Below are 129,517 nucleotides of genomic sequence, written 5' to 3' on the forward strand. Positions count from 1 at the left end.
ATAATTAGGTTCATGGTCTCAGCTCAGCCATGATGAAAGGCCCACAAGAGACAATTCTTTCCTCTGTGATAGAGAAAGAACCAGTCTCCACTTGGCAGTTATCAGCTTTGGTCTTGATGCCAGCATGTCAAGATGTTTTGTAGATATGCTAATCCAGGGTTCAAAATAAAGATTAAAGTCTAGCAGTAAGCTATAAACCCTATGACCTAATCTCATCTTCATGCTGAGCTGCATGGCTGTAGTGCAGAACTGATGGAGCAGCAAGTCAACCATGTGTTGCTCACATTAACATTTAGCCCTAAGTTACCCAATAGCCATGAGATACTGGGGCAAATCTACAGGTGGGGGATCCTGCAGTGATGACAGAGTGTCCCAAATCTGATGACTCTACATACAATCCGAGGAGAGATGCAGGGTGTCGTCAGCATCTTGCCTGCATCCCTCATTCAGACAATAGAGCAGCATCTCATGGGAACACTACAACTGCACCAGTCCTCAAATGTCTTTCATCTGATGAACTAGTGTCAGGTGGTTTTGGATGGAAAGTTAAGTTTTCTCACCAGGAAAAACTGTTGCTAAAGCTCCTTTGGTCCCTTCCCACCACTACCCATTTGCTTCCCTGGAGAGGAGTTTTTATAACACCATTACCACCTGGTGATGATAACAACTGCGCCACTGGGCATGCAGAACCAGCAGGACCGTTAAGCTCAGGTCCATATGCTGATCAATGGAATTTCAACAATCCTCTTTGAGAAGCTGAGAAACAGAGAGAAGTGAAGCCAGAAGCGACTCAAATGCTACACACTGTCATTTCCCTTTGCAGATATCTAAGGAGCTACACGGAAGTGTAGATTTTAGAAGTGGCTAGCTCTTTCCAGGAGTACAGGGTGTTTTGCTGTCAACGTAAATATTCCATTTATGGCTGTCATCCTATTAACCAGCTCCTGTATGTTGTTCAAGAGACACCTCTCAGTATACTTCCTCAGACAGTCAGTGAAATACTAAAAATCCCACAAGTCAAGCTATGATTTGCTACAAAAGCACAGGCTGCTATACACCAGCTGGAAGAAGTCCATAAGTACATCAAAGCATTCCTTTTGCAGTTCTTTGAGAAAATGAATGGCAAGCTAGTAATGCTGAACTACTGAACAACTTTGCATCCAACCATGGCAAATGTGAGATTGCTTTACTTAAAAGGAACAATCTAGCCAAATTATCTTTCAAACCTCTGAAAAGAAAAAAAAACTTTCATGTGAGTAAGCATTTCAGAAGAATGCAACTGAGCCAAATAATCATCATTCTGACATTCATAAAACTCACTTTAATAAATACCTCAGTGCCTATTAGAATATTAATGCAGCTATGAGAACTGGGGCACAGGCTGAGCCTAACACCTCCCAGCAAGCCAGAAGCAAACCTGGGAGGATAATTCAAGTACTCTGACATGCAGGCTTCCTGTGCATCAGGCCACCTCTCCCCTTCTAAGGATCTTTGTTGCCATCTCTGCTGTATACCCCTGGGTGTCGCAGAGCATGCTGGGTGCCTCAGAAACCAAAGAAAGCAGTTTGTACCTTAACAGCCTGATCCCGCAAACGAGGTGTATCACTTTCTGCGTAGGTGAGCCTAACAAAGGGCAGCCAGGTTGTGTCTTCCTGCAGGACAGATGCTGCCCATGACCAAGTCCTAGTCTGCATTACCTGAACCAAGATCTCACCTGAGGCAAGACATCACAAACAGACACGAAGTCAAACTGAGAAGGTAGGAAAGGAGAAAATGCTATCAGGAAGATGATAATGTATTTACCACAGTGGACTGATATACAGGAAAACAAGTCTTGATCGACAGTTACTTGATAAATGCTGGAAAAAAGAATAAATTTTAAGGGACTGTATTCCACGAACCAGATTTAATTCAGAAGCGTGCTCTGTACAAGGTAGAGAAAGCACAGCAGCAGCTCTTAGCTTCCGCAGAAATGAAGTTTATAAGAAAAGAGACAGATCAGTGATCACAGCAGCAAGCCTGAGAGCCTGTGAGTTTCTCTTATGCCTGTCTGCGCTTTACATGCTTTCCATGCCTGCGAATCCCTTGTGCCAGCCAGCCAGCCAGTCCCCAAAATAGGCCAGCCTGCTGATCACTTCTTTTCTCTGAGCTGAATTTCTGTTCATGAAAGCCAGCTGTCACTCAGGTGTTCCTATTAAATTTGTAGTTCAGGGTGATCTGAGTGTTTTAAAAAATTTACCAATGCTCCATTTGTGTGAAATGGCCCTATGATATTCTAAGGAATTATACTGTAGTTTATAAATATTTGATTAATGTGGTTGCTAAAATATTACCTTATCAGCTTTTCTCTATGCTACTATATCAAGGGCTTAATATCAAAGTATATGGAGGTTGCAAGGCCCTCCTTTAGAGTGTGCAATGTGGGGACGAGGAAGCTCTGGGAAGGCTATGGGGACAGGGGCTCAAGGACATGGGTGACCCACTTCCACCTGCACAGAGACGTCTTATTGTCCTCAAGATTTGGCAACTGTACCTTCATCCCCAAATCTGAGCACATGATGTCATCATTGCAAAATTGGGGAAGGGCTGCAGCATCCTGGCTGCTGATCCACCCAAGACAGGGAAAGCAGCTGGCATGCCTGAGGTGACTGTGCAGGCAGCTGTGAGGATTTCCTGCTGGTGCTGGAAAATCAGACCCCTTTGGGGTTAGCACCACTAAACACTGCCTTGGAGGCTCTGGGTATTGGATGTAAGCACTGATGGTAGAGAGAGAAAGTCAAGTAAGTATCCAAGTCCTTTCATAGACTGAGTTAAAGATGAGACCAGAAAGGGGTATATAACAACATCCCAGAGAAGTACATTGTATAATCCATAGATATAAGTATGAAATTTCTCAAGGAAAAATCTCGGACAAAGCAGCACATACAATTACGTTAATGAATAACCCAAAGATGTACAGTCTCCAGAGCCATTAAACATTTAATGATGCTATTTCCAGGTTAATTTATGCTTGGGTGGTTTTTTTCCCTGCTGTCTGATTATTAGTAAGCAGAAGCGACAGTCACCCTTGACAGAGAGATTCAGTTTGAAGCTGCCAGATTTTTCCTGAACTGATTAAAGATTTCCAGCAGATTTTTGTGAATGATCAGAAGGAGCTGAGTCACCTTATTGAAGTTCCATCTCCTGAACAGGCTAATCAAACTATGCAGACTGATTTTATTAGGTGTTCTGAGTGCCAGATAGACCCTTCAATCCAACATGTGCTTTGCAGATATACTCTAAGCTATCGAGCTGGTCAACTTCCATAACACTGCAAGAAAAACTGGAGATCAGCATCCTCCTGAGTACTTAAACATACAGACAACGAAGGCCTTTGCTGATCAAATTAAAAATGCTAAGGCGCTTTCTAGGAGACCAGTATTACCAGGACATGAGCAAATCGTTGCTGCTTCCACAAGGTAGGACCAACTCCTGCATTCTGATAGGTGTGAGCGGAAGGCCTGAGAGGGGGTCGGTGGTCACAGACACCCATACTTCAAGTGCGGCTAACAAGGACCAACACGAGACTGTCTGTACTGACCCAGAGCTCAGACAAAAGGTGAGTGAAGCCAAGGATGAGGCTTGGAAGAAGGAAATAAAAGCAATTAGCACCCCTGTTAGCACTTGGGCATGCTATCTTCTCAGCCCCTTGCACCAGTGAAAGGCAGAAATCACAGTAGTGGGGTTTGGTTGGTTTTTTTTTTTTTTTTTTCAAGAAACAGAATGGTGCATCATTCCTACATGCTTACAGAAAAGTGCATTTATAAGGCTGTGGGTGGGTCATTCAGGGATTGAAAAATTTCAGAGGGGAACCAGAGACATTTTAGGTTGACCTCAGATCAACTGTGGCATTATGGAACGTCTAAAGGTTTGTCATATGTGCCAAAATACAAGACAAGTGAAATAGCCCATGCTGGTGGTACAGAAAAGGGAGAAACTTGCTGCCTGGAGCAAAGTAAGTACTGGTTTCTTTAACCTGGTGAAAAAAAAAGTACTTCTTGTTTAGATATATTTTTAAAAACTGGCAGAATCTCCTATCTAGATCTGAATGTATGCTGTCAAATATTTTACATGTGTCATCACTTATTTTTTAATGCATTTATTAGACTTATACCCATAAGAGTTTTTTGGATTTGCTTTAAACAAGCACTTCTGCCATTGAATCTTACTGGCACCTCAGTTTATGAATTGAATGCACAATTTCAATCATCACAATGAGAACAAGCAAGTTTTAGGATAGTGAATATTTACTGCCTTGGCCTTTGAAGCAAAATGCAAAGTTGTGGATGCACGTGACTGTAGAAAAATGAACTTCACACATAGTAATGTTTATTCCAGAAATGTTAATCCACTGAATGATGTGTTATAATCAGTCACAGACAGATAACCACAGACAGATGAAACATGAATCACTCACAGACCCCAGGAACTCCACACTCACAATAAGCCATATTCAAGTCTGTTTTCTTGTGTTAGATAGTATTCCCAAATGCTATCAATATGAACATTTTTATGAGCAACCTTACAAGAAGAGAAGAATAAGAATTTGGACCCGAATGTATACCTAAGATTTCACCTATAAACTTTAAATACATTTTAAAAATTTAATTAATTTATTTATTCATTAAATCTATCATATTTTCATTCCAGGAAATAATTTCCTATATCTGTTTGTATCCTCAGAAGCAGTAAGAAAGACTAAATTTTCAAGCTGAAATTTTAGTCCTGAATTATTAGCTTTTCATTTATTCCTTTCAGAGTTTTTCCCTTTCATAGCTGGACAAGTAATGTAGATTTCCTTTCATAGTTACATTTCTAAGACATTAATCTTTTCAGAGGCAGACTTCGGATGAGTGGGTTACAGTAAAACTTTGAGACTCAGCATGTTATTTTTCTCTTGCATCTTTGCCGGTTTTTTCCTGCACTGCACAAAGATATGTTCATATTTCAAAGACATCTCCTCGTGGCACACTGTATATTAACCAATGGCTTGTGGTGTCTGCACATGACAGCATTCACTAATGCTTTTCCTGCAATTGTATTTTTCTTAATCTTTAGCTCCAGTCCTCTATCATAAGTAATAAATATTTACTTAATCTTGCATTAGTGCTATTCATATATTTGCATTTTCAAAAGAAAATTTCACTGGGCCACTCTGGTTTGAAAATGTGAAAGCAGCTGCTATTTTGATGTCGTTTTGAGGGAAAGGGCAAAAATATGCTTGAGGCCAACTTGCAAACTCATAAAGTTCAACAAGGCCAAGTTCAACAAGGTCCTGCGCCTGTGTCAGGGAAATCCCAAGCACAAATATAGGCTGGATGCAGAATGGATCGAGAGCAGCCCAGAGAAGAAGGACTTGGGGTGCTGGTTGACAAGAAGCTCAACGTGAGCTGGCAGTGTGCGCTTGCAGCCCCGAAAGCCAACTGTATCCTGGGCTGCATCAAAAGGAGTGTAACCAGCAGGTCGAGGGAGGTGATTCTCCCCCTCTACTCTGCTCTTGTAAGCCCCCACCTGCAGTACTGCATCCAGCTCTGAGGTCCCCAACACAAGAGGGACATGGATCTGTTGAAGCAAGATTTAGATTAGATATTAGGAAGAAGTTCTTTACTGTGAGGGTGGTGAGGCACTGGCACAGGTTGCCCAGAGAAGCTGTGGCTGTTCCATCCCTGGCAGTGTTCAGGTCCAGGCTGGATGGCGCTTTGAGCAACCTGGTCTAGTGGAAGGTGTCCCTGCCCATGGCAGGGGGGTTGGAACTAGATGATCTTTAAGGTCCCTTCCAACCCAAACTATTGCATTATGGTGATTCATAATGTCCTGACTAGAGAGCAGCCCTACATAAAGCTGATCTGGACTCTTTGTTCTGCCCTGCCAAGCATCCCCCTCATCTTTCATCCCTCCTGTCACTGTGTAGTGGACAAACAGCTTGTGCTTTTGTGGTGCTCATTCCACTTTCATCAGTAAATTTCAATTCTTTAGTCTGAAATTGTGCTCCTAATCCTACATGTCAGGACGAAATGTGTTCCTGAAAAAAGACTGGACATGATGTGAATAGAACATATGAAACATTCAGTATTTGTGTCAATTAGGAACAGTGTTTATACTAGTTAGGGTTGTTTGAATATTTTAATGACTACTGGGGGCTTTTTATGCAAAAAGTATTTGTGTGTGTCAGACATTTGCAGCAGAAGATCTCATCTCTCTGTAGCGCTTACTGTCTGCTGAGATTCAGCCTGTGCAGAGAGTCAGCGTGACAAGCAGGAGCATTTTAACCTCTATATGCTTAAAATGGGACCGATGTATGGGGCACTGTGCTGTTCCTCTTCAGGGCAGTGCATATGTCCCAACCTACAAGTCAAGGCTACCACTTCAGAAAGAGCTTGCCCAGAAGCTAAAGCAGATTCCACAATGTTTAGTGACAATGACTAACGACGGCTGGACACAATCTCAGTGGAAAGGTCTAATACATATGGCATCTGAAAATAACTTTGTCAAAATGGAAGTTCAATTAAGACTTTTTATGCAATGTACTGCTTTCAGCTTGTCATCATAGCTTGTTGAAAATAGTTCATGTTAATACCAGCTTCTAATTGCTTTCACTAAGTGTTTGATGCATAAGGGAGGAAAGCAAAAAGGTTAAGAACCCACAACTCTGGACACCACCCACACAACACGGTTGCTGCCATAGCTTCTTTCATTATTGCCTGGTAATACATTATGTTATCATTTCTTTACATGCTAGCAGTTAAAAATCAGTGTTAGGAAAATCTGTATCTCTCCAGTGTATAGAAGACTCTGTACTCCACAGGACAAAGACATGTATTTTGATTGTATCAAGTATTAAAAGAAAGCAAAACAGAATTCTTTTTGTATTTAGATGGGAAAAGATTAACCCAGTGTGATCAAGATGCCAAAAATACATTATCAGTCATTTGGGATGATTATTGAAAAGGGTTACTTTTGTTATTATGGTAGCTTGATTGTTTATAAACAGTAGATGGGAATCTTTCTGATGAAAGACTCAGGAGACAAAAACTAAGGAAGTACACTAATGGATATCCATTAGACTACATTAATTTTGATTCCTTAAGGCTTTTTTTTCTGCAATTTTGGACAGCCATTATATTAAACAGTGTTCCAAAGCTACGCAGTACTGCCTTGCAACTATAGCTTTCCTTTATCCTTGTCCCTTTTTCTCAAAAAAAAAAAAAAAAAGCTGGCAAATTCTAAATTCACTTGTAATCCAGGTTCACAGAAGAGGTCTTCCAAAGGCAGAATGAGCTCGCCAAAATTAAAGCTGCTTACAGGTTGTGAAGTGTCCATACTCCCCAGTGTACTCTGTGGGGATGGTGTTCAAGAGCCAGCGTGTTGAGAGAGCATGTCCTGAACTGCAAACACGTTTCCCCAGAAGGAGGGAATGTCTCCTGGCATAGCTTCATTGACATGAGGCACTGAGCAATCTAATTCAGTGGTACCAGCTGCCAGGCAGAGTTGTGGCTTCCCTGCGCTTTCTGGGCAGCTGTATAGGATGTGATCGAAACCCCTGACACAACATGCTAGCCCAGAGAGCTCTAAAATTTCAGTGCTAAGCTCTGAAATGTGCAGTCCATTTGCATAAGTATTGCTCACTGCACTCACAATCACTAGCACTACTTGCTGGATTGTCTGATGAGAAGGATAAAACTCCCTTTTTGAGAGGGACAGAGTTTCATTTTGTTGCATGCTAGTGCAGTATCACAGAGGAATTATTGTTCTATGGACCTCCTGAGCCCTGGCAGTGCCTCAGAGCTCACATCCCCACTGCAGCCTTTTCATCTGCAACTCAGTGTCTGGCCAAGAATTTATCAGCCACCCTCCTGAGTCACCTGTGACCAAAAAGACCAGCAGCTTCTTCACATCAGTTGTGTTTGACATGCATACAAGGAAGGGCGTTTTCCAGCTACAAGGCTGAGTGTACCCTTTTTTTGAGTCCCAGCTTCCCTCTGCAAAGTACCTTGTACACAAAGAACCTTTTGGAAGTGGATGAATAATATTATTCCCATTATTGTTTTTTAAAGAAGGAAACAGAGGCCCAGTCACTCTGCACTTAAGCTGAGACAATGCAACAATTTAATGATGAAGGTTGAACTAACAGACGGTTCCCATATCTGGAGCAGATCCATTCAATCTGCCAGATCCAGAAGCATTTAGGAGCCTACACTCCATTGATTTCAGTGAATCCCAGAGTACTAAATATTAAGCTCTTGGTTTTTATCCATTGGTCCCTTCCATTGGTTTCTTTTTCCCTGACTAAGGAATAGAATAGCCTGATATTTTCACCCAGCTGAGCTTGTGCAGACCAGCAATGGAGCAGAAGCTTACAGGACCAGAGCACCCATGCTCAAAACCCTAGCACATCCAGGAACCACTTTTCTCTGGAGAGGCAGGGTATCTGATGCAGAAGAAAAGTTAAATCAAAAACTGGTAGGAAGGAGAGCTCCTGGGATCCTTCCTTGCACCTTTGACAGTAAGTCTGTTGTCCATAAAACCCATTACCGGAGATCCACGGTGCTAATGAAAGGATAGAATTTCTCCTTTGTTTATTTTTTGTTTGAATCCTTTGAGGGGGAAGGTGGTCAAATGTGTTATTTTAGCATTGTAACCCATTTGAAGTTATGTAAAATTAATTCAGAAACACTGGTGGCCTTGTAATCCTGATGAGGCTAAAGACCACATGCAGCTGTGAAACTGTGAGCCAGCACTCCCATTTCAACATCAGCTGCTGCACTTGCAACTGCCTCAAGTTGGTCTCGAAGGAGAAAATACCGTTTCAAAAAAAAAGGGAAGAAAAGAATTTCCTGTGTAGAACCTAAATTGGATATTTAAGCCTGACTAATCAGAGGCAAAAAAATCCAAGCAAACAAACAAGCCTTGTTATCACCTTAAACACAACAAACAGCAGGTTCTGGGAGAATATGTAAAAGTGGAAAAACACACAGTTTGAGATAAAGACAGTTTAACAAGCAAAACAAAAAAGAAGAAAGAAAACCAAAATCAAGAAAAACAAGTGGTGAAAAAAAAGAAAAATAGATACTCACCACCAGCCAACTGATATCCAGCCAGTCCCCAAGCAACAACAGCCCTGATAACCTCCTTCTGTTCCCCACAAGCTTTTGCTGCTTAGTATGATGGAATATCAGGTCATATGGTGGTCTGGGACATCCCTTTTGCCAGTTGGGGTCAGCTGTCCCAACTGTGTCCCCTCCCAGGTTCTTCTTTGCCCCCAGTCTGTTCACTGGTGGGGTGGTGTAAGAGGCAAAAAAGACAAACACCACTCAGCAATAACAAAAACATGGGTGTATTATCAACACTGTTTTGTTCTCAGATCTAAAAAGTATCCCATCCAAGCTGCTATGAAGAAAATTAACTCTGTCCCAGCCAAAACCAGTACAATCCCTTGTGCAAAATGTGCAATAACAACTGCGTCTCTAGGGGTCTAGAATCCATGCTTAGGCCACAGAGACATTTAATAAACCTAGTGTTATGCCTCACTACATTGCTTTGGGCTGGTTGCCGTGATCAATGTACTTTGGTGTCACCTTCATGGTGACTGCACTACACAGAGCATTAGGGAAGGAAGAAAGAACCTCATTAGGACCAGAAATGCACAGTGATTTCTCATTTTCCAGCTGCTGGGGATGCACATGAGGCAAGATGGGGTGAGAATGCGAGGACATGGTGGCTGCAGTGATGTGCAAGAGAGGAGGATCTGGCCACTGAGACTGATTTTGGATATACTGTCTCTAGCCACCAAGATCCCTTGGATATCGGTGCAGGCAGGCCAGTACATGGACACAGGGGCCTGCCGCACAGGAGAAAACATGTTCATCATTAAATCCTCAGGACAAGAGGACACAGACACATGCTACAGCAGCATTGTGGCTCTCACACAACACTGCTTCTTGGGCAGACAACACTCCAGCTGACTCACTAAAACCTCTGTCAGGAACTGCACAGTGTACCGTACAATGGTGTTACACTTACCGCACACATAGCTGCTGGGTCCCAAACAAAACGGCTGGCTGCAGGGTTGAAATCAGACCCAGGACCCCAAAGGGTATTGGCAATGTGGTTGGCAATGCAGTTGTAACACCAGAGCTGTGCCCATGAGGGCTCATCCCTGTCCACACTACTCAGTAGGCTGGGATGGGCTTTTTTACGGAGGCAGGGAATTAAATCCCAGTGCCGGCTAAAGACAGATGCTGGCACCTCTCCGCTCTGCAAGCTGAAACCTTTATGGGGAGTCAGACAGCTGCAGTCCCTTCCTTTAGCTTAGACATGGTAGCAACAGCCCCAGTGAGGCAAAGCCAGCCCCACAAATCACCCCAAGGACCTGCTGTGAACTACAGACCATTAATCTGAAGCATCTCTGTTGCTAAGCATGTCTGCCTGCTCTCCCAGTTGTTACAAAACACCTCACCTGAAATCTTGGGGAAGCATATAACTGAGTTTGTCTAGTATTTTTAGATAGACATAAACAATGCAAGAATTACTGAATCAAAAACTCATCAGTTACTGCCTGAAGATTCAAATACAGGTAAGTGAAACAGGCTTCCCAGTAATAAGGGTAGTAGAAGTCTAGAAATTATGCCCTATTTGAAGGGTACTGAGGACTACGAACAAAACTTAATGAACAGCATTTGTCTAGGACTAGAGTATATTTTCTTTTCTTCAAGTAAATTCTTATAGTTACCTTCAAGAGATGTTTATTTCCTGACATGAATTTAGCTAATGCACCTGTTTTCATTGTATTTATCTTCAGGTCTGAAGGAAATTTGGCATTACAGTAAGCCTTAAAAAAGGGCAGAAAGAATCATGTCAGTATTTGTGATTCTTTTTGATAAATTATGATATATTCAGCACTCCAGTCATGCTGCTCAGTACTGTTATATTGATTGGTAAATCAATAGTTCAGTGAATATGCGGTTGGAAAATCTAATTTCTGAATTTAGTGTCTAAGCAATCATCTCTATCCATTTTTTGGCATGTCTCTCTGCACTGTTTGAGTGGTTCCAAAATTTAATGTTCTCAACTGTGGTGGCCATACAAAAGGAACTGCACAGAATTGCAAATTCATTACAAGCTGGGCTGGACCCAGCTGCATGAGGCAACATCTCCAACAAGTTTTAGTCAGCTTCACAAGGAGACTCAGTCCCGTGTTCTTCTACCCTTGTGATTAAGGTACAAATTCACTTACCTTTTTTTCCCCTTCCCAGCAGCTCTCATGCAGGCTACAGCTGCACTGTAATGAGGAGTGGGGCAGAAGGGGCATGTGGACAAGTTTTGAATACAGGATGGACAGAGTTGAAGCTAGGAAAGTTGCAGAAGGCAGAGAACAGTGAAGACACATGCAAAGAAAACAAAGGAATAATCTACACGGTGGGCTCAGGAGACTGCAGAAGGTGAAAAAAAGCAAACAGGTAACATGAACTCTGCTTAAAGCTTCTCAGATAGCCAAATGCTCCTCCAAGAAGTGTTTTTGAAGTACACCTGAAGCTCACATGATGGGATGGTTCAGTCAGAGGTGTATTTCTTGCAACAAAAAACAAAAGAGAAGCAAGCTTCTGTGTCAGAGCGGGGGCATGTCAGGCCCACGTATGCCTGAGCATGAGCCACTTCCCAGGCAGGGTCTGATTGCACGCTTCCTTCTCCTGAGAACGCAAGTGCTGAAAAAGAAACTCTTTCTGGGGTAGCAGAGGGAAAACGTTCATGAAGAAGCCTTGGCCCTCAAAGCACCAGGCATTGGAGGAGGGACACGTTGCCTCTGTGCTAAGCATCTGTCTCCGCAACACGAGGGAGACCAATCTGGCTGCTTTTGCTGACAGCAGGCACTTGCGGAGATCAGTTTGACCCACACTGAAAGAGGTATCTAAGATATGGATAAAACCACTCTATGGACATGCTTGATCCATCTTCTTTAGCTCTGAAGAAACCCAAGCAGCTTGCTTGAAATAGGCACAAGGCATGCATGGGACAGAGGTGTTAGTGCACACCCTGAGTGTGAGTTGAGTGGAAGGTGACAATTGCCGCCTTCTCATCCCTGCACCAGGGGATGGAGGTTGGACCTTCCAGCTGCAGCATGAAGCCCTGGGCACTCACAAAGGCTGTTCTGCGTCCTCCACAGCTGGTGGAGGATGGAGAAAAGGGGCACAGACAAAAGTGGCAGCTGCATATCTTTATGGCTACTTGTACACAAACCAGAATTGGTGACCACTGCAATAAACTGCACTACTGTTGTTATTATTTCTTTTTTTTTTTTTTTTCCCCAGCTGAAATATGTTTGAAAACTAAGAAGTTGGTGATAAATGTCCTGGAAATGTCCATGACATAAACCAAATTTCCATGACATAAACCAGTTGTTGCTTCCCAAGACTTGGGAACCTCAGAAAATCTTGTGCTTGCTTAAGTAGGCTAAGGACAGGTTTGCCATTCATTTCAGTGAGGCCATTTCACACTGGGAACTTGTTCGGATAATGTGCTGTCCTGAGAAATCTCTTCAAGAATTACAGCTGCACCTATTCTGTTTGTGCATAAGTTCTCCTCTGAACTCAGTCCTAGGGCTGTTAAACTCTATAATTGCTCCATTATTTATATATTTAAAGCAAATTAATCAAGGGTTAAGTAAAGATGATAAACAGCAGTAAGTAAATAAATTTTGTTGCTGCGATTTCCAACCAAAACTAAGGAGTTTCAGAACTGGAAAAATTACACTCAATGTGAAGACACTGACATAGGGAAAGCTGTGTATTTTTATTTCTGGTCACAATTATATACAGCAGACTCCATAAGAGCTGGAGAAAACCATGTCCTTCAGTACTCTCCTTTCCAGTGTTTTAGTTCAGTAGAAACCTGATTTTTCATTCTGGCAAAATGCAGAAAGTACTACTAAACAATAGCATTGTTTTAAGACTTTCAGAGAGCCAAACAGTGCATTGTACCAACACTCATAGGCATGAAGAAAAGAAGATTTTCATAAACCCTTGGTGTTTTATTTAGTCACAAAGCAAGGACATGCCTGTAAGGAACTGAAAATCTATTCTATATTTAGCATCAGCCTAACAGGATAATATGGCTACGGTTTACTATTCTCAGAGAGATAGAGTTTTGCATTGTTTCACTGCAAAGGCCAAGCTCCTTAAATAAGTTGGATCTTGCTGCTTTTACAAATAAGCTGTCTTAAGGTCAAGGGAAACAACTTCCACTTTCTTCTTTAGGTAGTTTGTTATCTTATGCAGGTCTAATGTTGCTCTGAGGAAGCCAACACAAATTAGTCTGCTTTCCCTGTTTTAAAAGAATGGGTGCTTGTACCATTCCGCAAGACAAAGATGGATTGCAGCCATCTATTACAGCCTCAGTATTTCCCAAGCATTATCCTTTTCATAATACAATTCATGTTTACAGGAGTCACAACCATTCTATAGAGAAAATATTTAACTTATAATAGTTCTCTCTGACTTGCCCTAGCAACTTCTCTCCAAATCCCATTTGGGGAGAAAACCGAGAGCTTCATGTAACAGTAAAATGCAGCAATGTTCCAACCAGGTGCAGAGTATAAAATGAACACAACCTGAAGTTTTGGTATAGCCTAGCTGTGACCCAGTTTTAAACAGATCTCCAGTCTTCCACCTGCAAATAATACAGGAGATGTTACATGAAATGCATAACATTTTGATGCCAATTTTTAGAAAGAGTCCACATCTAATTTCATTTTTTTAAATATGCTAGAATATTGTCATCTGTGAATGTGAAGCTGTGAAATATGAATCTGAAATCTGTCAGCTGCTCATCAACATACTCATGAGAAAAAAATGCAAGGCTAAGTTTTGGGGAGGAGGTTGCAGAGGGCGAGGGAAGCCAGAAGGCAATGAGAAGCCACACGTAAACCAAGCTCAGGGTGCTTCCTCAAGCAGCACTGCAGAGCACTGCTTGCATCTAGCTGGAGCCCACTCCTGCATTCCCGCAGAGCCGGCATGTGACAGATCTCTATCTCAGGCCAGGAATCGGGCACTTCTGCAATTTCAACATGTCCCAGGGATATTTGGTTAAGCAGGAGAGAAGTGCTGGTAACCCACCCGCTGTGCTGGCACACCCGCTACGTAACCAACACCTAACACTAACATCTCAGAATTTGCTCATGAGCCAACTTTCAAACCATCATTAAATAAATTGTCTCTTTAAAAATTAAATAAATAACAAGTATTTCCAAGGGGAAAATAATGCATTGTAAAAATATTAATATTACCGATAACTTTAACCTCATAGAAACATTTGGGGGTTTTGTAATTTCTTCTCACTCAGTATTCAAAGGCTCTATTATGGAATCATTCAAGCCACTGCTTGTAATATAGCATATTAATATATTCATTTTCTCTTTCTAGTAGCAGTTTTCCATTCCAATTTCCTTTATCTGACTTCTGCATGATTTATTCTGATGAGAAAATGCCCTCCTCTTTCATATAGTTAATTCATTCATGACTTTTAAAATTCATATCATCACATCAAATATGCTGGCAAGTTTGCTCATGTCAGATTGGTCCCTTCCCCCTGTAGTTGTCAGTAACCCATCTGAACAGAAGCTTCCTTAAATTTCCTTCCCTTTCAACAGCGTTAATTTAATCCAGACCTTTAGTAAGAGAACTTTTAGGAATAATAATTTTTTCACACACAAAAAAGCTCCCTGACACACAGTGTTATACTAATTATCATTAGCTGCATGCTTCTTAGCAATTCTGGCACCAGTTTACAGTACACACCTATAACACTTGTAATACAGTGCCTCAAAATTTTCTGGAACAGCAAAGTTTTCTCAGTGCTGAATGAGGCTCCAGAAGAACAATAACTGCGTTCAAAGCCCAAAGGTCCCATAATCTGCTCATCTCCACAATACATCACAGCTTTTGATCTCTGCACCAACCCTGCTGTTGCACTAGTTTATCTTTTAGAAAGATGTTCATCTTTGACACTTTTGACTTTACAATTTTAACGGGTGTACAAGCAACAGTCTTTTTGGTAAATTGTCTTAATGGATGCATTGCTTCTAAATTCATTGCTTATTTATCTAGTTTTGACTTGTAACCTTCAAGTCTTATACAAGGATTATATAAGGTTTTGGACTCTTAAAGCAGCCCAGAAATGCCTGTAACCTCCCCTTGGTGAGTATTTGATTCTGAAAATACCCACACTCACAGCATCTTCCTCCTTGACCCAAAACTCTTCCTCCAGGCACAGTTTTGCTTCTGCAGGGCTGAAGTCCTCTGGGGGCTCAGACAGATCTTCTTTGCGTAAGCACATTGCACTGTGAGGATGCCCTTTACCTACTTATTGTTAAAGGATGGCCAGAAGAGGAAGTGAATGTAAATGTGCTGCCCAGCCTTTACATAGTGAAGTCTAGGTTCAAAGCCTTCCTCAGTCTGAGAAAGTTAAACCTTGGTGGCCTACCTTCCATGAAAATGCATTTTCACCACAACTTGGGACCAGAAGCTTGAGAAGAACAGGAGGAGGCTAGTCTCTGACAGCTGGTGGGTAAGCCAAGTCTTCCTCCTAGAACAGTCAAATTTGGGTTGTAGTCCCAAGACACATGAAGAGGTAACAAACTCACCATCAGCTTGTCCTCCAGATGTGTTTTAGAAGAAAGCATTTAAACATGAGCTTGGTTCTCTAGGGGAAAAATAAGTAGCTGCAATCAGTATATTCTGGATTCAAGCTCCTGTGTTAGTGGAGGTCCATCCAGGCTCTAGCTCCTTACCATCCAGAGGCAGTAGAAAATGTCAGACACCATCTGGCTGTCAGTGTTTTCTACAGTCTTGCCCAACACATAGTACCACCTTGTCTGCCTCCCATCTGGGGCTCCTCACCATCCCCAGACAACAAAGCCAGACAACTCTCACCTGCGTGACTGGAGTTGGCTATATGCCGTGTCCACTGTATGTTGTCTTCATGTGGGTGCTGCTCACAGATCACAGTACAGACAACTTTTAACCTTTGGGCAAAATCAGCACATTGAGCTTTTGTGGCATGTTAGTATAACACATTTTCCAAAACTTGAACACCTCTTGATCCTGTTTTCTGGAATCTTTCTTACATTCCAGCACCTCTTCCAAAATACTGTAGTAACAGCTTCTCAGATCATGTGTACAGCTGTACTAGCTCCCTCACCCCTCTCAGACACTCTGCTCATGTATTCGGGGATTTCACTGGTTGCCCCAAATACAGTATTGGATTAGGAGTTTTAGGCAGCCATTTATCACCTCTTTTTTAGGTTGACTTCACACCAGGATGCAATAAAACTGCAATGAGTATGACGATAGCTAGCCAAATTACAACTTCTACACAAGGTATGGGGTCATTAACAGGAAGGATGATTTAAAATTGTTTTAGTAGCCAGCTCATGCTAGTTTTTGAATTAGCTCCTCATGTACCCCAGGAAACTGGTTTGAGAATTGGGATGGCCAGTGGCAGGCAGGGGACCGATACAACTAAAGAAAGCGCATGAGCCACTTCAGAAGATATGTTCCAAGTTCCTCCCCAGGTCTTTTGCCTTTTATTCTCCAATTCAGGTATTACATTTCCACTGGTTTCCACCAGGATTGTGCATGCACCTTGACACGTTCACAGAAGTTCCACGATACAGAGTTTCACAACTGGGACAGGTCCCTGCAATCGGGACACCAGGGTGACAAAAACATTCTGGAGAATTTCCCACTGAATAGGGTGGAGAGAACATAATTACCACATCCTAGCACTACAATGCCTCATAATAAACATAGAATAGACTAGATCCATTTATCACAAAAATCACAGAAAATAACTGATCAAAGAATATCTCTTGTATGTAAAATATACATTTGTAAGATATAATTTTAATACACCTTTTATAGTTATTGATGTTGGGTTTGCAACACTGAACTTGAATGGAAAAAAAAATAAAAAAACCCAAAATAGACTTGCTGCCAGAATTTTATTTCTTATAATACTTATAGTTTGAGGTAACAATGAAAGACTGTGTGCTGTGAACAAAGTCAGTGATGTTTGTCTGCAGTCACATTTCTGTTATCAAAGTGAAAAGTATACTTAAGACCTGGCATGTACACTAGAATTCATACAAATATAGGTCATGGCAAACTGAGTACTTATGCAAACCTATTTTGTTCATATTTGTGACCATTGCAAAATATACCATTATTATGACAGAAGTCAAGACAGATGAACTTTACATCACTATCATTATTAAGTGTGTGTCTTTGTATGATCCACAGCACAGCTTACTGCAGGAACCAGGAAGTGGGAACAGGGGTGTGGGTCTTTGCATGGAGCCTTAGCAATGATGACTTGAATTCAGCTTTCCTTGATATAGATAAAAACTGATATTCCATGCACACAAGTTTTATTTACAGCTGACTCATCAACAATGACTAGTCACCCCTTAGTCTGGCAGCAGTAATTACAAGCAGTCTTTAATCTTCTTTAACAAGCTCTACTTCTCATGTAAGTTTCAGTGACCTCCTCAAGGCGCGAGTTGTTTATCAGGGCCCATTCAGCAGCAGCAGTCTCTTTCCAGTACAGTCCTTGGTATGGCTAAATTCCATTGTCCCTTTTTCAGCAGTCAAAAATCCATGATAAATTCTGTACAACACTGTAGTTAATATAACAGCAGCACCAGATATTATATTAATTCCTTTGCCAAAAGCTGTTTGCAATTATCTCTCTATTGACAATATTTTACCAAAACTAAATCAATGTACATCTCTAAATATCAGAAATGTATACTTTGATAAATACATTATTGTACAAGAATTCTGACATGCAGGTCATGCTATTGGGCTAGGCTATATACAGAAGAACATGTTATATGCTCAACAGTAAGTTGTATTTCTTTCCCTGACAAAAAATAAAACATGACAATCAGATATTATTCAACAATCTCAAGGATCTCTTAAGATTGTAGTTGTTATGGTCTTTCTCATGTAGTTCTAAAACTCTACAGTTTAGGGTATTTTTTCCTCACCAGCCCAGAACATCAAATCTGCCATTGCATTGGTCCTGTTGCGTAATCAGAGGTTAATATTGAATGAAAAAGCCACTAGAGGAGACACAGTTTCAAAACTGTAATGAATGCTGGTTGCTAGAAGGAAGATTGATGCAATAGGCAACCGGTCAGTGCTGTAAAGCCACTACTAAATCCCACTGGAAAAATCTTCAGAGTGCTCACATGAGTTAGTCTAGACAATACTAACTTGCACTTGAAAAATATATATATTTGTATCTATACACATAAGTATGGTCCATATGAAAAAAAAAAAAGGAGAAAAGGAGAAAAATGTCCTTAGTTAATCTTAAAAGATGGGGGCATTTTAACAGTATCTCTGTGCTTTATGGAGACAGATGGAAAATACAATAGACAGGTTGCAAAACAGACAGACAGACAACATATAGGACAAAGCACCTCAAAAAAGACTGACTGGAGAAATTTGTGAAGCTCATGAGCCAGAGGTATAAGGCTGGTCAAAAATCTGACTTGAGAACTACTCCCCTCTTACAGTAGTACAAAAAAGCCCCCAATAGTCTTCTCAATTTTACTTGGTACTCAGCCTCTGAAAAGGTTGAAGAACCCTGGAGTAGAGAAATTACTACAGTACCAAGCAGCACTTGCTAGCTTAAAATTGCAAGTCTGGATGGCGTTTACCTTTCTTGCATGTTTTGTGCCTTCCCCAAGCCATTAAGAAAGAGATCTGGCTTCTGCTTGCGTGTAACCAGTAATGACAACCTCTTTGCAGTTATCTGTGTGCAAACAACCGAAGACATTCAGAACTCTGATACAGCAATCCAGTACCGAAGTAAGTTAATCACAAAATAAAGCCATTTATAAACAAGTAGATTGTTAAAAAATAAAGGAAAAGGTTAAACAAAGAAAAACAATCCCACATGCAGACCAGTTTATCAGTGCTTTCATTTCAGCAGGATGGTACAATGTGAGAACACACATCCAGAGCCCTCTGTGGTTTCCAGAGTCGGCAACACTGCTTGTCAGGTGATGGAGACAGGATGGTCCATGCAAATGAGCAGACCCTTCAGAGCAGACATCTTCATAATGGATTAGAGTCACAAGAAATGAAGGTTCAATGGAGTGACTGATAATTAATTGGAAGCACGTTATTTTAAGTAAATATCCCTGAAAATATGCTTATTTATTGAATATACTGGCCAACAGCATTCACTAACTGTCTTTTTATTGCCACAGTAAAGTAGAACCATGTAGTAGATAAAAGGAGAAGCACTACTTGGGTAATCTTTAAAAGCCAAGATAAAAATCTTCAGCTACCCAAGTGGTATTTCTTACTACTGACAGTTATTACATGCAGGAGTTATACCATATTTGTGGAGTCTATGGTTAACGCTACATTTATTTCCAATATGTGGTAAACAGTATTTGAATTAACGCTATGTAGCCGGTTGATGCCATCTGGTTTACAAGATGGAAGGAATGGGAGACCGAGAGCGCCTTAGAGGACAAGGTGAGCTGTAGGGTGATGTTACTGGAGACAGTCGCAGAGCATTGCCTGTCAAGCCAGCTATGTTGTTTAAGCTTCGAGATTTTTCATAGCCTTGTATGAGAAAATGCACAGACATCAGTTGAATTCAGCCAAAAAAATAGACAAAGACAAACAATACAATGTAATGTAATCTGAGGAGCTATCTGGGACTCAGAGGGAATCTGCCTGCAAAAGAACTCAATGCTGAGAAGCATTACTACCAAAAGATAATAATCGATAAAATTGTTCACAAATTGACTCAGCTATTCTTTCTCAGAAAATTAAACAGACTGTCACACAAGAGGTCTGACCTGCTCTCCCACATCCCATCTTGCACTCAGTGCTGCTCTGTTGGCTTCATCAGGGTTGCACAGAGTGCAGGGTAAAGGATCCCAACAGGATTACTGGGCGAGCTATCTGGCTAAGCATAATCAAAAACCCATTAAGACAGACTGTAAAAATTGTTAGAATTATATAATCTCCTCTGAACTCAAATCCTAATAAAGGATATTTTTTCTTTAAAAATAAAGAAAACAGACCCCAGATAAATTGTATACGGTATGTGTAAATCACTTCTGCAGAGGATTGAATGATAATATGCAAAAGAAGTTCCATCCTCAGAAATATTAACCCCAAGACTTAGCGTCTAATACTAAAGTATAACAAGATAGCATATTAAAGTATAATAAGATAGCAGAGTTTGACATATTTGCAAACGCCTCCTGATTGGCAAGTTTAAAACACCATATTTGTGCTCCTTCTTCAACTGACTCAAATGAAATAAATGGTATTAGTCCACATACGTAAGTAGTAAATAATTAAACATTAAATGAGGCAACCACATAATGCTTCACAATTTGGAGAGAATGTTGCATTTGCAGAGATTTCTGTTCAAATACACTGTGAGCTCTAGCTACCTACTTTTTGTGGCATATAGATTGTTTTTACCTCATAAAAGCTATGCTGTAAAACAACGGAAAAGCATTGCTATTCACTGCATCACGATCTTCATACTTAAGGATCTTCAACAGCACCTGAATAAATTGACTTATGAAGAAAAGGCTCAGCCTATCTGTCTGGAGGGAGATACCAGCAAGGAAATACAATGAAGATGGATATGGATACGACCTCACTGCTCAAGTACATGAACACTGCTTCACTGCAAGGATGAGAAGTCCCATTGACTTCAATGGCACTACTTATTTCCTTGAAGACAAGTATGCATTTAAGCATTTGGCAGTTTAAGACATTCAGGTATGAAATGCTTACAGTGAAATACTAAGGCTTTTCCCACAGAAACTCTAAAATGCAAATGACAATACAGCTAAACATCACACTAGATGTTACCAGACAGAGAGTTGTTAGCATCTCCAAGAAAAAAACATATTTTATGTTCTCCCCTAATGGCAATTAACATATTTCTTATGTAGTCAGAATTGCATACTGTAAAACTATACTTTAAGCAAATGTATAACCTCATGTCTGCTAAAACGTTGTGCAGTGCTCTCTCCAGATTGCAAGGGCACGCTAGACTGTGATGCTTCACAGGCTTCTGGTACATTTCAAAAACAGCCTCCAGCTTCTGAGTTTCTATCAGCATTTACACAGATTAGAATCATGTTTGAAAGGGGAATCAAGGGGAAGCACAATGCTAGTGTATATATTTAACCTCTCCTGTAAACATAAAGCTTACAAAAACAATCAAAATAATCCAGTAGCCTTTTATTACACAGAAAGTAGGAAAGTATTTTTAAAAAATATTTTTCCTGCAACTTCTTTTCTAATGGTGAAAGCAAAGAACTGATACAGGAAGGTGGTAAAGATGATAAATAAACCAAGAACTCCTAAAAAGTAAAAAACAGATACACAAGAGGAATAGAGGTATGATTCCAACTTGGTACTTTCCAGGTATTTTGGTGGGGTTTGGATAAGCTCCAAATCAGTGTCATCTTAGAGATGGAGATAAGGAGCAAATGCAAAAAAGCTTAAAATAAATGATAATTGAACACAACTAAGAAGCAAAAAAGTAAGGAGGCAAAAGAAAGGGAAAAATAAGATGAAAAAGTAGTAGACTTGATGTATGAATTAAATTCAAGTATTCAAAATCATTTGGATGTTACCTGAAGATGGTTTCTTCTCATGAGCTAACCTCTCTATATAAAATAAACTTCAAAGCCAATGGCTAAAACACTTCAGCCTAGACTAAGGTTACCATCAGGGCCAGTCAAAAAGCACATTCTTCATTAAGAAACTGTCAGTTCTGAACTCAAGCCCTATTTTTCTAGCGAAAGTTATGAAACAATTTTCTCTTGAATCTAGATTTTCAAATGAAAATGTTCAGGTGATCCCAGTATAAAATATGTTTTATTGTTATATAATAAATATTATTAAGATTATATATGATCGTTACATGTTACATTGTTTTATTGTTATATATTATGTTCTATTTCTTTAGTAGCTGATGGGTAACTTATTATTTCTGATCTGTTGTAATTATGGTTACTGCCAAGTGAACAGTGCTCAAAACATTTATACTAATATTCCTAAAAGAAGTCAAGAACCTTATTTTGCAAGATGCCATGGCAATCTGCCTTATTCAGGTGTTCCTGACCTCCTCAAAGACTGGACTCTTACCATTAGAGGTATTTTAAATAATCTTAGTCATCTAGAGTACAGCGTGAGACATACACCCAGTGGAAAGCATCTTAAATCTGTGCAAAAACATGTTTTCCACAAAGTCCCATTTAATCTAAGCATTATGTATGGGAATATGTAAACCACAAGAGCATAGAGGCACTCATACTCTTTACTAATACCATACACATCGAACTCTGGCTGCATATCTGATTCACAGGTTTAACCTACTGAGCTCATGCTTTTGAAATGTAAAAAGAGCATTTGCAGAATAATATGAGAGAATTCCTTTAGGGTCTATGGCTGGCTGGGACAGCTATGTTTGCTGAACATAAAGGATGGTTTAAAAAAGAGGGGAGGACATGGAACACGGGGACGGCAGAAAAATCTCAGCCAGAAATATTTGTCCAGGGCCACATGGCTACTGTATATGAACTCTGAGGTGAACGACTGCACATCAGCACTTAGGAATGTTAAACTTGTCAGAATGATACAATTTGCCATGAAACCAAAGCAGTTCTTATCTAAGGAAACGGCAACACTTTTACTGGCACTGCTGATTTTGGGGCTATGCTCTCAGGTTATTAGGTTTGTATCACGCCATCAGTCACATGGGTGATACATATAACGACAGAAGGTTTCGAAAACTTTGCCTGGGGAACCCAATCCTACTGAACAGTGAGTAATGAGATTGGAAGAGGCTGAATAACTAGAAAGGCATTTTTAGCACCTTGCAAGATCAAACACTGTTTACTGTAGTTGAATTCTGGCAGGGGTAGACAGTTACCTCTTAGCATCAGTGGTGTACTACAAAGAGGAAACATTTTGTGGCACTATAAACTCAAACTTTTCTTTGAACACATATAAACAGCATCTCATTATATGCTTTATTGTGTTCAGACCAAAAACATTGCCTACTTCTGACATTTCAACCTTTTAAGTGTAATTTATTCAGCTGTAATTTTTACTGACCTAAGTGCAGCCCAAAAATAATAAATAATTAATTTTTCTTTTATAATGACAAATGGTATTGAGTGATGAGTGGTTGAATGAGCAAGGTCTGAATTGCAGGCTTTTCCATTAAAGATAAAAGACAAATGAAGACACAGGTGAAATGAGGGTCCAACATCAAGCACATTTGTGAAGACTAAAGGAGATGAGTGTTTCTAAAAGGAAAGCAGGAAAAGAATGACTAAGAATAAATATAAAAGATACATTGTGAGCACAGTCTTTCCTTTTAGAGCATCGTGCACATCATTTTACTCTGATTGCTTTTCACAAGCACATTGCTGAGTAACCTTTTACGATCTAATGAAAGAAGTCCATACCTTTCCTGATCCCTCCATCAGTAGCACACGTGTAATCACCTGTTGTCAGTAGGAAACATGTTCCCCCTCTTCTGTTTTTGTCTCTTGTACTAGAGCGTCTGATGGGAGGGAGCCTTTCACCAGCTGAGAGTGGCTGCTCACTTCCTGCACTGTCTTCACCTGATAACACTGGTTAAAGCACCATGCCCATTTACAGACAATAATGAATGAGGAAATGAGACATCACAAAGAGCTTATGCTGAATGCTGGATATTCCCATCACTCAAAAAATAGTTATAAGGTAAATCATTAGAAGAAAACAAGATTGCAATTTACCATTAATCAGTACAAAATGTCAAAAAGTATATTTTCTATTCAAGAACAATGATCTTTTGACTTCCCTGTTCTTTTAAAACTCATATAAAGTTATACTAAACTAACATGAAATAAGAAATAATCACATCAAGGCTCAGTTGGTTGCCTATTATGTACTGCAACTTTTCAGGGTACAGCCAGCCTTGGATATTTCAAACAAGTATTATATTGGCTATCATTTCTTGCTAAACAAGAGGTCATGTTAGTAATTTTTGCTTAGAATATGTTGTTTAGTATAGTTTAAAAGACAACCCCTCCTCTAGGAGGGTTAAATTTTCAACATCTGGCACTAAAGCCTGTTTAATAACACAGTTTTCATTTCTATACTTCTCACGCTTACACTGCTTGTCATCATAAGCACCCAACATTAAATTCTGTCTTTGGTCTGTAGTTTGTTTTGTCAAACAGTGAAACTCTTACCTCTCCTGATTTGGCACTCCCAAAGGACTCTCCTTAAAAATTGTCTACTATTTCAGATTCAGGCGACACTTCAATAAAAAATTCTCTGCTCAGAACAGCATATAACAGATACTGGCATGTTATCGACTTTAGCTTTACCTTTTGCATTTAAACCTGAGCATGTGTTTTTATGAACTGGTAATGCAAAGGGCTATACTCAGCCTTGAAGTTTTGCACAGAATTCCTAGTGGTGCTAATATTTTTACCAGAAATAAAGCTACAGTGCATGATGTGAACCGTGGCACTATGGAAGAGAAAGTTAACACTTTAAAATGGCTCCTTTTTGCGTATCTGCTTCCTCTCTAACTTCAAGGATTATAACACCTTGTAAATAAAACTGCAGACACACAAAAGTGTCTCTTTGCTCTGATCACACTGAGCCTTCTCCATGCCGAAATACCTTTAGTGGGACCTGGTGGAATGAAAAAGCTGTTATCATTAACACTTTGAAGATATCTGAAAGTGTGTATCAGTCAAAGCACTGTAAGACTAACTATATTCCACCCACAGTGTGAGTCCTTTCGAGGGTTTCCATCCTCTTAAATATATTTAGGATGTTCAAAAAGCTGTGTTAACTTTGTCTGCAAACGCTCACTTGGAGACTGAAACCAAGCTTCTTTAAACATAAATGTTATTCAGTAACAGAGCAACAGACCAAAGATGGATATTGTTCAGAGACTGATTTTTCAGACTCTGCTTTTTAAAAAATAAATTTCAATTACTGAATGACACTAGTCAGGGGTGGTTTTGCTCTTATTATTCTTTAGCAGCTTTCCAACTTTAGTCTACTGACTGGTACGTGAGCTTTGTAATCAGATTGTGCTTGGTTTAAGAACAAATACATTCAAAACTAAACAAAAAATCCTTGCTGCTAAAAAGTTTATTTCAATTATACTGAGAGATAAAATTTACTCTAATTTGAAGAGACATGGAAAACAGGGGCAGAAGCTATCACTTGATATGCATTTTCATAATTATGTGATTAGCACAAAATACTCCTTATCCATCATTTGGAACTCTAACAAATAAGATAGATACTATAAATCATAAACATCAACACTAATAATGATGATGTTGCTAGGGGCTGTTATTTTCATTTTTCTTGACAAACTTTACATCAGCTACTCTATTATCATTCAATTAATAGTAAATATCATGCAATGTCTCATCTAACACAGGAGGTTCTTCTAGCCAGGGAAGCGGAATGCCAAATTGAAAGAAAGCTAGAAATATAATTTCTTCTTATTTCCTTTGAGTGCTGGGCTTTTGATGTAAAGCACCTGCTCCTTTTAAATGACTGCTTCTTTGTAGGATCTTGCTTAACAGGCCACGATGTGGCACAGGCAAAGCTGACACAAGAGACAGACACTGAGGCAAAACACCATGGAGTCCAACAGGGTGGGACACGGTGGCTGCTCAAATAGTCACAGTCATGCAGAAAAAACAAGAAACATCCATATGACGCAACAAACAACGGGCAAAAAAAAAAGTTGATATCATCAGCAGGAAAGCATTCTCAACAGAGCAAGCAAAACTGTATAGACCAGCTACAGAGAGATTTGGGAACATCACTATACCTATTTTATCCTCTATAAGACTGACACACGCAAACACTGGAGGGGAGAAGGGTGGGAGCTACATCTTCTCCTGGCAGAAAGACTGGCTGCTTTCTGAACCTTATCGAACATACTGGTCTATAAAGTATTTTCAGAGGACATGCATTTCCAGTGGGGTCCTACCTGATGATCTGTTGTGCTCCATCAGCTGGTTGTCCTTGCCCAGGCAGATGTCACCCTGTGTGCTATTGCAGGCCATGTTCAAGTCTGTCTTGCAGAAGGTGGGTGAGCTGGCTTGAGGAGCGGGAGGGATGTGCTTCTTCCGCTTCCTTGGCAGTTTCTGCTTTGCCATGGCCAGGGAGTAGTACATCCCAAAATTGTTAACTATCACAGGCACCGGCATGGCTATGGTGAGCACCCCCGCCAGCGCACACAGGGCTCCCACCAGCATGCCTGACCAAGTCCGTGGATACATATCCCCGTATCCCAGTGTGGTCATGGTGACCACAGCCCACCAGAAGCCAATAGGGATATTTTTGAACTGTGTGTGCTCACTCGCTGACGGGTCATTAGGCTGGGCTCCCACCCGCTCTGCGTAGTAGATCATAGTGGCAAATATCAAAACACCGAGTGCCAGGAATATTATCAGCAGCAAAAATTCATTGGTGCTGGCTCGCAGAGTGTGACCCAACACCCTGAGGCCCACAAAGTGCCGGGTGAGCTTGAAGATTCGAAGAATCCTCACGAACCTTACCACCCTGAGGAAACCAAGCACGTCCTTAGCAGCTTTGGAGGAAAGCCCGCTCAGGCCTACTTCTAGGTAGAAGGGCAGGATGGCCACAAAGTCAATGATATTCAAGAGGTTTTTGATGAATTCAAGTTTGTTGGGGGAAAAAATAACACGTACTAAAAATTCAAATGTAAACCATACCACACAGACTCCTTCGACGTATGTCAGGGCAGGATCTGTCTCGATTTCATACTGTAGCACAGCTTCTGTCCCATTGGTGACCAGCTCAGTTTTGTTTATAATCGTATTGAAAGCCTCATGTGTTTCCAGGCAAAAGGTTGTGATTGAAACTAAGATGAAGAATAAAGAGGCAAAGGCGATGAACTGAAATGAAAAGAGGGAAGAGACATGAGAACCACACAGCTCTTCTCATTAATACTAACAATGTCAGTGATTATTATAAATCAGTACATCTTTTGTGATTCATCCGCAAATGATTCACAAATTCATTTGAATAAAACTTTGCATCTAGGCCATAGGAGATCAGCAGACAGTTCTCACAAATAATCTTGGAGCAGGAAAAGCCTTGGTGATTCATAAAGTGGAAATAACTCTTTAATCTGTGCTAATTCCATTCAATTGTCAAGGTACCTGAAAAATGGGGCTGTCCCTAATGGCCTTGAGATTATGGTTCAGGAATTCACACCTGGCCTGAAGGGTACCTCAGAGGGTCGCAGCGGCTGATCTAAACACCATGTTTCCTTTCATCCATTTTCAATGAATCACAAGCACAGGATTTTTACTGACAGAAAATGCCTTCTGTGTTACGGGTAGAGTTGGTTGCACAGCCTGTTATGTTCACAGTCATCCACTGCTCATACTCTTAGGCAGGATATGAGTATACCTAGAAGAACCTCTCTTGCTGCAGTGCCAGAGCTTTGCCAGTGTGTTAGGATCCACAATCCTGCTATCAAAGTTACAAATCCAGGACAATCTGAACAAACAGGGAAATACAAATTCAGTTCTATAGAGGCCCATGAATAGATGAAATACAGTTAAATAACCTGGTCACAGTCCTCACACAGGATTGTTAAGGACTTAAAAAACATTTACTGTCTGATCTTCAACTCATTCAATGCACAGTCAAGCATTGAAGAAAAGAATGTCCAGGACAGGATCTCATAAAAACTAACACAGAGACAAGCAGCTGGGGCTAATAAACTCTCTTACACCCAGTAAAACTTGCCAAATGAAAAGGTGTTTTGAGGGCAGTTGTTCCTTTGCTACAATGGTTGACTTCTTTTAAGTGACAATACATTGTCACTCTATTAGCACTCCAACAGCAATGGTGTGGTACATGCATAGATGATGCGTTTAAATCCCTCCCTGAGCCAGGATTTAGAACATGTTATGAATGTGTTTATTATTCTGGATTTTCAGCTTAATAGACATCTTATAGCCAGTATTGTCATGGAAAAAACTCTGAAGACTTGAAGATTTTGGAAGGTGTTAGGGGTCCAAAGAGAGAAAAAAGATGACTAAATAGTTTTTTGAAAATATCTAGTGCCTATGCGCTTCCTCACATATGTAGCAGCTTGAAATTTTACTGTTGCATAATAATCAAGAAAAAAACACAATTCTTTCAAAATGGCAGCAAATTACTAACTCTTTTGGCTTTGAATTTTTGTAATTTTAAACTTTTACTTGCTAGTAAAACAAAAACACATGATAGGGATAGCAGAGCTTGAGGCAGGCTCTTCATCTTTTTTAATATTTTTTATTATAGTCAATAAACTTAATGTGTTTTATGGTTCCCTTAATAATATTTAAAAATCACTGAAGGTATTACTCTTTTAATCCGTTAATTCCCAGCCTTAAACTAAGTACCTTAAAGAAGCCCAGCAAGTAGAAAAAAGTATCATGTTCCCTACTACCACCCTACTGGAAAGAGCAGCTTATAGTATGGGTTCTGGTGATACAGGCAATAGAAAATGTGGCAGCAGGATGCTGGTATGTTACCACACCAAAATCTTAAATCTTATTGAAAAGCTTTAGTTACAAGGCAGACAGAACAGCATCCATAAGCAAGAATGCCTCTCTTAATGTCACTTTAATCCAGGCTGCAACACTGAGGCAAAACTGATTTGGTGTACTTCGGATATCAGTCCCAGAATTCAGCAGTCAGATTTAGTATTATGTGCCACAGGAGTTCATTTGAGCTGGTGCAACATTGAATGGTTGCATTTTTCTAACACAGACCATTAGTTCAACAACAAAATGTTGTCTCTACAATTGGTAGAGAGAATTGCTTTTACTCTGAAAAACAAGTTTAAATTTGCAATGCAGGCCTGGCAAATTTATTATATTTGGACTAACAAGATCTATCTATCTATCAAAAAAACCCCCATATATATACCTCTATACCTCTATCAGAGATTTGCAGCTTGCTTATGTCTTCCTTTCCTCAATCAATGAAACAAAGTATTACACCAAGCCCCTCAATCATGAATGCTCTAAATCTGTTATCTTTCAGGAAGGACTGACTTAGGGACTGAACTGAACACGTATCATCCAGTCTGAACTTCTCACAAGCCAAGCAAACAATCTGACATTGTCTGGCTGATTTTTACTGAACAGGCTTTTCTGTTTTTGCACTAACTACAAAACTGCTCCACATTCACAGCTCATTTATTCCTGGCACCTGACACCAACATACATGGAAAAACCCTCAGTCTTGTGTGAAACAACTAGAGTCAGCAAACACAACCAGATTTATATAACCGAAGTGAATTAATCTCAGCAGATCTTTGCAAAACCTCTCCATAACATGGATAGAGAATTTACCAGGCTCTAAGCGCTAAGAATGACCCTTGCGAGACTCCCTGAGCATCCTCCAGCACCTTTCTACACAATGAAGGAGAGAAAAAGCAAATAAATCTGTGGAGGTTAAAAATCACTGAAGATAAATAGTTTGCAATCTAGGTGGGAACTTTTAATAGATAAAATATTGGGCAACCTCTTTAACAGTAACACTTCGGTAATTTCAGGCAACTGTGAATATTTTTAGCCTGAAAAGCACGGAGAATTACAGTAAACCTAGCCAAACTAAAATTTACCAACAACTCAGATATAATAAGGGTAAACTGTGCATTCAACAGCGCACTGAATCTAATAGTATGTAAATAATTAGCACTTGCTTCTGGCCTGTATTTCAGAAAAAGAGTCCATTCTGGTATAGATCCTTTCTAAAAAAAATGCTAAATACTAGGAGGTTAACTACAGATAGATCTGCCTGACAAGCTGTTTATTACTGTTTTGCTCAACATTGATGCTTGTGAAAGGCCACAGTGCACTTGGCAAAGCAGACCAAAATTTTTACCTAAATTCAACAGCACTTTGTTATCCCTAAAGGAAAAAGACATTCAGTCATTTCCAAAATCTGCTGAGTATCCTACTTTGTTATCCTAAAGGCAATCATCTTTCAGAGGTTAGAACAAAGGCAAGAAAAACCTGTTAATTTGGTGACAGATTTCTTGATAATCCTGCAATTTCCATTCATAGCAATGTAAAACAATGAGGTGTATATATTTGACCATGCACAGAACAACACATACCTCACTGGTTTTGAGCAAAGACACACAAAAAAACCATTTATCTCTTGTTGCATTTTGTTTTATCTGTAAACTCCTCAGATCAGAACATTCTGGACAGAACTTGCACGGGACCTAGCACGATGAAACCTCATACACAAGACCTACAGTGTTATCACAGTACTCGGAGAGTTCAGAGAACATGCAAGCAGAAAATGCAATGGCCAATGCAAGAAGGAATATTTTATTTATCAAAGAAAATTGTTTAGAGATTTACTTTAACAAAGATATTTCCTTAGTATTATATTACCTAATACTAGGCAATGTGTTGAAAAGACTCCAGCACTTTTTTAACAAGCAGTTTTAACGATAGAAATTAAGTCGTATGCTTGCCTCACTTTATGCTTTCCTTCTGCTTCATCCTAATTCCATCTTCTCTCATTTTGAGGGTAATGAGCCTCTAAAAACACATTCATTTCTGCTCATGTGGGCAAGCACCACATTTCAGATGAAGTTGACCCAGATCTAAACTCCCAGATTCTCGAGTTGATGGGACCAACCAACTTCTATTCCTCAGTGTTGTTAATGTTCAGAATATGTTTGGTTTTATGAAGCACCCTAACCTAAAAGGATTTAGCCTGATCATCATTTCAGAAAAGTCACAGCAAGGAGATCACTTTTTGTTTGAATCATTAACAACATTTCACTGTGAGAAGTTCTGAAAACTTAGTTTTTGACAGGCTGCAACACAAATTCAGCCTTGGTATAAAGCCAAACAGCTTCACCGACACCCTTTTTTAAAACAAAGATTGTGGCCCAAGCGCAAGGCTTGAAACTATTTGGAAAAAAAGTTGAAGAAAAATTTCCAAATAAGATCCAAATACTCACAATCCTTCTCCCATTTCTTAAAAGCTTTGGGGTTTTTTTTAATAGTTGTTTAGTGTTTGTTTCAATGCATGAGAAAAAATTATTTTTCTTCATTTAGATTTGGGTTTTTTTCCCCTGAGGGACAACACTTTTCCAAGAGAGAATGGTTGTACAAACACTTCAGGGCCACCAAATCAACATTTTCAAAATTGAAATTAATGCAAATGGCATTAATAAAAAGTTCTGTCTGGTTTTGCCAGAAGAGAGCAGTTAAAAGTTACAAAAATGTTCAGTGTGTAATACACAGCATGCAGAACATTCCTCATTAAGTAGTTAAAACTCTCAGTAGGCTGCTGATTCTCTCTGTGCACCTTTTGAAGGCAGCGTGCACCCAGTTTTGTCCATGTGTGTCGGCATCATATCTCAGACAACGTTGGTACAGATTCCAGCTGCCAGCTTCTCTAGTTGATAGGATCACCAGCCAAGCTCTGTTGCTGATCCACAGTAAGTGGATTAATCATCTACAACTTGATTTTTAATGAAGCACATAAACCTAAAGGGAGCGTCAAATGCCTCCATATAACTTGTTAGAAGTAGAAAACTTTATGATTCCTATTTGAATTCAGTGTCCCACAAGGAAGTGGCTCAGAGTTAAAAGCAATTTCAAAAATGACAACCAATTCTCAGATTGCAAATTGATCAGTCTCTGTGGATTATCACAATTTCTGTGCGTCCAATGCCATGCTTTACCTTGCACATAGCTCCTAAAGTGTCTTGAAGAAATTAAGGTCCCTTTAAGAATCGTGGCTGCAAATGACCTGACAACAGTCTTGTAGGCCATGTCTGTGTTTCATAGTAGGAAAAGGCACATGGTCAGAGGACACTGTGGCTCACATCTAATCCACATGTCCAAGTCTCCTTTCCAATGCAATCCCAAATAAAACAGGACAGAGCTAGAAACTGATCCTCACACTCAGGTGTGTTATTCATAAAACCAGACTAATATTACTCCATATTCAAGCTATGCTTTGTCTGTCCATCCTGCACCCTTAAAAGAAGCTATTTCTACACATTATTGAGTATTCCACAGGTCATAGTCAGTGAAGAAGTTAATGTACAGGTAATTGTTGGTGGTCAGTTACCCTTATTTCTTGTTTCACAGTTAACTTTTGAATAAAATTTCTCACAATATTTCAGTATTTTCCCAGAAAGAGTCTGTATCTTTGAGATCTGTTGGATCTCAACATCTTCTCGCTAAGCTCCCCACACTGCGTAACATACATTTTCTAACGTGAGTATTCAATAGCAGCTTTTAAGGTTGTTTCAGTTCATTTGAGTTTCATTACAGGACTTAGAAGGCTTGCCCTTGACACACTTGACTACAGAAAAAGAAAAGTACTGAATATTTAATAAGCCCTTGGAAATACAACATTTAATATTCTCTAATGCAGGTACAGAATTGCCTTTGAAGAAAAAAGGTGACAACGCTGCTTTAAATAAATATTTTCACAGGCACATTACTAGACTTGATACATGCATATTGCTGGAATTTAAAACAACTTAAAAAAACCAATAATCCTCCCCATCATACCTAGTAGACTGAAAATACAACTATAAGGAGACCGTCTCAGAAAAGAAATTGCATTTTATTTCTTAAAGAAACCAGCTTTGATGGGCTTGCTCACTATTAAAACCAAAATCCCGCTTTTGTTATAAAAGAGAAGAGTTTACTCAACACCTTAGCTTTTCCAGACCCAAACAAGGGTAGGGGAGTTTCCACAGCCATGAGTTCTTTGTTTTCCCACCAGATAATTCAAGCTAATCAGAACACTCAAAATGGAGTAACTTTTGTCGGATAATAAAATACTTGAAAGGAAGGCAGCTATTTTTTAAAACATCGTGCTAATTTTGTAAAATACAAAAGATGTCCACTTTGAAGATTTAAAAATTATTTCCAGTGAAATCTGTTTGCATCTGTTTAAGCCATGTCTTTTCATAGTTCAGAATATGATACAAACTATTTGAAAAAAGTAACTGATTCAGTTTCTTCCTTCTACTAACCCTCTGACCACAAGAAGGAAGCTAATCTATGCATTAAAAGCATCCAATCTCATTGACTACAAAAATTTAGTCAGATATATTCATTATAAAACCATATTTTGCAAATTTTTCTCCATATGTACTCTAAGAATATACTATTTGTTAGTATAGACAGTTATAAGTGGTTATACCAAAATTAAATATTCCCATCATAAACTTTACAATCTGATATTGACATTTTTATTTTTTCCTCTCAAGGTTCAGGAAAGAAATGGCTTTGTCCCTGTAAATCTTCCATGTATTTGTCCCTTAATATTCTCCACAAGCCTTTTTTATTCTTCCAGGAATTCAAACCCCAGCTACTTTGTGGAATCCCCCTAGTCCTGTAAGACACAGTCAAACAGGGAACAAAGCCACTGCCACATGCTGTTTCCAATCCTTCACAACTAACTTGTGATGCAGATTTTTTTAATCTAGTTTTATAGCTGCTTAGTCACATAAAACCAAAGTCTTAAAACAAGAAATCCCATAAAAATTCCAATAAATTTGAGAGATACGAGTGTTCAATGAAAATACAATTCAAATATGGATGTTACTTAAGCAGAAAAAGAAACTGCATTTGTAAAGTAAATGGCATGTTTTACTCTAATGAGTAGCAACTAACATTGGAATGAAATTACAGAATTAGATACCACTTCCAGCTTTAAAAAGAGTTGTCTCTGGGTTTAGATTTGACAGATTGTTCTCGTTTCTGATTTTAACATGATAGATCTTTTTCCCTCTCTTTATCTTTCATCTGGATATCAGGAAACTGCTAAAATCAGAACATGATATCAGAATGAGCTCTTGTGACGACCTTAACTGTATAATTTAATTTTCTGTGGGGTGAAATTTAAATATTAATGCTCATTTTACCCAAACCCAATACCTAACAAAACAGATCATTAGTGTCTTCACAACTCTATTTCTCAAAGATTCTGTTCTTCCTTAGCTATAAGCTCCTCTTGGAAAATTAACAGTTTACACGCACGCACACACAAAAAGGAAAAGTCACATATGTTTTTATGGCGTGATGCATTTTCAGTGCATTGCATCTGGGTATACTGAGTAAGATACCAAATACTGTGAGCAGCTACTAACCAAACTACTGGCATTTAAAATATAAACTCTAGGCAAATACACTTTCAGTTTGCTTCATCACTCATAAATCATCATCTCTCACATTATCACTCTCCAAAGATTAAGAAATGGATACAGACACAGCATTTTAAATAAATCTTCAAGGGAAAACCAAAAACATGATACATGAAGTGTCAGGCACTAAATCCAATTTAATGTCTTTCAAAATCTGTAACTCATCCTCCTTCTGTGGGTTAAGGTGGAATGTCAGCATTAAACTGGTTTTTAAATGCCTGCATAAAGATTCAACAGCCCAACCTTAGCATCCTGATTGGGAAACTCTGGCCATTATGATTTCGCAACCAACATCAAGCCACAGTTGGCAGAGTTCTTGCCAATATTTTCATTTTCATCCTGTGAAAGGAAAGTCTACTCTTTTCAAATCCCCAGTACAGTTCTTCCTCATTTGTACTCTCTCCTGCTAACATCGTCTGGCTTTCAATTTAACACTTAACATTCTGCTACTATAATTCTACGCATAGTCATATTTAAATGAAAAAATCCATACATCAATATACTTTTACTGATATACTGTTTAAGAACAGCCTATAAGTAAATACTATTCGTAGATTTATAGTGCAGGAGTATTTACAGATCAGAATGGCTACCATCTGCATGTAGTAGTGGAAACACAAATGTTCTCTTCCTTGCTCATTCTTATCCCATTTATTACAGTTCTACAAAGCAGTTGTCTTTCATTAAGAGCTGGAACACAAATAAAAAGGTTATGAATGCCTCTTTTCGCACCCAGAAATTCAGGTCCACAATTAAGTCACTCTAACTCAGCTGTCAGGTAAACCAGTAGTCTGACACCAGTTTGACCCAGATACATATCTGCATCTGACTCAACAAATCTTACTTCTACATTTTAAAGCACTTTATAAAGAAAACCAGTTACAATTTATGCTGTATTTTAATTACATTTGTAACATATATTTTCCCAAAGGATTCAAAACTGATTTACAAACCTCCCCTGATTTAGACATGTTCTGCTGCTCAGCATGGAAAACTTTTTCTCTGCTGAAAAACTGGAAAGAAGATGTGACAATGCACTTCAGTCTGGGCGAGGGGAGCACACTTCATGCAGTGGGAGTCCCCAGGACAGGCCTGATCTGCTGTCCAGAACATTCTTTTGTACTCCACCCCTGGTTGCCTCACACCCAAGAAAATTACTAATTTCCTAAATGACCAGTACTGTTTTCTATCAGGCAAATCAAAACCATCTCACGTTGTTGTCCTATTGAGCAGCTAAGTCAAACATGTCATAGGGACACAGAACATGTATAAAGGTCTGGTTTACCCTCCTGAAGACTCAGCAGAACTGCTTGAAAAGCAATTGTGCTGCCTCCAGAAGCTTCCTTTTCCCATCCACTTGAATTTATCGAGCTTGTTTCACTTGTGATCTTTCTGAGCTGTGACTACTGCAGCAGTATTTTGGGTTTTACAGCCAGCTGTGCCGATTTTTTTTAACTAGACTTGGCATTTATATTCTAACAATCATCTTTTTTTTTAAAAAAAAAAAAGGCATCAGCAAGGCTCACTTTGACCTTGCCTTACTGAAAAGGTCTGCATGGTTACGTGACCTGATAAGCAAAGCACTGCCACTCATTCATTAAACATTGCTATCAATCAAACAGGCAAAATATTTCTAGTAGTTGCAAAAATGCAATGGATGTTCTTCCTGGAGTGAAGACAAAGGTGAGAAAAAGATGAATTCTCTTTCCATATTCTGGGTACAGTATCAGACATTCAGAGGCTTCTTATTACTAAAAGAACATCTTCCAAAATAAGTTAAAATTCTCCAAAAGGCTGAAGAAGGCAGATTTTGAAGGACCCATTTCAGCCAGTCCAAATTTACATGCTGAGTTGAATTAGCCTCTCTGTATGTTTTGTTTCCCTTCCCTAGACTACCTGCTCTTCACACCATTACAGCAGAGATGAGGCTCTGGGACCTGGCAACTTAAAATACTACATCTTTCTTTCTGTGCCAGATTTATCATGAAAAGTTTTCATTTGGCTCAATGGGTCAAAACTGGAAAGAAAATATTCAGTATAATACTATTTATTATTAATAGACTTTCACACCCATGCAGACAAATGGAGAAAAGAGAGAAATTCTTAAGAAGACAAATTCATGAAAATTCTATTTATAATGTAGTTTGCCTAGTACATAAATCTCATGTCCATTAAAATTACAGAAACATTTTCAGCCCCATCATCTCTGTCTCACTTAAGCACTCAGGCTCATTTATGTCTACTTTTTCTCTCACTCAAAACAAGTCTGATGGCCTAATTTAAAATTACACTTGGGTGAATTTAGAAAACTTCAAGATTTTGAAGCTCGACATCCATTAAGATTTGTAATAAAGCCCATCTTCACTTTCACCAGAGAGCCTCATAACCAAACCAAACATTTGTCATCCCAAATCTAATCAAAACACACTAGAATTATTTACAAGTTTTCCAGACCTGTGTCTTTCCTGTATAATATAATAAGACTTCTGCTGCAACTGCTGGAATAGAAATTGCTGAACTATGTCTAAAAAATTGAAGGGATGGAGTAATTTCCAAGGTACTCAAAAGTGTATGCTATGCCTTTAAACAGCTGTTTACTAGGTCTCTTTTGACTTAAAGCTCTTTCTTCTTATACTTACACTAATTAAAGAGCACTGGTTGAATTTTTCATACCTACACCACAGATTTTGGTGGTGTAGGTGTTTCCGATCTACCATATTAATAGTTAATAACTATTGTTATTAACTGGTACCATTGCTTCATGATTTCAACTGAGTTATGGGAAAGCAAAACCACAATGAATAGGCTACCTAGACTATGCCATTACCTAAATCTTAGCTGGTTGGTATGTTAGCCTTAATGATGAGCTTCCAATGTAGCATGTTTTGTGGAGTAATCTAAGTTGAATAAAAGCAAATTATGAACCCAGAAACTGCATCCTATGGCTTCTTATGAGAACCCTCACAGTGGCAATCCAGTAGATAAAACTCCTCTGCCATTTGCACTAGCAAAGTCTCAAGCTCTCTGGTTCTGACATGAAAAAACTCTACGGAGTGCAGATTTTTTTCCCATGTGTCCATAGCTTTCTCTTTTCTGCATTTCAGACTCTACCGTGTCGCTGCCCCGGTATTGTCTCTTCCCTGTCCTTCACTCCCTCTTCCAACCAGCAGCTCTACTCTCAGGTTTACTGCTGGGTCCCAGACTTTCCTTCTCTCTTTTTCTCAGCAACTTCTTACCTTATTTGTATATCCATGTCCTGCATCTCAAATCACTCCTTATTTTCATATGCAGCTTGCTCTCCAGAGCTGATGCATCTTCCCTCCTTCTGAGTCTTCCTCCAGCCTCAGCCTTCACTTCACATGCCACCCTGGCTCTCTGTCCCAGGCTTTTTGCTCAGCCAAACCTCTTTTCCTCCTAGTCTCAAACTCTGTATCTTTCTACCTCTCTCCATGTTTCTGGAGGATCTTCAAGACTTTCCTCTCTGACATAAATCACAACCACTTTCTTGTTTCCCATCTCCCAAAGCAATTTCATCTTCCTTCTGCTCCAGCAGTGATACCATCTCATGATATGCTGGCCCAGCCACTCTCAGACACCTTTTCTGCTTCCATTCACAACTTCACCAGGATCTTTATGCCGGTGTACTCTCCCTGTGTGGTTTATGTGACTTTTATATTTGAATTTGAAGAGTGCACGTGCCTGTAAACTCATCTGCTTTTTCCAAATGACCTAATGAAAGATATTATCTTTTCCTCCAAACCTGGCTTTACTTTGAGACTGAAGGCTTTCTCCCCCACAAGCTAGATACCAAGAAAGCAGAAGGGAGCACAGAATAAATGCTGACCTTAATTAAACAAGTCTACTATCTAATAAAATTAAAGCAGTTCCTCTTCAGAGAAAGATTTATGCCTTTCTATAGTCAAATCACTGGATAGTCTATAAAATAAAAACAGTATTTCAGCTTTAATTTTTTCCTAGGCCAGACAAGACAGTGTCCTTGGAATCCCTCCATGATCTCACAGGAGCCTCTTAAAAGACTTTTAAGATTAAAAAATTAATAATCTTTGAGATACCTAAATTGATGAACTGTGTACCTTAACGCTCTGGTGCAGCTGAAAGAGTGATGCACCTGGAGAAGAGTTTGAGGTCAAAAGGGTGTTTTTATGAGAGGGGGAAGGGTAAGGCTGTTAAAATGCCTGTGTGTGATGTATGTGAATATATTTCAAGCTCACAACACAATCATATAGATCAAAGCTAAATTTATAGAGACAGTGAATTATTCACTGCAACTGTAGTCAGCTAAGCTTAGCCGGACTCTCAGGAACTGAGCATGTCACCCCAGACAACACTAGTTCATACACACACACTGTTTTTTCAGATCTATCTTTTGGCTCCATAGTACAAAATGATTGCATTGGTCAACCAGTTGCCCAGAATCTTGTTGAAGGTTTTCCTAAAGATAGGTAAAAACCTATATGTTGCTTACTTGTAGTTTTTAATTCATTAAAATTCTATTTATCCCTGTCTCCAGGGATGCAGAAGTGATGGCTCAATTGAACTGAGAAAGGGAATGTAAGGAAGAAAAAAGCCACCAGTACAACAGTTATTAGGCTACTCAGACAACTGTGACGTTCAGATTTCATTCCTGTCCTGTTCAAATCAGGCACTTGAACTGAGATGAAAGATAGTTCAAGTCCCTCCTCTAGATTCTGGGATAAGCACGCTTAAGCATATGAAAAAGATTACACAAGTTTATAAGAGGGATTATATGACACTGGGCCTGAGATAAGAGAATTGGACTCAAAGACCCAAGACACTCCTCCAGCCCTCTGTCCCCGTTTGTGCCCATTTGGAAATAAATATTTCCAAATCCAATTTACACAGTTATTTAATACATAGATTATGTTCTAAGCTATTGCCATTGCAAGCATTAGCATTGAAGATACATACAGCACCATTTCAAACGTATTTCTATTATTTAATAGCATCTGCATTGCCAACATTATTTAGCTTAAACATTCTCTCAGAGCTTTATCACCAGTTTGCCCTAGGGACTGACACTAATCCTTATACTCGGGGCTGGACTAATTAGCACAATGACAAATACCAGAGCTGTTGTGTACAGACCATCATCCTGCTGAAGATTTCTTTATCCAAGAGCTTGTTATTGATGAGAGGGAGCTTGCTAGCAGCAGAAGGGAAACATATGGGACTTGCCTTGTGAAAACTGAGGAATGAATTTGTCAAACCTGTCAATTAACCATAGCATATATTTCTCCAGAACCAGGTGCTGAGGTGGACAAGAGAATTCATCCCAATGCGCCAGGCTTCAGAAGCAGCCTTCCCAATCTGCTGGGAAAAGCTACTGCCTGTCTTCTGCACTTTTGCTTTTTATAACAACTCTTGTCTCTTTTAGAGGTATAACATTCAGAAAATAAATATCTTTATCCTTTTTCTTGTAATTCTAAACCCCATTCTTTTAAAATTTACATTAATAGCTTACTTATGAAAAATCAATAATAGAATATACACAGTGAACCCATTCCAGGATCTTTTTGATTAAATTCTCCACACAAAGACATGTGGGAAGAAATATAAACTTAGTATAAACATTTGGATGTCCTAGAAGGCTAAAATTCACCTGCAGTAAAGCAGCCAGGAATATCAATACTTATATTATCATTTATGCATCAGAGTCAACATGCAATCGAATTGGCTGGGGCAGTTCTTCCTCATGCAAGTAGGATTTTGGGCTATCTGAAGGAAAATAACTCTGCCCTGGTTATCATTTAGGCTGGTATCTTCACAACGATCGTCACAGCAATGAGAAGCAATGTATGTAGCGTGCAGTGAAAACTCTATACTAAGGGAATGTAATTCTCTAGAGAGATCCTGTGGCAAAGACCAGAGTCAGGAAATCATGCAGTAAAGGGGGTCTGTGACATGACTTGAGATCTTGCTGCTGATTACACCCAAAGTGGGACTCTAGGAGAATGAATTGCCACCGCTGCCGCTACGAGGCAGACTATGCTTACTAGAGGTTGTTTCTGCAAAAGGAGTGGCATGCAATGCTGCATGGAGACACATTTTCCAGTTTCCATTTCCAGTTTAAAGTCTACATGGGGTATTTACTGCTGGCACTCTCCTTTCAAGACAGGTTACATCTGTCCATATACTTCGCTTAAATAAGGAGCAGGTTACTTGTACATGGAATTACCAGTGTTGTCGCTGCTGAAATATGCATGTGACATGCCAACAGAGGTCAGTTGCTGGTGATTTTTATGAAGTAAACCAGAAAATTAGCAGGATGCTAGTGGGAACAGTGTTCTTTACAGCCTCAGAGTTCCTAACAAAAACACTGTTACACACAAATGATTCTTCACTGTCAAGACACTCTGTCCCTTAAGATGTTCAGAATTATAATAATTGCATTAAAACATCGCCCTTTATTCAAATAGGGGGTTGTGTGCTGTGTTTTTGTTTGGGGTTTCTTTGATGGGGATGTTGACTGAAGCTACTAGGAGAGATGATGCTCACTAAAGTAGTCTAATAGTCTATAGGTGTCACTCACGGTCTGCGGGATTACTTGCCAGGCAACAGCAGAGATGCATTAAGAGAATGTATGAGACAAACCTGGAAGATTGGGGGAAACTTAAATGCAACAGAGGCTTCTTTCTGGTTTGCAGCACATGACAGAGAGAGGTCTTCTTTCTGCTGTATTTCAGCAACAAAAGACTGCTTCTTCCTTTAGTAAAAGAGATACTATAATGTAAATGTTATGAATTCATGAAATACCAGCCAGTCAGGTATTTCCCCTGCCCTCAACACAGAAACAGCTCAAAAAAAATCATTCATGAGCAAAGTTTAATATGTATGCTATGTTCATAATTAAGTTTATAATATATTCTTTTTCCAGTTCAAATACAAATCACTTATACATCATCATGTTTGACCTGCAGTTTTATAGCAGGTAGCTTTGGTGCATGTCTCTCAGTGCAATTATGAGTTTGGCTCCTAGGAAGCACCAACTGGCTGGTGTCAGATGAGGGTGATGCAGGACTTGCATGTGATGAGGGTGTCAGATGAGACTTGCAGGAGGCACCAAGGTTGAGAGCAGCATGCCCCCTCAACAAATGGAAGAATATTGCTACAAAGGGGATTTTTAGCATTGCAAGACATATGCCTTGTCATAAAGAAAGTCATTTTATTTCACAACAGCAGTGACTACTGTCTGCAAATCCAGCCCCGCTCTTCTCTAGAGGAAAACAATGAAACAAGATGTTACTTGCTAAATTAAAAATAATAATAATCTCACCTGTATGGAATATTTTTCGTACACCCAGCTCAAGTACTCCAGAATGATCCATGATACCACATGTACTGTGTGGACTGAGATTTTAGATCCCATGAGCTTCTAGTGCTTCCTGAGTTCGATTCCATCTCACAACTGCAAGGGCAGGCAGACCCCAGGCCACAGCACTGCTCCTGATGCCCCAGTGCCAAATAACAGACATTACCAACTCCAGCACATTTGCACATTACTGAGAGCATTTTCAAAGATAGCATAGTGCATGGCATTCAGGGTTTTTCACTGACAATTTCTTGTGTGAAGACAGAGCTCCTGTCTCAGGCCATATGACAGATGCCCTTCAAACCTACACACTTGCATACGAACAACACATTTCTAATAATATCTTCCTTTATGCTGAATGTGGACGTGGATATGTTACCCTGTTTATCCGACATAGTCTTAATACATGAATATGGCACTTACTTCTTTTAAAACTTTCTGTGGCAATGGATTTTCCAACAACACTGAAAACTGTCAAATGTCCTCCTCCCATAAGTCTCAATATATTTTGGGGTGGGAGGACATCAAGAGGTGTTATGCAACCTCTGGAAATGATCCAGTTTGAAAAAAACATAATGTCTGGTGAACTCCCTTAGTTCTAGCACATCATTTGCATGCTGCCACTTTAATTTCTAAAATAATGCCATCCAAGAGGTGAAAAGCTGCATTTATTCACAGAAAAACTGTTCATGAAATCTTCATTGGGAATTCCAGTCTTTCTGGGACAGACTTTGATTTCTGCTTTCCCATGCCTCCCTCGCACAAAAGAGGTTTCCCACCAAAACAGCCAGTAGCTGGGATTAGGACGCTCACAGCAAAAGTGAAAGACCATGTTAAAGTCTCTAAGGAGTCAATGCATGCCCCAAACTATATCCCTGGACTGATGTGGAGTCCACCTTTCCTTGCCTTCCAAAGGACTATGTAACAGACTTCAATGCTCCCCCAAAAGTTCATGAAACAAAATTTTTGTTTTCTATTTAGCCATAACCATGATTTTATCCCATTTCTCAGTGGGTAAGATTTTCTAACTGTAACACCCCAACATTCTCTCTCTCTCTATTCCTCTCCGTCTCTTCTTTCTGTATCAAGCGCCATCTGAAGTGACAGGCAGACAATGCACCAGCCTTTTCAAAACCTGCTGGGAAATGCACTTGAAAGAAAAGTATCAAAACCATCCAGAACCACACAAAAAATATAATGGCATGCAATTAATTAACCTGTCAAGAGAGAAGCAGACGTTATTGTTCTGATGAGCTTTTTCAATTGTGGGTTGCTTCCTCTTGCCAGGTGCAGCTGCAGTGATAGCAGGGGGGAAGCTCACAAAAATACTATACTGCCAACCCAGAACAAAAACTGGCCTTCAGACAAACAGCCTGGCCATGCGCTCACTGAATACAGGAGCTTTTCTCCACAGGAAATCAGATACAGAGTAACAGAAAGCAAGGATGGAGTTTTATTTTCCATTTTGCACAGCTGGCACCAATAATATTTCTATTCATTAAAAAAAAAAAAAAGAAAAGAAAAAAAAGAGTGGCTGGAGCTCAAGCAGAACCAAATACATGGAGCTTTTCAGGCTCAATCCTGTGAAATACTCAGCACCTCCTGCAGTGGGAACACTCGACAGAGAGAGAGATAAGCAGAACACAGGACTGGTCTGGTGAGCGCTAATTGTCTGGGCTCTCTGTAAGAAACATACGACTGTGGTATTTGACAAAGCTCCTTAGCATTATGGAAAATAAGAGCCTTAGAAATCTCAGTTTTTACACTCCGTCTCAGCTAACACTCTTGGGCTTTTATGGCTATTTCTGTAAGGGATTTATAGCAAACTTCATGTTAGTGCTTCCAGAGTTCATGCTCTGCTGTCATAGCTTTCTGGAATTCTTTTCACTTGATTAACGATTCATCTACTGCTTCTTTAACTGTATAATGTCCTAGAGCAGCTCTTACAGTTACCCACACTGCCAGTTATTAAAGAAAAATATTAAAGAAAAGCTTTCTTCTTTTGGTCCAATCTTTAAAAATTTTCCAGGATTCATAAAATTCTCTGTTACATGGGGTTATATCACTACCAAGATTAAGAGGGCTTGTTGGACAGTTGCCATTACACAAGTGTCCTTATTTTGGGGCCTTTCTTGTTTCTAAGTTCATTATTGTTTATTCATATTCATGAATGAGTAGGAAATGGATAGGATAATCCATCAGGTACACACAATTGTAATGCCAGGATGGTAGGTTTGCTGAAATAAAAAAAAAAAAAAAAAATAGTTGGGTTTGGGTTTTTTTTCAGATTTCAGCCATGAAATTTCAGCTGAATCTCAACAGGTATCCTGGGGAACAGACACACATTATAGCCTAGGAACATACTTTAAAAGCTAGGTTCAGAAATTATGGATAGCAAGAAGTTGGGAAGGAAGAAATATTGTTTCTCTTAGAAGGCTACCAATACGGAACAGGTTTTGAGAGTAATTTTGTGAAAAACAGGGTTGTGGACATTTATGGCCCCAACTGAAGTATGTTTCAGGCCATCTGAAATGGAGTTTTGCTCACTGAGTATAGGCGTGAATTTAAAAGATAGAGTAAGTTTTGTTCTCCATATCACTTAGAGAGATTTCATTAAGCATTTCAACTACTATAGGATGCTTTCAAGTGATATAATGCTTCAGATACGAAGTAACGAGCAACAGTGTGAAAATTTAAGTTTTCAGCTTCATATTCATGGACAGTTTATTTCAAATGTATGAAAAATTATGCTGGATATGACCAGAAAAAACACTCAAATGTCAATTATTAAATAATTTTTTATCTACCACTGACTAGTGATCCAAATATTCTGATGCTAGAAACTAAGGAGGAAGAAATCTGGGAAGGTTTTTGTGCATTCATAGACCTGTGCCTATCCTAGAAGAACTGACTGCTGGTATATTATATTAATCATTGTCACAAATCCGTAACCACAGTGGATAACCAGAGGAGGAAAATAGGAGGTCACTACCTGTAATGCTTGAGTTAAAGTATATTTCTTATTTTATTTTACTTATCTGATAATAGACATATGTGAAAACATGACTATATTTGTTTTCTGAAGTTCTCTGTTATTGACATATGCGCATTACAAGAGGCTAAAAAGGCCACAGTGTGACATTGCCATAAGTGGTTTGGCACAAGCCTCTTGCACTTTTCAAGGAAAGATAACCCTAACAATTCTGTGATTCTGCGATATAGGGTAGGTGGAAAACTCCCTTTATGAAACCAAAATTCTGTGTAAATAGAGCCAGATAGAAAAACATTCAGGGGTTTTGGCTGCAGAAATGACAATGCATAAATTTGGCTCATGCAAGATACGGCAATATAAGATTTACACATATCAACAGATGCACATGGATTTCAGAAGCAGCCCATTTGAAAATTTAAGCCCATGAAAGATATTACAGAAGCAATAAGACAAGCCACATTCAAAAGCAGAAGAGCATTTATCAGTCAAATGTGCATTTACGAAGTACACTAAGGAGGCAGCAGGCCATTAGATAAAGACTTAGTGGTACACATGCACTCATCTGTGTGATAGAACAGCAACAGCCCGCACAAGCAAAGACATCTTTCCCTCATTTCATTCAGATCCAGGCTGCCTGCAATGCTAGCTGATATCAGCGACACTCTTCCAAAAACATAAGCTGATTCAGGCTTCTACTCCTTTAGTGGCTGATCATCACCCTAGAAGACTTGATTATGAATGCAGCTGCACTGTTGTAATAACAGTGTGACTTAGTATGATGCAATGGAGTTTCATGCTGTTAGAATTTAGACCAGAAACAAATCCAATGTCATAGAACAGGGGAAATGAGAGAGTAGGCCAAAAAAAAGTAACCTAGTCTGGCAATGTCAGACCATCTAAGATGGTGACTGTGCAATTCTTTTGAAGTTAGTGTGGTGACAGAGAGGTTTCAATGGGGCACGTGCTTAAGAATCTTGCTGACCCACAAATAAACACATCAATTTTCGTAATGTGAAGCTGAATCTGTCCCCACTCTGTGTGTGCAAGCTCATTCAATGTGCACAGACTGCTGCTGTATTGTTCTCCAGCTACTAGGTGTAGTAAATTTATAGAAAAGCAATAAAACCAACTTGGAAATCCACTGCTACATGATCCAAGATACAGCTTGTGACAGGGACCTTAAGATCTTCCTTTAATTCAAAGAAAATCTGGAAAGGCTCATGTAATTCAGAAGCTCCCAACAAGCGTATTCAGTTCAGGCTTATAAGCTTATAAGCTTATATATCTATGCAGCAAGATTCTGGTCTATGAATCCTTAATTAATATTCTCTTACACCCTTACCTCAGAAGCGAGCTTGAAATGAAGTTCAAAATGGTGACAGTGCATGTGATAAAGCTCCATTTCTCCCAGGTCCCTGCTAAATTTCTCTACAAAGCTATTGGCATGACAGAAGTGTTGATTAATCTAAATCTGGATGATATATATGCATCAGGTAATCAGAAGCTAGTCACATACCACACCAGCCAAACTGAAAGTACTCAGTTGTCACTGTAAACCAGGTACATGTGGACATGTTGGTGTAACAGAGAAGGTCAGTAAAATAAAACTTAACCAGCTCTCCCCAAGGCACTTCTAAGACTATGACACTGCCTTTTTTAAGTTTATCAAGGGAATGACTTACAGGAGACAACAATAACAGTTGTTGCTATTTCTTAAGTTTAGTTTCATAAAAGGACTCTTAATTTCTAAGAACAGTACTAATAATTAGTTGAGTACAAATAATGTAGCTGAGTACGAGATAAAAAATAAACATGGCCTTATTCAACCTCCAGTCATATTCTTATCTTAGATGCAACCCAAGTCGACGAAATGCCAGCAGAAATGTTTTGTATTACTGGCATACATCTGATTAGAAGCTTCATTTTGATCTTCAGCATGAATTTACACTAAACCTCAGGCAAGATTTGAAAGCTGCTTATCATATGTGTGCTAACTAGTTCACAGAGGAGACAGAAGAAATTCCCAGGTTAAGAAGGACAGGATGGCTCACATAATTGATACAGAAAAATAAAAGTTGTTTTCAATTCGGTGTCGTACTAATTTTTTTTTTTTTTTATTAGGTCAGAGGCTTGCTTCCACCTTGCAGTACTGGAAGAGCACTTCTTCAGAATTTCCTGTTTCTCCAACATATATAAATTGGACAATTGGTCTAAGTCACTGTGAAGCTCAGGAATAAATTTTCTGAAGCTCTTCCTGACCTGGTGTGTAAATGTTCTTGTGTTTGTACATCCTGTGCAGTTCTTACATTTTTTACATTTTCAGCCCACATTGTTAATAAGTAGAAAACTCAGTAAAGATGTAATAACCCACTCCATGTCTTGACTACTGTAACAGATTTACCCCCAGTCACTGAAAGAGGAGATAAGTCCCAGGCTTCAAAAGTTTATTTATTTTCTCAACTTGGTATACAGAGAAAGAAGTTAACAAGAAAGAAGAACCCATAAGGACTTTCAAAAGCAACATTAGATATTGGAATGAAACAGAAAAATAGGATTTAAGTCTACCTGAGGAAACATGTTTACAAGTGGGAGCTGCAGTGCAGCTTTAAATGAGCTATTCTTAGCACAGCAGTGTAGAAACGCACCACAAATAAGCATAATTAATTTTCTTACAGCTGACCTTCAGTCAGATGGTTATTTACGTTGTTTCCCCTGCGTGGAGCATCCTGATTTCTCAAGCAGCCAGTCTGGTTGGGATAAAATGGGGCATGGGCAGAACATTTACTCTGGCCATCAGTACCTACTTGACATAATAGCCATTCACACACATTTTGGCAGTCACCCATGCCACAGTCAAAAATAAGTTTTCTGTAAACATCTACCACTTCCCACAGAAAGACTAGGATGGGACATGTAGTTTAGACTCAGACCACTAGTGGTACATACATCAGATCAGAGGCTTGTACCACTGCATAGGTATGTCCACAGGTGGTGAGTTAATACTGAAAATTTGAGAGAAAGGAGCTTAGCACAATTACCATAGCTGGAAAACATTAAATGAAACAAGTGTTTCCTTCTTCCAGTGCAATAGCGTTGGGAACTGTTCTTGTACGCTTAGCAACAAAGGACAGAAAGAAAGAGCTGCTGTTTAGAAGATAGGATCCCTTCCTGGCAAATATACAGAGCTAGAAAAAATGCCACTGCTACTATCTCCTCTGCAACTTCCACAGCATGCTGGTTCCTCTACTTAGGATGTTTTAAGAGTACATCTAAAGAGACCATATTTTCACCAGGAACAATTAAAAAATACATCATCTTGTCTTTAACCTTACCATGCCACAGACAATTCATTTGTTTGCTTTCCTAATGAAAAGGTAAACAAACATGACAAATATTTAATTTTGCCAATATGTGGTTGTTTTGTCATAGCAACAACAGCCGTGCCATTGCCAACAACAGGCCACTTATTCAAGTTACTGTGGGCCTGGACTAATTCCACTGAATGTAACAGTCCTACATCTGTCCTCCACCGTAGCTGTTCCCCTGGTGCCAGCTGAAAAGACTTGCGCATGGTGCGTCTGTGAGCCAATGGTCAGCAAACAGTCCTAGTCACAATGCCTCCCACCTCCCCTGGCTCATCTCCCTTGGATGCTTCTTCTACAAGGATGCAGGAACAAGTTGCAATAAACACAAATATGTGCCCTCGAGAAACAGCTCTGCAACGATTTAAAACAGGAGGAACAGAAACTCAAGCTGGCTCACCAAATGCAGAAGTTAGTCCAGACTCAAAGTGGTGCGTCAGGCGTAGCATCCTACCCAGCATCATCTCACTGCGACATTAAATCTTTTATCTTGTAGACTATACTGCATTCTCCCTTCTGGCAATCAGTCATGCAAAGTCCCTGATTTCATTCTGCAGATGATCATGCCATTTATCAGTGAACCAATTTTCTGCGCATGACCTTCTCCTTAATATCTAGTTGGCTTTGGTCAAACTCCCAATTAAAGATTCTGCCTCCATCAGTAAACTGTTTATACACCACTTTTTTAGCATAATACCATATCAGTCAAGATGCCAGCAGTCAGTAAAAGCAGGTTTCACGCTCCATACTAGGTAGCTGTTTGTTTCTCAAGCTGCCTATAAATTTCACAGCTCAACTAATAATGCATGAAAGCAGCTAAATGTGAGGAAAATTATAACAAACTGAACTACAATAGCTTTTTATTGCAGCTTATGTTGCCAGTGTCTGGAATTCTGGAAATATTACCGATCAAATCAATATTATTGTAAATAATTGCACATAACACAGTGAATTATTCCCTCTTAATATTTGACTGCAAAAGAAACTGTCTAGATAAATTATCTGGAGCATTCCAGAAGACAAGGGTTTAATCAGAAATCAATCAGCATATATACATTTTGGATTTAATAATAAGAAACTGTCAGCGCAGGTAGGAAATTTCCTAAATTAGATTTTATAACAGATACTAGCCTGTTTTAGAAGAAAATGAAATATGATACTAAAAATCCCTGTAACCAATTGACTACATGTGTCAACTTGCCTTGAAAGATTAACTTAATTATGTAGAAAGGGAAAAACAGAGCTGGTAGGATTGGCAGGATTTAAAACTCTTTGATGTATGTTTCTTAAATGCTGAGATAGGGCAGTTGAAACCATATATAATACTATGAAAATGTGCTTTGAAATGCTTTGAAAAATATACAGTGCTACAAAGCTGCTATTACAATTACTGTGCCTAAAATGTGCATGCACACATCATCTTTGAATGGGAAGTGTTATGAAATCCTTGACTAGGCTGGAAGTTATCTCAAAGGGGTCTTATTAAAGGATGTTTTCTTACATCTTGTAAGTTACTGTTATTGTAGGACTAAAAAACATCAAGGTTAGTGGGAAATATGCTAACTCACGGTTAGTGGGAAATCTAGCATTCATTTTTTCTGAATTGGCACTTATGCACTTTATATTTCTTCTTGGTTAATAAGCTCCACTTTTCTTGGGTTCCAAGGTTCATGAGGTCAAATTCAGAGATCTTAGACACCACGTATGCTTACAGTCCCAAAGCCCGCCAAAACTAGGAGCTAAAAGAGCCTCCTCATTTGCCACCAGAGCTTGGAGGTGCCCAAAATTACCAACTGACTCCTTGTTGTATCTTTACAGTTTTCTGGGCATCAGGAGATGTGCATATCATCCTTACCCAGAACAGCCCCATTTGGGAAATTCTAAGGGCTCTGTTCTATTTAAGCTGACTGAGGACCAAGAAAATAGACATTCTATCATATTTATAGCATGTAAAGGATGCTATAGGATCATATAGGATTCCTACCTTCTAGCCTATTTTTGTAGTCAATGGAAAAAGTCAGACAATTTTAAGCTACCACTCATCTGACCCATAAAGATGTCTCCTTTAGAACTGAACCACAGGACATGAAAGTGGGCATTTGCCTCCGCTGATTATGAAAGGAGATCAGCATGGCTGAACATTTGTGTGGACACCAACATTTGAGCAGATGCCTCACGTTATCATATCTAACACACTCAGGATACTAATATCATTGAAACAACTTGTAAACACTTCATACACAGAGTAGCTTTCTTAAGACAGTGTATTTGATAGCGACAGCAGTTCTGGTTGGATCTGATAGGTTTCAGTTAGCCTGATTTTGCAGAGAGGGGAAGCATAGATGTAAAATGCGCATCATGTGAGGAAAATCTGAAATGTTGAATATGAGATTTTACCTTGGAGAGAAAATTCGAAAGTTTTGAATGCTTACAGCATTCTAAAATTTTACTAAAATAAAAAAAAAAAAAAGACTCAAAGTAGGGAGATTATTTTCACTCCTGAAATACGTCATTATGACTAGACTGCATCACATTCTTTAGATGTCCTTGAATGTCCATTAAAATTTTTTACATTCAAATCAAAATGTTTGTCTCAGACCCTGAAGCACAACAGAATACTTTCTGCTTGTTGCATCTCAGCCCATTTGTAGCTGTAAAATTATGTCAAAAGAAAGAATTCTGCTAAATCAGGCATTAAAGGGAATTGTCTTACAAGGGCAGGTTTTAATTTTTTTTTTAATTTTTTTTTCCAATGTACTGTTAAAGTCAAATTAGAAGAATTTTTTGTCAAAAGAATAACATCGAAATTTTATCAGGTCATGAAACAAATATGCCATCTTAATTTGACCTTCAGATACATTCTATTTGAATGACTGGCTGCTCACTCCTTTCTATTTAAACCACACATATACGACTTGGGGTAGAAAAACAATCAGTGAATAGAAAGACTAAAAATGAACTTCTATACTACAGTGACAAAGCATTGTAATGAACAAAACCTCTTATTTTAAATACAAATTAAGAAATCTTTTCCTCCAGAGAAATAGTGCAAAGAAAAGCTTAAGAGAAAAACATCTCTGTTATCATTTGATTTAAAGAGTGCTTATAACCCCAGGGACCACTGACATTTCCTGTTACACCAGCACAATTTTATTTAATGGAGGCAACCTTGGATTTGCTTGCTACTGTTCAAGTCAGACATCATAATTCCAAGAATGAGAGTTTTGAAGGTCTCCCCAGAGACTTATCAACAAGACTGGCTTTTCAGGGAACAACCCCTTTCTCGGAAACTCAGAAGGTGTCTTAATGCACACACTCACATGTGAAGCCTTTCAGAAGACCTCAGGGATGAGAGTGAGATTTCAGAGGGACAACGCACTGCTAAGAGCAAGAGTGACTGCAACATAACAAACTTTCTTCTTGGGCCACAGGGTGCTTTTTACAAACATTAGCAAATCATCACAGCACACCTCTTCATGTTTGCATATGTTAAAAGATTAAGAAGCTGACACTCAGTGTGGGTAAATGAGTTTACTTACAGGAGGTCAGAGTGATAGTTTTCCTCCCTTCCCATTCTGTGGCTCCACTGCTGAATTCAGAGATAAGGAACTATAGACCACAAAATTACTTTTATGAGGAAAAAAAAGCTAAACCCATTCTCTTTTTCAAAGAGCTTCTTCATGATTTCCTCCATCATAGCAATGCTTTGAAAATATACAGTGCTACATAGGTGCTATTACAACTGCTGTTTATAAAACCAAGCTATTTGGGTTGTCACAGGAAAACTCATTTAGTGAAAAACATAAATCACAATACTCTAGTCCCATAAAAAAACATTCTTAAATGTTTTTAAGAACTGGTTTCACAAAATACATACACATACTGTGATACACAGAAGCCAACTGGGGCAGCACATTAATATTGCCCTTCATAATATTTGATAAATGAGTCAATAATAATATTCATAATCAACATTCTATTTCCTAAATGTGCTACCACTGCTACATTTTCCTAATCCAGATATACTGTACCTTGACATATTTTGCATCACTTGTTTCAGTTAAGCAGGACTCCATATGGGTCTAACAATGGCAAAAAACCACAGACGAATGGAAAAGTGTCATCTCTTTAACACACCCACAACAAATGGATGATTATTGTGTCACTTGGCGAATTCTTTCTATGTAAGAAATAGCAGACCGATATAAACTAACATGAGCAGATTTACAAGCATTGGGTGTAGGCATTATGTGAAATATTGTCACTATAGAGTGAAAAAAAACTTTTTCAAATCACTGACCTTTGGAATTGCTGATAACTACATCTATTTATACCTCTAGCTTTACAGCATATGAAAGAGAACTTTGACTTGTTGCCTGGCACATGCACTTTTAGACTCTATATTCTCTTTTTTGTTCTGGAACAAATGAAAGGAAATAACAATAATGTAAGTTCAAAAGAAGCAAACGTTGCATTGTAGATAGCTTTTTAAGTCTTCAAAGCTAAGAAATTATTAGGAATTAGAAGCATTTAAATAATGAAATTCAAGTTAAAATTTTTCATTTGTGCCAGCTTTAAAGGCATTAGTTAACTTCATTCTCTAATACTTAAATGTCTTTCATATAACTAAAAAGGATCTGTGCTACTTTCCCTTTTATTTTAACATCCTTAATCTACACATACACAGACCGCATCTATGGAGTTATCAATGCAAGACAAAACCAAGCAAAGCAAACCAGAAATACAATAAATACCGATTGCCTTGAAAGAGGAAAATCAAAGCAAATTTCAGTACCTGATTAACTCCTTTCCGTATTGCTTCAGAAGTTAAAAGTACACCATGGAAGCAAGCACTCTGTTTTCTTTAATTCGGTCAGTAAGCCTCCCAAGGGGAAAGGATTTAGTTGCTTTACTCCACTTGTCCTTCATTCCTGAACATTACGTATTAAGGTTAAAAAACAGCCTTGACAGGCAAGCGTACATGTGGGTTAAACTGCTCTGGCTTTCATTTCTGGCTTTTCACAGGGCAAATGGAGATTAATTATCTATATCTTTAATGGTGCTAAAATGTGCTTAGAAATAATACCCGAAAAAATCAGGCAGAAGATAAGAGCAAAAATGCTTCTGTTCAGTGCTTTTTCTTTTGCAATGTAAAAATGTTTGCTGTAGAGAACTCAAAGCGATTTCATTTTGGGGGCATATTTTTGTAGTGCAGTGGCGCAACACTGCTTGGTTTGACTTTTCAATTTGCTTTCAGATATTGACAACTTCTTTAGTTCAGTGGCAGGAATTTTCATTTTAATTTAAAGTAAAAATTCCCATACATTTATTATAATTTCATGAAATTTATTTCTCTTTCTAGGGAGGCTTTTCTTTACCTCCCTTATATAGATAGTCTCCACCTGCTTACACATATTCAACAGCAATCAATAGACATTAGAACGCCAGGTACCTTCCTTTCTGCAGAACAGAAAATATGCAAAACATGTTCTTTCCCTTTGAGATGCTATATATCAAAAAGGCTCTTTGAGCATGCTAAATGAACTAAGAAGATCAGAAATGTTTGGCTCAAATTTGCCATGAAAAGCTACATTTGCTACACCCTTCGTTATCCTAGCCTCACCTTCCTCAGGGTTTGTGGGGTTGAAGTTGGAATTTCTGACTGACCACCAACCAGCATGGAGCCAATGGAAAAGAAGCAATCCATTAAGCCTCTTATACTCATTATATAATTCTAAACCCCTTGTTTCATCTGACATCATTCAGTAAGAGGGCTCAGGAGTCTCTGTGCTTCACAGCTAAGAGATGATCAAGAGAAAGCCCTCCCCGAACTTTCTCAGTTCTTTTCACCTCTATAAGCCAAAATGGCAAAACTATTTGTTGTCAGACAGGCTAATTCTCCTCACCTTCAGGCACCTCCTTCTTAAAATATGGGGGCAGGAGGGAAAGTAACTGTTTTCCTAACATTCAGCAAATCCCTGTTTTTTTTACACAGTCCTCTCCTGAACCATCTTCTCCTTGCAGGTCTTCTTAATGAAACAGGGACGGTTGGTAGGTTGGGGAGCCACAAAGAGTAAAAGAAATTCAAATAAGCCAGTAACAATGAAAATTGCAGCAAAAGGGGCACTGTCATAGAGCAGGAGCATCTAACTAACAGTACAAGGTGTCCACAAATAACTGTCATTTGGGCAGTTCATGCGATGAGCAGTCTGCAGGCATGGGGACTGAAAAGCATGTCTCATGAAACAAGTACACATTTCAGCCCATAAAACGCCTACATGAATGCCCGTGATGTGCTGGCCCTCAGAGTACATTACTATAGTTGAGTAAGATAATTCACCAGTAAGGTTTATATTCCACAGTGAGTGCTTCAGAGCATAGACGTGACATGGGCATGACACTGTGGCACTAACTGGAAGCCCTTAAACCACAAGGGTAGGGAGGCCACCATTCTGTGAACATTCATTTCAGTAAAGGAACTGAAGATGTTAGATGGATAACATACATGAAAGAAAAAATTAAAAAGGAGGCAGGGAAACATTTCTGCCATTGACTATGAAGGTTACATACAAGATACCATTTAGAAAGCTTCAAATGACAACAGATGGTGTTTACACGATTTCCATCCTACTTGACTCTTTTATGGATAATTCACATACATATTGCTCCATTTGCCATGTAAACAAAGAATAAAGGAAGAAGTTTAAATACTTGCTTTGTGGTTTTTTTGTTATTGAAATTGTTGCTTTTTATAATTTCATACTTCAGTTGACTCACTATGATACTCATGAAACAATAAAAATATGAAATAATGAGTTATACAAAACATACATTTCTGCAACAGTCCCTTAAGACACATGCCTGGGGCTAGATATGAACTAAAATCACCTTTCAGTTTAGAAAGTTTTGGCAGAATTACATTTAAAGTTGAATAATTGTTTGCTAATGCATTGATACACACAAAACCACAAGGGTTAAAATGGTATGTCTCTATTCTTTCCCCATACCTTCTCTGCAGAAAATTCTGTAACATATATTTGAAGTCACAGTAAATATGCCATTCTATATTAAATAATTTCAAATTACCACCTGTATATAGACATGTGTACATGCATATTTCACACTTCAAAGAAAACTTGTTATGTTCTGGTATAATAATATTTGTAATCCTAAAAAAGGTTCCTTTTATACATGAAAGAGTTTTCTTTCTCTGTCTTCAGTGCATTAGGACAGATCCCACAGGTAAAAGAAGAGAAAGCTAAGACAGAAGGAAAAATGCTGCTGGCTGATTTGAAGTTACCAATGAACATTGAGTAGGATGGATCCGTAATTTCACCTACTGGGGATTTCCTATGTACCATCTGCAACATATACAGTCAAAAGCAGTCTTCCTTCCTAGCAACCAGTATCATAACATGTCGAAAGGTCTGATAATTGAAATTGATTATGGGGAATAAAAAGAGACAGGAAACCACCCAGTTTTCTTCACCTCCTTCTGACAACATGGGAAGAGCTGAATCTGTGGGCTCTATGCTGTGCTTCCAGCAGGGAAGGGCGTATTCACCATCCCCTCACCTTGGCCAGCAGCTCAAAGTCACAGTTTATTTTTAAACACTTTAATAATAGAAGGCTGAAATAACCTTCTGAGGACTGAATGGGTCGGATTCAGCATGCACATCTGACAGCATGATAACTAACACTGCCTGTGCAGCTAGTAACAGGCAGAGGTACTTTGAAGTAAACTTGATTGAAGTACACCAGCCAAGCACGAGGTGCCTTTTGAAGGCAACCCCTCAGGCTGCGGCTTCTCACTCCTGCTCTGCCCAAAGCACCGGCTCAGTGAGCAGGCTCTGAAGCAGCTGAAGCTGAAGCACCATGACTATTAATTGTGGATAGAAAAAGCCATTACAAGTGTCAGGGGAAGAGGAAAATCTCTAAAGTCTCAGGCTAAAGAAGAAACACAGCTGCTAAAAGAGAAACACAGAACAGCTTTAACTCACATTATTTCCTCTCATGAAGCACAGAGAGCTGGCACCACTGAATGTAAAATGAGTAACTGTAAGAAACAAAATCCAGTTCTCACTCATGCCACTGATAACAACTTGGTTTGCCCAAAATACATGACCTTCCATATTCCATGAGCATAGGAAGGCTTGTTAAAACAAAATCCATATTTAAATCTGCAAAGAAAGGCAATTCAGACTTAGGACTTCTCTGAAAATTTCATTATATAAGTCACATTAACACCAGTCAACTTCCAGCCAGTTCCCCCTGTAGAGAAAGGAGCACTATTAAGGAATCACTCCACTTACTATGTAAGGTTCGTCAGAAGACTATCCTCTGCATTTGGCTGTGGTTTCATGAGAAGCACTGTCATTATGACTTAAATTTTCCCAGCTCCCATGCTTTTAAGTCATCCATTTCCAAATCCAAAACACAGCACAGCTGCACAAAGCTTTGTGGCAAAACAGCAAAGGCAACAATGCGGGAGGGGAAATGACAGGTTGGTGACAAAGCAGGACTTATACAGGCCAATATCACATATATGACTGTGTTTGGTAAAACCTTAGCTGTGGCTGGTTAATGAAATGGCTTTATTTAGGTGATGAAATCTCCTCTCTTCTCCCACCCCACACCTTAGTGGTTTGAGGCGGCAAATAACACAGCAACCTAAGGGCAAACAGAAGTTGCTACATGAGGAACCTGCCCTTCTCTCACTGCAGCCAACCCCCCAATGGCTTTCCAAAGCAATGCACATCCTGAAACACTCCGTGGACAACAGAAAACTGAACAGCTTTATTTCAGTAATATTCACTAGAACAATCAATCTGCCACAGAATTATTAGTACTCCTTTTGCAAAATATCGAGCATGTTATATTCCCTATAGTGACAGGGATGCTAAACACTGTCTTTGCCCCTATAACAAGCACTTACAGCCAGTCAGAAATAATAGTTGTCAAAAGGAATATGATAGAAGAGGGTTCACGAGCAAACAAACATAACCAGACTCTTCTTTCCTCCAGGACAAACCAGATATGATTGTGATCAGGAGTCACAGAGGTCTTAGTACTGATTTAATACAGTGAAAGCATCACCTTGCCAGGCTCTAAGCAGAAGAGATCAAAGGACAGAAAGCCACAAACAAAATCTCTCTGAAAACTGCACAGGGCATCACATGGCTATTTACAAAAGACATTTATCTTTCCCAATGCTTCATGCAACACATCTTTCCTTAGGTCTAGATGTGGGGAGATAACGAATACTCACACAGCTCCTTTGGGATTCAGTGCTAGCTGCCAACACCCATCACATTCAAATTGAAGGCCTTCAAATTGGAAATGGACAGCTAAAGCTGCAGCATTATCATTTTACTTCACACTACTTCCAGCATCTAAGGATCACCTTTAGAACTGTATAACTGGAGATGGGACAGAAGAAAGAAAGATTCTGTTTTTCCTTGCTAATCAAATTCAGTAAGGACTTAATTTGCATCAAAACAACTTTTCATTGATGAATAAAGAGGGAATATTTAAACGCAAAAACAATCCAGCTTGAACAGCTTATTCCAGCAATGGAAAGTGACAGCATATGCACACATATAATCACATGGGAAATAATAACAGTAGGTCCCAGTGCACTGCATAGCATAAGAAAGCCAACTGCCCAAGGAATATGTCAAGAATGATTTATTTGTATACAGGGCTCTCTTTCCATGTGTCACTGCCTGGTTTCTGCAATGGAATCACCAAAACTTTACCTTATCTCTTGTCATTTGAAGAGAACTTTAATAGTCCTTTAAAAGAAATATAGGATCTTTCTCAGAGGTTGAAAATTAGAGGAAGCCGTTTAAAAATGCTTTTTCTTCTAACTTACATTCACAGACACATAAGCAGATAAAATGTTTAGATTCTACTGAAAATACCACTATTTCAATCTGAAAAACACATCACTAATTCAGAAACTGTTCAATGGCTTTTCTTGTCTCTTTGTGTAGATGTTATCTTATGTAACCTTCTGTCTCAATATTGTCCAACTATTGCAATGCGATTGATTTGTTTCTGTATATCCATTATACTATTTCAAACCAGTCAGATGTATAGGTAATGTATCCATAGATGGTAGTCACAAAGTTACTATCTTCTCCTCACAAGACTACTTCTTGTTATCTTCTTTCACCACTTTGTTTCCCACATCCTCCACTACAACTTCCCCAGACAGTTTAAAGGAATCAGTATGTACTGGATAAGGAACTGGAAAGCAGACAGCATAAATGACTAGTGATATCACCCGGCTTTCCCTGTAAGAATTGCCTCTGGAAGAGGGGGGCTAGTCAGAACCTTGACATAGATTTAGCAACGCTATCTGCAGTATGAGCTTTATCCAACGCACGGGAGAACGCTGAGTATGAAACAAAGCTGCCTTATCCAATGGTCTGGCAGATGAGTGGATATTGTGTTTTCAAATCTCCAGCAGTGTTAACACTCAAGAAACCAGAATTCCTCCAAAGGTGAAGGCAGTGTTCCTGAAAAGGATCCTTACTGTTCCCATTACTGCTGGACTTCAACAGTTAGCCTATCCTCCCCTTTATCTTCCTGTGCTTTACCCACCACCAAAGCTCTTAATGATAAAATCCTGGTTTTCATGCTATTTTGAGAGAAACTGTAATCTTTAAAACATAAAAGTTCTTATAAGATTTCTGGGTGACTGTTGAAGATCAGTGAGCTTTAACTTTGGGAAAATTAACAAAAATACTTTGAAGCAAGACCACCTATTGTATAAAAATGATGAGGTGGTACACCGTAATAAGAGCAAGTAGTGACAGAACAAGGGGAAATAGCTTCAAACTGAAAGAGGGGAGACTTATATTAGATATTAGAAAGAAGGTCTTCACTGTGAGGGTGGTGAGGCACTGGCAAAGGCTGCCCAGAGAAGCTGTGGCTGCCTCATCCCTGGCAGCGTTCAAGGCCAGGTTGGACGGGGCTTTGAGCAACCTGGTCTAGTGGAAAGTGTCTGTGCCATGGCAGAAGGGTTGGAACTAGATGATCTTTAAGGTCCTTTCCAACCCAAACTGTTCTATGGTTCTATGACTATGGTGAAACAGAACAGTTTGTAAGAACTTAACACACTCAATTAAAGTGGGTTTGTAGGAAACACATCTAACAGCAGCAGTGAGTGGCATAGATGAGAAATGCATTATACAGCTTTGTTTTCACTTATTTTCTTGTTGCTGTCAAGGGAAATGAGGACAGAAATTATACAGAGACTCATAAAATGACATAACATTGACCACATTTTGACCCAGTCAAATAATCTAGATGAATAGAAACATTCAATACTTGGTACAATACAGCTTTTTTAAACAGGATGAGTTTGGTACTCTGTTGATGATCTGCTTTCATTGTGCCAGAGATACAAGAAACTTGCTATTTTTTCACTGACAGCATTGGAATTGTAATCAAAGGAGTCCTTTGTCAATAGACAACAGCAAATTTGGCGAGAGAAGCTGTATTTTTAAGCATGTATCATCTGAGTCAAGGGAAGGAGCAATAGTGCTCCTCTATGAAATGGGACAGGTAGACACTTGAGATGCTACAGTCCAAGTGCCATACAATGAGTGCACAAGGTATATGCTGCAGCACATAGCATAGATTAGCCACATGGGACTGCGAGACTTTCCTGATCCCCAGCACAGGTTTGTTCAGCAAGGGAGAAGGTGGAATGTACCAGAAAATCTAAAGGCAGAAGAAACCCAGCAAAGCCAGAGGAAGACACTGTCATGGCATTATTCAGAGAGGTAGTGCAGAGACAGAGCTCCTCGGATGTGAAAAGTACTGAAAGGTAGAGCTGGGAATTCCTACATTAGCACCCACATTCAAAGTACTTCTAACATTACTTTAACAGTATATTTGACACAATATGATTACATAGTGACGGATTGATTTCAGCAGTAACAATTACTGCCATTCCCCACGCTAACCTGCAGAAAAGAAACCACTGAGAAACATTGTCAGGTTTACTGAGGAACTAGAGTTATGCAGGGTAGAGGTTTTCATGTCTTATACGTTTTCAGTGTGTCTACAGAAAAAAATATTGCATTCATTTATCATCAGCCAATTTGCATAAAGGAGAACAAAAGCATAAACGATCATCAAGCATTTTTATTTTCAAAATGTTGCTGCCAAAAACTTCTCTTGCAAATTTCATAACCTGAGTTATTTTCCACCCATATTAGATGAGCAAGACAGAGATGATTACACATTATACAAATTACATTAGACAAACCTCTAGAACGAACTATATGTTCTGAGCTAATGCCTTTTAATCAGAAGCCTGCATCAGCAACTAGGAAAAGTCACCCAGGTGGAGATAATGACTGGGGTATGTGTCAGGAGACTCAGTCTCCAAGAGTCACCTTGCCTCCTGGACTGCAGAGGCTGAGCTGAAGAGGGTGGAAAAACCTCTCCTGAGCCCCTTGAAAATGTGTGAGCTGGTAAGGCCAGCAGCAATTCATTTCTGCAAGGTTCCTGATGCTCTTCAGCCCCACAACAATCAGCCTGGTGATCAGTTTTGCCTCCCCTCTCCATATGCTCAACCTGAAAAGGTGATCTGGAAGCCTGAAAATAACACAGATGTATACAGGTCTCTGAAACGTGCATATGCCACAGAGATTTTGCCACTATAAATGTGCCACAGTCAGGATGCAACCAGGCACAGGTTTGCTTTATTCGTAACAAGAACCACATCACCTCACCATGCAAATGTGAATATATGCTGAAGAGAGAGGTAGATTATGCAACATTAGGTATGCTTAAGTCATTTCCCTTTCTTCTTGAGCTCTTTTTAAGAAGCTTGGGAGAGATATCTGTTCATTTTATTATTTGGCTGCTGCTAAGAAGACAATAAAGACTTGTAAACACTCACAAATACTGCAGTTATCAGTTCCCCTAAATAGTGTTATGAATTGCCACCAATTCAATATGGAAGACTTCAGAATGTACAATTCAACTATCTAAACATCAAGTTCTTTCTTTCCATAACTACCAGGATTCATTCAAATGCAAAGAAATGTAAACCTAGATCATTACCTAAGTGATTTCTAGGCTTACATCAATTGTTTGGTTTTTATATTTTAATATACACTGTCCTTGCATTTATAAGCTTTTTATTTTCCTGGTAAATGTGAAATATTTCACATAAAGGAGAAAAATAAGCCTGTATGAAAGTGACATTTCTTCAGAAACAATCAAACATATAAATCTTACAGTTTTACAACCCCTTCCGTTACACAGCAAGATGGAAATTAAGATGTCATGTTAGTGATGTACATGTGGAAGTAAAAGAGGAAATGGCTAATTTCTAAGAAAGCACTGATAACATTTGTCATATTCAGAAGAAATGAGGTAGAACCCCCCATAAATTATTTAATGCACATCCTAAATATACGAAATTACAAGATTCCTATTTTCTGCTATTAACTCAATCGTGGTAGTGCCAGAACCTTCAATTGCAATGACAGCAGACTTTCGCAAACACTGAAGCAACTTGTCCATGCCCTGGAGAGTTTCTAACATAATTTGAATCCATGAAATCAGTAATGGCTTAATTGCTTCAAAATTTTAGGTGAAGAATATCACTATCTATTTGATGAAAGCATAGAAGAAATTTCTGAATAAGCTTAGTGAAAATGCTTTTCAATTACTTCATTCTAACAACATAGCTTTGTGTATAGTTATTTCTACTTGCATCAACTTGGATAGCCAACAAGCCTTAATTAGTTGCAATTCTGATGGAGCATGATCTTCAGGGACAGTGGAGTCATTTTACATTACAGCAATTAATCTGCTAAGGCCTGTAGCTGTATACTTAGAAGATACATATTTATTATTCATGCAGAAGGAAGTAGACTTGCATGGATTATGTGAAAATAATACGGTTACACAGTAGTTAATCCTTTTTCTCTCTAAATAGATACATACATTAAAATTATATATGTAAATATATACACATAATTTCTGTTCTAGATATAAATATATGCATTAGATAGAATTTATACACATACACACACATGCAACCATTCAGTTATTGATAAGGACAACGTTCCTTGAACTTTCAATCAGCAAACAAACTCATAGATAAACTCACACCCGCAGAAACAGGGTGAAGGGCAAAGCACGATCTAGGTCCAGAGTGGTTTAACTTCATCAGCTGCAGATGTTCTTTGTCTCCTCAAAAGAAAATGCAATACAAAAACCAGCAACCACCAGGCAATGTACCTATCATAAGGAACTGAAGATTATACGTATGATAAAGAAACCAGATGCATTAGCGTTTCCTTTCTTTTTCTAGTAGATGGACCTTCTGGGGCTTGCTGTGCTCCAGACAGAACCAGACAAATGCAACAAGAAGAGTAATTCCACAACTCTCCTGCCACCAAGTAATAAAGACAGGAACTATTTTGCCTTTTAATTTGCCCTCAGGACTACTCTATACAGTCATGACATCTGAGTGATAGGCACTTTGGGTACTGATATTAACATTAGCTTCCTTAGTTTTATGGACTATGTTGCTAAGAGACACTTTTACTCAAAGGTTACAACTTCTTTTCTTTCACGTTTTTGTGAATTTTCTGAGAATTCTCACTTGCCATTGGACCCATGCCACAAACTTCAGTGCTGACCCTGAAGTTCTCCAAATCCCAGGAGGTAACCAGCCTTCTTCTGGAAGCATCTCTGCTTCACGTGGCTTCTTTAAAGAAAAAAATCAATAGACATTTTAATAAAGCACTAGTTTTAAGAATTAATTTACTGAAACTTTTAACTTTATTCATTTAGTGTGACCAATGCAGACAGGAACATATGCGGGCATTGTGAATTACGATTCAGAGTGAAATGCTCAAAATCAATAGGTAAGCATGGAATGGGTTCCACATTCATTTATTAGCCTGCAAATAAATGACTGAAGGTTAGTTAATCTTCTCTTATGCCATACTGAAGAGCGGAAGTACACATAGGAACTCAGAGACCCAATTTAGTGTTGAATACACTGCATGGCTGTTTCAAAAAGAAACGGAAAATTCTTGTTGCTAGCACATAGAAGTGCTCATGGTCCTGTCTTTTTCCACAGCATGTGTTTTAGACTGGGATGAGGGGAGGAAATTATCTGCTAATTCCTGATGGATTTTGCCTAGAGCATAGAAACCTTGTCACTAAACTCAACTAATACTACTCAGACAGTGTGTATTTTCTTAGTGATTTTTCTCCCTGCCCAACGAATAATCGGACCCATGGAAACCTCATGCTACTAATGCCTCCTACCAGAAACATCAACACAGCCAAAGCAGATGTTTTCATGAGCTGTGAGTAAAATTATCATTGAACTATTTTCCCAAATTGATTGTATATATTTCTGCTGCATCAATTCTTACATCTTTTCAGGCTTTCTGACTGGTACTTGGTTTTGCACTCCACTCTGAAACACTGATTATTTTTCAAAAGGCCTGAGACTAGAGAAGCCTGCAGAGAGAAGACAGAGATGCTAATGAATCCTCAATCAAATATTTCCTAGAAATTTGTTTTAAAGTGTTTTCTTAGGAAAAAAAGAAACTGAAATGCAAATTCTAAAGCCTGCATTCATACATTTTTAACAGGTCTTCTCAATTCAGTATCAATGTTTAGATATTTAGATGCAATAAATCTGTGTTATGGAAATTTACACAGTCTATGGGCTTATCTGAGGGTGAACTAAACATTTGGCATGGCAGACAGCCTCAGAAACATTAAAACGGTTATTCACACATAACATTTACAGCTCAGTAAAATAAAACCTACAGGAGAGAGTGAAAGTCACAGCTTTCATGTACAGCCCAAGCCAAAACCTTGGAGCAGAATCCCTGCTAAAAGTAGCACTATCCTGCCAACCCTTGTTTTCTTACTAGAAAGATTTTCTAGCTAGCAGAAATCCCCAACCATTATGTGTTTGTGCTTTAAGCTCAGATTTTCATAGGCAATATCTCACTTTAAGTCTAACTTTAGCCAAAGGTTACCTTCCTTGTCTTCTAGTCAATTTTATGTTTGTTACCCCAAGGGTTGCAGGCAGCACTCTCCCCTCCAGCACATATTGTCCTTACCAAGTGTAGACAATTAATATTTGCTTAAGGAACTTCACAACAGCATTCAGTTGTCTCTCTTCTCAGTAGACTGCAGTTGAGCTAAATATCAGCCCTCAGAAAAATTTCATAAAAGTAAATCCTAATTAATATTTTTTTTCAGAATAAAAAAAAAATATATAATCAAGATGTTTTATAGGTTTAATAGTGTATTAAAGAAGAATTCTTCTCCATTTGATTAAAAGGCTCCTGAGCACTAAAGCTTTGCTTGAACTTGGAGCTGGGATTTTTTTCTGAGCTCATGGGTCCAGAAATTTGTTTTGGCTTGTCCTGAAACTGTGCTGTGGCCAAAACCCAGATACGCAATAGTTCCCTCTCTTCCCTCCTCCAGGAGGTTTCCCCAAGAAGGAAAGCCAGGCATGCAAAGCCGGGAGTCCCGGGAGGATCTCGCAGATGCAGGATCTCTTCTGGCAGAAGTTGTTCAGCCTCAACATAGCCTGAGGCACTCACCCAACTCACCAGGAAGAATTATTTAAATCTTGCCCACAGCTGTAATTATCATACTCCCAGCCTGAAAAACCCCTTTTTCCTCTGCAGCAGTGATTTCAGCTTCTCTAGAATCCTACTGTTCATGTATTTTAAGATAACTTCTTGTTCTCATCAAGGGGGGAAAAAAAAAAATAAAAATGAGTAAACCTGCTGAAAGGCTCCTGATACAAGAAAAGGCACTAAAAACAACAAAAAGAAAATCAAGGATTTTGGTAGGTTTGTGCAGTACCTAGAACTGCAGTAGCACTACAGTTACCTTAGGAACATCTATGGTCTGTAAAATGTTCGTAATGTTGTACAGTGTTCACTTTTTTATGTGAACAATGCAGTTACAAGAGGAGAAGAAACAAACAGTGTTAAACAAAGATGAAGGGAAGTGCCTGAAGATGGGGTTAGCAGAAGAGAGAATGACTAGCAGTTAACTAAGGATCTAGCAGATAACTAGTGTGGAGAACAGGCAGCTGAGAAGCATCTGGAAAAAGCCTATGTACGGAAGGTAGGCTTCATTTTTAAAGAACAGGATCTATACCTCAGGTGGAAAACAAGTCAAGCTCTTTCAGCTGAGGAGTCATGCACACACCTTCTAGCCTGGGTAGGTCTGCAGGTATGCTGGGGACAGGATGGATTTGGGTCAAATATCCTGAAGTACCACAACAACTGAGCTTAAATCAGGGTGAAAGTAAGAAAGCAGATACACTAGGTTTATATTTTTCACAGTATAAATTCAGGTAGGGCTCATATATCCCCTTCACTGTTTGAATATAGATCCGGTTGCGTATAATACAGGAAAAAAATCAAGAAGTTGGGACAAACATTAATACTTTTGCCAAACATCACTCTTAACTAGTGATGCCTTCAGGAAAGCAGTATGCTGGATGAGGAACCAGGAGTAGAATTACTCTTTCTATAGTCTATGGAGACAGATGGGTATCTCAGGAGAGTGATCTATCTTTTTCTATGGTAACTGTTTTCACTGATTACAGTGAGAATGCAGACACTAGCCAAATGCAGACAAATAATATTTAGATGAATTAAGCTATGCAGAAAGAATGGTATACACATTGACCATTTCCACCACCTATTATTCTAAATCTGTGCTACCCTGTTACTCACATATTACTGGCCAGGATCAGCATTTCAACAGGCTAAGTACACAGTAACATATCTCAGTGACCTGCATGAAGAATGTTGGATGATTTATACCACTGCAGGAAGCAATTTTGCATGGTCCCAAACCAAAAGCCATGTAAAATGAGAAATTAGGAATTAAAAAATCTGCAAGAGAAATTTCAGCTTTTCGTAATTACATTTCTAACCTGTACAAATGTGCATCATCATCATCATAACACACTACCACTATCATGAAAAGATTTAAAAGAGGTTGATGCATGTGATATTCCAATGAATATACCTGCCTCTGCACAATAAACAAGTGTAGAGCTTCAGCAATAGCTCCTGACAGTTGCAGTAAGATTAGAACATGAACTATCAAAAGACCTTAGTGACAAAGCTTATTTTCTGGGAATATATTATCATTATCATGTTCTGGGAATCATGATTAAAATGAGTAAGGCTATTTCATCTACCTGATTATATGTTGTTTTCCACTCAAGTACAGACTCTAATTTCATGCTCAGCCTACGGGTTAAGCACAACTAAACCAAGTCCTGTATGAGACTCCATTGGCACCCTACTCAGTGTGAGCAGAGGACTTTCCCAGGCAAGTTCTTTCTGAAAGGTCTCACGGTTTTCAGAGGTACCATAAAAAATGCAGAATGCATTTCAATTTATTTCCTAAGATGAATCTTCTTGGAGAATCCAGGAGACCTGGTAACTCCCACTAGAAGCTAGGTTGCTGGAACTTTAAAAACCTGGACAAATCCTGTTTCACCATGAAGTTAATGGAAACACAGTGAAATCACTGGTTGTCCAGCACAGGCAATTACCCTGTTTATTGAGCTAGGGCTATAGTGTTATTCAATCCATTAAGAACAAAAAGGGAGAAAGATAATTGAAAGTCCAGTTGTATTTCAAGTTCAGTGTGAATCTGTTATTATAGTTCTGGATGAGTAGGCAAAAGATGTTTTACAAGCCTGGCATAAATTGCTAAGAATAATCCCACTTCTATTCATAAAGAATTTTTACATTCTATTTCCAACAGCTGCCTCTCTTAATTTTTGTGTTTAAACAGTATGGAAAAAAGGGAAAAAAAAGGAAAAAAACAAAAAAAAAACAAAACAAAACAACCCACAAAAAAACCCCCACCAAAAAAAAAAAAAACTTTCAAAAATGTGGCTATAAGCAACTAGCCTATGAGTTTAGATCATCATTCAGCTAACTTTCCATGCATATTAATACTACATTGTGCACACGGTGTTTCAAATCTTTGTACCTGGATAGTCTTCTATAGTTTTATGCAGCACAATATAAAATCTATGAGATTTAACCTACCACCATTTTTAAGGACAGGGTCTCTACGAAGCATTTTAATTTATATCATTGTTTTCAAAAGCAATTTTCTTATGGTATAAGAAACCATATATTACTAGCTAATACAACTGTTCTAGTGAGACAAAACCCTTTATGTGCAAATAATACTTGTTTTTCTTTCAAAAAAGACAGCTTTTCAAATTCCCATTTTGAAAAGCCAACTTGAAGCTCATTTATTTTGATTTCTTCTCCAAATCAAATATCCATAATTTTCAAGTCTCTACAACACAGGACAGAAATAAATATTTTTAAAGCTAAGGTTTAGCTAATTAAAAATATTCTAGTACAAATTTGTAAGACATTTCCTTCTTTTTCACTGTTAGCTTTAAAAATGTTAGAAGAAAGCAAATAATCTAGTCCAACTATTTTTTACACAAATGAAACAAACATCCACAGTTCTGAGAGTTGAAGGAACAGAGACAATGAAATATTGCTCATTTATTAAGCTAGAACACTACACAAACCACCATCTTTAGCCTGTTACTTACACTGTGAGGTTTTATTTGATTCTGCCTTAGTTGCAGTGAGCAACTTAGCTCTGCTAAAACGGCTTTTTGCATCTATTAAACAATTGCTTTATCTGACCAGTGCACTGAATTAGCTTTTGAAGTTGCAATGCAAAAATTGTAAGAACAACAAGCAAAGTGTATAGGATGTTAATAAAACAAATTTAGAGAAGTCTCAGATACACGTCACTTTTTCCCTTTAAGAGCTCACAATGTTGACACATAGTAAACTATCGACACGTAGGAATGCCTTGTGAAGGACTGAGATTACTGACTCAGTCTCCTAGATCTGACATTCAAAATCACATCTTTTCTTGTGTAAAAATAAAAAAGACTGGCACAATTCAACCTGCTTATCACCATGAGGCTGGGCTAATTCACTGTACTGATTCATTCCTATTCTACACATTGTAAGGGATATGACATGGATCACACAACTTGAAACTCATTCAACGTTACTGCCAGAGATGAGGAAGGCTTTGGTTTTTATGTAAAGGCAGACTATAAAAAGGTGGAACCAATTTGGTTGCTACCTCTTCTTGAAAGCTACACAGGGATTTTGTATTCAGAACGTTTGCACTTTGAAAGGTTGCTCATTACTCTCATATATTACCTTGCAATTGAGTGCCTTGGGTTCTTGCAGACTTGAAAAGAAATGTTGACGAGTTTCCTTCTGGATCTCGAATAACTTCCTCCTTTTGCCTGTTTTACATATCTGTATTTCTTAGCATAGCAAAATTAACTATAAAAAGCATAAGTTAGGGGTAAAATTTTTGAATATACAGTATTTGTCTAACTGAATAAAACTTATCATTTAATTAGGGTAATCATGATATTTTCATTATTTTTTCTTAGATGAAGGAACTGATTTGGCTTCAGATATTTCTCATTGTGTTTGTTCCCTTAGAGGTTACTCATGGCAAAGACAGTATCTTCTTACTGGCTGATTTTCCACCAGAAAAATATACACAGCGTTTTATTTTCTTTTCACTAAGGCAATAAAACCTTACAGACACTTTAGTAAATAACACACATCTCATTAATTGATTATTCCATTATTTTTAGCTGTTTTTTCATTTGCACAAACTGGCTCTTAAATATTTCACCATGGGACAATAAATGTTCTAATCCAGAGTAAATAAAACCCAGCAGAATGCTCAGTCTTAATGGGATGGGTATTTTAAAACATAAAGTTGTTTTTCAATAGAAAAATTACTTTATTGGAGACAGTTCTGTTGGAGAATAGTTACTACAACCTCGCAGACTAATGTGAAATCAAACCGATGAAACCAAATGTGAAATTTCAAACCCAAACACTTTGTTTCAACTATCTCAAAAAAACTACCTCCAAAGAACTTCAGTTCTCTACTCCCCCAAACAACAGGACCTCTGGAGAACTGTAAAAGTATTTCCTAAATCAAATAGGTAGGATGGCCAGGAAGGGACAGACTATGCATCAAAAACCTGTGCAAATCAGTTGAACTCAAGGGTTTCCCAATAAGCTTTTTAAGGTCAAGTAATCAGGATTTCCAGAATTTGCTTTATTGGAAACCTATGCTCATTTTTTTTCTTTAGATTATGCCTGAGAATTATTGTTGTTGCATATTCCTGGTAGATATTCAAAATTATTTCAGAGCTGGAATAAACTCAAGAGAGACTATCAGTGGCCTCTGTTGTATGACATGAAAATGAAATTAATTTTTAGCTCTTCCACCATTTTTTTTATAAGTTATTACTCTGATACACAAGACAACAGCGTGCTTTATGCTTTAGGTAAAAAATTAATTAGCATGGTAATCAAATTAATTAAAATAAGTTAAATTATCATATTGAAATACATTGCAGTTGTTTCCACCTGACACATCCACAGCACTCTAAACATTTTGCAGCCTTGAATTAGCTTAGCTTTCCTGTACGTCTTTATCATGCTGTTTTACAGAAATGGAAATAAAGACGTGTAAAATGGTTAAATGATTCCCTATAGCTTCTGCCAGAGCTGGAAATAAAGACCATGCCTGACCCTTAATTCTTTGCTTTAATTATGAACCATTTCCTTTTTCCTCTAAAATAGTTTTTTATAAATATAAATTCCAGCATTTTCAAAATGTTCTGCCTTATCTCTTATTCACTGTTAATACTCCAGTTCACCACTAGCTTTAGCATTTCTCTGTTTTGGGAGACAGGAAAAAAATAACACAATTACTCAATGAAAAAACAAATGGACCTGAAAGTGCTGTAGTCTCATCAAAACCTGACAATTCAGTGATAAGGGCATTGGAAGTAAATTGTCTCAGTCTGCAGGGGAAAAGAATAGTTCAAATAGTTCAAAATGAACATAAATTCAAGTATTTTAATATAGCTTGTATTTGCAGAGTAGACATTACTGAATGTCTTTACTAACTGGTTAGCCTGCAATAGCTAGTGCTGGAGGCAATTAGTGCATGGCACATCTATCAAATTTCACCTGCCACATATGCCTAAAATCTATTCAGTCACTATAAATTTTTTTAGACTATTTCACCTTATAATAAAACCCTTTACAATAGTTTTAATTGATTTATTGCTCTTCACTTTACATCAAGCACTGTGCAAGAAATGTAAATGTCCAAAAGTATCTATTTGAAGCCATGACATTGAAACTACCTGACTCTATATGGATAAAGACAGCATAGTACATTCCCTCTTTTTGAGGTCACATTTAATAACGGATTAATTTTTTAGTTATATTTTGTTAGAGAAAAGAGACCTCAGTCTTCAAATCCAGCCCACTTCTACCTGTGGATTGACAGCACTGAAACCAAAGTGAAACAAAGGTTGGTCTGTGTATTAAATAAGGCTGGGTGTTTTCACTAAACCCACAGAAACCTCATTATTACTATTATTTACTAACAACAATAATAATACAAAGGCTTAATCGAAGCTTCGCTAAAGCCTTAGACAAGATAAAGGGCATGTTACATCAGCCCTTGCAGGACATGGCTGCTCTAACCACTATGTGTATCTCAGCCGCCATAACACAAAGAAAAAGCTGATTCTCATGAACTTAAACCTGTAATAATCCTGATTATTATATCTTCACCTCACCTCATACACTCCAGAGAGGGCTTAAACTATGCTGGGTTTAAACCCATGTGTGACTCCATCCTTACTTAGCCCCGTATTCATAAAAAAAAAAAAAAAAGTGTTTCTTCTCTGTCTGGAAATAAAAAGTTTTTAATAGATTACATTTAAATATTTGCAGACAGAGTACTGGTCACATGTAATTCTTCCTTCAGCTATGGCAGCATGTAAAAATGCTACCCATAGAACAAAACACTGGTAAATTATGTACATTTCAGAACAGAGGCTTGCTTTGAGAGACTAGAGAAATCTTTAATAGACAAGGTCATGATCAAAAAAAAAAAAAAAACTGACATATTGTAAAAGCAAAGCAGCAGCAATAAACCAAAAAGCTTCCATTTCTGTTTGGCTAAAAAGCTCAATACCAATAAACATTATTTAAGAACTTCATTCATACTTACATCATCACATCTCTTAAGTGCTAAAGGAAACGCCCTGAAGAAATTAAACTGATTGAGTAATTATATGCACTGTAATGAACAAGCAGAAGAGGGGAGGTGAATTTGCATGGGCTGCTTGAACTTTTGCATGCCCTGACTTTTGAAGTGTGCAAGCCTCGTGACTTTCTTCCGCAATCACACACAGCAGTAAGTCTGAGCATCCCCCCAGGCTTTGTGCATCCCTTTGAAGCATTACGGACCTTCTTTATGCATGGTGATATTAATAGTCGTCTCCAAATGATCTTAGAAATTTCAGTGCATCCCCAACATTGAAAATTAAAAAGAAGTTATCTGCTGCTCTGCATAGGCTTTTTTACCAAAAAACTGTTGAGCTCCAACTAATTTTGTTCTACAGATCAAGATGATGACAAGAGCTCATCCTTTATCTGAGCTTGTTAAGAATTGCCAGTCAGGTATGTGCTCAGCCTTCCACCTCTGCAACCATACTGGGGAAGCTCTCCTTGAAAAGCATCTTTGAAAACATTCTTGCAAGAAGGGATTAAAGCTGAAGGAGACAGTAGATTTGTTAGGAAAGTGTTCCTCACTTTATATGTTTAGCTATGAAGTACTTTGTGGTAGTTTTGCCATTTTAACTTTGCTGGGGGGGGGAAAAAAAAGAAGTTTGCCACAGTAAAAAAAAAAAAAAAAAGTTGTTTCCCCATTTTACCTATACTACTTGACAATCTACCAGGAATTTTCACAGTTGGAAACCCATAGTCAAACTCTTTATGGATTCAGGAGGCGGCAGAAAGCCACACTTCTCACCTGAAAGGATTTTAGCTCAGCCTACATGGCTTGTGTCAAGGGTTTTGAAACTTAGTAAGAGATAGCACTTATCTGCTTAGGCAGTTTTTACAAGCACTTTGAAGAGGGTTGCATACATCTAGTTATATGCTTTCCTTAGCAGGGAACTCTGACCCTACACCAACAAAGGACACTGAAAATAGTATTTGTCACTTTTCCTGTCTAAATATAACCACTTCTTACTTACTACCACAAAATTCACACCTCCTAAAAAAAAGATAGATTCTTAAAAGATTTATATTTGCATTTTTGCAACTATTGTGTATTTTTTGTGTGTATGCATGAAACCTGTTATATTTCATGCACATAACTTGCTGAGTCTCATTTAAGCATAGACTTTTATAATACAATTCCTATTTGCTAGCAAAAGAGATCTGCTTGATAAACATCCCCTTCTGTGCACTGTAAATTAGTTTAGTACACACTGGTATGGAGTGATTTTGACACAACTATAAGTTACTGAAAAAATGGATTTATAATGAAAAATAACAAGTGATATAACTGCAGGTTACTGATTCTCACTGTGTTCAGGGAAACTGAACTGATTCTCTGTGTTCAGAAAAACTATCATCTTTGCTGGTAAATGAAAAGAAGGCATTAGAAAAGGCTGCAGTAAGAATAGACTGATAAAAATTGAGTCATTGTTGACCATAACAAAGGGAAGAGCTAATTATGGAACATGTCTGGTCCAATCTTCAAATTTTCTGTTCTATATTTTGGCTTGCATCCTTTATTTTTTTTTTTTTTTTTTTTTTTTTGTCCTAATTGAAAAATATATATTGGTGGGTTTAAGAAAAGCATGGAGAAGGTGTGAGAATGAGAACTGACATGTAATTGACTTGCTGGAATGGAATTGCAAAGGAAAGTAAGAAGACAGTAACTGTTGTTTTCAAGTATTCCCATGCTGGCAAACTGAACAAAAATGTCTGATCTCATGACTTTTCCAGCTCAGTAGTATATATCATGGCTGAGATGTGAGGAAATGAGAGCGCGAGTGCTCATATTTAGTCTTTTGGGGGTTTTTTCTTTCTTTTTTTTTTTTTTTCCTCCCTCCAAATTTCCAAATCTGGAAGATTTTCATATTATAGAGTCACAGATGTGAAGCAAGAAATTGAAAACTAGCCAGTTGTATCTGGGTTGGGTTTTTTTTTTTTTTCCTGTTTGTTCACTTTCCACTTTTACTCCTGCAAAATAAATCATTAATCATTACTGAACATCATATATATTAATGTCAAAATCCAAACTCAAATTTTCTGGCTCTTGAGAGGAAAAGACAGAATTCCACCATAAAGAAACATCCATCCAAATAGTATACATGGAGTTTGATGCAAAATAGCAGATTAAAGTCAGTTTCCAAGTAACTTTGTACAATAGCTCACAGAAGTCAGAATCTATGGAGCAGAAATAATCTATTTTCTCTCTCAGATTTAAGTACAAATTCTCTCCACAAACTGTCCATTAAAGATTTTAAATATGATAAATTATCTCAACGTTATTTTCAATATTCTATGCACAGCTGAAGAGAAGGGATCTGAATAAAATGTCTGTCTCAGCTTTAATTGCAGTATCATTTCCTCAAAGCTGTAATAAGGTTCATTTCCGCAAAGCAGTTTTCCATTTTCCCCTTGCTTATTTTATCTCAGTAGTAAATGCACAATTAAAAATTTCTTAGAATCAGACCAAATGTGCCATGTTACAGAAAGATCTGACAAACCCTATGCATCAGTTCACAGGTGAAAATTAAGACAGAAAAGAAGAAAATAAATAACACAAAAGAAGCTGCTCCACTGTAAGTGTTGGAACAGAATAAACAATATTGGTTCATTTTAAATACTAAAAAAGTACTGGAAATATAATTTTTACTAACTGTAAATGTGACAATCACTCGGAATGAAAGTACTTGCATATTCGGCATACATGGACAGCTGACTACATCAGCAGATCACAAACTGTTCGCACATCTATTTCCAACTGTTTCTTCCATCTTTTCATCATAAATCCCTTGTGAACAGAAAGTGGAAAAGGTTTTGAAAAGGCTAGAAATACTCTGGACACTTTAGGAAGATCTTAAAAAGTCTGAATCATCATGCACATGTTTTGGCTGAAGGTTCTCCAGAAAGCAGGAGTGCCTTACCATGTGTGTCAAGCAGGGAAAACCACTAGGAGTTTGGCTCTTTTGGAGTTTGGCTCTTTTGTCATGCCAAGGTAAGAGGATTACACCTCTTGAAACAAACCAAATTTGAGGCTGAGCATGAACTTAAGCCCCAAGCTAGCACAACTAATGAGAATGAAAAGCATAGGCATTACAGTATAGCCATAATAGCCATAGAATACTTACAAATGCATCACCCCCAATATGATGGTGTAGATCAGCTAGTGTCAGTCAAGACACCAACAGACAAAAACACAGGTGGCTTTTATGCCTCAAGCTGATTTCTTGAGTTTGGAAAGGAGTAAAAGGGGTTTGCAGAAAGTATAGTGAAAGAAAATACATCTATAGCTAACTTCTAGCCTTCTGCCTGCTACTGAAGGCAAAAGTTGGAAAAAGTAGATTTTCTAGGTGGATTAAGAAGAACCAGAAGAAAGGCTTAGCAGCAAAACAAATAATGCAGGAGTGAACAGGAAAGATGTCTTGTTAAAAACAGAGAGAAGGTTAAGGAGAAGTCCAGACTTCGGGAACTATCTATAGCTGTTTGCTGCTGTGTGGAACAGACTACAGTGTCTAGGCTGGAAGTGCTGTGTACTGATACTGAGAACTACCTGATTGTGTGCACCAAAATGAAACATTCATTCAGTTCTGCTCCAGAGGGCCAACTCTACAGACCCTGCACTGCTGTCCTTGTACTTCCAAACTCCTTAAGACAAAATGTGCAATCCTAGGAATAAACTGCAATGAAAAACATTTTTAATTCTCATATGTAGAGTATTCAATGAATTAAGGCTAAAAACACATTTAAAAAAAAAATAGTTTCCTGCACCCCATCATCATGAATTGTTTAAGTAAATGTTATTCTACTTCATAAACTTGAAAAGAGTTAATTTTTTTCTAAAGTACAGTGTGGCACAATAACTAATAAACATCAGCTGCATGAAACCTTACTGTCTAATTTATTACTTCAGGGGAAAACAATCACACACAACAAATATTTTTAAATGGCTGGTTATTTTCTATTTATATTTAAGTTTTAACTAAATGCGCTAATCACATTTTAAATGGCCTGTGATCAAGAGAAGGATGTATCATACTGCATCACTGCCAATGCGGAGAGGTAAACCTCCAGAGCACACAAAATTTAGCCCTTGCTTGTCTACTGTGCTGTTCTTGCACTGCGCTGCAGCACCACTGAGGCAGCACCATCGTCTTGTGATGACTCTCTGGTTTACAGGACATGTGGAAATCTATTGTTTTTTAAATGGAAGTTTCAAGAATTCTTTTGTTATCAAGACACAGTCTGACTGAAAATTTTTAACATTACAGCAACATAAAGCCTGTAAACAAAACAAATCCCTTTTGCTGTAGGAGCTGTCTCAGTTGGAAATAACTACAGTATTAGTGTATACTGGCCAATGTGGAATATTACCCTGCTGGGTTTAGGCTAGCGCTAATTTAGCTGTAACATAAAAATAAGGAGATAAATTTGCAAAAAAAGCACCTGAACAGCAAAGAAGTTAGAATCATAAAATCATTCAGATTGGAAAAGACTTTTAAGCTCAAGTCCAACCATTAACCTAGCATTGCCAAGTCCACCACTAAACTATGTCCCTCCGTGCCACATCTACATATCTTTTAAATACCTCCAGGGATGACTCACCACTTCCCTGGGCAGCCTGTTCCAATGCTTGGCAACACTTTTGGTGAAGAAATTTTTCCCAATATCCAATCTAAACCTTCCCTGGAGCAACTCTGAGGCCATTTCCTCTCATCCTATCACTTGTTACTTGGGAGAAGAGACTGAAACACAGCTGACTACAACCTCCTTTCAGGTAGTTGTAGAATGATAAGGTCCCCTCTGAGCCTTCTCCAGACTAAACAACCCCAGTTCCCTCAGCCACTCCCCATCACACTTGTGCTCCAGACCCTTCACCAGCTTCATTGCCCTTCTCTGACCTGCTCCAGCACCTCAATGTCTTTCTTGTAGTGAGGGGCCCAGAACCAAACACAATATTTGAGGTGCCTCACCAATGTTGAGTACAGGGGGACAATCGCTTCCCTGCTGGCCATGCTATTTCTAATACAGGCCAGGACGCTGTTGGCCTTCTTGCCTACCTGGGCACAATGTTCAGCTGACTGTTGACCAACACTCCCAGGTCCTTTTCCACCAAGCAGCATTCCAGCCACTCTTCCCAAGCCTGTAGCGTTGCATGGGATTGTTGTGGCCCAAGTGCAGGACTCAGCACTAAGCCCTGTAGAACCTCATACAACGGGACTCAGCCCATCGATCCAGCCTGCCCAGATCCCTCTGCACAGCCTTGCTACCTTCCCACATAATTTGGTGTCACCTGCAAACTTACTGAGGGTGCACTCGATCCCCTCATCCAGATAATTGATAAAGATGTTGAACATAAATAGCCCCGATACTGAGCCCTGGGGAACACCACTTGCGACTGGCTGTCAACTGTATTTAGGTCCATTCACCACCACTCTTTGGGTCCAGCCATGCAGCCAATTTTTACTAGAATTTTCTAAAACATAATCTCTTACTTAACTGGACAAAAATACAATATCTCCAGAGAAATGTTTCTAAACTATGCTATACTGCAAAGCAGAGAACGGTTCTCTTGTCGTGTTTCAGATTAATCATTACTTTTTTCCTTCAATTCTGGCCACAGTAGTCTTTCATTACTTATTTTCAACCCTGTCGGTTGCAGAATTTTAGAGCTGTATTGCTGGAAAAGAACGACCAGGTAGCTCAACTTTCCTTCCAAATATAGCACTGCTGCTCACAGTGAGTATGATACAAAAGCCACCATGGTCAGTGGCCGTGTTTGAAGCAATTTACATCATTAGCTTAGTCCCTCACTGCTGAATATTTATTTGGGAGCACAGTTCCAGAAACAAGGCACACATATCACCCTGGAATACAGATTGGTTTTGAAAGCCAGTCATTGCAACAAATGCAGAAGGAAGAAGTTGAGCCTCTAACCAGGCAATCTTTCCAGACCCACTGCAGCTCAGTCCAGCCTAGTGGTTGATATTCAGCAGAGCTCTTCTGCTTTTTATTCGGACAGTGCCCATTTCTGACAGATGGCAGTTTACATAATGGTGACAAATGTGAGTGAGCAGCTGTTATCAGTACTCATCATTTATGCACCATGCAGTATCAGCAGTCAAACACTCCCCTTTCAAAGGGAAAAAACTTAAATTTTTCAAACCACCAAAATCAACACCTAAAATCACTGTCCCTGGAAAAAAAGAAAAAACAGGAAGAGGAAACAGTAATCACTACAAAGTAACAAGTGCAGAGTTCAGGAAGAGATATCCTTGACTATTCTGGAAGCCACCAGAGTGGCTCAGTGTTACCACTCTGCCCAAGCTACTTGTTACTTGTCCTCTCCTACAGCTTACCAGTCCCATAGGAAAAAAAAAGAAAATAATGCATAAGTGTTCTTATTTCACTTCAGGGCAACGCTTTTCATCATAGCTCTAAATACCTTCCTAAAGCATATTGGAAGATCTGAATGACAAATGGATAAATAGTTCTTCCTTGTGGCTAGTACCCTTTAGCCATAAAAACCTCCATCCTGCTGATAACACACAGGTAGCTGTAACATTGCCTTTGATGTCTGCAGGAAAAGAGATCTGCCTTTGCCCTTAGCAGAGGAGGAAACTGTCCCTCAGGTCCCTTTTTAACAGCCATATTTCAGCATTTGTTACAGCTCTGCAATTGTGCTGAGTTCAGTGCACTGGCACTAGTGTACATAAAGGCATATTTTGGCTCATCTTTTTAGTATTTGACTCTCCCACACCAAGAAGAGGAGCTATAAAATTAATTGATAAGCATAAATCTGCTAATACATACTATTCCTATTTCTCTTTACATACTGGTTTTTAGTAAGTAAGTCACCTGCATGGCTGCAAACTCTTCATGCTTACAATAAAACTCAAAGGAATTTAAAAGATTAATTCTCCCACCTTAATTACTGCCTTTTTCTACACTACTAGGTATCCTGTAATACAGTTTCTTGCACTTTTGGGCTAGTATTATGAAACAGGGTTAGTGTGGTATCTTTCAAAACCAAAAAGGAAGTTGATTTTTTTAAAGAATCTTCCATCAAAGACTGTCTAGCTATAAAAAAAAGATGATAAGCCCATCTCCGGTCTTTGAATAATGTAAATAAAGTTAGGCAATGGCTAAATAATACACCTGTCACCTGCTGCTTCCTATTTTTTACAGTTCATTGCCTTTAAATCAAAAGAGAGTCACTGGAGCTTTAGATTCTCTCTCTCAGAAAATAAAAAATAGAATTTCAATGAACAGCCATTTCAAACCAAATCAGGTTCTGATTAAGTGCTATCTGCAAAATTTAAAGTGGTTCCAATACATTTCATGTATTTCCCTTACTTTCAGCTTTCACCATCCATTAGCATGCAATATGAAACTCTAACTATCCCTGTATTTCTCGAGAAATAGTTGTTTCTGTTATCAAATTCCATGAAAGAGTGCACTTTTTTAGCTGAGAAAAAAGTGTTTCAACCTAAATTTATAGCCTTTTTTTGTTGTTGTTGTTGTTCAAAACCTGATCTGATTGCAGATGGCAGATTTTCCAGCTGAAAACCACAATGGAGAACAGGTGTACTTGAAAGCACAGTGAATTGAAGCAATTGTAGCCCATCTACACAGCTACACACTGTGTAGTATCCAGCCCACCCACATAGCCATTAGCTCATTTGCCTATTAAAATGCAGGAACTTAATAAACTATAATTTTGCATAATTCATAAGCAAACAAATTCCATCTGTTTTACCTTCAGAGTCAGTGTTGATTAGGGGGCATAAACATAATGAAGTAATACTCAGTGGTACTCTACTGATACAAACATATGCTGAGAAAAAAGCCTAAAGGCTTCAAAGATTTGCAATAGCTCCAAGCTTACACACAAAAAGAAAAGTGATAGGGACTTGAAAAACTGAAGAAGGACTCAGGGAGTTCCAGCACATCTGCAATGCTGCGCCACAGCATTTCATCCTCACGACCACTCTTGCAAGAAAGGTATGCACACAAAATCAAAAACCAAAAAAGGAAGAGTGCAAATGAGAATATGTGGTAACTTTACATCTTTGTAAGTGCAATGCTCATCCTTCGTGACAGATCTGCAAAGCAGAAGTTCTTTCAAGGGATGTAAACCCACACCCGTTTGTACAGCCTTCTTTTTAGGCCTTGTGTGTTGGAAGAAGGGCAGCAGGCTCAATGTGTTTCCTCCTCCCAAAACAAAGCATTATCTCTTCAGCAAGCTGTGACAAAATCTTCTCTTCTCTTCTCCAAACGCTGTATGTGTAAACATACGCATTTTATTACACACAAGTCACAAACTATCCTGAACTTTTCTTAAGTATACACTAAACAGTGTTTCAAATCCTCAGTTTCAAATGAGGAACTATTGATGGATATTCTATGTTTTCTGTGTTTTGACTTATCCCTTCTTCTGAGTTACAATGATAACATACTTGGAATACTATTGTACATTTTAGGATTTACAGAAGTAAAACACAGACTTATGACAAATCTTCATCTGGTGTGAACTATCTCTTCTATTGGTTTCTACCCCTTTCCACCAGTCATGAATTGCTCAGGTGCTCTTGGCTGTCCTACTGCATTGTATTCTGCCCCAAGGGACCATTTTGGAATGTGATTACCAGCTACAATGATTTCAGTTTTTTGAGAAAGACAGTTATTCAGTTTCTGGCCCTTTACAGACAATCTCCTTGCCACCTCAGAACTACAGCTGCAGAATGGTTGCCCGGTTTCAGCATGTGTACTAAATAAATGCTGGCAGCTGCTGAAGGCTTTCCTTTCTGCTGCCTCCAAATACGATGCATACATATTATTTCTTCTGTTCTAGATACCATGCATGTAATATGACATCTGGGGAACTTGTACTGGCATGTTCAGCTAACTTTCCTGACATCTTACCACAGAAAAGAGAACTCCCTGATTAACGCAGAAAAATGAGAGTGAGATGTAAGCTAAGCACATTTATGATGGAAGGGAAAGGAAAGGAAAGAGGAAGGGAAAGAGAGAGGGAAAGGAGGAAGGAAAGAGGAAGCGAGAAAGGGAAGAAAGGAAAGGAAAAAAAGCTTTTTTAAAAAAAATATTCATTATAATAATTTGAAGAGATGCCTGTCAAAAAGCAGTAAAAGAAATTCCAGCATGGTGACAAAATAATTGCCCAGGCAGAAACGATCATGCATTCCCCTAACATATCTGTAGACTTGAAGGAAAATCTGTACGTCAGCAATTTTTACCAGCCTAAGGCTTGCCTCCTCCAGATCAATGTGATCCATCACAACAGCACACTCTGCACCACAGGTAAGAAGAATCCCTTTCTCTGAGTTGTCTAGATGATCTGCATAATTAAATTCACAGTGACTGTCTTCACCCTGTACCATCTCTTTCTGTTTCTCATCTGAACAAGGGCTTACACAGCCAAAGCCTTGTGTATTTCTTCCATCTATGCCTTCTGATCTAAGAAAAAGTATTATTTCTACCTCTAAACCATACTTCTCTTCAATCTCTACACTTTAGCAGAACTACAACAGCCTGACTACCAGAACTAGGACAAACACCTCATACAGGATGGCTGGTTTGTCTTCAGCTAGTTGCTCTGTCGAAAAGCCCATTTGCCAACATCCCAGGTTTCTTCTTCTATCCTCAGTTCAGAAGGTTACAGAATATTACAGCTTCCAGCAGCAGAAAGGGTCCAAACTGTATTTTAATTCTGACATTCAGCATTATAATTTCAGAACTCCCTTTTTCCCCCCCCTACATAAACTGCCCCAAGACTAAAGAAACAGTCATGATCTGCTGCTTAGCTCAGTTCTTCACAAAGGGAAACTCCAGTTGATGAGGTCTGCCCTCAGCAATGAGTACTACTAAGTTGATGGGAATAATTTTAGAAGGTTTGTGGGAGATGAAAGGCTGATTCACCCATATGAAAACAAAATCCAAAAAAAGGAATAGGCAAAATAAAAAATGGAGGTCTTGTATGTTTGGTACATGGTTACTTTTCATCTCACTAAATAAAATATTCATGAACTTTCCAACACTGGCTGCCTGCTGCTCATGAAAAATTGTTAAATATGTAGTAGGATGATATGCTGTTTGAGCTTTATACATTTAGACATTCAATTTTTTATATGATGCTTTTAGGATTTTCATGTATTTCACAGTTTCCTGCACCTCAGTTTCTTGCCAATGCCTCTCACAAAAGGCATTATGTCACATGCAAAACAGGCAAAGAAGGTTGGAGAATTCTCTCTTTCTCCAATTCAGGCAGAAACACTGCTGAAAAAAAAGACAGAATTCGTGTTAGACAACAGAGCAAAATGCAACTAAAGAAAGCATCTCTTTAAAAGAGAACAAATACTATAAAGTAAAAAATAAAAACCATGGGAGGAAATTCATGCCGAGAAGAAAAGTTTTTCAACACTCTGGTTTGCAAAACTTACAGAATGAAATATCTTCATCTAACTGCTGATGACAATTTCAATTGTATAAGGAATACGGAAGAAAACTGTCCTCCTCACTTTACTATCTATAGCTACCCATATATAAAAGCCCACAGTAAATACTCTCAGTGAAAAGGTCATCCTACCAAGGTCCAGACTGATCTCTGCCCCAAGAAAGGACCAGCCTCAAGACTGTTCCCAAGACATTTGCATGTATAAGTCATGCAAACTCAGGTCAGATCACAGCTCACTTCTTTTTCAGCCCAAGAGCTACTCTGATATTGCCTCCTGTACCTCTCACAGTGTGAAAGATGTCAGGTTCCAGGAGTTTTATACTTGGAATACTCCAAACATTCTGAAGGTGATTTCTTTATTTCCAAACACAGCCTGGACCAGTGCTCCATTCAGCAGAGTTTGAAGCAGTTTTTTATGACTTATGCAAGAGAAAACCTGTTTATATGATAAACATTCCCAGACTTTGCAGACATTTGATGACAATAAATGCCATTTGGGTAAACTATTCCTTTGCTGATGCACATGAAAGAGCAATCGTTAGTCAACTCTTCATAAGAGCTGCAGCCTATGTAGTGGCAACCCAAGTTCAAAATTTCTCATTAAACACAGAAATCTGTTAAAATGTTTGAATAAAAGACATATTGAGTGAGAAGGTGCAACATTTGTGCACTACCTCAGCACAAAGTAGATCTGCAAATGTTTAAAAAGAGATAAATATTAAATCAATTTAATTTATAGAGATTTACCTTTATTGAGAAATCTATCTCAGGACTAAAAACATTTTATTGGGGGATACATTTAATGAGTGACTGGAATGTAGCTAATGGAACAACTTTTGAAGCAGATGCATGTTGGGTTTATATTTTGTTCTCTTTAAGTGTAAGACTTAAGGTAAAGGCTTTATCTTTCAAAGTTGTTACTGCCTATAAAATATGCTGATATAAAAAGGTAAAATACAAAAAGAAAGATACAAATATTCCACACTGATGGAAAAAGTATCATTTGTGTAATCTTTGTAGATATTGCCTACATGTGAAATCTGCTTTTTTAATAACAGAAAAGAATGAGATCTTTTCCTGTTCAGTAATTTTCCAAAAACAATTTGCATAAAGCAATATTCTGTATTACATACTCCACTCATAAGGAAGTACATTAAAAATGTTAATTAGGTCATACAAATCAAACACTCAGAAGCATAAAATGCCAGGCTCACTTGCTCAGCCCCTATTCACAGGAACAGAACATGTTACCAGCATCATTAAGCCTAATCCCTCATAGGCCAAGTAGGAAAATATGACTATTGCAGGCATTCTCCCTCAGCACATACACACATGCATATGCAGTCCTGGCCAGGCACAAGGCAGTACATCTTGAAATGTAAGGGCAGCTTTTGATCTGCTTCTAGTACCCTTTGGAGCCATTTGCTATAGTCCCAAATCCTGACAAAGAGTCATAATCAATCAGCGGGCAGTTTAAAGGACCAGGTTTTCAGGATCAGCAATCAAACTGGTTATAATCCAGTGCAATGCTCCATGATACCTAATCATACATTCTCCAGCTGCTGAAGAGAGGGGATTTTTACTTCCCAAAAGAACTGTAATTATCCTCCACAGACAAAGCCTGCAGACTCCTTGCGGGACAACAACTGCAGACTGATGTCCTATTGCCTTAACTCTTAGTCTGAGCGTATGTGCTCTTCTCAAGCAATAATCACCTCAAGGCACATTATGTCCCACTAGGGCAGCAAAAAATTATTTATACAAAGGCTTATGCCCCTACACAAATCTGCAGGCTTAAAATGAGCAGACCATAATACTGGAAACTAATCTTCTACCTAATTCTCCCTTTTTCCTCTAAGTAATAATCAAGGCATGATTTCTACTTACTTGAAACAGAACTACATGGAGCTATAGAAGAACCGTTTCATGAATAAATATTTTTGTTTTAGCAGAGAACGTGGACTGGCCAAATCAGCAAACCTTGTGTTTAAATGTCTTAATGACAAAACTGTTTATTTTCCACAAAACTGGACTCAAATTTGACATTTAGTACAGCTGAAACTAAGGCTGCTGCTCTTAACCTAAGTATTCAGAGGAGAAAAGCCCTCACAGCAGCCTTTCATTCTTTCACCGTACTGCAAAGCCTTCCAGAGGAGAGATGATGCTGGGAAGGCCGGGGCTACTGTCTGGGCTGAGACAACACGGCAATCTGTGGAAAGCATGCAGGCTTTGAACCCAAGCCAAAGCCAATCTTCCTCATCCTCAAGAGCTTTCTGTTAAACAAATTAATTAAAATCAAATCTTGTTGCTAACATACCTTGTCGATCATATTTCAGAGCAGGAAGAATGTATTCACGGTGTAGTTACATCTTGAAAACCATGACTTATAATGGAAGCGTTGACACATCCTGAAGTGTTTGAGGCCACAATTAGCACTGTGATAGCTAAATGAGCTTTCAAGCACTGTTTCGGTAGTTTGGGAACAATGGTGGAGAGTAATGGTAGAGTTAATAATGCCACACAAAAGAAGCTGCCTAGACAATATATGGTTTTTTGAAGGCCACAGAGGACGCTAAACACAAGACATGAAGAGACATGACCTTTGGCAACAGCCACTTGCAGTCTCCAAGCCCAGCCTGCTTCAAATGATTACAATTTTCTACACAATGGGGAAATGTCTTAGCACTGAAAAACCTATAAACACAAACACTTATTAATCAAAGCGGGGCTTCTATTGCTAATGTGCTGTACTCATAGTTCACAGAGATCTATTGAAACATTTTCCACTGCAAAACTGGAGATTTTACATGCATTGCTCGCAGAGTAGGAAATTATGAACCCATGAAGGCTACACAACTTTTAAGAGAGAAAAATGGCCTCACACTTTGGCACGGCAGGCAAGGTTAACAAGATTCTTCCCCGTGTTGTGAAGAAAACATCTGGACTTTTTCTACCCTGTGCTCTATTTCTTCCTTGCTGAAAAGTAAAATACCCCAGTCTCCCACTGGCTGAATACTAAAACCAGCTGCTTGCCTTGTACATTTTTAACAGTAAATTCACCTGTAAACGACAATCCAATCATTCAGACCCTCAATAACAAGGGCCCATTCTGTGCTATCCATTTTGTCTTCCAACAGAAGTGACACTGCAGAAGTAAATGGTTTTATAAATGCATATTAATTTTATTCATTAAGCTTAAGACTTTTTCTAACAAGACAGCAGAAGACAATATGTGCAGTAAGAAGGTGCTGTTTCCTCTGAAACAGAAATTTACCTTTCTTCCAGTATAGTCAGTTTGTTTCTTTTTTTAATCAAATGAGCAATAATTTATTTTAAATACAAAAAAACTCATCAAAATGCAACACTAATAAACCACACCAAATAGAATACTAAGAATACTGCTTTCCCATATGGTCTTAGAAAAATCTAGAGGATCCATATCTTAATGCTTTAAACCTCTCCATACAAATAATTTGATGCAGGTATATCCTGATAATTCAAGCCTCAACCATTCTGTGATTCTACTGGAATTTCTTGGGATCACTGATGGCCCAATATTTTTTATCTTTGTAAGTGTGTCATCACCTCAGCAATTCTTCTAGCCTAAATAATGAATACAATAAACTGGCCTTTTGACTTGACTCTGACTTAGAAGCAACTTCATGGTCTTGACTAGGCCAGAACTGTCAATTGGGCTGTGTTACATGAGGGAAATTAAAAGAAATGTGGCTTAGACTCCTAAATATAAGTTAGGAGGAGAAAAAAATGGTATGGGAAAAGACTTATTGTATCATCAAATTATACAAGAAACTCTCAAGATAAGAAAAAGCATGAAATGAAAATCCTAATCAGATCTAGGAAATACTTCCATCAGTTGTGACAGTGACATTTTGACATTTAACAGAAACTTGATACTAAACCTAGAGTTGTTCACAGTCCTATAAACAGGACTACATTTTGGTTTCCATCCCACATTAAAGTGATTTATAAAGCTTCCCAGATATGCCCAGCAGAACCTCATGCCAATTTCTTTAAGCAACTGCCTCTCATGCACTTTATTTTGTTGTAATGTAAAATAATAATTTCCCTTTCCCTCACAAAATTAAAATATTCTCCCAAGCTAGTTTTCCACTGAATAGTCAAAACAAGCAAATACTTTTCAATGGCTGATCCTCAAGCAGAAATCTAAGGATGTGAATACGTATTAAAAGTAAAGCAATGGAATTCCTGCATACAAAACTGAGTCATGATACTGAGAAAAAAAAAAATCTTGAAATAAAACAAGAAGTAATAATAGCTTTCTGATGCATCCAGTAAAGAAAAAAATTGAGCTTCTATTGTGGCATAAACGAGAGTTGCTCTACTGAACTACACCAGTACCCATTAAACCCGGTTTACAACGCATTACAAGATGGGTGATACATTCGACTATTGACATCTGTCAAGCAGGAGTCACAAAGCAGTTTAATGAGTTGAAACATTATTGGCATGCAACACAATTTGTCATGCAACACAATCTGGCACATAGTTTTTGTCCTTTGAAAACCACAGCTCTGAACCATAGAGAACTTAATCAACAAGAAGGCAGAGTATCATTTAATTCTTCTTTTGGAATAAAGGATGTCTCATGTGACAGCAATTTTATTCACTGCATGTAGGATAAAGACAATCAGTAGATATTTCTCTTAACTCCCAAATTGTGGATGCAGCTAGATCCACATTCTCACTCCTCAAATGCTTCCTTCTCAAACCTTTCAGTGTTTAAAACAGCAAATTTGTTCATAATATGGACATCCAATGCAGAACTAAAAAATAAAACTACCACAAATCATAAAGTCATGCTGCATTCAGAACACAAGCAAATAAAACATGTGAATCACAATGTGACCCCTCCTGCAATTTCACTTGGAGTGGTCTTCTTTTGGCATGATTCACAGGCCTAAGTCTAATTTTAAAAGCTAAGGATGAAACCATTCACCTCTCCATCAACAGGAGGCATTCTGTACTCCTCTCTTTGCACCTAATCACACTACTTGCCTGTTAATGGAAACTTAACAAGCTCTAGGCTTGAAGACAGCGATTACTATCACAAATTCACAAAAAGGGTTTCTCCTACTCTTACCCTATAGCCCCATTGGCTTCAACCCACCAGATGCTCTTACTTTACCTCATCAACCCCTGTGCCGTTCCATTTGGCAGCGACACATTCAAATGTCACAGTTCTGATTTTCGGATGTGTCCTGAGACACTTGGCACTCCACATTTAACACTTCCACAAGGAAAAAGGCTCTGTGTCATTGATCAAATATATCATTTCACAGCAACTTGTGTTTCTATCTCTCTGTTCCAGTGGCAATTCATCTGCTATTTAAAAAAAAAAAAAAAAAAAATTTTTGGAAATCCTTAAATGCCTGATCTGTTATGGCGGAGGTTTAATTAGACCTAAAACTAATTTGGAAGTGCCAGCAATATCTTTTCTGAAGAGCATTTAGGTATACTCCGTTTAATAATAACATGACATGAAGTAAGTAATGAAATTATGAAAGTAGGAGTGAAAATTATTTAAAAAAAAAGACTATTATTCATAATGAATACCACATGCTTAAGTGATTGGCATTGCATTAATAATTATAGTAGTTATCACTCTCCATTGAAGAGAAAATATATTCACATTACTAGCTCTATTATAACAAAGAAAGAAGTTGACAGATTTAACAAACATTATTGCCGAGCTGGTGCAGTCATTTGCCAAATTTTATTCCCATTACTAGTAGAAAATTTGTTTTTAATTCACTGAAACTCTGGGTAGGAAAACTGTTATTCATACAAACATATTTTACTGATAGAAATCCAAATAGATATAAACACAGAGTGAATTAAAAATATGCATTTTTGCACTTCCCTTTGGGGTTTTTTTCACCTTCTCTGCTCCAAATAGAACAGATGTTAAAAAACAATTAAAAGCTTATTCTAGTTTCCATTGTTTTATGACAAGTAGAGTTTCTATGTAGGAAGGTTGGACATAAAAAAAAAAAAAGCTGTTTCAAGTTCTGTTTTCTATCACAAATAGTTAGATAAGCTAGAAGTGCCTTTACCTTGGCAGACTTCTTCAGTTAACCATTTCCCATGATGACCACCATGGTTTCCCTTGGATTGGAAGATTTCTGTGGTGATTCTCCAGCTTGTCCATTACACTGCTTGGTATTCTTTAAATAGTTGCAGTGCCAGTAGGTCACAATCAAAAGAATGACTGCCTTGGATACATGCTGAAATTACATATAGAGCAAAACACCATCTCTCCTACCAAAACCAAATACATATACATTGTCTAAAAGCTACTTGTTGCACACATAGCGGTTATTCAGTAATGCAAAACCAGATTCTTCCAAAAAGAGAGCTAGTTCATCATCATACTAGAGATGCCATGAAGTAGATTCAGTCTATCACTCATACTAAATCTCTCTGGAACTGCTTGATACTCCTGGGATGGACGGAAGGGAGAGCAGAAGTGTTCCATTTTGCACTTTCAGCCACACACACACATTTTCTAACTACTCTTCGTGCCTCTTTCCGCACCACAGGTACTTCCTCTGCCAAAGAAATGTCGCCTTAACATAGAACACAAGCATGAGGTTCATTTTGCCCTAAGAATCCCCCCATGATGGATATTCTGGAGAGTCAGATCAAAAGATCCTTGTGTGGGTCACTCCTTACCTCCGTCACTACTGTACATTCAAATGGATTCAGTGGCTATATTTACCTAACCAACTAGTAATTTGTAAGGCAGAGGAATCAGTGAAGAAAGGACAAAGACTGTGTTTCAAAGCCCTAGGCAGAAGACCACAAGCTAAAGGACCACACTGAAGCCAAGGTATCCATTTCTGCATAGCCTCCAAAATAATCCCATCACTGCTAAAACTCTGGGCTGATTTGAGAAATCAGCATATCCAGTCATATTTGGTATTTTCAAATATCAGGTTTGGTATTTTCAGGGGGATTTTGCCCCCTTTTTGATTCATATGTTGTTTTGATCATTCAAAGAACTTTTTAACCTCAACTATTCAACATACATGCTTTCATTACTTTAGCATTTTTCCCCTTTTAGCAGCATCACTCTGAAAGAAAATTGTTCTGTGACATTGTGAGTGCCAGAGAAACACTGCTGTATCTCTCAGATGAAAACCTTCCAGCAGCATCAGGAACTCAGCACTCATGGTAAAACATCTGCTGGAGACAGCTAACCTTGACAGTCCTGTGAGCGAAAATATAAATAATAAAACTAGTCTACGCTGTGGGCATGTGTGCCTGCTTACATTCCTGTACAAAAGGCCTTCACCTCAGACTCTGTCCATCTTCATTATCATGTCAAACAGATTGCTGAACTGAGTTAACTCATATTTCAACTCATACTACAATGATTGGGAAACAGCACTGAACATAGTGCACAGGAAGACTACAAAAATAAAAATCTGTTAATACTAGAACAAAATTTTGATCATAGAATCATAGACTGGTTATGGTTGGACCTTACTGATCACCTATTTCCGACCCCCCTAGTGGGGGGAGGGACACCTCCCACTAGACCAGGTTGCTCAAAGGTTGCTCAACGTGGCCTTGAACACTGCCAGGGATGGGGCAGCCACAGCTTCTCTGGGCAATCTGTTCCAGCACCTCACCACCCTCGTAGTAAACAATTTTTTCCTAATGTCTGATCTAAATCTGCCCTCTACCAGCTTAAAGGCATTCACCCAGTGCCTTCTGTTTTCCAGGCTGGATAAGCCCAACTCTCTCAGGTTATCTTCATAAGAGAGGTGCTCTAGCCTCTGATCATCTTCGCGGCCCTCCTCTGGACTCGCTCCAGCAGTTCCACATCCCTCTTGTTTTGGGGCCCCCAGAGCTGAATGTAGTACAGCAGGTGGGGTCTCAAGGAGGGAAGAATCCCCTCCCTCGACCTGCTGGTCATGCTTCTTTTGATGAAGTCCAGCATATAGTTGGCTTTCTGGGCTGCAAGCACCCACTGCTGGGTAATGTTGAGCTTCTCATCAACCAACACCCCCAAGTCCTTCTCCTCAGGGCTGCAGATAATTAAGGAATTTTTTTTTGGTAACTATTTCTTCACACAACACACCTTTTGTTTCATAATTATGCAGAAGAGCTCCTCGTACATCTACAGGGAATGCGCGCAGCAGCATGTTCCTCTTTTATAAGGCTGACAGCAAGTTGTACAAAGTCTTTCTCATCAAAAACTTATTTTCCTGTACCAGTAAGTACTCATGCAAAGAATAGTTCTGGTCTAAATTTCTGTTTATTACTTTTTCATCTTGGCAAGCAATTACCATTTAATTGAAATAGGATTTCTCCCGCTTTGAGTTTTCAAAGTGAAACAGTCATTTAAACCTTGTAAATGGGATTGGGACCATTTAGCTTCACCAACAGAGCCAAGTCAAAACTGAGCATTGTGCCAAAGACTTTGTATTACATGCAGAGAGAGAGCACGCAGGACATAGCTCCCAATTCTCCCATGAACGGGAAAGCCCCTCTCTACACACAAATAGGTCTACGATATTCTCTAGAAGAGAAGACTCATGCAGGTCTTCTCACCTGCCGAGTGGGACTCGACAGCAGAATCTCACATCATAACTCATCCACGTGGGACAGCTGACGTTCACAGGGCCAGGGACAAGCCTACGCACTTGTACAACGGCTCAGTAACACCCAGACAACATTTACACAAGCAACTTACTCGCAGTGTACAGAAGATGCATCACAGCAGAAATTACAGTATATAAGAAGAAATTTTGAGTAAGGGTTCTGAATAACAGAGCAAAAGCAACTGATTTCATTTGCAGAGACACCTTCTGAAGTACTTTTGGTTTTCTTCCAGAGGTGCATCTAAGGATGATACTTCTTTCTCCCTTTAAGAGAAAAGTCCTTCCCTTGTTGGCATGCAGTCATACTCCATCAGTTCAGAACAGTTGCTGTTATGGAAAGTTAACCACTGTAATTTCTCATGTTGAAACTTCTATCATTCTTCTCTACTTGCTTTTTTGTTTCAATAAAATTTAAAAGTAATCTAATTTGATAATATTTATTCAAACCTTGTCTACAAAGAAATTCTGTTCCATTTCAGCTAGTAATTGGGCTATTTCTGTTGTAATTCACTTATTAGTTCAGCAGAACAAAGCTCACCTTAGGAAGTTATGCACATTAATAACAGCCTATTACCCAAGTTGCCTTCTTATGAATCAATTAAGCTTAATGTCCAAACTTTAAAATGAGCAGAACAGACATATTTCTGCATAATGAACTCTGTTAAAAAGCCAACAAATGCTCATAAAGACTCACTACCTCTATCTACACAGGCTTTTAATAGAAGATATTCATGTTTAAATAAGAAATCTCATCTTCCACATTTTTCTAAAATTTGCCTGTATTTGAACCTGAGATTTAATGGACTCATCAAGACCACCGAGCATACCAGGTTTTGGTTACTTCTTTTAACTCCTTGCACATCTCTTGCTGAAATGCTGAGCCATGACTTCCACTTCTTCTTTCGAAGGACAACTGCTATTCTGAAATCAGTGAACCTTCTTCACACAACTGCTATCAGAGCGCACATGGCTTGGATGTACCAGCACACATTTCAGGCAGCCTGAGCACAGGACACCGTCTTCTTTGACCTGAGCAGTCTGCCAGTTTTGCTTTGGGTGTTCCATCCTTTAATGCTGCTATTGTAAGACTCCTCCAGAGAGGTCTAAATTCTGCCTGTTTTCTTCTTGCTTCCCCAGAAAGTCTTAAATGTCTAACCAGGGACAGTCATTTAAGCAACAAAAATAATGGACTTCTCAGTTTAAGGAAAACACTGAAATACTAAATGTTAATATAGATCAGCCATTAATGGACATCTTCCTATTTTTTTCAGGCAATATATTTTCTCAACATTGAAATATTTAAACCTTATTTTATTCTTTTTTCTAATTTTTAACGAGTTTCCTCTGAAAAGAAAATTTTGAACAAACAGCTGATAAAAAAAAAATATTAGCACCTTAAAAATGTTGCCCCTTCCCATTGTTTCTCCTTCCCTATATCTAAATTATACAACAACAACAAAATTTATTAATAGTTTCTTTCTCCTCTAAGCTGCAATTTGCACAAATTTATTACTGGCCAAGTAATAAATACTACCCAGCATTTCAGCAGCTTTTCATGCATTTGAATGGACTTCTATGTATGAAACAGGCTACAGGAAAATATTACAGCCCTGGCTCAGAAGAGCATTGAAGTGCATTAAACTGGCACTTACCTACATAAGCACAAATATGAAAAGGCACAACATCAGAAGGCATGACAAATTCAGAAGAAGAAACAGTTAAATGAGTATAAAATACATGGAACATAAAACCTGGTTGAGTTTAAGAGGAGGGTATTCCAGAAATTTTTGATTATTTTCAAGTTTTTCAAAGCTTATTTTCAAATCTTATTCCAAGTAAAACTCTTGATACTATTTTCAATAAGAAAAAGATAGGTCACTCAATAAAGATGAAGTATTTTTGGCACAAGCAAAACGTTTCTATTTTCCCTGTGCTTATTTAGATACCTCACTGGGCTATTTATAAATTAGCATAAATCTTTTGCATGGAGATACAAAGGTACAAATCTTCTCTTCTGTAGAAGATGCTTATAAATTTTTATTTGTGTGACAAAAATCAAGATTTTATGTGGCCAAAAGAATATGATCTGGCACCTCCTTAATAGTTTTTCAGCACTTACATGTAAAAAAAACCCTAAAGCTTGCTTCATGACTAGAAACTGTGGAGCTGAAAGTCATGACTGCAAACAGAGGCAGTAGAGAAAAAAATGTTCCAACTTCCCAGCCAACTCTTCCTGGTGGACTACTGCTCTCTTTATCTTCACTATTGTTACACAGTGATTTAAATACAAACACAAAATGTAGCTTCAGTCTACATTGCCTGACCACACAATTCTCTTAGCTCCAAACACTTCTGTCATAGGGAACTACTTGGTGTTTTTCGCAGCTACACACAATAACAACACGGAGCAAGAACGCCTTAAACTTAACACAAAGCCTTAAACTATAAACTGAGGCCACTCTCTTGTTCTGTAAGTATATGGTCATGATCCACTGGCAAACATACATTTCCCAAATTTCTGTGACCAGAAATATATAATCTCTTACATATTAAAAATTTCTACCAGTTCTAAAAGCTCTTACAAAATAGTATTGCAATTAAGAACAAAACGTAAAACAAGCATGGGTGGGAATAAAGTATGGATCATCTCATGCAAGATAATTGCTTGTTAATTTATAACTCTCCAGCTGTGGAAGTGCAATTCAACCTTTAAATCCTAAAGGCTACTTACAACTCAACAGAATTTGGAAAGATGCAAGGAGACGGGAGCAAAATAAGGCTTGATGTTTCAATCTTATCACTTCAGCTGTCTCATCAGAATCTGTTCTGGCCAAACTAAAGCACTGAACTGAACTAAAACTCCATTAAATTTATACTAAATCTTTCCACCTCCAATTTAACCCTAATATATTTTGGTCTCTTTGGTATGGACACTGGAAAAGCTTACTCTTTTCCTTGTCAGCCTATTGTAAGTCCTCTATGTCTTTCTGCATTACTCTGTTCCCTAACACAAGCAACTTTAGGTCCTTTATTCTTTCCATAGGCCATCACTTCTAAACTTCGACTACTTTGGTGATCTGGACTGCTTTCATCAGTCAACATCTTTCTATCTCTGTTCCATAATAAAAACAAACTCATGCTTACAAGAACAGAGGTTATGAGGAAAAAGCTACACCCACATACCTTGAAGACATGATCAAAATAAATCATTACCTTCTTCCCTGTTTTCCCATCTTTCCCCAAATATGTTCTTGTCAGTCATCCATTCAGAGTAGTTTAGGTATGTTTAAGAATTTGACCAAGACAGCCAATGAAAAGATAATACTCCACAGGAATTTATGCAGCAAATAGAAGCGGCGTCCTTTTCGGGTATCACTGAAAAGGAGTCATTTGGAAATACTCATACAGTTGTCAAACTGCACTTCAATGTACAGCTTTTGTGCCTAAGACCATGTTTTACAGAATAACAACAAAACCATAGGAACCACAACTCAAAAGTCATATAAGTTCTGCAGATTGTCTTCATAATGTTAGAATTTCACAATTTCAATTAATGAAAAATTATCTTTTATGATATCTGTCTATCTGAATATTAGTTTTTGTCTTAGTTCTTAAGCTACAATCTTTCCAAGTTAATCGACTTCACTTTTTTTAAAAAAAAATTACAGAAGTAATCAGAAAAATAAGATTTTCCTACATTTAGGAACAAACTTCAAGAGATTCATCAGTATGAGGTAATGCACCACTTCACCATCCACCAGCCAGTAAAGTGGCAAAATTTCTGGTTCTCACAACCTTTATTTGATGGAAACTATAATACAAGTATGAAACAAAATACATTGAAGTGGGACCATTGCACGACCAGGTTAGAGTCCCACTGGCAAGATCTGTTGCTCTGAAATTTAAAGCAAGGGGTTTTTTTTCATGTTTATGACATTTCCAATGACATTTAGTCCAACAATCAATCTCTCTCTAGTGCACTACAAGGCAGTTTCCTCTGAAATGGGTGAAGCCATTAACTACAATTGAGTAAACGGAATTGACTTCCAGCTCCTGGAAAAAAACAAAATAGCAGTGGGCAGCTATCATTCAGAAGCAGTTTTTCCATACTGCTTTGTGTATTCGGGCAATATTTGGAGGGCAGTTCCTGGCCTTCAACAGAAGGTCTGTATTTGTTCTCTAGCCTCTTTGCCACTACTGAACACTACATTGCAGCAAACTGTCTGTTCAGGCCAGCACATACCTTAGTCATCCTGATCAAAAAGTTGGCTTGGATGAATGCAAATCACAGTGATGCCCACAGCAGTGTTGAGAAGGTAGTTTGGCGTGCTATGAGCAAGCCAAGGTGGTCTTTACAGCATCAGCATGTTATCCTTCATTTAATCTCTGAATGTTTTTCTCAAACACACCCTATTAAAATAACATCCTTCTCAATGACTTTCAAAGTTACAAGAATATTTTCATTTCCCACAGAGGTAGAATAGATATAATGCAAAGAAAGAGGAGCCCTCTTCGCACAAAAGAAAAACACAGTGGTCCCAAATGAAAGCAATTCAGAGCCCACACTGGCATCCTTGCTTTTGATTACACCTGATTGCCTGATCTATAGATACTGAATTCATCACAAAGTTTTCAAAGAAAGAAGGGCATGACAAATAGCTACCTACCAGCATGTCTATACCATGTGATGGCATTTGGTGAACAAACTGTGGAGGCAGCAACAGCCCTCATTGACTAGGTGAAAAGTATCACCTAGCACTACAATCTTGCATCTTAAATATATGCATAAGGATGCTGTTACTGCTAAATGCTGAATTTCAGTATTGCCTAATTCAGGTTGCAAACTATACAATTTTAATAGATGCCTTTTAGCATAATTTCTGCATTTAAAGACATTATCATGTATGAAAGTATTTCTCATACAAGAAAGAACAGGTCTATTATCTACAACGACAAAAAGATCTTGAGAAGGTTTGAGGTTCTGTTCCCCAGGCAGACAGACTGAGTAAATTACACAAAAGCTGCAACTGTACAACCTATCAACCCACCCAACATAGACAGCTGCATTCGTTTCCTCTAAATGAATCGGGGTATATAGCAGCAGAAAGGAGATGTTTAATGAAGAAGAGGACAGCAAGCAAAATTCAGTCCCAATACTTACTTCTCTTATCAAAAATTAAAAGAACAAAACTAGAATTTACAATTATGGAATTTTTCCAGCTTCATAAATTAAAAAGAAACTAAACAGAGTTACTGTGATACTGGAAAGGCACATAATGCTTTCTATTTGAACATCACCAGGTGCATGCCTACTGCAGCCCAGTCTGAGGCTTCCTGCTGAGTTCCTGCTTTACTTTCCCTTTGCACAGAGACTATTTACATACTTTTTAAAATGGAAACGTGCTGGCCTCCATTTTGATTGTAATTGCCATCTATTGTTTCACACAGAAAAACAGCTTTTAAGGTTGTTGATGCTCTGGAGTGCCTCTTATTCTATCACCAAAAAAGGCCTGAAAGATAAAAACAAGGCTGCACCTGCACAGGTCCATCCAGGCAGCTGTCCATGCCCACAACTTCAGCACTGCTTTCACTGCCCTCACATGGCTGAGAACAAACAGACCTCGCTCGCTGATCCTTCTGCATGCAACCCACTGCAAAGAACACGAGCCCACTCTCTACTGCAAGAATTTCTCTGCTGATGTATTTTTACATTCTGTTCTATCAGATTTAATAATAATCATAATAATCAGGAAAAAATTCTTCCCTGTGAGGGTGGTGAGGCACTGGCACAGGTTGCCCAGAGAAGCTGTGGCTACCTCATCCCTGGAAGTCTTCAAGGCCAGGTTGGACGGGGCATTGAGCAACTTGATCTATGGGAAGGTGTCCCTGCCCCTGGCAGGGAAGTTTGAACTAGAAGATCTTTAAGGTCCCTTCCAACCCAAACCATTCTATGATTGTATGATTCTCAACACATCTCCATCTCACATCAATCCTCTCATGTGGCACGGCCATCCCAGCCTCTGCTCCCCGGCTTGGAAGAGTAGAAGCTGAGGTATGCTGGGGCAAATAGAAATCACTAATGTTGAAGTAACATTAGAGTAACATTAGAGGTCTGCCTCACCAGGGTTCATGCAGCCACAGCATGTCTCAAGAGTATACAATAGCTCTGTTGTGTGTTTGAGGGACGTGGCAAACAAAGAGGAAATTCAGCACATGTGTAAAGAATGAAGAAAACATCACTTGGTAGTTACACGATATTATAAATTGCAGTAAGCTATGCTGGCAGCTGTCACAGTTCTCCTCCATTAATATTAACAAGACATGCTAGAATGGAATTAAGATGATTTTACTGACTTCCTAAAAAATACATTCAAGCTCTGTAAAACTACACTTGACTTTGATGAGGTCACAAACTTGACAGCAAATTGCATTGGGAACTCATTACTCTCTCCACTGCAGTAACAACTAGGGAAGCCCCTAACCGATGCCAGGGCTCCCGCCACACAAACCAAAATGTGCACAAGTCAAATATGTGTATACATATGGAAATGACAGTCTGTGCTTATATGGAATTTACATCTGAAAGAGACCAAGGCAAGGAGTAGGAGCAGAAAAGTACTAAACACAGGCAGTGAGTGGCTCAGAAGCAAGTAGCTGAGTAGGTGAGTCTTGGTTTAATCTGATTTCACTCAAAATATTTTAATTTCAAGAAAAGCCTTGTATACTGAAAGCAAGCGTACATCAGATATATCAAGCATTCAGAAGCAAAACTGATAGCTCTAGGCATATAACAGTGGTTTCCTAGTGTATCTCAGGAGTGTCTAAACACCTTAACACCACAAGTGGCCTATACAGAAATCATACAGAAATTGCACCTATTTAGCTAAACTGGTTTTGCAAATTGACTTTTTTACATCAGAGCTAGCCTCTGGTGCATTCTGTGGGAAATGTGTGAAAACTGGTTTGGAAGCCAAATTAAGCTAAATGAGTACTGGGTACTCTTAACTTGATTGAACCATGGTCATACAAGCTTGTTACACTGATTTAGGTAAATCATCTTCAGCAAACAATTTAGTTAAATTGGTGTCAATTCTGCATTTAGGCCACAAATATGATTCACTCTTTTCACATTGCTTATTTCTCAGTAGTCCAGCTTATGTGAAAACAAATATAGCACAATGAATTAGAGAGCACAAATGCCTATTTCAGTCACACATATAGCAAATTTATGTTTAAAACACTCAAAAGGGCACTCGCTCTGTCCAAATGTATGCATGTCAGCTATTTTTAATCATCTAGTCCTATAAGTATTAAGAAGATGGGGAACTTGGATTCCTAATTTCAGGTGCTCTGAACTGCAGCTCCTGCTACCTAGCCGAAAAATTATATATCACAACATTGGAGAACTTTTCAAGCAGAAATTGTATAAAGCCCATATTCCTCCTTTGATCTTATGTCACTCTTTTCTTTGGTGAAAGGTAATGTCAAGAAGAAACTGTTCAATTCCTCTCTCTCCCCGCACCTTTTTTTTTGTCTAATTTTCTCCTTGCTGTTGTCTGGAATACAGGAATATGATGGCCTCTGGAGTCCTAAGCTTGAGCTAATATGAATTCCTGTCTTTTAGTGTCTTAAAAGCTATCTGAAGATTTGCAGTAGAGTTCTTTTTTTATAGATTTTTTTTTTTTTTTTTGTGGCAAACATATAATGGCAATAAAAATGTTTTCATGATATGTAGTGTTTATGACTTATCATGTATTTTTATGCTCACAGCAATGAAGAAGAGGTGGTTTGTTTCATCATTCACTTAACATGCCTCTCTATAATTCTGATACTGGTTAAAGAACTTGTGCTTGTAAGTAATCTAGAACTGGAAATCTTTTGCTTGGCTATAGAAGTCCTACATTATTTTCAAGGGGAATTTCAGAGTGAACTGTTTATGCTGTGGATTAATATCATAAAAAAAGTTGAATCATTGTCCTTCAATACCAGTGTTCTTCCAACAACAGCCCTAAACAAAAAGGTTTTGTGATAGAGATAAAGCCTTGATTTGAGTATGTCATTCAGAATGCATAGTATAAACCTTTTAGGATAATTTGATTCAGGGCTATTTTGTAAAAACTAATGAGCTAGAAATAAAAGGAAAAAAAAAAAGGGAAAAAAAAAAAAGGAGGAAAAAAAACCCAAAGAAGCTGTATGCTACATAGTGTTATTCCTGAATTTTAAATATTAAACATTTATCTTATTAGCCTCCTCTCTTTAACGTTACCTAATTTTTGCTTTCCTATGAATTGAAAAAAACACCCCAGTGTTCAGTTTTCTTGAAAATGGCTGTATTATTCATAATATTGGTACATATGGGTACATACTTAACTCAAAGTGCTTTGTCTAACAGAGTTACACCTCAATGCCATATATGTTACCTATTTCCAGGCATTTAACTTGAAAATTTCCCATCTAAAAAGCTAAAAACACTGCAGAACAAGTACCACAATTGATAGAGAGGGTATGCATGAACACGGTGTCAAAATTGTGAGCTACTGAGTCTAGAAAAACAAAAAGCAAGTGCATATAGAGGATCACATTCTGAAGCTCAGAGGCACACTGAATCCTTGCCATTTGGATACAGCTTCAGAGAGATTCATGGTAAACTGAAAGATTTTATATATTGCTTTTCAAAACTAAAAAAGCAAGTGTACAATTATGCCTAAAACAATTATGTAGCTCTGTACATATTGAGGCTTCACCCTGTCCTCCTCTTTTCTCCTGCCTCCACCAATACTTTATTCTAATCTGAAGAATTCCCAAGAACCCTGATAAATGCAAATATCTCACCCTATAAACTGTTAACATGTATTTTTTCTTCCATAAGCAGAAGAATAAAATAAATCCAGAAGTGACTATAACCAACACAATCTACATTTCAGAGCCAATCCTTAATTTCCTGAACCTTAACTCCTGGTTCAGAACCAGCTTTGCCAAATACAGAACCATGCACAACATCAGCATGGTGCATGTGCAGAAGAGAAAGCATATGTGGCAGACTTATAAATCTGTAATTCTATACATCTTCTCTTGCTAAATACGGCTTATTGATTGGAAATATTTATTCGATTCTTAAATAAAATTGTGTATATTGTTTCAAGATCAGACATTACTCTGTGTAAGGAATCCCACTGAAATCCAGCCCTGTCCTATGCAGCTATTAACATCAAACCAGAAAAGAATTTTTCAAACCTCAAAGGCCTCGAAAGAAATCCCCAAAATGCAGCCTTCTCTGGTCAAGACTATTGGCAATGATCATTTCAGGCAGAAAAAGAAACTGAGCTCACTTGTTTATCCTGCATCTTGTTCCAAAACAATTAACTGAATGAAGAAATTGCTCGCCTGTCCATGATCACAGCAGACTTAATACCTTTCAACTTCTGTCTTCCGGAGTTAATTCAGCCAATATCATCACATGCTTCAAGCACATCCTCAAATCTTGGCCAGATATAGCTAGATGTTTTTTTCCCCAGCAGAGAAACACAGTAGTTTAGCTATCAATGAATTTCCTGTAATAATCCGGTATAGCTTCCCTGATATGTAAAAGTAATGTAATGCTGAACTGGGAAAGGAGGTTTGGGGAGGGTGAGAGGGAGAAAAAATAATCAAACTAACATGGCTGGCGCCTCCAAGGGATCTGTAAAGGCAGATCTTCAAAACACTTCAGCTATTTTGATGACAATACTCTTGTTTTCCATGGCTTCCACCATACAGAACAATTCAGGTTTCTGATTAAGTTAGCAAAACATTTGATTTTGTTTCGCAACAAACTGTTAAACATCTTACTCATGAAAATGCACTCACCTACATAGAGAAAGAATTCAGTCGTTTCTACAGAGAGAGGAACTCACAGCTAGAGTTCTTGTACATGAGAAGCAGGACACAAAAACGTGTGTTATTTCAGAATTAAGTAACAAGTATTACCTATTCCTTTGGAAAAATCTCTTACCAAAATTTACAGTAACTCAATTACAGCATTGCTGTGTGCCTAGCCAATACTAATCACCTATGTAGCTGAGCACAACTAAGTAACACATTAAAAAGCAGCAAAGAATAGCAACTAGCTTTCACTAACCAATGCAAATGCTCCTGAAATACACATTTAAGCGCTACTGTAAGTATTGTTCACACTGAGCATTTCTTTGGGATCTTGCCCTTTTTTTCTTTTATCTTTTTAAAGTCTGACAAAATGCATCCCCTGGAAGTACAGCCAGCATGATCAACCACTCCCTCCGTATCTTGTGGCTAAGACTCACCATCAATTGACACTTCAAAAGCAGCTACAGAACGCAACCAAGAATCCACTTGAGATCACTGAAAATATTTAAGTCTTTCTAATATACTGCAGACTGAATTGGTAGCAGAGCCAACTGTAAAGACAGATCAATATTTCTTATTTTAAGACTCTCTACTCTTTTGTGCCAGAATTTAACTTCACAGGCACAATGCCAAATGTCTTTGAAAACATTCAGCAACCTGTGAGAAAGATGGAGAATTCCATTGTTTCCAGGTGTATTAAATTCTGGAAACCTTTTATTTTCAGAACTTACGTAATGGTAAGTTCTGGAGGAAAAACTTTGACAAACTATATCTCTGCCAAACCCCACCTTAATTAGATATCTTTGCAAAGCAATTTGCACTAACAGGACTGAAGAGTCTTCTCCTGTGTAGACCCTGCCTCAGTCAGTTCACAAAATGGACAATGTTTTCTTACTGAATTCAAAGTTTCTTCTTTCCATACTGTTCAGGTGCGGGATATATGCCTCCTTCTCTGAATACACTCTTCCAACTCTGCTCTGCAAACAAAATTTTCAATATATTATGAGGATTTCCTCTCACACTCATTACTGTATATATCCAAATTAGTACACAGTCCCAGCTTACTCCCACCATAGATCCGCTGAATGAAAAGGGAAAAAAAAAAAAAAGGAAAAGAAAAAAAAAATAAAAAAGGGAAAAATAAAGGAGGGAAAAAATAAAAATAAAAATAATGGAATTAGTATGTATGCTTAAATCTTCAGGCACAGAAACCAGCAAACAATAACCAATCTCCTTTAAAAAGTACCAAAGCTCTCCTTCGCGCTATGTTTGACAGACACCAATTAAAATACATTTCCCCTTTTTTCATTTCAGTGCATTATTTGAGCACTGAATATTTTTTTTAAGTTACTTTTTAATTTTCTAAGCTAAGAGAATATTCATATTTTCCCAGTTTGCAGACAGGATGAACCACAGTGGTGTGGTGAACTACAGATGATGTTACAGCCTAACAAAGACATAAACCTGGATCTCCAGAATTCCCTACTAGCACTTTAGTCACTGAGCCCTCTTCACCTTCAGTCTCTCCCAGCCTGACCAAATGAGTTCATCATAACATAATCCCTACACCATTCACAGCTTTCACAGTACTACAATTTTTTTCCATCTTCTACCTAAATATGGATTTCATGGTTTTGTGCTTCTCTTTATTCTGTATTCATCCCAAAAAGAGACATATGAACCTGACATGAACTGATCCTCTCTCCCTCCTACAAAAATAACTAAAAATATATATATAAATGAATAATAAATCAGGTTGCAACACTTCAAAGATTGAAACAACCAGATGAAAATGATATCCCCCTACAGACAGCTGAAGAAGGGAAAGCTGCATGCCTGGGAGACATGATTTTCTTAAAATGTCTTATAAAATAATATAAAGAATTTATAGGTTTTTACAATATACAATTAGTAGGGTTCTAACACAATTCTAGATAACTTACCAGAATAATTTTACCTATTTCAAGGTTTTTCAGCCATTCTGTGCAACATTATAAAAGCAATATAGTTATATATTTATATTTTTTAAATGTAATATAAAAGCTATATAATTAGTTGTATTAGTTTTATTATGTACTATGTATTATGTTTGAAATAAAGCCGCAGAAAGAACAGTATCCTTGTTCACATTTTGTAGGTGCTTTCAGTAAAATGGACACCACAGAATAGTTTGCTTTGGAATAATTAAGTTTGCTTTGGAATAATTAAGCATTTTTAAACAACAATGCATTCCATAATATAGAACTCGCAAGAGTGAAAGGATTTCCTTATATCAGCCAAACCCCCGCTCAGTCATGACAGTCCTTCAACCTCTGCTTGCTCTTCTATGCTCTTCCTGAGCTCCAATTACTTCAGCAGTTATGCTTCCTGATGTAACACGCGCAAATGCAAGTGCTTTCTTGGGAAAAGATGTCCTGAGTTGTCAGGATTTCCAAGGAAAAGCAACTTTACCTTGTTTATCTGAACGAGTTTCAGTTCATTGGGTTGGCTTCTTTGTTTGTTTTTTAAAGAAAAGACTTCCTGATCCCTTGCCTAAGAGCTCTGAATCAGCTGGCCATTTATAACAAGGTTAGACCAAAGGACAAAGATTTTTGAAAACAATTAAATCTCTACAGGACTATGAAAATAAGGGGCTTGTTTAGATAGGGAGAAATCCAAAACCTTCATTGAGGAAAAAAAATGTAGTGAGTTTAGAACCTTCTCACAGCAACAGATCTGCACTCAAAGGAGACTTTATAATATGCCAAATGCAGGAAAAAGTTTAATTGGCTCTGAGAGTCGCCCATAAGATATACATTCACAGAAAGCAAGATTTATTTAGTTACATAATGGTTTTGGGTTTTTCCAATTTTTAGTGAAGTAAAATTTATAAAGAATGGAATACTACTTCTGTCATCAAACATAATTAACAAAATTGTGGAATGGTTTGGGTTGGAAGGGACCTTAAAGCTCACCTAGTTCCAACCCCCTCTGCCATGGGCAGGGACACCTTCCACTAGACCAGGTTGCTCAAAATCTCGTCCACCCTGGCCTTGAACACTGACAAGGATGGAGGATCCACAACTTCTCTGGGCAACTTGTCCCAGTGCCTCATCAACCTCATAGTGAAGAATTTCTTCCTAATATCTAATCTAAATCTACCCTCTTTCAGTTTAAAGCCATTCCCCCTTGTCCTGTCACTACATGCCCTTGTAAAAAGTCCCTTTGCAGATTACAAAATACTGTAAATCAATATAGTAACATATATGCATATCCAGCAAGATAGATGAAAGCCTAGTAAAGCAAGATATTCAGACAGTCCACAAAACTCTACTTGAACTTACAGCTGGGTGCTGAATCAGACAAGAAAATCTAAGAACACTGAATTAAGACATGAGGTCAGGGATGCAGCCTTGTTCATTAAAACCCTGAAGGACAAATGGAAGGGGAAAAAAAAGAAAAAGAAGAAAACAAAAATCTTCTTGACTATCATAATTACAGGGTAAGAACACCAATCCATGCATTTGTTCAGAAATGTGTGTGTGTGTGTGTGCACATACATACATATATAACACACACACACAAAAATGTTTTCATCCATATTTATACATATGGATGAAAACTCCCACCTGAAGTTTGGAAGCACTAGGACCACAAATGTTCTCCTCCCTTGTTTCATACTCTCATTTCTTCCCTGTTTCTGCAGTGCACACAGTTGTTACACTGTACTTGTCTGAACAGTAGAATTGCAATGAAAAATTTAGGTCATGCATTTTCCTTTAGCCTCGACTATTACCAACACTCTCCCACCCAGAGACAAGGCTAAGGTTTCTGGAGGCAGTATTTTACTGACAGTATCATTAGAAAACTGTAACAATTACCTTGTTATTTCAAAATTGCACTGCCAGTAAACAAACAAAATAAGATTTGCAAAGTTTGTTCATTATAATTACTAATATACACCTCCTGATCTATATTTTCCAGGAGTACACAAACAGCAGCAGCACAAGACAGGAGTTTCATAATTTTCCTCACACTATTTTAGAAAGTTAGCTATTGATATTTGAACAAAAGCAGGCATTATTTCAAAGACGATTGCCTTCATCTCATGAATATGTCAGGATTGCAGTGCAAGGGAGGTTGCTCTAATGAAATACAAGCTCAATGTGAACTACATCTGCACTTCAGAGACTAATGGGTACATTTCTGCTACCAAATACTGAATTTAAATGTCTTTAAATTGTTGAAAATACAAAACTCACTGAATTTTTGCTAGGTTTTCATATCAATAAGTGATGCATGCCATCATGCTTGCAAAGAAAAGCTGCTAACATGGCTACTTAAGGTAGTACTAAAAGTAGAGGGGTATCTATAGCCATCATTGTACTTTAAAGCACCATAGAATGGTTAATTTTATTCATTGCAAAAGTCATTGATTCAGAAGTGCTGGAATAGCCAGCCACTGGCTCAGTGAGAGTGCAAGATTCTGAATGCAATGTGGTGGGGCTAATTAGATAAATTAGATATCTGTTATCTAGTGAGGAAACAGACAACTAAGAAACAACTCTGGTTGCCTCCAGAGGTAGTTTTGGGAGACACTCGCACCTGACACAGCTCCTGGACTGAGGTGGAGACTAACTGCAAGACAGTACCTACCTATAGTAGCTGTTTACAAAATGTGATAAACCTAGTCATTAGAGGAGTCACTCTGAAAAGATCGAAACACCCTTCTCACTTTAAGAAAGTGGTAATTGTAGCAAGAAGTAAATAAACTTGCAGTTTAAAGAAAACCAACATCTTCCATCCTTAAAACAGTGAACATCACTCAAAAAAAACCCAAAACAAACCACACATGCAACACAAAATGCCTTTGACAATTTTAAGGTTTGGCTGGCTATATTGTGATAAACCAAAATAATGAAAATACATTCTTTGCTTCAGTCCATAATGGCTGATTTTTCACCAAGATTTAATTTTCTTTTTTATTAAATAATTTCTCCTTTTTCATTCCCCCAGTTCATTTGTTCTGCTATCAAGGCACCAACTTAAAACTTAAAGGCACCAACTTAAAACACTCCTCTAACCAAGGAGGCCCTGTAGCTGCAATGCATCAGACCAATTCTGTTGAGCATTCACAGGTCACTGCAACATCAGCTTCACATGTCTGTTCAGAGACAAATGACAAATACAACCATTTCCTTCTCCAAGATGCACAGGTACAGCACTTGAGCAAGCAGAAAAATAACTCTGGCCTGCTGTCAGAAGTTTCAATCCTTAAATTCAAAACTATATTCGAATACTCTCAAACATAGCCAGTAATAAAATGTACTGGTCAAGGAATGCAGATGCCTAAGGTGTTTAAATCAATTTGTTTAACATAAAGTATTATAAGATAATGAACAGATAGTGAGTTATACAGCAGAGCTGATGCTCATTACTGCACCAAAATGTTACCCCCCTTGATTTCTACCCAAAAAAAAGTTGTTGATGTCATTTATTATATGCCATTTACTATATACACTTTATTTTTTAAACCATGAAAATATGAAACATCATAATTATTAAGCAAAAGGACTTCATTTTCCATTGTCAGGGAAAAGAAGGTTGGAACACCGGAACATATTTATTTAGAATAGAATAGATTATTGCAGTTGGAAGGGACCCACAATGATCATGTAGTCCAACTGCCTGGCCACTTCAGGCTGTGCAACAGTTAAAGCATTTTATTAAGGACACTGTCCAAATGCCTCTTGAACACTGACAGGCTTGGGGCATTGACCACCTCTCTTGGAATCCTGTTCCAGTGTTTCTTTACCTGTTCTGGTGAAGAAATGAAGACTTGGGATAATATTAAAAAAAAAAAAAAAATAAAATAAAAAGAAATACCATTCTAAGTTAACTTTTTTAGCTCCTAACAATCATTATCATGTGAAAATTAAGATAGTCCTCAAACCACTCATTATAAATAGTTGCCATTCATATTGGTAAAGGACTACCAAGTGCCAATGTAGAATATAAAATAGCTCGCTCAAAAAATACAAAGAATTTTTGAATACCTATGTAAAAATAAGGATTAACGAGGACTTCTCCTTTGGTATTGTCTAAGAACTAAAGCAAGTTTGTGCCCACACATTCATATACTTTAAAAACATTCTTTACCTTGTTTTGTAATAATTTTTACCACTACTTCAAGGAAAAAAACTTTAAAATTCCGTTATTGCACAGGCTTTATATAAAATACTAATGAATACATATTTGATTACCCTTAATCTTATAGTAGACAGTATATAAAAGCCTAATATATTTTGTGAACATCTATGATCTGAGAAATTAAGTAGGCTGAAAGAAATATGATTAGAAGACATTATTCTTCCCTATACTGAAGAGCACCCACCAGCAGGATGCCACTGGGGATGGTTAAACATGCTCACTCCATGCTGCAGCAGGCACCAACGCAGACCCCTTTCAAAATAGTTAGGAACTCAGCCTGTGCTCCTCATCATTGCAAGAACGTGCACACATAATTCCACAGCACTGTTCTGCAGCCCTCTTTTTCACTCTACTGAACTTTATCTTCTCTGATGCAACTAACTGAGAAAGAATTTTCTCAGCTGTTAATTGAGTTTCAGAATTTGATTTCTAAAATCCCACCTACTATCAGATCCCTATTATTAGAGTAGCCCTGTGCTTTTATCCAAGCAAGCATTTCAGTGTGGTGGGAGCCATTCCTAAAGAAGAATTATTTCTCTCAGGATAAGGATTAGACAGTTAAAAAGAAGATTACTGCTATACAGCTATTACTCCACAAATTACCAAAACCAAACCCACAAACTTCAAAGGATACTTCCCCTTTTTCAAAGAGTAGGCACAGTAAAAAAAAAAGTGTCATTTTGCATGCTAGATAAAAAAGAAAACACTTAAGAAACTATACTTCAGAAATAAGACTAGATGATACTGTGCTGTATATTTAATGCATATTAATGAACTTTACCACATTATTCAGCACTGACATAAGAGGCCATTCTCTGTTTACAGCATTATGCATGAGCATACCAAAGACCTGATATCTAAGGTTCACCTAGAAACACTAAAAAATGACAAAAGGCTGCCTGTAATAAGAAAGGACTGATTAGACCACCATCATAGTTAACCTACTGGTAAAAAGACCAAAACCACAGCAACATCTCAGAATTTTCCACTTAAAGGCAGGGGGTTGAAAAAACAACACTTGGTTATAATATGTAATTGGATAATTTGGTTTTTAAGCTTCAAGTCACCACTTCAGTCAAAAATTTTGTAAAGCAAATCACAAATCACAAGAAATTGTATTTCATGTGATTAGATGGCATCCTATTTTTAACACTACTGATTAACAGATGGAAGTGGAGTTTTTCCTTCAAAAGTGCTTTAGTCATCATAAAGTACCAACAAAGATGTTGATTAAACACATCTGTAGAACTAAAAAAAAAATAATAAAGTGTGACGTCATGTTCATTCTCTACAGCTATTTCTACAGCCTCCCTGACAAAACTACCATTTAGTTAAACCATGTGTTATGTCAGGATAGCGAAGAAAATGTACCAGGTCACTGCTACAGCTTGAATCCGTTTTATCATGTTGATAAATATTGCCAATGCCAAGGTTATATTAGTATATCCACACATATTTCCACAGCTGTATATTGTGTTCACCGCTTTATTTCTGTGTGAAATATCCTCAAGTTTCAGCCCTCGCACCAAGAGAAAGGCTCTTTGGAAATAGCAAAACACACATGAAGGAGTGAACACAGCTTCCCTATTTGCTCTCCTCCTAAAATTCTTGCACAGCATTGTTTAATGCTTTAAAATCAAATTTTTATTCCTATGCAATTAGTAATTCATACTGGGAAGGGTGTGTGATTGTTAAAGATGAGCATGTGTGAAGGAACTGTATCACTGTAAGAAATATAGTAATCAGAATGATAACTGGTAGTTTGATATTCCAAATATTACCCTATCTATATTTTATTTGCTACCTACTTTAGTCACAGTAAATAAATAAGTAAAAATGCAGAACTCCTCACAAGTTTCTACACTAAATCAGTAAGTCTATGCAAATCACATTGCCAGAAATGAGGTCTTAAAGAAGAATTTAGTAAAGAGAATTAAAAAGAAACATATTATCCCCATCAAATATAAGAGCGTAAACCCTTTCTCTCCACTTGTGGCTGAAGGAAACTGTTTCCCCAAGATGAGCCAAGAGTCTGAAGCGCAGGACAAGCAGAAGCAGTCTCTGGAGAAATGAAGAGCACTGAAACAGCACTTGGTAATGAGAACTTGCCTCTTCCATCTTAAAACAACTGGACAGCACTTCATAAGAGATTATTAAAATATTAAAAACTTATACAGGGATGCCTTTCCTCTTCTCTGATCCTTCTATCCCACTTGCAAGATAACTTCATAGGGAGACAACAGTCACTTTCTGCCAGTGACCACTGAAGGAGAAAAGGACAAGTGAGTTTTACACTAACTCCCCTTAAATTATCTTAAAGTTGCTACAGCAAAGAAAACTAATCAAGGATTTGGGATTAGTCTGTGTTCTGAACTTCTTTGATTATGATTCAACACAAATTCATCAAAACAAGCAACAATACTGACTCCTTCACAGGGTATTGATTGATACATTTACCTTGAACTGAATCCCAGGAACTTTACGAATATAGAGACCTCAAAGATATCAGCTTTCTTACATCACTTTTTTCATATCCTGACTGACAATGGCATAATGTGACACCTCATCTGCCGGTAGCATTGAAACCTGTACAATATTCACCAGAAGTTGTGAGCTATTCCTCCCACTACCATCATAATCATTTTGAAGACAAGTTCCCATCCCAAAGTAAGCCATTTAAGAATTTTACCACTCTAAACAAACATGACAGATAGCACATTGCGCATTAACTACAAAATGGAAATGTATGAGGTCTGCCAGATTCCTCAATGGAAAAATACTTCTCACACTGTTACTATCTTGGCATGCGTATGTTAAGCCAATTTCCACTTCTAGTTATACCAAAGCAAATTCAGCCAAAGTCCATGTAACCAAAATCATTTTAGAGTTGGTAGAAGATGAACCTGGCCGTATGCATGTGCACATATGCAACAGCATCTATTTGTGAAATGATAGTACAGATCATCTCTGTGGCGTTTATGTCAGAACCATGACAAAATGTTTTTCCCAGATGACTAAGTGACAGTGAGAAGGCTGTTTTCCACGGGAAGAGGAAGCCAAGAGCTGGCTTGTTTCCATGGAAACAGTAGCAGCATCAGGCATCACAGCTGTAGAGGAAAAGGCAGAAGTTTAGGAGGCAGAAATCTTGCTGATTTTACCTCACCAATATGTCAGTACCATCAGAGATCATCTACATTTAAGGTAGATCAAGCTAGTTTATGCTCAGTATGTCATGTCAAGCTACAATTTTCAATTAAGATTTCTAAAAGCCAGCATACCAAAGTAAATTAATAAAAATTACTTACAGTGCAAATTAGTCAGCCCCTGTACGCATAAAGCTACAGAGTTTATGAATATCTGTCACAGTGATGCATTACGATTTTCGTCATTAGGAACAAATCTAGCTATTTAGTCAAAAATGACAGCTTCCATAAGCTAAATGTTTCAAGCAAAATGACTGGTTTTCACCAGTTAAATCTAACGGACTCTTTTCCCTCTCAAATATAAAATCAGCACTTTGATTCCCAACATGGCAAATGGAATACCCTCTTGGCAGCTTCTTTATCAACCTTTACTATTTTCTTTTTATGATTTCAGACAGAAGATGTCTGCATAACTCAAAAATTATTAAATGGTAAAATCTAAAGTATACTTCCTTTCCTTGTTGAAAAAAAGACATAAAGATTTCCACTTATAAATTAAAGGTCCTTTCTACTTGTTAATAAAGCAAACAAACTTTGCTATTCACTACTAATCTACAAACATGTATTCTGAGATGAACATATCTTCACCACTCTATTCACGATATTTCAGACCATCCCAGCAGCATTGCTTCTACCAAAAATGAAAACAGCATTGCACCATGAAAAGCCAAAGCCCTAAAAATACAACCCACTGCGGTCATTCACCATAGTACATGACAGGTAACTAGGTACCTACAGAGAACTTAAGCTAACCATGAAATAAAGGCATAAGTTATCTTTGGTAACAATTCTTTCCAATATGATTTCTGTAGCTTTGGCCTTTCAAGGGGATCTATAAAATCATATTTTCTCTCTCTCTTATCACACTTGTTTCAGTTGATTCTTCCTACAACCAACCCCACCAAATTCAAAGCTGGTGTACATGTTACAGGGCACTGGAAGGAGTCTCTGACAATGTAACTTCACACAAAGCAGTGGATGGGAACTTTGTATCTCCATCCAGCTAAATACCGCTCACTGCTAAGGTCCAGTTCCTCAAGACACAGCATAAGACCAGAACTTTAAACAACACTTGCAATGTGTATTTTGATGCCTAGACTGCAAGACTTTTGTGGGTTTATTCGCACTTCAGCGAATATTTTCTTACAGCAAATTTTACAAATAGTTGCTAATTAGTTTTTATCCTTCCTTTATAAACCAAGTAATTATGATCTTCCTATAGATAAAGACCATGAAGCAAAAGGGTTGTGTAACTTGCCTCCAGCTGCTGAAAGCATCTAGGGTGTCGCAGGCAGCACCACTCGAGTGCCCTGGGCCACATTGACTCCTACACTGCTGAGCTACCCGACTTCGCAGGTGATGTCCCCTTACCCACAGACAGATTTCGAGCCTTCTCAGAAAGTGAAGGATATATAGCTACAAATTTTGTGAATCCCAGGGCCATTTTCGAGTTGCTGTGCTATGTACATGAGTAATCCATAATCCTTAGGAAAAAAATCAATGACAAATACTAATTACTTCTTTGAACAGCATCATGTTTCAACTATTATTCAAAAGTAAAAGGCCTTAAAAGCTTAATTAATTTGAGATATGATATCCGAGACTAGCGCTGACATTCTAGGTCCTGCTGGGCATCTGTAGACACTTTTAAACTCAGTGCTTAATGTGCCTCTTGTACTTTCTTACAAACTATTTAGATGTATTTTTGTAATTACTAAAGCATAATAAGTACTTTGCACTTATGAGCCATCGTATATCATTTACAGGTATTAACTAGCAAAGTTCACACTACATGTTTGATTATGATAACAACCAGGTAGGTGTCTGTTTCGGAGATGCTTAAGCCAACACACAGAAAGATTTGTTTGACCAACGCTTCTCCTCCTATGGCAGTATCTCATGCCGGTAGCTTTCCATAGCTACCTAATAGCATTCTGTCACATAGCAGTTTGTGAATGATTGCTCTATTAAGGCTGGAGTGAGAGGAGTACTGCTGTACTCTTTAATTTCATTTCACAGGCTATGAAATCCAAAAACGATAAAATGAAAACAGAAATAATATTCAGATGTAACTCCTGAACTTGAGGAACAAAGAAAAGTGTTGCAGGTTTCAAAGCAATCATAGGTATGTGAACTACATTTTATATTTACAAACCCCACATTTAGCAGATGTCACTATCTAAATATCAAACTGCATACACTTAAAGCTGAATTATTATTATTTTTTTAGAATCTTAAATAAAGTAAACCTTCCTGTCAACAAACTACTTCCACTATTTATATAACATCACTGGATGGTCTTGCTAGAATAATCTTGTGCATGCACTATCCCCGAATAGGTTACCATGGCAACTTATATTTGAATTTCTATAAAATTCTATTTTTAGAGATCACAGTTTAGGATAAAGAAAACTCACAAATATTAAGTACCATTTCATTAATAGAAAATATCCCATTTTTATCATCACCACACTTCCCAGAAAAGACATTGCTGAAGTTAAATCAGGAAGTATTGCTAAAAAATTAATTACCACAGTTATTAAGAAAGTTTACCACTACGCAGCCTCACTATAACCTAAGTGGTGTATGAGTCAGTAGCTAACACTACGAGGCAAAGATTGATGCTCACAGAGTTCTGTCTGGATTTCAGTAAGGCCAGGATTTCACTCAGATGTTTTTACAGTTAGTCATCATTTCAGCTGACACAAAACAAAAAAGTGTATTTGCCAGAATACTCAGAAAATAACATCTCTGTTTCAGGTGCGGGAAAATGTTGAACTGACAGTAATGTCTCAGTTCCAAACTAATGTTACTACCACCTTAAATTACTGTGTTCAAGAGTGCTTACTAAGTGCATGCTAGTCCTTAAATACAAATTTGCTTCAATGCTTTAAGACTTGCCAGTAATTTTCAAAGTTGTCTCCATACCTGAAACACCAAGTACAAAGCAGCAGCCTTGAAGAAAATGTAAACACTGGTGTAGACCCTGTTGTTACTGCTGTGACACTGCCTTAGTCTAGCTGTCTGGGGTTAAAATCAGAATATAATGTTTAAAATCAGTTTTTAAGTTATAAAAAGGTGAATACTTTATCTTCTAAGGGATATTGCTGTGTAGCAGTTTTCTATTATAGTGTTAATTACAGTATTCATTTTGCAAATTCAAAATAACTTTACCCAAGCCACTGACAGTCCAGGATGGTCTACTACAGATGGAAAATTTGGAAAGCAAGCACCTACAGGTTCTGTCAAAGAGTGGACTGAAAATCCAAGTGACAGCTACAACTCCAGGGTGCAACTGCAGTCAGCATACCTGCCTTCCTTTTTCTCCTAGTAACTTCCACTTAACATTTGCTCCATACTCCTCAGTTCTCCAGCAAAGTTAAGTGGAAAGAGTTCTTATCCTAAAAGCTGCAGATTTGACACTGTCACAAAACAGGAGGTGAAAGACAACCTGCAGGGCAATCGTCGCACACAATACCGTTTTGTCAGGTAACTGACAGCCACATTTTCTTTAGGATTCAGACAGCGAAGATGCAAGCAACAAGGGAATGTCGTTGATGAGCAAAGTTAGAGACTTCTGGTAGTTTTTCTTCACAACCAATCCTTTATTAAAAATGTATTTCAAGTATCAGCTGGAGCCAGCTGTCACTAGGGCAACCTTCAAAAACATAAATAACGCCGGCATTCAGCAAGTGACAGCAGTAACTACGAGGACTTTCACTTTCTTTTTAACTTCACTAAGCTCACAGGAGGTACTAACTTTCATATAAACTGCATCAGGGTATAGAGCACAACTCAGGAAGTCACTTAACAATGCACATGGTTACATCTATGGGATTGCCAGTGAAATCAGCAGCACTGACCAGGAGATGACACCCACCACAACTGCACTTTCTGCAGGGTGAGGCTCAGCTCTGAACGCTTCATGGGAATCCTGACAATTATGCTGCAAAATGCTTCTTACCATTTTACAATCAAACATTTCCAATTACAAGTTCTCATTCTTGTATTGCAGGGAGGATTTGCTGGTGGTTGCTTTTCTAATTGTTAAATCTGAGGCACCATGTGTATTTCTCTCAAAGGAATTACAAGCATTTGCTCTAAAGCCCAGGGTTAGAAAGCAAACTCCCATTGCCACTGACACAGCAACCAAGAGACAGAACTAAAATCTAAATCATCAAAGGAGAAAGTAGTCAGCACCAAAATCTAAAATCCCTATCTATATAGCGGAAACTTAGTACACTCATTCACTGCTGTGTACGCATGCCCTCAGTCACATAGCCAGGCAGGGTCACCCTGAGAAATCAATGGAGGAAGAGCCAGGGTGACCCTCTGCCACACTTACTTTGTTGAACTCCGATCACCTCCCAGCACAGACAGAGCGAAGCTGGGGAAGGGCTGAGGTCGCTCTCCCGCATCACTGTCACCACCTCACCCCAAACCCGAGACCTCTGACAGCTGGGGGAGTGATAACAGCCTCCCCTGGCCCCAAACACGCCTCCATAAAGGTGCTCAGCAAGGACAGGGGCACTTTAGGGCTGCTCATACCCACACACAGACAGGTCCCCCAGCACACACACCTCCACACCCCCACCCAGGCCAAGGGGGCGAGTGCAGCTCCATCACAAGCTCCTTGGGCCACAGCTCCCACCTCACCCCATGAGGGGACACTAGCCCAGCGGGACCCCTTCCCTGCCTGTCATTCTGCAGATGCAGAGGGGACAAGCACCACAGCCCCACGGGGGCCGACACCACCCCATGCAGCAGCCCAATAAAGCATCACGTCTACATGCCCACCCCATGTGGGGCAAGCTTCCCCTTGACACTCTACATGGCTGCCTCTATGCGGGGCCCCCGACACTCCTCGATCTCCCCAGTCACCCGGGCGGGAGCGCCGTCCAGCAGCGCTTACCCTGGCAGCCCGTGAGGAGTACGGGTCCTCGAAGAGCGCCCAGACGCGGGGCTGCAGCCGCCGCCAGCGCCCGCCCTTGCCCTCTGCGGCGGCCCCCACGTCCTCGATGCCCAGCCTCTTGGCGGCCAGGTCGTCGTCGTCGCCGTCGGTGGGCGGCTCGCCCGTCAGCAGGTCGGGTGCCTCGAAGATGTCGAGGGCCTCCTCAGCGTCGCGGTGCTGGCGGTAGGTCATCCAGCAGCAGGGCTCCACGTCGGTCTCGTCGATGCCCCAGAAGGCCAGCTCCTCCTCGAAGAGCGGCCCGCAGACGTCGGCGGGGCAGTGCAGCTTGCCGGTACGGTAGTAGTTGAGCACATAGGCGAAGACCCCCGGGTGCCGGTCGAAGAAGAACTCGCTGGCGCCGCCGCTGCCCCGGGGGCTGCAGCCGGTGCCGGGCTCCGGGCAGCCGCCCGCCGGCGGCGGCGGCGGGTTGGGGTTGGAGGGCGGCGGCGGCGGGTCGTCGCCGCCCGGGGACTCGCTCTGGGACTCGCAGGCGAGCAGGGCCAGGCGGGTCCCCGGCAGGGTCTTCAGGGTGCTGCGGTAGGTCTCGTGCCGCGTGCCCCCCACGTTGAGGATCACCCTCTCGTTGTCCTCGAGCTTCCCCATCGCTCCGGGTCGGACATGACTGGGGAGGGCGCGGGAGGCGGGCGGCGGGGATGGGGTCGCAGGCAGGTCCGCGGCGGACGAGCTGCTGCCTTAAACGCAAACAGAAAAAATCGAGGAGAAGCCCCCCAAGCATCACCAGGAGGGAATGGGGGGGGGGGGGAGGAAAGCTATTCCCCGCCGTCACCGCCTACCCCAGCCCGCTCCATCCTCCCGATCCCCCGCCGCTCCGCACCTCCGGGAGATCCCGGCCCGCCGCCGGGCAGCTCCGCACTCTCCTCCCGCGGAGGGCTCTCTCTCCCGCCTGCCCGCCCCGGGCAAGGCTCCGGGCTCTGCCCTCGCTTTCTCTGAAAGCGGGCTGCCGGAATGGCACCGCCGCTTCTCCCCACCCCCTCCTCCCTCGCGGGGCTGCGAGAACAGAGCTGATGGAACAGAAAGTGTGCGGTTAATTATTTAAGGGGCATCTATCTTTTATCATCCTAGCAGGCTAACAAAGGGGAAAAAAAGAAAGATTAGAGGTTCCTCTTCCCTCTCACCCCCCATTTTTGGAGGGAGGGATTGCTTTACGGGAAGAAATACCAACACATCCCCCTCCCCAGTAAGCCCAGCAGCCGGCACACCCTTGGAAAAGCTGCCTGCGCGGAGCTCGGCTCCCCACTTTCTCAGGCAAATCACGAAGATGAGCGTGGATCGCGGGGAAGAGTCGGCGGAGCCAGCGCCGCGCTGCCGGGGGCTTCTCCACGATTCCCCACTTCCCCCCTCGCCAGCCCCGTCGCTACCTTGGCCGGAGGACAGTACGCGGCTCCTCTTCTCGGTCGGGCTCCGGTGGTGGCTGGCGGCGGATCGCGCTTCCCGGCCGCTCTCCCTGTCTCCCCGCCAGGCGAGAACTACTTGTTGTTGGGCTTTGTTTTGTTTGTTTGGGTTTTTTCCGCGTTCAGGTAGCTGTTTCACCTCCCTCCATGCTCAACTCCGAAAGGCGTAACAGCGGCTCCCGCCGCCCGCCCGGAGAAGCCGCTCGCTTCATTTTAGGAGAGGGACGCAGCCTTCCCCCATCAGGGCTGCGAGCGAGCATCGCCGGCCGAAAGCAGAGCCATGGACGGCGGGCCGGGGCACCTCCGGGAGCGGTGCTGCCGTAATCCCAGCGCCCCTTTGGGAAGAGGAGCCCAAAGGTGCAAAGGCACCTTATTTGGGGCTGAAGCTCCTCCCCGGGGCGGGGGCAGGGGAGCCCTCCCTCCGTACCCCTCTAGCCCCCCGCTCCCAGCCCCGAGGGGCGGAGGGAGGCGACAGCAAAAACAAATACCACATCTCTCCGGGAAAGGCAGCTCCACCTCCGCTCCGCTACATGGAAATTCGGTTCACTTAAGGAAAACACGCGGGAAGGGTTCGGGGCTGAGAATAGCTGTTTTCCGAGGCACGCAGGGAAAAAAACAGCGCCCAGCTACAGATGACTGCGGAGAGGAGCTGCTCAGCCCCTCGAAGAGGGTTCTTCACCCAGCTGGTCGGTGCCTGCAGCACCTGCTGTGGCCAGAAGCATCCCGGCTCCCGGGGAGCTCCAGAAGCATAGCCGGGGGTCGGGAGGGCTCAAGGAGGGGGGATCCAACTTGTGTGTCAGCTGGGAAAACATGTACAGCGCAGTGGGTATGCTTCGTACTTGGTACACTTCATACCTTGGAGGTTGGGGGCGGCGGGGGGAATGGAAGTGGAGAGTCCTCAATAATATAGAAATGAGCCCAGTGCCTGTGCCAAAGCCTCTGCCTCCTAGCCAACTGACTTTCTACAGCCTATCTTACTGATGCCTGGTTTCCGCTGGGTTAGTCCAAGGGAAAGAAGCTTCCAACCCCAGCAAGAAGATACACAAAAATGAGGTGGTCCCTCTTGCCTCTTCCTCAAAAGAAAACTCTTCCTCCATAGTGAGAGTATTCCCTGGCATGAAGTAATGAGTGGAATAATGATACCTGAAATGTCCCCCTTCCGTGTCATAACCTTCGACTGACTACCTGCTGGCGTTGGGAGGGCAAAACTCCACTGGAATCAATGCTCAGAGGACACTGTGCTTAGACCAGATTGCTTTAGCCCAGGTCTGTCTGTATGTGGCATTCATGATGTAAACACAAACTCCCAAAGCAGCAGCAACTGTAAGAAATGGGTTTCAAAAGCTTTCTCCAGATGTACATTTTGAAGTTGGGGGGGAAAAAAAAAAGCAAAATACATCCTGCCAAAGCAGATATAATCAGTTAGTGAAAACTCCCGGGAGCCAAAATTAATATTCAATTACATAGTCGTAAATCCAGTGGAAGGGACTCACCCATCCTAAACCAAAGCAACGCTGCTCGTGCCATACTTGCTTTTATTTGCAGAGGGAATTTTTCTGAAAGGAGACATAGAGAAGAAGGGGGTAAGACAAAATGAGTATTCATTGTCTTCTCTCTGACCTATGAGAGGTTTCTGGAGAAATGCAACGCGTAAAAGCTCTGCAGCATTCATCCCTTGTGGGAAACCATGGGGTGGCAGTAGCTGCCAAAACTCTAGAAAAACTGTATCATCACAAAATAGCAGGACTTCCTTCTGAACTGTCACTGTCTGCTGAAGTCCCACATCTGTGCTTAAGTTAGAAGACAAGCACCCCTCTTCACAAAAAAGAACCACCACGAACAAACAAACATACAAAAACCCCAAACCAAAACAACAACAAAACCAAACACAAAACCCCAGAGAACCCATCACCCCCCAAAAAAACCCACAACCCACCCAAAAACCTAAGAAACCTAAGACTAACAAGGATGACGTCTCATAAACAAAAACCTTTCAGCCACACCCCGTAATGCTGATGCCAGGAAAAAGGCATGTATTATGAGTGTTCTGTTTACACTTTAGACTTCTTAAACACACAAGGGTTTTTGCTGCATGAGAAAGAAATAATGTTCCCAATTGGTCAGGAAAGCAATGGTCTCTTCCAGAATATAATAGTCCTTCAGTCACGTCAAACTGTCCATATTCTACAGCATGTCTGTTACTAAATATAATGCTATTAATTTCTGTGTGTCACTCTTCCTTGTATTTTCAGCATGTGGCAGACTTCTTAATAAAGATTGAAATTACATTAGACATTGACTTTTCAGACCGACATTTTCTTGAATGACAATATTCTACATAGGCAACTGTAGTAATATTTATGAATTAATTCCCCCCCCCACAAGACACTGACCTGAATTTTTGCACTGCCCAGTCCTTCCAATAAAAGTGGAGGCATGAAACGTATGTAAGAGGGAGAAATGTGCCTCCTGGGTGAATTTACTATTAAATATATCTGCAAATGGAAAACAAATGAACAAATCTATTTCCACATACTCTCAAACATACTCTTGTAAAAGTGAAGTGGAAACATTTCTGTAGCTCAGGATTTGGAACTTTCTTTGAGGAACTGAGTGACACTGAGCAATGCACAACCAGTTTTCCCTGCTGGATAGGTATTCTGAAAGGAAAGGTCCTATGTTACTGTTTTAGCCGACAAAGCAATAAAATTAGATGTGAAGACTCCTGTCAGAAACCCAAGCCAAATGAACATTTTATTAGGAGGAATCATTCTTCTTGTGAGCTTGAGTACTGCAATGCAAAGTCATTGGGTTACCAGCTGCCTCACAATAAAAGAGCAAATGGAAGAAAGGACTTGCGGAAAAGAAGAAGAAGTCTGAGCACAAACGCAGCATGCCCCAGTTACAGTCATGCTCTGGATCACCTTCTGGAGGAGCTCTGTCCCTGTTGACTAGGGATTCCCCTGCCCAGCTACCAACTGTCTTCCTGGGGAGGACATGAGAGGCGGAAGCCACCAAGATTTTCTAGTGCAGCTCACCATGTCATAGATTTCATACAATATTTTAATTGGAAAACAAACAAACAAACAAAAAAATTATAATGGAAAATTATAATACAAGACAATGCAACAGCTAAAATCATCAATTTGTATCAGTTTAGTTGATGATTAAGTAAATGAACTAAATATTTTGAATACCCACTGGCATTAACATTTTATTAATCTTCTACTTGTTTCTTTGACATATTTTTCTGTTCTCCCTTATTATTTATAACCATCTCCACTATTTACAATTACATGTAGTAATTCATTACAAATCAAGAATTAATAGGTTAAGTAAATGTCTGTGAAATGCAATTGTAAGGAGCTATGGTGTAGTTAAATTAGATGAGACTGGAAACAAAGTCAGCAGAAAGTTGTCATTATTTCTAAATTCCAAAGCTCGATTGCATGTTTGGTTAATGCAGCTGAAATATAAGCTTGATCACCAACACAGAATTGGTGGAAAAAGGCCTTATTGTAGAAAAATATCAATAAAACTAAGGTTGAACAAGGCAGAGGGACAAAATGTGAAAGCTGACATGAAATTAATCTGCTGTTAGTGCCCCAGTAGCAGGTTCAAGTCCCCTATATGAGGCGCTGCATATACACAGGGGTGCTTCACCTGTCTTCCCCCACTCCAGATCTTCAATTCTTTGTGAAATTCCAGGAAATGTGGTATTTGCCATTGAAAAATGAAAACTGGCAAAGTTCCTTGTATGTTATATTTATCAAGGGAAAAAAACAACCTAGGGAAGCCAAGACTGAGGGCTCCTGAGACACGACAAGAAAAAACCAAGTGAGCGTTAATTGCATTGTCTAATTAATAATGCACAGCACAACCCATGCTACATGGTTAAGTCATCACCTTCCCTGATGGTGGGGAGAGCATGGTAACGTGAACAGTTTTATATATATACATGAGAATAGGCTTCAGGTTCCTCTTTTCAAAAGAAAGGGGTGTTGGGGAGTGTAAAGAGACATTGCCGCAGAGCTGGGACTGGCATGTTTTAACTTGTGTTACCTCCAGCCACAGCCCTGTGTTGCACACAGCTCCTGTCTCAGCTCCAAACCAAACAGTTGCACTTTCCCTCAAAATCCTTATGTTTCATTCTGCTGTGAGTTGAGACCCTGGAGCACACCAATCTGTGTGTTCTCGTCATCTTCTTGGTTCTCCAGTCCTCCCACAGGCACCCAAAAGACTTCAAAGCAGCATCCCCTTGCACAAGCTGCTAATAGCACAAGCTACACCATTTCTTTGACCTTTCCGGGTTCAGGCAGTTCCAGCAAAGAATCTGCCAATACTCTTTTAGGGCTAAGGTGGATCTGGGGCTCTTTCCACAGGGTGTCCCTCAGATCCTCCATCCCGCAGAGAAACTCAAGCCTGTCCTGTTCCATATCCCATTTCTCTCCAGATACATCTTCTCCATCTCTTTTCTGCTCTTCTTCCAACTTCCTTCCACCTTTTCTTGTTTTCCAAACCTTTCCTTAGCATTGGCATGTGCATGTTCAGCAATCTGCTTAGCATTGCCTCTGTGGCAAAACACATTCCTTCAAATGCAATCATATTGACTAAGCACATTGTGTGCAAACACCAGTGTTTGGGCAGTGGGCCTGCAGGGTGCCTGCTGGGAGGTTGCTGTGAGCTGCCCAGTGCCAGTCCCATCCATTTCCAGCCCCCTGCCCTCCAGAGCCCCAGTCAGCCATGAGCCCCAGCGCTTGCCTTCCATGTAGTTAAAATAAAACAAGTAAGTGAAAATTTCCGACTCAGAACTAGTTTGTCCACAGTGCTACAAGGACACACGTATAATGCAAGTGGAGCCGTTCTGATCAATCATCTCCTTCAACCAGCCTCAAACTCCCAGACCCAATGTATCTGCTTTCACAAGAGGTAATCCCTTAGGAATTGTCACCCTCTGCTTTTGATTCCACTGTTCCTCTAAATCAGCAGTGGATCCCGTAGGCCTTCTATCCAAACACCAACCACCCCAGAAACTTCTCCTAGACATTGCCTTTTTCATTCATGACCCAGGGGTGCTCTTTGGCTCCCCACAATTACTAACACCAAAGGTATTAGCAATGCAAGGTGGTGGAAAGGAGGATTATTCACCTGCTTCTGCTATAATTCAAGAGCTTTGTCAGTGCTGATTCATATTTGTGAGATTCACCTTTTCTCTAGAGGTACAGGATATTACATTCTGTTAAAAAAAAAAAAAGGTATTGCCTCAGGCTCTGTCCATACTTACATTTTTTAGTGCCCAATGCTGAAATAGTTGGAATGAATTTTTGATCTATCCTGAAAATTTGCTTCAATTCCAATTTAAGTTCAGTAATGGGTCTTTGCCATTCATAAGTTGCAGCACATGATGCCACTTCTGAGGGACTGTCTCACACCAGCAAGGTGTGGCTTTGTAAGGAAGACTAAATAGTGAGAACAGTACTCAGCTCCCCAACAGGTGTTCAACTTTTATTTCAAGTAGAATGCAAATACTGAGCTTCTTTCAGGTGCTCTATATACTTACAGAGACCGGTTAAAAAAAAGGTCTCGGAATGACCTAGTCAATCATACTGAGTCCCAAGGGACAGTAAAACGAATGCAGTACCTCTAAACTAGTTACAGCTCTTGGGTACAAGCTTCCATCATTCAAAAAAGGTAAATCACTTGTGATCAGAAAGTGCCTACAGGTGGAAAAATAGGGAAGTGCCCAAGCCAAATATCTTCTTTTACAGCATATCTAAGCCAGCAGAGATGACCTAGCCTCCACTGACCTTACTTCTCCTTCCTGGCACAGGAACACAAGCCTCATGAAAATTTTGGGAAATGCTATCCCAAACATTTCTGCATTTTCTATTCTTTATCTATCACATTAGTTTTGGCTGAACTTTTTGGGTAACACATCAATAATAAAACTTTTTGTCAGCATAATAAGGGCCTCATCTTGCTGCAAGTCTTAAGCACTCCCATAATATAAACAATCAACAATCACCTGGAAGATGCAGGACAAATAGCTATCTTCACTATAGAAAAGCATGCTCAGAAAGAGCTAAATCTGTCTAAACAGAAGTGCCTTATTATCTGTTTTAGTGGTCTCTTCAGAAACGAAAAAAAAAACCTAAACAAACAAGAAACCACAAAACACAACAAAAACAAATCTTCCAGATCTATAACATAGTTCGCTCTGAAACATCTGTCATTTTCATCTCATTGGCAAAGACAGTATTAAGAAAAAACCTGTTTACAGGGGCACTGCGAAAGTACCACTAAACAACCTCACAAAGAAACTTAAAGCGATCTTTAGTTTCTAAGTCTCTGAAGTAATCAAACCAAGTTGGATATAATCTGACTCAAGGAACAGGAGAGACCTTTACATTTTTATTTTGGTAAATTATATGATTTATCATCCAACACACTGTCTATCTACTACCTCAATCAATATTCAAACTGTTTTGAGCAGCTAGCCTGTGTTTTTAAAAGAATAGGTCCACCTACTAAAATTTTCTGGAAGCAGTTTTATGTTCCTCTCAATGCTAGCTTTTACTGATCTTCCCCTAAAATCAGTTCAAATATGATACACTGCCCACATATGATGGTGATTTATTTAAGAAAGTCAGCAAACCCTCCCTTACATGCCATCAAAATCAATGAAAACACTCTAATAGGACTACAAGGGTTTCCAGATGACTGGCATTGTTCCACCTAGTTTCTGCATTCCACCAAAGTTTAACTGGAAACCTACCTCATCTATCATTTTCTTCCTTTCTGTGACTACCTCCATTATTTTAATTACTTTTTCTGTAAGAGACCATAATACACATACCCCAAGAACGCAAGGGATTGCTTTAACAGGTTATCTTCTGCAAATATTTGCACTGATGGTCTTCGAGGCATCCCTGCAGCAACAGCCATATAATTAATTACTCTCTCATTGTATAGAAGAGATTTTGTAACAACAGCTCATTCTCTACTATTGATTCAAAGTTTAATAATTCTGCTTTGCAATGGTTTTGTCTTCCCACTGTGAGTAGTTATAGTTTACCTATCCGAAGAGAAACTCCTACAGTACAAGTGGCAAAAGTCTCCCGCAGAGTCTCACTGACAGAGGCAGGCAGATCTTAGCTACACAGGAAGCAAAGAGGTTTCTTCATAGTGTCTGCAGGCTTATACAGTAGACCAAATGTATGCAAGCTTGATTAATCTTGACTGCCTCCATTCAGCTGCAGTCAAGTTTTTTCTCTCCTAATTTTTTTGCATGCTACTTTGCAGACAAGATTGCCCAAATCTGGACTGAGCTGTCTACTGCCATGGAAACAGAACAGTATTCTCCAGAGATAAACACTGCATCTCCTCTGCTTGTGCTTCAGCCTTGCTTGAAAAAGTTAGAGGTGCTGGCACGGATTTCTGCTATAACCTGTAAACTGGACCATTACCCTACCTGACAGGGGAGAGACAGACAGGAAATGCCAGATCCATCGCGGATCTCATCATCAGCACTTCCTCCTCACAGGCAAGGTGCCAGTGAGCCTTGAAAAGCTGTGCAAGGTCGTGTCAAGATACAGAAGTCTTGACAAAAACAGCCTAACTCTCAGTTAGTAGCCCATCTCAGTATAAGGAAAATAATATAAGGTTGTAAAATTTCGGTTGAAGTCTCTGCATATCTTTGAACGAGCCAGCTTACACATCTTAAGCACAGAGTAAAACCACAGTGGTCACATGGACTGTTAGCTACACTTTGTAGTCAAAGAACATGCTGTGTCCACACTAATGTTGTAAGCATTTCTGCAACATTTGATACCCTTGAGAACTTTCCCCATTTGTTTCTAACTGCAGTGCTCTAGTTGCTGCATGCCTTCCTTAAAGGAAAAGAAAGGGCTACTATGGAGCAATGGGGGGAAGGTGATGGCTGTTGCTGCAGATGCTGCTAAAGGGCGCTCTTGCTGGGCGCACCACCCAGGCTGGGGAAGGGAGGTACGACGCCCACCCCTGGCCATGTGACTGTCCTGTACACGTGGGGTGTAAATGGTGCTGGGGAAGAGAGGTGCCTGGGTCGGAGGAAACAGGGTTGTTGGGCCTTGCCTACCTCTTGCAGTAGGAACTCAGAACAGAGGGAGTTGTTAGGTTCCGGACTGGTCTGATCAGCCAAACCACTGAAACTACAGTAGGGATTGATTTGTAGCATCTGTGTCCCATAGGAAGAGTGAATACCCTCCTAACTTTTGCTAGTCCGATTAGCTATGGTAATTTCCCTAAGCGTTTACATATTCAAAAAGAGAAAAACACATACCTTTAAAGGTCTGGAAGACCCTACCTTTTCTGCAGAGCAAGCAGATAGCCTAAAGACTGTAGCAGCGCACCACTAGTGCCTAAAGCAGCTGTCTAAAGCTAGGCAGCACACCCCTGCCAGTGACTAACCAAGACCCTGCCACAACTCCCCCTGACTGTTTCTTGCAACTGGGTTGCTGCAATACTTTATTCATCCCCCTACGCCTTGAAAGCATGCAGGCTAAAATGACCAGAGAGTTTTATACCCCTCTACAGAAAGTATTTTCACTTCAAGATCACAGCGTGCGTGCCGCAGCGTGGGTACAAGCTTACTGCCAGCCCCCAGTGAGAGCGTAGAGTGTCATTTTTGTAACCTTCACCATTCCACTTAGCAATTTGGCAGCTAGCAAGACCGGCAGAGACACAGAAGCCAATCTGCTATTGCCATAGCGAGGAGTGCAGTTTAAATATGCAAGACAGCTACTGGCAAGGCATTCACAAGGAAGTCCCATACTGCCACTTTGTTCCACTTGGGTTCTCACCTGCTTTTTCTCAAGATGGAGGTTAACAACAACAAGGCATACTCAAAAACAATGACAACAAAGTCTTTCCCGTTATATTTTTAGTAAATATTGACTGTCAAAATGGAAGAAGCATTCCCATATCATGTACTAATTATTTTTTTATAAAGCCGAGAAGTGCCACATGGGAGATGACCTTTTTAAAGGAGAATGGATTCTAAAGATCTTATATTTGAGAGCTGCCTAAACAAAGAAAATACTCATAATATTTTAAACCCCTACCTAGCTCAAGCTCTACCTCTGCTAACCTATGCAGACATGAAGATAGGTTTGCTCTGACTTTTCAATAATCTTTTCATGTGACAAATCATTGATATTTGTTAAGCAAGAGGCAACCTGAGGTGTTTGTGGTTACATTAAATGTTAGCTGCTTGTATCATTGACATAATATTCCATGTCCTATCCTCATCTCTGTCTTATACCTTTTCCAACTCAGATTTTCCATTTTCTGAGGCAAGGATTATAACCCAGTGTAACAGCTTGCATAATGCCCAGCTCAGCCCATGACTCAGTTTTTAGGCATTTCAAAGGTAGAAAGCACATTAATAAAACAGTAACTGACATATGTCCCAGCTCAAAAAGTTTCAGCTTCAAAAGGAGAGGTAAATGGAAGACAAAATGCAAAAAGAGATGCTCTGAAAGCAGAGCTGCCTACCTTAAAGTTTTCCCCACTACTGTGACTGAAAGATTGCTACTCCTCCTCCAGAAAAGGAAGCTCTAGTTTAAAATCTAGCAGTATCATAAATAATGTGAATATTACACTAATCTTGGAGGGAAAAAAATACCACTACTTATCAGGTTCATTTACACTTTTTAATAAGTCTTTGGCTTAGGCTTTCAACAGTAATTTTGAAAATTGCTTAGGAGGTTCCATATGTCAGCTTGTATCCTACAGCCATCCAGCCCTTCCTTTAGGCAACATGCGTTCAAGAACGCAGATGGGCAAAAAGGCCTGTGGTCAACTGCCTCTCCTAAGGGAAGAGTGTTGCTGTGTCCTGTTTTGGCAACAGGACATTCAGCTTCATAGTACAGAATTGTCTTAAGGCACTTCCAGTACCACAAAGATATGTCATCAGCATCCTCCACTTACAGATCACTAAACAGACTCACTAAACTGACATCTACCATGGCAATTTTGTTTGATACTTCTGAACGTTTTCTATTAGAATACATGGTGGGAACCAGCAATTAAAATCCCAGTTAACAACGTAGCAAAGCTCAGTCTAAGCTGAGCATTGCTATGTTGTTATCATTCTCGGTTGTTTTCTTAAGTGTTAGAACCATCTTTTACCACCTTTAAACTGCTCATAGATATGAGTTATGAATGCGCAGTCTACATTCATTGCTGCCATCAAATACTCTCTACAGCCCAAAAGCACAAGTCAGTCTAACAACTTATCAAAAAGACTGTCTTTGAAGTAAAAGGGCAAAGGAACAGTTTGAAGCCCATGAATTTGGAAGTCCATTATTTGGAACTAATATGACTACTGTTTTTACAAGTCCTTTCATTTTAGAGAGAGAAAAATGCAAGTAAGCCAAAAAGAATACTAATAAGTAATCTTGATGTATTCCTGACTAACGTCTAAAGCAACCTTGTGGACTGCTCCTTCAGGGTGAAAGGCAGTTCATAATTTTATGTATTATTCATGGTAGTTAATTCACGCGGGAGGAAGGGGAAGGCACTGCAGAAATTAATACAGTAGGAAGTTAACAGGGGGCTGAAGAAGAATCTCACCTGGTAACAGTGCTCTTTCACTACATTTACTGAACAAAACCTTTCAGTTCACCAGGTTATAGACAGCCTAATTTAAGAGAAAGAAGGGAAAACAGAGCAGCAGGAAGTAGTAGAAGTCCTATATCTTGAACATTGTTAAAGAGAAGTAATGTTTGGTTTGGGAATCACAGTAAAGTAACTGTAGAATGCAGGTAGTCTACCTGCACTTCTATGCATCAGACAGTAGGAGGGATTAGTACATATGTAAAAATCTAATAAAGACATTAATAATAAAAATGTTTTCCATATGACATCAAAAATAAGGAATGATAAAACCTAGTAAATTCCTGCATACATTATATTACATTTATTAATTGCATAAGAGAACATTTACAAAGAGCGTCTGCAAAGAGCTGCTGTTAAACACAGCATTTTGGTTCAGCTTCCATTTACTGTCCCCCCTGCTCTTAAAAAGAACTATTAAAAACCACATCATCGTTTGGGTTTTCTTTATTTTTTATTATACGATTCCTTGCTGATGTTGTGGATTTCACTGACATATATCCTACAAAGCACAACTGGGAAGGAGAAATAATACTTCTCCTCTCAGGTAAGGCTGATGAATGTACGTCAGCAATCTGAAAAGAAGTGTAAGCACACAGCTCCCATGCAACTGACACTCAAGGACACATTTTCCAGCAGGAACATCTCCTCATATCTCATAGCATGGCAGAACTTCACCATTCCTCAAGTGAAATGATGCAAGAAAAAGTAGTTTTTGAGAAGAAAATTTGTGGGTTGAAACTTTTCACAAACTCAGCAATACTTGGTAACATCAGGTTGTTGTCAGCAAAGAAAAGGAGAAACACACAGACAAATAAAATCTGTAAGACAAGTACCTCACTGGCAAAACCTTAAACAGTGCATTGTGCCTAATGTAGGGCATTGCATTCAGTCCAAGAAATGCACCAACTGGCACTTGAGAGAATAATGAGAATGGACTGAACATGTCAAGTTAATGTGATTTTCCTGAACAGTCATATTTAGCAGACTTCAGATCAAAGGAGATGTAGTAATAGTTTCCTTATGCAGTTGCATAAGGAAAGGATATGATAGCAGAAACAGTAATCAGCTTAAACTGTAACAAGAAGGATTCAGGTTAATCTGTAGGGAACTACTTCTCAGATGAAGCGCAGTGAAGCAGTAGAACAGATTACCTGGGAATATGGTGGAGTCTCCATCACAGATAAGATAGCACACACACACACACAAAATTTTTTTTACAGATAATATAGGATAATGGAGTGAAAACTTACCATGACATCTCTTCCAGACTGATTTCGTCTGATCATATGTGAAGGAAGAGTATTTACATTGACCTATACTACAGTGTAGGCTTTTCTTCATGGCTGGTGCTCCAGAAGGAAGAGTCAAAAAAATATATTAATGAACAAAAAGCATTAAAGAGTAGCGATGTCATCACAGCTACTGTTTGCTTTCATCTGCCCCATCTCCTATCCTCTCCCCTAGGGACTTGTGTTGCTGGATGTTACTTCATATTTTGAATTATTTCTGAAAAGTCTTCAGTGTTATGGCTGTTACTGAAGAAGCTCATTTCCAAGAAGGCTGCTCCCAAGACAGTTTGGAGGCATATCAAGGTAAAATTGGAAGGAGAACTTAGGAATCACTTAGTCTGAAAGAAGGTGAGGTATCAGTAAAGAAACACAAGGAATATAAAAAGTTAATTATCTGTCACTGACAACCTATTCCCTTCTCACTGTCTTGGTTTAAATAAATAAACTAACTTTTCTGAGTGCTTATTTCCTTATGGTTACTTGGACCTATGCAACAATATTATCTAGAACTGATATTTCTCAAAAGCATATAAAACCCATAAAAAACACTATATTATAGCTTGATTTAAATGGTGTTGCTGTATGAGGCACTTCCAAAATGCTGGTTTTAAAGGGAAGGAGGGAAAGTTAAACTGTAGCATTGTTTTGATCTCTGCTGCTGTTCCCTTTGAACAGCATGTTTTCAGTCATGAAACACTGAGAAAGGATAAATTCAAGAATGTCTAGTGGATTAAACAACTGTAGTATTCACAAATGAAACCTGTGGTTAATCACTAGCACCTGCAAGGCAAATACTACTGTCAAAAGAAATTACTTCAGGGGAATAATTTTACCAGCGTGAGTGCATTAGTTAATTCATGCCAAGACAAATCATAGGATCCCAGAATTAGTCATAGGAGTCATTAAATGTTCACTTACTTGAGAGAGGTTGTAAGAAAAGTGAATATTGCTTTAAGATACATCCCCAAAGCTGCTATTTTAGCTTCCACTGATTTTAACCCGTGCTTCCCTATAATAGCCTAGAGTTTTCCCCACATGAAGTGTAAAGCTGTGGGAAGCAGGTATTATCCACGGCATGTTCCTCCCAAACTGAGTTTTGTGATGGCCTTGGCCAAAACTCTCAAAATAACATGAGTAGAAGTACCAACAACCACCCTGGAAATGGGACAGATAAAAAGAGGACACCAGAACACCAGGAGTTATTCTTGGAATAGAGCCCTTTTAAACCTGAATTAATCAGCTCCTGCCGAGTTTCACTCCCAGCTTACAACTAAATCAGAGATGTGGCAAAAAATGGAAATATGGTGAAAGGATGGGGATGGTACTAAGTGGCTGATGTTTTGAGAAGTTGCTGTAAAGAGCAGCTTGCCATGAAAGGGATGGTCCTTGTGTTCTAGCTTGGCACATTGGTAGGTAGCTAAATGACTGCAAGAAGTCTCCTTCTCACAAGCCTCTCCCAACAAAGGTTACAAAAAGAAGCTCACTGTTGCAGCATTCATAAGAGAGCCCTGCAGCAAAGCGGGCAGGCAGCAGCACCAGGACCAA

At 39.1% G+C, this 129,517-nt stretch overlaps 1 protein-coding gene across 14 annotated transcripts; it reads right to left on the reverse strand.

Annotated features, from left to right (window-relative positions):
- Positions 1-16,581: 16,581 nt before the first annotated feature.
- KCNC2 (potassium voltage-gated channel subfamily C member 2) lies at positions 16,582-116,532 on the reverse strand. Of its 14 annotated transcripts, XM_030480107.1 has the most exons (7): positions 115,992-116,532; positions 114,574-115,304; positions 26,119-27,049; positions 25,660-25,791; positions 23,567-23,734; positions 18,758-18,852; positions 16,582-17,707 (listed from the first exon to the last, which is right to left on the reverse strand). In XM_030480107.1, the coding sequence occupies exons 2-6, from the start codon at positions 115,213-115,215 to the stop codon at positions 18,791-18,793; spliced, it is 1,935 nt and encodes a 644-aa protein (XP_030335967.1). In that variant the 5' UTR covers positions 115,216-115,304; positions 115,992-116,532; the 3' UTR covers positions 16,582-17,707; positions 18,758-18,790. The 14 variants fall into 14 exon arrangements, with proteins under 14 accessions (XP_030335967.1, XP_030335974.1, XP_030335964.1 ...); XM_030480114.1 differs by lacking the exon at positions 25,660-25,791 and having other exon boundaries at positions 114,574-115,300; XM_030480104.1 differs by having other exon boundaries at positions 16,582-19,676; positions 114,574-115,300.
- Positions 116,533-129,517: the final 12,985 nt, after the last annotated feature.

This window comes from Strigops habroptila, chromosome 3 (genome assembly GCF_004027225.2).
Source record: "Strigops habroptila isolate Jane chromosome 3, bStrHab1.2.pri, whole genome shotgun sequence".
NCBI lineage: Eukaryota > Metazoa > Chordata > Aves > Psittaciformes > Psittacidae > Strigops > Strigops habroptila.

What these genes read in the sequence shown, in the direction of transcription:
- KCNC2 (XM_030480104.1), bottom strand. Translation starts at nt 115,215, where the DNA reads ATGGGGAAGCTCGAGGACAACGAGAGGGTGATCCTCAACGTGGGGGGC. An exon ending in CAGTCATTTAAAAGGAGCAG is followed by an intron (nt 23,735 to 25,659) that starts GTGCTTTACATC and finishes TGCTTTAACCAG; the next exon opens with TGTTATCAGGTGAAGACAGT. An exon ending in TGATGGAGGGATCAGGAAAG is followed by an intron (nt 19,677 to 23,566) that starts GTATGGACTTCT and finishes TTCTCATACAAG; the next exon opens with GCTATGAAAAATCTCGAAGC.